Source organism: Carassius auratus, unplaced genomic scaffold, assembly GCF_003368295.1.
Source record: "Carassius auratus strain Wakin unplaced genomic scaffold, ASM336829v1 scaf_tig00034106, whole genome shotgun sequence".
Classification (NCBI taxonomy): domain Eukaryota; kingdom Metazoa; phylum Chordata; class Actinopteri; order Cypriniformes; family Cyprinidae; genus Carassius; species Carassius auratus.
Genome location: NW_020526130.1, coordinates 50,621 through 179,549, shown reverse-complemented (window position 1 = coordinate 179,549; position 128,929 = coordinate 50,621). Strand labels below are relative to the sequence as shown.

At 37.0% G+C, this 128,929-nt stretch overlaps 5 protein-coding genes across 5 annotated transcripts in view; all 5 read left to right on the top strand.

The window, feature by feature from the left end:
* Window positions 1-26,741: 26,741 nt before the first annotated feature.
* LOC113081391 (SLAM family member 9-like) lies at window positions 26,742-33,024 on the top strand. Its single transcript, XM_026253497.1, has 4 exons — window positions 26,742-26,764; window positions 28,394-28,743; window positions 31,414-31,716; window positions 32,897-33,024. Exons 1-4 carry the CDS (start codon window positions 26,742-26,744, stop codon window positions 33,022-33,024), a joined length of 804 nt encoding a protein of 267 aa, XP_026109282.1.
* A 2,083-nt stretch (window positions 33,025-35,107) lies between these two features.
* Window positions 35,108-39,886, top strand: LOC113081390 (uncharacterized). The gene is made up of 5 exons (XM_026253496.1): window positions 35,108-35,147; window positions 36,436-36,750; window positions 37,000-37,338; window positions 37,456-37,773; window positions 39,702-39,886. The coding sequence occupies exons 1-5, from the start codon at window positions 35,108-35,110 to the stop codon at window positions 39,884-39,886; spliced, it is 1,197 nt and encodes a 398-aa protein (XP_026109281.1).
* Window positions 39,887-52,264: 12,378 nt separating this feature from the next.
* Window positions 52,265-61,653, top strand: LOC113081389 (uncharacterized). The gene is made up of 8 exons (XM_026253494.1): window positions 52,265-52,442; window positions 52,611-52,707; window positions 52,829-53,137; window positions 53,290-53,343; window positions 53,486-53,602; window positions 53,686-53,735; window positions 60,952-61,152; window positions 61,576-61,653. The coding sequence occupies exons 3-8, from the start codon at window positions 52,840-52,842 to the stop codon at window positions 61,651-61,653; spliced, it is 798 nt and encodes a 265-aa protein (XP_026109279.1). The 5' UTR covers window positions 52,265-52,442; window positions 52,611-52,707; window positions 52,829-52,839.
* On the top strand, window positions 61,084-67,432 carry LOC113081388 (uncharacterized). Its single transcript, XM_026253493.1, has 6 exons — window positions 61,084-61,152; window positions 63,044-65,149; window positions 65,220-65,416; window positions 65,527-65,635; window positions 66,407-66,443; window positions 67,256-67,432. The coding sequence occupies exons 2-6, from the start codon at window positions 63,048-63,050 to the stop codon at window positions 67,430-67,432; spliced, it is 2,622 nt and encodes an 873-aa protein (XP_026109278.1). The 5' UTR covers window positions 61,084-61,152; window positions 63,044-63,047.
* Window positions 67,433-126,288: 58,856 nt separating this feature from the next.
* Window positions 126,289-128,929, top strand: part of LOC113081386 (uncharacterized) — a 13,672-nt gene continuing 11,031 nt past the window's right edge. Inside the window, exon 1 of the mRNA XM_026253492.1 lies at window positions 126,289-126,432. Within this exon, the coding sequence (XP_026109277.1) occupies window positions 126,369-126,432 (64 nt within the window). The 5' untranslated portion in view covers window positions 126,289-126,368. The remainder of the gene's footprint in view (window positions 126,433-128,929) is intronic.

Here is a 128,929-nt window from a genome sequence, read left to right as displayed (position 1 = left end):
AACAATACACTTCCACTTGCATGTATTTGACAAAAGGAATATCAGATATTTCATTCCATAGCTAACACATTTGTGAATATGGGCCTAATCTAGGCTATCCAGGTTTTTTTTTTTATTGCATCTGAAAATGATCCACCTCTCGCGATGCTCAGCTGTGGATGATTTAAAAATGGGTGTGTTCGACTTGAAGCACAACCTCAGACGGTGGTATGATTCGCTCTTTTGTTGTTCTGTTCTCTTTCAGGATCAAAAATACAACAAATGAAAGCGTTTATCTGTATTTCCAACGGATGAGAACTATGCATATACATTCATAAATCAGTCAATTTTGTATTTTATTATGAGATATTTTATTCTAATGTGATCAGTGACTCAAGCACTGATGGACCAAAGAGCGCGTATTTAGACATTTGCAGTAAAAACGTGAAATATAAATTCTCAGAAAATGCATTTAATACAAATATATTGAAACGTCTGTTTATATACATATGAAAAATATCAGTCCACATGCGTTTTATATTTTATTTGAGGGAAATAGACATGCATGCATGCGTGACACAAAAAATATTAAACTTTTAGGTAGCAAAATATTTTTTAGTAATTCTGTCAATTACACTGAAGTTATTAGCTACATTGTCTGCTTCTTATTTATTAAATACGGGCAATTGATTGATAAAACATTGATCAAAATCAAACTGTTTTTAAAATATATTTGTTTTTTATACATTTTTTTATACATTTTATCTTAATAAAATGTATAAAAAACGAATATCTTTTAAAAAGAGTTTTCCATAAATAACTTCTGTATGACCTGGCAATAAAATTAGAAAAAAGTGTGTCTAATGTGATTGGCTGAACTGATTTGATTGCGGGTGTGGGTCGGGTGTCGGTTCTATTTTAAGCGGGTCGGTCGGGTGCGGATTTTAATTAGTGCTGCTGTCGGAAAACGGGTCGGGTGCGGTTTTAAGCACTGCGGGTACGGGCGGGTGCGGATTTACAAAATCGGACCCGTGCAGCTTTCTGCTGTGTGATCACCATTTGTAGTAGTTCCCCAAAAGTCGAGAAACGCATCTCTCAATTTCACCTTTCTATTGCTCTATTTTCACAAGGGGAGACAAAAACTCTTCTGCTGTTGTCATTCAACTAAAATGTTATATCTCCCATTTATTTTATCAATGTAAGATTATTTCATGTTCTACAAAATACAAAAATATATGCATTATGCCCTTTCCCACTTGTGCCATCAGACAGAAAAAGCCAACAGATGTTTAAAACATTGCACATTCTGATTTCATCATTTAAGATGTCAGTAGAAAACACACTGAATGTGAGACCAAATGCAGAGTAGATCTCAGAGAGAAATGCTAGTTTGATTATGATTCTGGTACAATCATAACTATAAAACTGTTTCAGACTTACCAAACAGATGCCAAAAGCAGCAAAAAATAAAGAAGCAAAACATTCATTCATTCTTCATCGGCTCAGAAAAGGAGAAATGCATTAGTCCTACTGAGATCTCTGTAATTACTTGAGATGAAAACTGTTCCTGTTTGTGTTAGTACGTGTCTGTTGTCAGCTGTTTTTTTCTTTTTCCTAAACCACAGAGCTACATGCCATCACATTAATAAGAATGACCTGTCTCACTCTTGCAGTGACTAATTTAATTTCTAGTCTAAAAACAACTATAATATAGCTTATTTGTCTGTTTAAAAAAAAAAGACTGCGAAGCAATTTCAAAGAAAGGAAGGGAACTCTGAAAGGGAACCTTTTTTACTTCTAGCTAAATTTAACTGTAATAGAATTTAATCTAATCTGCACGCTCAAATAAAACTCAGAAAAAGTATGAATGACTTTACTGAACACATTGTTTACAGTACATTATAGAAAAAAAAAGTTAACTGGTGTCAGGAGTTAAAAAAGCTGGAAATAATTTCTGAAATTAACTGAAATTAAGTTTTTCAAAGAGCAATGGTGTAAGATTCCTCCTGACCACTGAGTTGCAAATACAGGAAACACTTGGTGGAAGTAACTGCAGCCAAAGCAGAAACAACCATATGATAATAATAAAAACAGACTGAAAATCTATATTTTGAATGTGTTTGTCTATTGGGTGATTGACTATCATGCAAAATAGCATCACTTCTCAGTAATTTCTTAGTTTAACCTGTTAACTGTCACCGTCCCGTATACGGGACACCTACATTTACTTCAATATATTACAATTATATCCTAATCTAATCATGACAAACTATATATCGTTGGAAAGGTCTAAGACTCCTTAATAGATATTTGACCACGTTTTGTTGTTAAAAATGATGAAGGAACCGTAAAAGATTAATTTATAAAAAGAGTGCACCTCAAAACATATACATCATAACAGGAGTTCTGACCTTTGTCACAAAAAATCTACTCCGCTTCCTTTTTCCCTATCACATGTTTTAGTAATCATCATAAATTATATATCATTTGAAAGCTTAAATACTCCAAATTCATCTTATGAAAACCATTTTGAAATCGGACACTGTGTTACCATGGAAATCATACTTTAAAATATTTTAGCGTGCTCCTCCCCCTTAGTAGGAGGGGTCATATTCCATATATATTACGGTCTTTTAGAATCAAAACTTTTCTTAATCTTGACAAAATACATATCGTTGGAAAGGTCTGAGTCTCAAGATTCCATATTTGGTGGTTATTTTGTCATAGACATAATATTGAGAGAGAAATTGATACATTCGTGACAGAAAAATGCATCCAAAAAATTCAATGGAGTTTCAATGGCCCCCGGTGGCTTTTTGTGGTATAACGCCTAAACAAAATTGCATATGAACCTACATTTTTTTTATATCAACTTCAAATTTGGAACACAACTTATTTAGACATATGGCTTTAATTTTATAGCAATTTTGGATTAAAACATATTTTATAAAATATTTATTTTATATAAAATATAATAAAAATAAAATAATAAATGTATTAACAGTAAATGTAAACTTCTATAACTTTTTTATGCTTTCATTTTTTAAAATGATTTCACTTCTGCAATAATCTGCAGATTGTCTTCTTTAAAAAGAGACCAACCTTTGGTCTGTATTCAAAAGCGTTTATGAATTATAACAATTTAAGTGTGAATAGTGTACTTTCACGTCTATGTTCAAAAATGGGGATGACAGTTAAAAGGTTAATAATACTGTCACGGTAGTGTTACGGGAAACACAGGAGAAGGAACCAATTTGCAGGTACGTCGTTTATTAGGGATAATCCAATAGGGTAAACAGTCCAGGCAGGGTCAAAACCAGAAGATCAAAACATAAATACAAACAAGACACGAACGCAAGGCAAGGCAAGATAAGGATGACGGGCATGGAATAACATGACATTAAACAAGGACTCCGTAACACAGACTAAGACAGACTGGGTATTTATACACAGAAGGATAATGGGGAAACAGGAGACAGGTGGGGGGAACAATCAATTACGCAACAAGGAGGAAGGTGACCATATAAGGGAACAGGAAGTGATCTGGGACAGACACCGTGAAAAGGAGGACATCTAGTGGAACCCCGGGGAACAACAACCCAAACACTGTGACAGTACCCCCCCTCTACGGAGCGGCTCCCAGACGCTCCAAGACAAAACCCAACACAGAGACCAGGAGGGAGGCGGAAAGGTGGAGGCTCAGGGGGAGGGACGGAGGGCCGGAAAAGGAACACATGGGGGACAAACACCAGAAATGAAAACATAAAACAGGGAGACCAGGAGGGAGGAGGACCGGAGGAGGTACAGGGGGAGGGACGGAGGGCCAGACAAACTGAGGGGAACAGACAGAAACATAACAGAAACCAAAACAACATACAGAAATCCATGAAGGACCTGTTGAGGCGCCCACCCGGGCGGAGCGGAAGACCACCACGGCCTTGTGGTCAAAGTCAAAGCCCTCCAGGGCGGAGCGGAAGACCACCACAGCCTTGTGGTCAAAGTCAGAGCCCTCCAGGGCGGAGCAGAAGACCACCACAGCCTTGTGGTCAAAGTCAGAGCCCTCCAGGGTGTAGCGGAAGACCACCACAGCCTTGTGGTCAAAGTCAGAGCCCTCCAGGGCGGAGCGGACAACCACCACATCCACGTGGTCAACGTCGGAGTCCCCCAGGGCGGAGCAGATGACCAACACGCCCCCGTGGTTTAGACCGGAGTCCCCCAGAACAGAGCAGCAGACCACCCAGTGACTTGACTTGGCTCTGCAGGGTAATTGGTGACTGGGCCTGGCTCTGGAGGGTCCTCGGTGACTGGCCCTGGCTCTGGAACAGCCTCGGGCACCGCCTTGGCATCAGGCACCGCCTCGGCATCAGGCACCGCCTCGGCATCAGGTACCGCCTCGGCATCAGGTACCGCCTCGGCCTCCGGAACGGCCCTCCAGAGCCTCGGGCACCACCTCTGTAACGGCCTCGGGATCGGCCTCGAGCACCGCCTCAGCCTCTGGAACAGCCTCGACATCAGGCACCGCCTCGGCCTCCGGAACGGCCTCGGGCACCGCCTCGGCCTCTGGAACGGCCTCGGGCACCACCTCGGTAACGACCTCGGGAGCGGCCTCGAGCACCGCCTCAGCCTCTGGAACAGCGTCGGGCACCGCCTCGACCTCCGGAACAGCCTCGGGCACCGCCTCGGTAACTGCATTGGGAACAGCCTCGGGCACCGCCTCGGCCTCCAGAACAGGATCGGGCACCGCCTCGGCCTCCAGAACAGCAACGGGTACTGCCTCGACCTCGGGCACCTCCTCGGCCTCCGGACCAGCATTGAGCACCGACTCGGCATCGGGCGCTGCCTCGGCATCGAGTGCCACCTCGGCCTCTGGAACAGCGTCGGGCACTGCCTCGACCTCCGGAACAGCCTCGGGCACCACCTCTGCCTCCGGGACAGCATCGTGCACCGCCTCTGCCTCCGGGACAGGATCGGGCACCGCCTCTGCCTCCGGGACAGCATCGTGCACCTTATCTGGAGACTCAGGCTTTGAGTCGGCCATCTTGTGCTGTGGCGCTGGGCTGGCGGCCATCTTTTGTTGTGGCGCTGGGCTGGCGGCCCTCTTGTACTGTGGCGCTGGACCGGTGGCCAATTTGGGCATTGGCGCTGGGTTAGCGGCCATCTTGTACTGTGGCGCTGGGCTGACGGCCATCTTGTGCTGTGGCGCTGGGCTGGCGGCCATCTCGTGCTGTGGCGCTGGGCTGGCGGCCATCTCGTGCTGTGGCGCTGGGCTGGCGGCCATTTTGTGTTGTGGCGCTGGACTGGCGGCCATCTTGTACTGTGGCGCTGGACCGGTGGCCAATTTGGGCATTGGCGCTGGGTTAGCGGCCATCTTGTACTGTGGCGCTGGGCTGACGGCCATCCTGGGCAGTGGTGCTGGGCTGACGACCACCCTGCCGGAAGAGACAGGAGTGGCTGGGGCATCCCACCGACACCGAAACTGCAGGTAGCGCACGAATTCCCAGAACTCCAGCGTCTCCAACTGCGCCATCTCTTCCTGAGGCACTGGATCATCCAGCCCGCCACTGAAGTGGTCCTTAAGGGCCGCATCATTGTATCCCATGCCTTCAGCCAGGGACCAGAACACTTGAGCCAGGGCACCCACTTCGTTGCCCTCTTGACGGAGGGCGGTCAACCAAAGATACTTGACCCGCCTCTCCGCCATCTTGGCTGGGGAACGGAAAAATGACATACCGCTGGTTCCTATGTGGACGGAGTCCTTCTGTCACGTAATGTGTTACAGGAAACACAGGAGAAGGAACCAATTTGCAGGTACGTCGTTTATTAGGGATAATCCAATAGGGTAAACAGTCCAGGCAGGGTCAAAACCAGAAGATCAAAACATAAACACAAACAAGACACGAACGCAAGGCAAGGCAAGATAAGGATGACGGGCATGGAATGGCATGGAATAACATGACATTAAACAAGGACTCCGTAACACAGACTAAGACAGACTGGGTATTTATACACAGAAGGATAATGGGGAAACAGGAGACAGGTGGGGGGAACAATCAATTACGCAACAAGGAGGAAGGTGACCATATAAGGGAACAGGAAGTGATCTGGGACAGACACCGTGAAAAGGAGGACATCTAGTGGAACCCTCTTTAGCATTTTTAAGACATGCTATAGGCTACTACCTCTTTTTGCTTCCTCAGTTTCAGTAGATGTTTGTAAATTAAACTCTAAATTGCAAACTCTTATTTACATAAAGACAAACATAGGCTATCTGAACTTTATCACGTCGATGTATCCTGTTGCTAAAGGTCAGTGTCGCTCGTGTTATCAGAAATCCACAACTGTCTACTGAAATCAATGAGATTATGTCATTTTGTCAGTGTGTGTTGCTTGCGCTGTAAATGTTTTGTTTGTTTGTTTGTTTGTTTGTATTTGAGTGAACAGTGCACCACATTCAACAGTTAAAGAATTCATATTCTGTAAAAATGCTCAAATAACTTATTTAATCATATCCAAATATAGTCTATGAATAAGAAACCATTTCAAAGAAACAAGCACAAAAAAGAGAAAAAGAGCACAACAGTCCATAAGGAACAGATTTTTAACAATAACTAATAAACCTTGTTGTGAGCTCTGAGGTTGTTAATCAGCTTTATTGGCATTTTGTTGAAGCCCTCTGTGTTAATTTGAATTATTTAAAAAAGCAACATACTTTAACTGACTCTATAACTGTGGAAGCCAGCCAATGACGACACTGCCATTATACGACTGGTTCATGTGCTTCTGCTCTGGCTGCAGTAACTTCCACCACATTGGTCAGGAGGAAACTTACACCATTTCTCTTTCCAATGTTTACAATATTTTTATACAAACCCGATTCCAAAAAAGTTGGGACACTGTTCAAATTGTGAGTAAAAAAGGAATGGAATAATTTACAAATCACATAAACTTATATTTTTTTTACAATAGAATATAGATAACATATACAAATTTTTAAAAGTGATATTCGCATATTGGCTCATTTTGGATTTCATCAGAGCTACACATTCCAGAAAAGTTGGGACAGGTAGCAATAAGAGGCTGGAAAAGTTAAATGTACATATAAGGAACAGCTGGAGGACCAATTTGAAACTTATTAGGCCCACTGCTCCGGGTGTGTGTTCACAGTGTGTGCGTGTGTTCACTGCTCTGTGTGTGTGCACTTCGGATGGGTTAAATGCAGAGCACAAATTCTGAGTATGGGTCACCATTCTTGGCTGAATGTCACTTTCACTTCACTTTCACTTTTCACTTCAACAGGCAACATGATTGGGTATAAAAGAGCCTCTCAGAGTGGCAGTGTCTCTCAGAAGTCAAGATGGGCAGAGGATCACCAATTCCCCCAATGCTGCGGTGAAAAATAGTGGAGCAATATCAGAAAGGAGTTTCTCAGAGAAAAATTGCAAAGAATTTGAAGTTATCATCATCTACAGTGGATAATATCATCCAAAGATTCAGAGAATCTGGAACAATCTCTGTGCGTAAGGGTCAAGGCCAGAAAACCATACTGGACACCCGTGATCTTCTGGCCTTTAGACAGCACTGCATCTCATAAAGGAATGAAACTGTAATGGAAATCACAACATGGGCTCAGGAATACTTCCAGAAAACATTGTTGGTGAACACAATCCACTGTGCATTCGCCGTTACCGGCTAAAAACTCTATAGGTCAAAAAAGAAGCCATATCTAAACATGATCCAGAAGTGCAGGTGTTTTCTCTGGGCCAAGGTTCTGTGGCAAAGTGGAAAACTGTTCTGTGGTCAGACGAATCAAAATTTAAAGTTCTTTTTGGAAAACTGGGATGCCATGTCATAAAGAGGACAAGGACAACCCAAGTTGTTATCAGCGCTCAGTTCAGAAGCCTGTATCTCTGATGGTATGGGGTTGCATGAGTGTGTGTGGCATGGGCAGCTTACACATCTGGAAAGACACCATCAATGCTGAAAGGTTTATCCAAGATCTAGAACAACATGTCCTCCCATTCAGACGTCGTCTCTTTCAGGGAAGACCTTGCATTTTCCAACATGACAAAGCCAGACCACATACTGCATCAATTACAACATCATGGCTGCGCAGAAGAAGGATCCAGGTACTGAAATGACCAGCCTGCAGTCCAGATCTTTGACCCATAGAAAACATTTGGCACATCATAAAGAGGAAGATGTGACAAAGAAGACCTAAGACAGTTGAGCAACTAGAAGCCTGTATTAGACAAGAATGGGACATCATTCCTATTCCTAAACTTGAGCAACTTGTCTCCTCAGTCCCCAGACGTTTGCAGACTGTTATAAAAAGAAGAGGGGATGCCACACAGTGGTAAACATGGTCTTGTCCCAACTTTTTTGAGATGTGCTGATGCCATGAAATTTAAAATCAAATTAGTTTTCCCTTAAAATGATACACTTTCTCAGTTTAAACATTTGATATGTCATCTATGTTGTATTCTGAATAAAATATTGACATTTGAAACTTCCACATCACTGCATTCTGTTTTTATTCACAATTTGTACAGTGTCCAAACTTTCTTGTAATCAGGTTTGTAGATCTGCTGTGTATTGTGTGTGTGTATTGTGTGTGTGTGTTGTGTGTGTGTGTTTTTCCTCAACAGTCAACAGTCACATGACATTAAGACTCATAATAAATGACACATAAACACTCATACAGTACAAATTGCTGAAATAACCACAACTGTACAGAGTGCATTATAGGACATCTTCACATCTCTACCATTTGACTAAAAGGCTATAATGACTAAAATGCCTTTTTGTGTAAGGCCAATATTTCTGAACCCTTTTTTGTTTGCAGCCATTGCATTTAATTTCTACACAAGAATATCACAACAGTGAACCATACATTGAATTTATTCTTTAAAACAGGTGCTCTTTATAAAACAGGTCAACGAGGTCTAGAATAATTATTCTTAGAAACAACAAATCCTCCTATAGTGAGGAGTTAGTGAACACACACACACACACACACACACACAGACACACACACACACACCCAGAGCATAGGGCAGCTATTATTGGTGTGGCTCCAGGAAGCAGTTCGGGGTTCAGTGCCTTGCTCAAAGGTCAGTTGTGGTGTTGAAGGAGGGAGAGAGCGCTGTACATTCACTCCCCCCACCTACAATCCCTGCCGGCCCGAGACTCCAACTCTTTAACCATTAGGCCACGACTTTCCCATGATGGGATGTCAATCATCTCATGCGCTGTCTGGCCAAAAACTGCAGTGAATCAGGTTTGACTATCAGTGGGCTACAGATGGCCACTCTGACTACGAGCTAAACCGTGGCTATGCGAAGACTACAAATTGAACATATAAAAAAAAACCTTGTAAACACTGTTGACTTTGCTTACATGATGGAATATCATACACCTCATAAGCTTTTTTTTTTTTTTTGCCAAAAAACGACACCAAACTCAAACAAATTCAAGGTTATCTGCGCTAGAAGTGGGATACACATAGGGCTATATCTGGTCTACAGTTACCCGAGATGGTGAAATTATGGCATATGATAGCGTCATATCTTTAGTACTTCTATTACTCAGTTGTGCTGCATATAACCGAACACAACTCTCAAGCTATACCTTGCAGCTAAGTGAAAATCAATGCTACTCAAGTCCTCTTCACTGTATGGTAATACTGATCTGGTGATTCGCTTGTAATAATAATTGAATAGTCAAAATGATTTCTTACAGATGGAGTTAGATGTGTTTTGTGAGGATTCTAGCATTATTCCTATTGACATTAATCTGCAAAACATACTTCAGCTTGTCTATCCTGTAAAATTCTCAGTAGGAAAATGAGCTTGCGCTGTTTTCTGATGGTAACCCCTAGGTGGAGTTTATTCACTGTAGTACAGACAGAACAATCACAACTGTAAGCGTGACTCACCATAGACAATAAGATTGAATCTGTATGTGGTTGTTTTTGTGTCTTTGATGTTTACTGTATAAAGTCCAGAGTCTGTGATTCTGGTGTCTGTGATGGTCAGAGATCCAGTCTGATGATCCAGCTTCAGTCTGCCTCTGAATCTCCCATCAAGAACATCATCATATGTGGAGAAGATAGCGTCCTCTTTATTGATTTGAGCTATAGATGTCTCTGGATATCCAAATGTCCATGTTATCAGATCACGTGTCTGTAGTTCATTAACATGAGACTGTAGAGTGACTGATTCTCCCTCCGTCACTGACTTCACTTCAACTTCAACACCAAACACTGGAGAACAGACAGAGTTGATTTTTCAGTCACTTATTAAAGTTCTTGTTAAAGTTAGGGTTACTTTACACAGACTGTCTGAGCTGATTTTCGTCTAGTTGAGCTCAGGTCAGACTGTGTGTGAAGGACCTTTATCTCCTGCTCTTGTTGAACTTAAACCTCAGAAGTGAAATAAAGCTGCAGCCGTTACAAGAAAAAAAAAACACAGATTGATCTGTTCTGAGTACATTTAACTGGACATCAGCCTCTCTGGTGATGATTTTAGGCGAGTAGAAACAATATTTTTTATTTAACCATTAGACCAGTGTGACAACAATATGCTTTATATGAAGTTTTATGTAAAGCATTGCAAATATATACATAATCCTCCTCATCAATCATGATTTTATAGTCTGTGTGATAGAGTCCTGCACGGGTTCGGGTACCCGCAAAATTTGGCTGAAACGGGTGAAAAATATCCAACTGTGTCGGATACGGGTGCGGGTCGGGTCGGACACAGGGGAAACACGGGTCTAAACACGGGTTCAAAACAGTCACTTGCAAACGTAAAAATAGGCCTACGTTCCACTTTTAAAAAATCACATCCACGCGAACAGCTGCATGAGTCATTAGTTAACAAACATAAAAGACCAGCCAGCTGTTTTTTTTCCGTGTTTTTTTTTTTTTCCGTTTATATATATATATATATATATATATATATATATATATATATATATATATATATATAGAATCTGAATTAAAATTTGTTTGATTTAAGCCTATTTCAAAATTTGTGTCATAAAATGATATTGCGCATACAGCTCAACTAACGCGATCGTTATAAAGGAGTTTAAACAACAATACACTTCCACTTGCATGTATTTGACAAAAGGAATATCAGATATTTCATTCCATAGCTAACACATTTGTGAATATGGGCCTAATCTAGGCTATCCAGGTTATTTTTTTTTTGCATCTGAAAATGACTTTGTGCAGCTCATTCACATGTGCTCACTGGCGCAGATCCGCCTCTCGCGATGCTCAGCTGTGGACGATTTAAAAATGGGTGCGTTCGACTTGAAGCACGACTGCAGACGGTGGTATGATTCGCTCTTTTGTTGTTCTGTTTTGTTTCAGGATCAAAAATACAAAAAATGAAAGCGTTTATCTGTATTTCCAACGGATGAGAACTATGCATATACATTCATAAATCAGGCAATTTTGTATTTTATTATGAGATATTTTATTCTAATGTGATCAGTGACTCAAGCACTGATGGACCAAAGAGCGCGTATTTCGACATTTTCAGTAAAAACGTGAAATATAAATTCTCAGAAAATGCATTTAATACAAATATATTGAAACGTCTGTTTATATACATATGAAAAATATCAGTCCACATGCGTTTTATATTTTATATGAGGGAAATAGACATGCATGCATGCGTGACACAAAAAATATTAAACTTTTAGGTAGCAAAATATTTTTTAGTAATTCTGTCAATTACACTGAAGTTATTAGCTACATTGTCTGCTTCTTATTTATTAAATACGGGCAATTGATTGATAAAACATTGATCAAAATCAAACTGTTTTTAAAAGATATTCGTTTTTTATACATTTTTTTATACATTTTATCTTAAAATTTATCTTGGCTGAACTGATTTGATTGCGGGTGCGGGTCGGGTGTCGGTTCTATTTTAAGCGGGTCGGGTCGGGTCGGGTGCGGATTTTAATTAGTGCTGCTGACGGAAAACGGGTCTGTTTGGAAGTTTTTGCTCTCTGTCCTGCAGTTGCCACATTCCAGTTTTCTTTGCCACTTAGTTCTCATGCAGTTCACCACACCTTCAATTAGCCTCAATTAGCCACAGACTTTATTAGGCAGCACCTGTAGACATAGCATCATCCCTTTGTTCATGCCACATGGAGGAATCCTAGTGTGTTGCTGCTGGAAATGCCGTGTCTCCTGCCTTGTGTGCGTTACTGAACTATGTAAGTTCCATATGTTTCTACTGTTAGAATGAACAGTTTAACTTGGCTTATATTGTTCATGTGGCTTACTGTGGTAATTGTAAGAATATGTGCATTTGAGTATTTATAGGCATGACCAGTTCCTTAATTACGGGGCAGAGAAAATGTATGTATTGACTTGTTTGTAGGCTATCTAGCTAATTTCCTGCAATCTAAGTTCTTGTACAAATGTTTATCCTTCAAATGAATTGTGGCTTTGTATTGTAGCATTATGTAGCTAATTGTATCCCATATCCTTTTTCCTCTTAGAAACCACACACACACATACTCCCATGTACCTACCTAATAAAGCAAAGAAGTTGTGTAATTGAAGTGACTGGACTGGACTGTTCTTACCAACACCTCTACTGGTCTCAAGCCAGCCACCTGCATATCCCTCTCAGAATTCCTTTTCAGGGTCGGATGCGGTTTTAAGCACTGCGGGTACGGGCGGGTGCGGATTTACAAAATCGGACCCGTGCAGCTTTCTGCTGTGTGATCACCATTTGTAGTAGTTCCCCAAAAGTCGAGAAACACATCTCTCAATTTCACCTTTCTATTGCTCTATTTTCACAAGGGGAGACAAAAACTCTTCTGCTGTTGTCATTCAACTTAAATGTTATATCTCCCATTTATTTTATCAATGTAGGATTATTTCATGTTCTACAAAATACAAAAATATATGCATTATGCCCTTTCCCATTTGCACCATCAGACAGAAAAAGCCAACAGATGTTTAAAACATTACTCATTCTGATTTCATCATTTAAGATGTCAATAGACAACGCACTGAATGTGAGACCAAATGCAGAGTAGATCTCAGAGAGAAATGCTAGTTTGATTATGATTCTGGTACAATCATAACTATAAAAATATTTCAGACTTACCAACCAGATGCCAAAAGCAGCAAAAAACAAACAAGCAAAACATTTTCTTCATCGGCTCAGAAAAGGAGAAATGTATTAAAGTCCTACAGAGATCTCTGTAATTACTTGAGATGAAAACTGTTCCTGTTTGTGTTAGTACGTGTCTGTTGTCAGCTGTTTTTTTTCTTTTTCCTAAACCACAGAGCTACATGCCATCACATTAATAAGAATGACCTGTCTCACTCTTGCAGTGACTAATTTAATTTCTAGTCTAAAAACAACTATAATATAGCTTATTTGTCTGTTTTAAAAAAAAAAGACTGCGAAGCAATTTCAAAGAAAGGAAGGGAACTCTGAAAGGGAACCTTTTTTACTTCTAGCTAAAATTAACTGTAACAGAATTTAATCTAATCTGCACGCTCAAATAAAACTCAGAAAAAACTTTGACTTTACTGAACACATTGTTTACAGTACATTACAGAAAAAAAAGTTAACTGGTGTCAGGAGTTAAAAAAGCTGGAAATAATTTCTGAAATTAACTGAAATTAAGTTTTTCAAAGAGCAATGGTGTAAGATTCCTCCTGACCACTGAGTTGCAAATACAGGAAACACTTGGTGGAAGTTACTGCAGCCAAAGCAGAAACATCCATATGATTATAATAAAAACACATTGAAAATCTATATTTTGTAAGTGTTTGTCTATTGGGTGATTGACTATCATGCAAAAAAAAAAAACATAATTTCTTAGGATTTTTTTTAGTTTAATAATACCTCTTTAGCATTTTTAAGTCATGCTATAGGCTACTACCTCTTTTTGCTTCCTCAATTTCAGTAGATGTTTGTAAATTAAACTCTCAATTGCAAACTCTCATTTACATAAAGACAAACATAGGCTATCTGAACTTTATCACGTCGCTGTATCCTGTTGCTAAAGGTCAGTGTCGCTCGTGTTATCAGAAATCCACAACTGTCTGCTGAAATCAATGAGATTATGTCATTTTGTCAGTGTGTGTTGCTTGCGCTGTAAATGTTTTGTTTGTTTGTTTGTTTGTATTTGAGCGAACAGTGCACCACATTCAACAGTTAAAGAATTCATATTCTGTAAAAATGCTCAAATAACTTATTTAATCATATCCAAATATAGTCTATGAATAAGAAACCATTTCAAAGAAACAAGCACAAAAAAGAGAAAAAGAGCACAACAGTCCATAAGGAACAGATTTTTAACAATGACTAATAAACCTTGTTGTGAGCTCTGAGGTTGTTAATCAGCTTTATTGGCATTTTGTTGAAGCCCTCTGTGTTAATTTGAATTATTTAAAAAAGCAACATACTGTAACTGACTCTATAACTGTGAAAGCCAGCCAATGACGACACTGCCATTATACGACTGGTTCATGTGCTTCTGCTCTGGCTGCAGTAACTTCCACCACATTGGTCAGGAGGAAACTTACACCATTTCTCTTTGCAATGTTTACAATATTTTTATACAAACCCGATTCCAAAAAAAGTTGGGACACTGTTCAAATTGTGAGTAAAAAAGGAATGGAATAATTTACAAATCACATAAACTTATATTTTATTTACAATAGAATATAGATAACATATAAAATGTTTTAAAAGTGAGACATTTTGAAATGTCATGTCGCATATTGGCTCATTTTGGATTTCATCAGAGCTACACATTCCAGAAAAGTTGGGACAGGTAGCAATAAGAGGCTGGAAAAGTTAAATGTACATATAAGGAACAGCTGGAGGACCAATTTGAAACTTATTAGGCCCACTGCTCCGGGTGTGTGTTCACAGTGTGTGCGTGTGTTCACTGCTCTGTGTGTGTGCACTTCGGATGGGTTAAATGCAGAGCACAAATTCTGAGTCTTGGCTGAATGTCACTTTCACTTCACTTTCACTTTTCACTTCAACAGGCAACATGATTGGGTATAAAAAGAGCCTCTCAGAGTGGCAGTGTCTCTCAGAAGTCAAGATGGGCAGAGGATCACCAATAAAAATAGTGGAGCAATATCAGAAAGGAGTTTCTCAGAGAAAAATTGCAAAGAATTTGAAGTTATCATCATCTACAGTGGATAATATCATCCAAAGATTCAGATAATCTGGATCAATCTCTGTGCGTAAGGCCAAGGCCGGAAAACCATACTGGATGCCTGTGATCTTCTGGCCCTTAGACAGCACTGCATCACATACAGGAAAGATACTGTAATGGAAATCACAACATGGGCTCAGGAATACTTCCAGAAAACATTGTTGGTGAACACAATCCACCGTGCCATTCGCCGTTACCGGCTAAAACTCTATAGGTCAAAAGAGAAGCCATATCTAAACATGATCCAGAAGCGCAGGTGTTTTCTCTGGGCCAAAGCTCATTTAAAATGGACTGTGGCAAAGTGGAAAACTGTTCTGTGGTCAGACGAATCAAAAGTTCTTTTTGGAAAACTGGGACGCCATGTCATCCGGACTAAAGAGGACAAGGACAACCCAAGTTATTATCAGCGCTCAGTTCAGAAACCTGTATCTCTGATGGTATGGGGTTGCATGAGTGTGTGTGGCATGGGCAGCTTACACATCTGGAAAGGCACCATCAATGCTGAAAGGTTTATCCAAGTTCTAGAACAACATATGCTCCCATCCAGACGTCGTCTCTTTCAGGGAAGACCTTGCATTTTCCAACATGACAAAGCCAGACCACATACTGCATCAATTACAACATCATGGCTGTGTAGAAGGAGGATCTGGGTACTGAAATGACCAGCCTGCAGTCCAGATCTTTGACCCATAGAAAACATTTGGCACATCATAAAGAGGAAGATGTGACAAAGAAGACCTAAGACAGTTGAGCAACTAGAAGCCTGTATTAGACAAGAATGGGACAACATTCCTATTCCTAAACTTGAGTAACTTTTCTCCTCAGTCCCCAGACGTTTGCAGACTGTTATAAAAAGAAGAGGGGATGCCACACAGTGGTAAACATGGCCTTGTCCCAACTTTTTTGAGATGTGTTGATGCCATGAAATTTAAAATCAAATTAGTTTTCCCTTAAAATGATACACTTTCTCAGTTTAAACATTTGATATGTCATCTATGTTGTATTCTGAATAAAATATTGATATTTGAAACTTCCACATCATTGCATTCTGTTTTTGTTCACAATTTGTATAGTGTCCAAACTTTCTTGTAATCAGGTTTGTAGATCTGCTGTGTATTGTGTGTGTGTGTATTGTGTGTGTGTGTGTTTTTCCTCAACAGTCAACAGTCACATGACATTAAGACTCAGATGACACATAAACACTCATACAGTACAAATTGCTGAAATAACCACAACTGTACAGAGTGCATTATAAGACATCTTCACATCTCTACCATTTGACTAAAAGGCTATCATGCCTGAAATGCCTTTTTGTGTAAGGCCGATTTTTCGGATCCCTTTTTTGTTTGCAGCCATTGCATTTAATTTCTACACAAGAATATCACAACAGTGAACCATACATTGCATTTATTCTTTAAAACAGGGTGCTCTTTATAAAACAGGTCAATGAGGTCTAGAATAATTATTCTTAGAAACAACAAATCCTCCTATAGTGAGGAGTTAGTGAACACACACACACACACACACACTCACTCACACCCGGAGCATAGGGCAGCTATTATTGGTGTGGCTCCAGGAAGCAGTTCGGGGTTCAGTGCCTTGCTCAAAGGTCAGTTGTGGTGTTGAAGGAGGGAGAGAGCGCTGTACATTCACTCCCCCCACCTACAATCCCTGCCGGCCCGAGACTCCAACTCTTTAACCATTAGGCCACGACTTACCCATGATGGGATGTCAATCATCTCATGCGCTGTCTGGCCAAAAACTGCAGTGAATCAGGTTTGACTATCAGTGGGCTACAGATGGCCACTCTGACTACGAGCTAAACCGTGGCTATGCGAAGACTACAAATTGAACATATAAAAAAAAACCTTGTAAACACTGTTGACTTTGCTTACATGATGGAATATCATACACCTCATAAGCTTTTTTTTTTTTTTTGCCAAAAAACGACACCAAACTCAACCAAATTCAAGGTTATCTGCGCTAGAAGTGGGATACACATAGGGCGATATCTGGTCTACAGTTACCCGAGATGGTGAAATTATGGCATATGATAGCGTCATATCTTTAGTACTCCTATTACTCAGTTGTGCTGCATATAACCGAACACAACTCCCAAGCTATACCTTGCAGCTAAGTGAAAATCAATGCTACTCAAGTCCTCTTCACTGTATGGTAATACTGATCTGGTGATTTGCTTGTAATAATAATTGAATAGTCAAAATGATTTCAAACAGATGGAGTTAGATGTGTTTTGTGAGGATTCTAGCATTATTCCTATTGACATTAATCTGCAAAACATACTTCAGCTTGTCTATCCTGTAAAATTCTCAGTAGGAAAATGAGCTTGCGCTGTTTTCTGATGATAGCCACTAGGTGGAGTTTATTCACTGTAGTACAGGGATCTCCAACCCTGCTCCTGGAGACTGCTACAGTCCTGAAGACTTCATTTCCAACCCTGTAGATCCCAGTAATGTCCCCTGTTGAGAAAAAATGAATATGTATAATCCAACCACAGACCTGTCAATAACAAAATGTATTAAACTGTAAAATTCAATATGAAAAACTACACAACCCAATCATTATTAATGTTGCATCATGGGATTGCAGTTCATTGCATCATAAAGGATGTTAAGTATGTGGCCTTATATCATTTTCCTATTTATTTTTTATTTTTTTTAATTTGTAGACGTTTTTTGGCAACCAAAGTACATAATGTAATGTCATTCATATAGAAAATTAAATAGGAAAAACCTATAGAATTTAAAAAATGCTACAGTTGTGCTGTTAACTGTTTATGGCTGTGTATTGTGGGGTGCTTTGCAAATAAACTGTTTAAATGCAATAAAGACTTCATATTAAAATAATATTATGTACATCTACTGTCAAAAAACCTGATTTAAACTGCATGAAAAAAATGAGACATTGTACTTTTTATAATGGAAGTATATAAAGACATACTTGCATGTGTCTGACAGAGTTCAGTGATGTTAAGATGTTCACATGATGATGATGATGATGATGATGATGATGATGAAGAGTTGCTGCTGATGATCGGAGCAGGCAGAGAAGCTGAAAAACATGAGACATATAAAAGAATAAATCGTAATAAGTGTGTTGCAATGCCAGTCAATCAGTCAGCATGGCTCAACACAGACAGAGATCAATGCGTATAACTTGCTTCCTTTGTCTCAAGAACCTATGCATTTCTTGTTATTATAGCCTTGACTACAGAAAAAAAAGAAAATAAACTAATAAAAAAGGTCATGCAAACTTAATGAAATCAAACAACTTAAGGTGATAAACAAACAGAAGGCAAGGTTTAAAGACATTTTTCATTTCTTATTTGTGCATCCAATTTCATTTTTCTTGCATCTTAGCAAACACAACCCTCTTATGATGCAAGGGAAGGATACAGCTGTGTATTTTCACTGACGATTCCTCAAGAAGCTTCCTCACTTCCTCATGGTGCTATTAGATAACTGAGATGCCCTTTTAGATGACTGGGTTTGATACATTTCTGGGTCACAGGCTGGAAGACAGAAGAGCGAGGAAATGAGTTTTGAAAAGCACATCATGTGATCCCAGCAGCCAGGCCACAGCAAGCCACATCCAGGCCTTTAAGCTTCTCCTGTCCAGCAGAGGGTGCACATCTCAACAAAAAGATCCTTTAAATATGGCAAATAAATGGCTCCCACACTGACAATCTTGAACAAGTGAGCCTCTGTCTACAAACAGTGGTTCCCAACCACGTATGAAGGTATTTTTGATTCAAAACGACTGAGCACCTGTGGCAGTGCGATTTGTAGTTGTAAAGAAAAGCCACACATGTGTATCAGTAAATTTGAAGTCACAGAGAGAAATGTTTTAAGAGTTGCAAACCTGTAGACTTTTTTTCTCTCCCACAAACACAACACAACAGTCACACCTTCTCAAATTCTTCATTGCAGTTGCACAAATCCTATTCTACAAATCACAAATTAAGAAACTCATACGCTCAGATTTTTGATACAATTGCTGCAGTGAATGTGGTGCAAAACGCATTTACACTCAAAAAAATTACTCTTTAAACTTACTTAAGTCAATTATGGATAGTGGTTCCAGACAACCAAATTGTGTATTGATAACATTAATGGATTTTTTTGAATCTATGCAAACTCCTTGAGTTGTGACAACACAACTGAATGAGGTAGAATCTATGTGAAATAGTAATGTCCAACCAAATCAATTTATTCACTTTGCTTCAACTTAAACTGGTTAAGTTAACTCAACAGGTTTTGATTTATTACAGTCTAGCCAAATTTGTTTCACTCTATCAACATAAGGAGGTTTGTTTCAAATTACTCATTTCAATTATGGACAGTGGTTCCACACAATTAGTTCTAGTTACTTTAACTAAATATTTTCTATTTAAAGTTACTCCCTTCAACAAAGCATTTTTTGTGTGATTTGTCTTGTAATGAGTCAAAAGACAAGATGTCACAAATGATCAAAGTGTATTTGTTAAACAAGCAATAAATAATTAGTTAAATACAGTTGAAACCATGTTACAAAATTACACAAAATAGCAGAAATATCAAACTACTCATTTTCTAATTGGCATTCATGGGAAACCAATCAAACCTTATTCCAGGAACAGGAACTGGCTCCAGAAATAACTTCTTCAGTACTCCAAATGTGTACCTGAGTTCAGGAGGATTGCTCAAGTTCAGTCCATATATCAGTCCCAGCAACATGGTTTTGCAGACTGTAAACTGCTATAGGTCCTGAAGAACTGTATCCTTTAAAACTCCAACATCTGCTGGACTGTCTTCAATGACTGCAGCTTCAAATAGATTCCCACGAGTCTTCTGGATCACCTCCTGATTGCTGGCAACCTCTGTATCCTAGAAGTATTTAAAAGCATGGAGAACTCAAATTCTTGTGTATTAACTTTAACAAATCATTTATTAACCTTGAAAAAAAAAAATCACCATATACTCCATACTGCTAGGGTCTTCATTGGATACTTCAAATGCATTAGTCTGAAGATGAAAACAACAAAATTTAGCCTATGCAAACTCCTTGTGTTGTGACAACACAATTGAATGAGGTAGGATCTATGTGAAATAGTAATGTCCAACCAAATCAATTTATTCACTTTGCTTCAACTTAAACTGGTTAAGTTAACTCAACAGGTTTTGATTTATTACAATCTAGCCAAATTTGTTTCACTCTATCAACATAAGGAGGTTTGTTTCAAATTACTCATTTCAATTATGGGCAGTGGTTCCACACAATTAGTTCTAGTTACTTTAACTAAATATTTTCTATTTAAAGTTACTCACTTCAACAAAGCATTTTTTTTTTTTTAAATTACATAAAAAAAAAAAAAGTCAGTCATTCATCTTCTTATGGGAAATACAGGCAAGCAGTCAAGATGGGATTCTAACAAACATTACAGTGGAAAATGGTACACACATCTGGACCCTGTACGGTAAGCAACAGAACTGGAATGTTCCCAGACCCAGAAACATAGTAAGGACATCAGTAAAACAGTCCATGTGACATCAGTGGTTCAACCATAATTTTACAAAGCTACAAGACTACTTTTTTGTGCAAACACAACCAAAACAGCGACTTTATTCAACAATTCTTCTCCAAATGGCATCTTCCACCATTATCAACAGCACGTAAATAAATCATGCGCATGGTGCAGCTGACCTAGAACACGCATGCACTGAGCCTTGATTACACGCAGAGGAAAGCAATGTTCATGCCTCTTGTTACTGTCCATAATGGCGGCATATGTGATTTGGAGAAGAAATGTTAAATAAAATCACTATTTTTGTTTTCTTTGCACAAAAACGTATTCTTGTAGCTTTGTAAAAGTGTGGCTGAAGCATTGATGTCACATGAACTGTTTTACTGATGTCCTTACTATGACTCTGGGAACATTTCAGTTGCACTGCAGCCTTTATGGAGGTTCAGAAATCTCTCGCATTTTCATAAAAATATTAGGGATGCATCGGTTGACCCGCCATCAATCGGAAACCGGACGTTTTTTGCTTAAAATACGCGATTGGTAATCGGCAGGTCTTTGGCCTTTTTTTCGGCCGATTTTTCCGGAAGTGCGTCCGCGTGCTCAGACTACATCTACATGAGGGTGAGTAATTAATGACATGTTTATTTTTGGGTGACCTAGCCATTTAAACACACCTGAACCAGCTAATCAAGGTTCTTGGGAATTTTAAAACAATAAAGTATTACTAGAAGTTCCAGGCAGGTGTGTTAGAGCTGAACTCCACAGAACACTGGCTTTCCTAGATCAGAACTGGACACCCCTGCCTTGCATCAAAATGAATGGTTTTTGGGAGGCAAATGCATTTATAGTCTGTCAGTTTATAGTAATACCACATATTTTGTATTTATTGTATTAATAAACCTAATCTTATTCTATCTGTCTTTTGTCAATTTCCAATGGCCAGTGAGAGAATAATGTTTTAATACGAGGGTGTGTTGAGTGCAGTTGTTCTTACCTGTGTAGTGGGCACCAAGAGGGTTTCAGTATTTGTCCAAGGACTCTTCTTCAGTATGCAAACATCTTCATAAGTTTTGAAGTGCGGATCCAGTTTGGCAAAGATTGTTGATACTAATGGGCCTATGGTAATTCTGGATGTCTCAAATTCTAAACAAATCTGTAAACACATGAAGTGCAATAATAAAAAAAAAGGTTTAACAGCAAAAACCAATTCAATTATCAAAATATTAAGTGATTTATTTGTGTGAGTGATGAATAGTGTCATGTTTACCATTCCAAAAGGGTGAACCTGATTACATATCTGGAGCATTTGTATAATGTGAACAGCTCAGAGTAGTGTCCGGTTTAAAGTCATTGTATGACTACACCGCCATGTTCATAAACAAAGCTTCAAATACTTTCACTGTGCTAAGCCAGGGCTCTCCAAACTCGGTCGACATCTCATGGTTAGACATTTATTGATTATTTATCTTTTGTAATTAGTTGAAATATACATATTCTAACAAATAAAGGTAATTACTTCTGCTTTTGAAAGTCATTATGTATTACTAGTATACAATTAATTTATACAAATAAATATATTTTGCACACAAAATGAGATAAGAGAGAAACTCCTATTCACCGTTTGATTAGTTATAGGAGGAAGTAGCTGAATGACAAATCATTCTGTCTCTTAACATCTCTTATTGTAAGCAATATGTATAATAAAAGTAAAGATAAGTGATAGGACGTTTTATTTTTGGATAAACATTTTACTAATAAATACAATCTCTCTTAAAATACCTTACTGGGTTATTTAAAACAGTTTGGTTTGATCTAGCGCAGAACTAAAACTTTAATGAAATATTTCCCCCACTTATAAAATGATTTTATTATTAGCTAGCTCCACACCGGAGAGCTGCTTTATAACAGGAAATCAAGTTATAATTCTAGCGACATTGACTCTGTATTTTCATGTTTAATATCGAAAAGCTATCGATTGCATAAGGACTGTTATATAAATAAACGTGACTGGACTTTTCTTTACTGGAGTGCCTGGACTCTGGAGAACCTCGTGCAAACATCCACTTCGCTGTAATCAAATATATTCTTAAGAGCTGCTTTTACATCGCGGTCAGTTTTTGTTGAGTTTATGCAGTTATTGAGAGGAAGGCGTGCAGTATATATTTACATATTCATCCAAGGTTTGGATCGGATCTGTTTGCCTCAAACTGAAGTGCTATCTTCTTAGTGATGTGTCGTTCGTGAACGAATCGTTCTTTTTGAACGAATCTTTTGGGTGAACGAATCGTTCTCGTTCACGTAATCCACTGACTCATATTTCTCGTTCAGTGAAGTTCCTCCCTCCGCAGCAGCGCGGCGCTATAAGCAGCGCATGCGCAGCTCGGTGAACCGGGTAACAAGCATTTCATCCTGTCAAAGAATTACTCAACCTCGAGCCAATAGCCTTCGAGTATGAGATGTGACAGAGTATGTGATTTGTTGAATGTAGTGAACGAATACACCCTTCAATGAACGAGTTTCATATGGGTCTGAACTAGATCTAGAGATCTTATCGTTCGTGAACGAAATGACTGAACTGGTACCCATGTCGTTCGTGAATGAGTTGAATGAGCTGATACATCTCGTTCGTGAATGAAATGACTGAACTGGCACATATGTCGTTCGTGCACGAGTTGAATGATACATCTCGTTCGTGAATGAAATGACTGACCTGATGGTCAAGGTATATTCTGGCAAACCGTTTACCAATCACGTTTCTCAATCGGCAAAGCACATGTCGTTCGTGCACAAGTTGAATGATTTAGTAAATCTTGTTCGTGAATGAAATGACTGAACTGACACACATGTCATTCGTGAACGAGCTGAAAGAACGGATACATGTCGTTCATGAATGAAATGAACTGGTACATAGCTTATCTCGTTCATGAACGAAATGAATGAGAGTAAACCGGTGGTCAGTCTGCCATTTAGCATGTCAATCTCGCAAAAATGCAAATGTTATAGGTACTGTACTGTGCACATACGCTCGTTTTGATATTTAGCAACTCCACGTTTAATCCCCGATTTAGGAATGTGAATATATAATATACAAACTGTCTGACCAAACACTTAAAATGCTAATTAGGCAAGAAAACCTTGTGCTTTGTTCATCTGAACAACTTAATTAGACTTTATATATTGAATGCGATTATACACACATTAATAAAGCCAGATCAGTTTTTGTAACAAGTGAATACGTTCGTTGATTTAAGACATAACACATAATACACTCTATTTTGCCACCTGCTGGCTTATTTTGTGTAATACGAAGAAATAGTCACTGAACGAATCAGTGAACGATTCTGAACGAATCATTTTGGTGAACGAACTGAAAATGAACGAATCTCTAGAAAGAATCATAATTTCCACCACTATATCTTCTTCTTTTGAATTGAATCAGGAGAGTGTATTACAATATTGCGCTATAGCGCCACACTGGTCAAACTGCATTATTGGAGGCTTTCACATTAGGCATACGAGATCAAACCTCTAACTTTACTCAAAAACATTTGCCGGCAATTTTTTTTTTTTGTTATCGTCGACGTTGTCGATAATGTCGAGTAATTGTTTCAGCCCTAGTGTAACGTTATATATATACTCAAGTCAATACTTTACAGAGAGTCATGCGCTTTCACATCTCCCAACCGCTCAAAATCATCTATTAACGGTGCAGTAAACCGATTACACAATACAAGACTGCAAAACAAAAGCACCCCAAAACAGGAACTCTAAGAGAAATTAAAGACTTTGACTTAACACAAGAAAAACTTTAGATTGTCTTACCTGACTGGTACCTCTTGCTCCCCTCCGCACCGTCATCAAATGCGTTGGAAATCGTCACTTCCGGTTTTTTTTTAATTACGAAATTAAACACTTTACATTAGTTTAACGATTGATAATTAAGTAAAATTGAAAATGAAACAGTTTAAGTTGATTAAGCACAATACAATTGTGTTTTGGCGGAAAACTAAATATATTTGTGTCTTTTTAACAAAACATATCTGTGTAAAACGAACAGTGCCACAAATCCATTTTTTTGAGTGTACACACCAGCATCAAGAAATGTGGAGACGTGGAGAAATGTTGCACATCCGCAAATCAGTACCTATGTGAATTCATCCAATGAGAGTTGCACTCTTGTAGAATATTTTCTCAGAAATGTCTTTAATATTTTTCTAACACGAACACAAAGTACATAACTACAGCTACTTGAATCTGCTGCGATGAAACTCAAACACAGTTTTTCGCTTTCAAGTGACAAGTTTCGCGCTCTCCCTTTTGCACTGAGATATTTGGTTCAAAAGTGATTTGTTCATGACAATGCCAGACCACGTACTGTATCAATTACAACGCCATGGCTGCGTAGAAGAAGGATCCGGGTACTGAAATGTCCAGCCTGCAGTCCAGATCTTTCAGTTGAGCAACTAGAAGCCTGTATTAGACGAGAATGGGACAACATTCCTATTCCTAAACTTGAGTAACTTGTCTCCTCAGTCCCCAGATATTTGCAGACTGTTATAAAAAGAAGAGGGGATGCCACACAGTGGTAAACATGGCCTTGTCCCAATTTTTTTTAGATGTTTTAATGCCATGAAATTTAAAATCAAACATTTGATATGTCATCCATGTTGTATTCTGAATAAAATATTGAAATTTGAAACATCCACATCATTGCATTCTGTATTTAGTGACAATTTTTAAAGTCTCCCAACTTGTTCGGAATCAGGTTTGTACTTATTTATTTATTTACAGTTTTTTTACAGACGCTAAAGACACATTTCTCAATACTTGGGTCACTTTTGCAAAACTCTTCACACAGTTCTCCTAACCAACTTTCAGCTTGGCAAAGCAGTTCATTCACATTCAAAATGCACTACAACTACCAAAACACTTTCTTCAGGTCTCAAATTAACTCATTTTTTCAGAACACTAGAAAAGATTGACAGCCGACAAACACACTTTGTCACCCATAAAACAATGACCTAAAAACACTAACAACATGTAGCATTATACAGTGATTTCTTGTGTAAAACAAGGACACATCTCTGATAATTCACTGCAATATATGTTACTGAATTCCAGTGCTCACTGTGTGAAGAGTTTTGCAAAAGTGACCTAAGTATTGAGAAATGTGTCCTAGCGTCTGTAAAAAAAACTGTAATGTTATCTTCAGCATTGACAGACAAAAACAGGATATGATCTTTATTTAAGGAGAGTTATAGCAAGAATAGTTATTTTTAGAAATGACTTTTGGTTTTGGTTTTGGTCATACCAGCACTGTTTATTTAGTGCATTTAGGATTATGATGCATATGCATACAAAATGATGTTTTTATATTTTACAGTATTATCATTGTTTGATTAAAGACCTTTTTTTCATGCATTTATATCATAAACCACAGAAAAAGGCATATGTTTATGCAGTGGCTGTTTGTCCACCAACAGATCAAACCTTTTGTCTCTACAGCTGTAAATAAATCAGACGACAGAAGGTTTCACTTTGATTCACAGACTGAGCAGCTAGCGGAGGCCAGAACTTTCACACTTTTTTTTTTTTTTTGGAGAACCGTAAAATTTCACTACTTACATTTATAGCTAACTATTTTCATTACTTTGTTTTCAAATGTAAAACCACATTTATTTTGGTGAAAATACTTGAGATCTTATTTACTGCAAGCCTATCATATATCTGTAAAATTACATTGCAGCCTTTGCTTATTTAATAATTGCAGTAAGCCATATTGTGTTCTTACAAGCATGGTTGTTAAAATTGGTTAAAAAGTTACTGGCTAAGGGGGGAGTAACACTCTTACATAAACTTGGCAACACTGATTTTTACTTGTATTTCGTGAAGGTTAATTCTAGAACATGTCTATAAGATTTTTCCTAGAAGTTATAGTAGGACAAAGCAGTTTTTGAGGAGTGCATTTTACTCTAAGAGTAACACTTAAAACTCTTCATATAATGGTCCTGCTTTATGTGCCATGGGATTTTTGGAATATTCAAGGTAAAACTGAAAAAAAAAAAGTGTACTACAACACAAAGTGTTGTGTCTGAAATCGCCCCCATACCCTCATTCATTGTTTCCTACATTCCACTAATATAGTCCAGTTTAAGGAGTTGAATGAAAGTAATGAGCAAATTCAGTCTCTACCTGAAAGGCTGTTAGCCAACTGCCAGCTCCAGTAATAATGACAGAGTTCTACAGTAAGACCAATACTGTAATACGGGCAATGTTAAAAAGTTATTCATACCCAAAGAACTGAATTAACAGTTAATATTAATATATATATATTGAATTGTCTGGACTCTGCCCATGACTGCTGCCTCACAAAACCACGATGCCATTTTATCTTCATGTGACCAAGATAAGTTGGATTGTTTTTCAACAATCAAAATATGAGACGTGAACAAATTAGAAATTACTAACTGCACATGGTTTATTTATTTATTATTATTATTTTTATTTTTATTTTTTGTCAGGTTTAAGCATGCTTGTTAGTTTGTGTGGTGCAGAGATGTACAGAAGAGTGTGAAAGTTTCTCATGCTCGTTCATTTTAAGCGTAAAATAAATTTGTTGAAATGTGCTTACAATTTATGTTATATGTACTTTTAGCTTCTTTCATTTTGGTTTGCTGACAGAAGTCTGGTTTTATTATAAGTCTGGCACTTGAGTGGAGGTCTGAAGCAGCCACATTTGGGCGTTTTTCTACTCAGATGTAAGATTACAATAATTTATTAAAAATATATATTTATTATTATTTTTTAAAATAATTTTGAACCAAATAAATCTTGAATTTGTCATTTGGACATTTATTTGTTTAAGAAATGAAAGCTACACACTAAATCAGTTAAGGTTCAGAGGATTGTTACCAGAGATACAACATGGCAAAATCATAGCTGCAATAATCCAAACTCTTAAGTATTTGCTTATTTTAATCCAAATGCCAATTATTATTATTATTATTATTATTATTATTATTATTATTATTATTATTATTTTTATCTATTTATTTTTGGGTCAGGCAGTGTGTAATAGAGTGTGATACCTTCTGACAGATTACCATTTCAGATGATCAGAGATTGTTTTCTGACAATGTGTGACATTTCAATAGCAATAATTTATGTGAGGGAGTTAATTAATAAGAAAACCTGAAGGTTGTCTTACCAGTCACTCATTTTGGATTGGCAGGTCCTGGAGGAGGGGTTTTGGCGAGAGGAAGTGTGGTTGAAAGCTTGGGGCGTGGTGTAATTCATTCTGGAGAAAGAGAAACAGTTAACACTCATCAGCTTCATCTGTACTCTACTTTAGATAAACTAAAGACCACTGATCTGTGGAAGAAAATGATTTATACATTTGTCTTTTGCTGTTTGTGCTGTTGCTGTCTGGTTGGTGAGTTATAGACAAGTTACAATTACAGTTGCATGTTATTTGTGTAAAGATCTAATGAGTTTCGGTTCCACCATTAACAAATGGAGATTCTCTTCCCCCACTGTTCTATTTTCTTTTTGTAACTCTTAACACAAGGCAAAGCTTAACATGTACAGGATATTAAGAAATATATGTGAAATCTAATATCTGTGTTTCACTATACTGCAAACTTATAAAACTTCACATTAATATGTATGACTGAGAAACTGTCTGTGTTCTTCAGGTGTGTTTGGTGATACAGATAAAGTGAAGCTAGTGATGGAAGGAGATTCAGTCAATCTACAGATTAATGTCACTGAAATACAGACAGATGATCTTATCATGTGGAAGTTTGGAACTAAAAAGACTCTTATAGTTAAAATCAACAGAGCAACCAATGAGATCTCAATAAAGGATGATGATCTTGATGGGAGATTCAGAGGCAGACTGAAGGTGGATCATCAAACTGGATCTCTGATCATCACAAACACCAGAACCACAGACTCTGGACTTTATGAAGTGACCATCAGCGGCAAAACAGAGACTGAAATCAGATTCAATGTTACTGTCTATGGTGAGTAGAATACTACATCTCTATTCTGTTCTATTATATATTACAGATTTTGGCATATTTATTGTCATAATTATTGTCATAGACCAGTTGTCATTAGACCAGTGGGTTTCGAACCCTAGGTTATGACCCCCAGGTTGGTAAGAAGAGTTAAAAATGAGTTGCCAGGATGATTTAATGAAAATGTATATGTGCATGTAACAAAGTTCAATATTTAGGGAAGAAGGAAGCAGGAACTGGAAAACGTAACTTTAATAAGGAAATAAGCATAAACAACAAAACAAAAGGAAGGCCACCTCACAGCAGCGTATTTGTATGCACTCCCGAGAGTGTTTTTGAACATTGTAGCCAATCACAGGCATATCTGTTGATTTCTGGAACACAATGGCCAATCGATGGTGTATTAGTTAGTCAGGATCCACTCACCACGCAAAACGCCTGGTATCACACATGATCTGGTGAATGGGTTGGATACGGCTCCTCCTATCTCCACCCGTGTTCACTAGAGCTCGTTCTCGAGGCTTGGAAGCCCACGTTGCCGTTTCTTCGCCCTCTGAGGCAGAGCTTGCTGCAGCATTCATCTTTCTCTAAGGAGATTGATGTTGTTTGTTTGACTGAGTGGCAAAAAAATAAAAAAATAAAGATATGCGCACTGCCGAGGCAACACCTGTATTACATTGTTTCATTTGATGTGAGTTTTTCTACACCAAACCGTGTTGACTCGTCTGATTGTTGACTACATTTAATTCTGAGGAATAAAATGACATATTTATCTGACTATATGAAGTTAGATGTACAGGGGTTCTTGGGACGTAATTTCTTGTGTGAGAACACATGTTCACCTCTCTTCCTCTGAGGAGGTTGAGGCTGTCAGGGGCTGCTGGGCGGAGCAGTCTCAACCGTGTTCCAGCTCCTTGTGCCGGGGGTGTCACTTTTGTACTCCACAGATGCTGGAGTCAGAGTGGCGCTCCCAGGCCGAAGGCTTCTAGTGGAAAGCGGTTCTGAAAAATGGACAGTCATCTTTGCTGAATAGCCTTCATCACAACGTCCTGATGCCTAAGGCCTAGGACATTTTGAGGGCCAGCTCCCTCTGTGGAAGAGCGGTGTACACCGCATTACACGGTGCCCGTCTCTCCTCAGTGCCCTCAGGAGATCGTTCTGCCAACCCTGCCAGTGTTTCAGGGCGCAGCAATCTCCGGCGAGCGCTTCTCTCAGTTACTGCCCAGAAATGTAGTGGTGCTAACAGGCTCGCTACCTCTACGGAGGTCTCTAGAGCAGCTAGTACGGTCATCCCCTGCCAGTCTGCCGCTTCAGGGCACCGAGCTAGTGGTTCTAGGCGAGACTGGTTCCCTTAGGAGGTCACATGGCGGTGTGGGAGCCCCTGCCAAGTGTGCATCTAACTTCATGGGGTCCTGCCCCAAGAAGGCTCTGGTCTAGTCTTCCTAGTTTTTAGGAGACTTCAGCTATGAGTGTCCTGATGCTGTGGCTCAGGATCTCGGAGGGCAGGCCCCTCTGGGGAAGAATGGTGTATACCGCATTACACTGTACCCGTCTCTCCTCAGTGCCCTCAGGAGATCAATCTGCCAACCCTGCCAGGGTGCAGCGGTCTCCGGCGAGTGCTTCTCTCAGTTACCGCCTGGAAACATAGCGGGGCGAATAGGCTCACGACCTCCTGGGAGATTTCCAGAGCAGCTAGTTCGGCCATCTCCTGCCGGTGCGCCACTTCAGGGCACCAAGCTAACTGCTCTGATGACACCAGAAAGCTGAGGTTAAGACTTAATGCCAAGAAAAGTTGCTTTCTCCAGTACTGATTACCACTTATCTGGGCGTGGTGTGGGATTCGACCACACTGCAGGCCCGTATTGTCACCTGCTCGGATCGAGTTGATCCTCACTGCAGTCCCGAGAGTGAGAGAAGGCTGGTCTATCACTGTCAAGCAGTCTCGGAGATTGCTGGGTCTGATGGCAGCTGTGTCCAACGTGAATACTATTGGCCTGCTGTACATGAGAGTGTAGAAAACCTTGGTTCTTGTCTCAGGGCCCGGAGCTGGGAGCTCCTTGTTGCCACATAATGCTAGTTATGGATGCATCCCTCACTGGCTGGGGTGCGGTCATGAGTGGCCACCCTTCCCGCGGTCTGTGGAGTGGCCGCCATCCGACATGGCATATCATCTGCCCGAGGATTCTGGCCGTGCTTCAAGCACTACATTACTTTCTCGAGTCCTCTGATCTCCCTTCTCCTGGGGGTCAAGACTCACTTCTTCTGAAGTTTGGCCATTGGACGGGTTGTCTCCGATTTCTGTCAGGCTCCTGTCTCCTTCTCTTGCTTTAGCTGAGCTCTTCCACACTAGGCATAGATTTGAAATCTGGCATCGTGGGCATTCTCGTTCCCCAAACATTCTCGATGCAGCGTCCTGTTCCTTTGAGGAATTTTCAGCAGGGTATCCTATCAATGCTAAAGACAAATTATATGATTTTTATTTAAACCATGCAGACAGAAAAACACTATATCATTCATGTTTTTGTGACTCAACATCGTTTGCCTGTTTAGCAATGTGAATAATTTGTGTATGAATCAGTAGATGGAACTTGAGGTTTGAATCTCACATGGTGTTACTAATGATCTGCTTCTATATTTATTTGTATTTTCAATTGATTCTCTCATGTTTTTCAGCTCGTTTGCCCATTCCTGTCATTATCAGTGACTCCCCGCAAAATTCTTCATCATCATCATCTTCATCATCACAGCAGAATTGTTCACTGGTGTGTTCAGTGGTGAATGTGGGTCATGTGACTCTCTCCTGGTACAAAGGAAACAGTTTATTGTCCAGCATCAGTGTGTCTGATCTCAGCATCAGTCTCTCTCTACCTCTGGAGCTGGAGTGTCTGGATGATTTCTACAGCTGTGTTGTGGCTTATTCATTCACAAACCAGACCACACTTCTCAACAACACTCAATTCTGTCAGCCATGTCCAGGTACATATGTGGTGACATTAGCATTTATTCACTGAGCTGATCTTTTCCCGTTGACTGATTTACTGAATTATTAGTGTATGTGGGTTTTGTTGTTCTTGGATGAAGGATATACAGTATTTAATTATAAATATTTTTAAGCAAACATTTAATTATAATATAGATGATTTATTAAAATAAAGGTGATGAGGATAGATGGTTGTCTTTTTCTCCATTGATGAAATAACATTTTGAACTATTACAATTTCTTTTTTTTTCTTTTTTTGTCCAAACCAATTTGAAAACTGAACTTGAAAACCAGTTAGTGGTTAATTCATTTTGCAAATACACTATGCCACTAGTGGTGCATAAATAATACATCCTTTTAATGATAAATAGTTATTGTTTAATGGGGTCAAATGACATTGCTTAAAAAGAACATAATTTTGTGTATTTCATGTAATGCAGTGCGGTTTAAGGTTAAACAAACAAACAAAAATACATAATTTTACACGTAATGTTGATTATTGTTTCTCCTCTATGCCCCACCTTTCTGAAATGCACTGATTTTTACAAAGCTCATCATTTTGAAAAGCAAGGGGTGCTGTTATTTGCCAGCTATTCAGTGCGTTGAGAATGGTCAAAAGCCTCAAATGTTACGCCCTTTAACATACTGTGATGGCTTCTTCCGGCATGACGGGACAAAAATATTAAAACCCATTATAAACAAGACATTTGTTGCATCCAGTGGGAACATACATTTCTGGTTGTGCCCTCTTTTGGAAGACCAAACAAAGTGGTTTCACTTTCACAATGAAACTCACTGCATGTCCACAACATGGCGGTGACGGCAACAGAGAGAATAAATGTTACGCCTTCTTTTTTTGCATGAACATTTGGGCGGAGTTATGCAAATCTTCCCACATAATGACATAGAGATGTGGGGGCGTGTTAGAACGAGCTGTTTTAGGGATGTGTGGAGGGGTCTTAACTTTGATAAGAATATCTCTTTGGATTTGAGACTTTAGTCTTTTTCAGATCTTCTTTATGCACCAAGGGCTTGTAACACTCAAAGAGAAAGGAAAAATTTAAATAACATCGTATGACCCCTTTAGGAGTAATGTACCCTGTTTCCGTCTCAAATTAAATATCCTTCTTGTAGAAACTGTCCTGTTTAATGCAGTTTTGTTTTCTATTTCCTCAGATTGTGTTTTCTGTTGTCATGTTCCTGAAGTTGTCACTCGATTGGTCATCTCTGCTCTGGTGGGCATGGCTGCTGCTTTTATTTTAGTCTATGACATCTCATCCAGAAAAGGTGAACAGGAGAGATGATATAGCACTCATCATCATTAGAACCTCCCAGATGAATCATGCTTTCTCAAATTGTGTCCACTGTCTTTCAGAACACTTCTGTGTACATTTTGTTAAAGGGGCAAGTAGAAGAGAATTTTACTTGCCTGACAGAACATCTAATCTGATTAATAAGTCTTCTTACAAGATCACATACTAATGTCGATTGTCTAATATATTGTCACAGTCATGGGTTTATTGTCCTTACAATTAATCAGTTCAAGCATTTCTATCATCTTTTTATTCAGCTACAGCGACAGAGATGCTTATGTCCCTTTAAGGGATTTGGAGCATTGTGAGTTCTGTTACTTACAAGGGCGCCCTCTGGCTATCAGTATGAATAAAACAGACATAACTTGTTTAGGGCAAAGTAATGTGCACTCAGTCCTATTATGGGCATAAATAGGGAAAAAAATATATATATATAATAATATATATATATATATATATATAATTCGAAGTGAAAATATGATAATCCATGTTTTCTCCAGTGTATAGAAGTGTACATGAGTTGTTTTTTCCCAGTGGGTTTATAATATTGGATGTATATATTTAATTTGAAAGATTTGACATACTTCCTGATAGAAATTAAGAATTACTGTGATTTTTATCATAACTGGGTCATATGATGGCGTTATAGGCTGCCTGTATGTTAGCTAATAACCCTGCAGTTTTTTTGTAAAACAATTGTATTCTGTAAAATAAAATTTGTATTGTTATATCAATCATTTTGATCTAATTATTATATTGTTTTTTGTTAATTTGTTTTGAAAATCTTCATTTAAATTATAAATTGTAATTTTTACCAGAAAAATAAGGCAATAAGGCCAAATCACAGTATTACAGTTTTACAGTATGTGAGTGGGTGTTCAGCATTCAATTTAATTTCTTACCATAATGCAGCCATCTATCGCACATCTTTTTTTTTTTTTTGTCTTTTTTTTTTGAAAATGCTTCTGTGTGCTTAATTTAAGTTACTAAAACATGAACCTTATTATTCTTGTAAAAGCGAGCGCATCCATTCGTGAATTCTGCTTTCCGGTCTCATCCGCATCCAGCTATTTTTACCTAAACAAAACAGCTTTTGCTGCTTGATGTTGAAAACTGGTGTGTCTTACCATATTATTTTAATGGTATTGTCCTCATTACACAATGGTTTGTAGTGCAAACAGTTTTACCATTTACTGCACGTTGTTATTCTTGACGTTATTTCCCTAAGGTGGATAGCATTGTTGTTTTAAATTTCTAATATTTTACCTAAAATATTCCCCATGAATGCTTATACAGTTATTTATAATACGACGTGGTGGAAAAAAATATTTTCAATGAGCTAGCTTATTTTTGGTAGTAACTTAGCTAATTTGTTAACCACTGTAGCTTAACTTATGAATAGATAGAAGCTTATCAAGCTATTTCTGAATAGCTTCCCTAACACTGTATGCACAATCAGTAAAGACAATTTTGAATTATCATTGTTCTGACCAGACAAATTTTAAATTTTTAAATGAATTGAAATTAATATTTAGAATAAAAAAAATGACATTGACAGTAGGGGATAAAGCAAGAGTGCACGTCAACGTCAAAAGGCTGGCATAGCTCGCATAGGCTACAGGACGCCTGCTCCTTAATGCTTAAGAGATGGTTTCTCCATAACATAGCCAATCTATTTATGTCATACGCATAGCCTAATTCTAAAATTCAGAATGGGTGGTGGGTTCGAGCCCCGCTCGGAGCGAGTGCGAGAAGAGTTAGAAAGAACCCGGGAGAGAGGGGTTAGGCTATGCGTATGTTTCTCATAGGCGAAAACATATAGGCTACATTTCCTACAGACGAGCGGGTGATTCAGCCGTTTTAGATACAGGGCTGCGCCTCTTGCTTTTCTTGTCTCTTTCAGCGTATTAGAATTCAGCATATAATTCGGATATAAATCATCATCAGTGTTAAAGTCTTTATTTAAAAATCGCTGTTTCTCTCTGGCTCACGCTGCGGCTCAGAAATAGAGCACTGACAAACAGAGAGGAAAGGACATTAATAACATTATATTCAACTCTACATCAAGATGAACATGGCACTTGAACTCTTTCTTTTCACATTTTTCGTGATTGGTGAGTAGCCTACTTTGTTTGGGTTTTTTTTTTTTTTTTTTAGCCTAACTGCAGCACTTTTCCTTTCGTTTTTCCAACCTAAAATCCAGATTTTAAATTTAAAAATCTAAAATCTAAATGTAATTACTGTGGACGCTTTCAGTGAGGCGTAGCCTGCGGCACACGTTTGCAGGGCAGGCAGCAACAATAAAATAAAAATCACGAATAGCATCCAGGCAATGGTACTGTTATTCCGTCTACCGGTACCGAGATCTGACTCCCCGGACAAATCGCACTCCCCTTCGCGTGCACGCGCGTCACACAGTTGAACGTATGCAGTGCTTGCAGTTAAACCTTCAGCTGTTTATTATAAGCCTTTTATTGATCGTTTTTTTTTTCCACAGTTGGCACCAAGAACGAACATAGAAGCGTTGTCTGAGTAACAAACAGCTTACAGATGCAAAAACGCTGACTGGAGAAGGTCTTCAACGGAATCAAACCGCAATTTCCAAAGTAAAAGTGCACGTTTTACAGTGAAATTATTATCTGAACCAACTTTATCATCTCGCAATGCTCTCCCCATAAAACCTGCTTTTCATTGTCATATTAAATCACATTTAGTTTGTTAAACTATTTACTGGCACCTGTGCTGGAGATAACCACACGGTGGCGTGTCAGCTTCCTTATCCCGGGTTTTGGCACCAGTGTAATACAGTTCATTAGATGAAGTCAGAGGTGGTGAACAAGGCTCGTTACTCAGAATAAAAATAATAATAAACGAAACTAAACTGTGGCTCGGGTCTCTGTTTTTCCCCACTCGGCACACGCACATTCAACGAGGCAGCTTCCTTCTACCTCTTCCCAGACTGCAGGGCGCTTATAACTCATCTCTCCCCAAATCAATGGGATTAAAAACAGGTGTAAATCATTAATCATTTGACCTCCTTATTACCGCTCGTCCCCACACGCTTTCTCTCACTGCAGCTTTCCGCCTTCCCACGCCCCCCTCAGCACACTGTAAAATAAATAAATAAGTAAATAAATACGAGTAGTAAACTAATGGCTGAGAGCTGTAAATTAACAGTACTTTACTGGCACCTCTGCTGCCATTAAATTACTGTTATTTAACGGCACAATTTTTTACAGTGTAGGATCACAAAATGATCATCCATAAAATGCATTTTGCAATGTTCTGTTGTAAGTAATCTTAAAGATAATTTTTATACAGCAATTCACATGTGCTTTATTTGTAAGACTTAATAATCTCTATTATATTTGAATTACTACTGTATGTCGGTTTGTTCTCCAGGTGTGTTTGGTGATGTAGATGAAGTGGTGTCGGTGTCAGTGATGGAGGGAGATTCTGTCACTCTACGCTCTGATGTTACTGATGTACATGATGTGATCGAGTGGAGGTTTCAAGGATTTCTCATTGCTAGAGTCAACAGAGAGTCTAATAAAGTCTCAAAAAAGATTACTTATTATGGAGGGTTCAAAGACAGACTGGAGCTGGACATTCAGAGTGGAGATCTCAAAATTAAAAATATCAGAAACACAGACACTGGAGAATATAAACTAAAGATTACCAGCACAGAATCATCCTCAAAGATATTCAACATCACTGGTGAGTGTTTCAGTTTTTACATGTAATGATGTTATTTACATAATTCTTACTCTTACTGAAAATTTAAATTTTTAGTGACATTTTAATTGTTAAACATGCACAGTGTAACTGGCAAACTGTCATTTATAGATTGTCTTTAAACATTTACAAAATTTAAACAGAAATTCAACCGTGATATTCTGCAAATCTTTTTAAGGACAGTGTTATGAAAGTGATAACTGACTGAAAAACGTTGTGTTTGTTCTTCAGCTGTGTCTGATCCTCGTTCTGATGGAGTGACGGTTGTGTCAGTGATGAAGGGAGATTCGGTTGTCCTACACACTGGTGTTCCTAAAATACAGAATGACGATGAGATACTATGGAGATTTAGAGATAAAGATGTTATTGCTAAAATTAAGAAAGATGAACACATCCACTCTACATATGATCATAGTGCTGATGGGATATTCAGAAGCAGACTGCACCTGAATCTTCAGACTGGAGATATCATCATCAGGGACATCAGAAACAGCACTTCTGGACTTTATGAAGTTGATTTCAAGAAGAGCAGCTACACCACACACAAGTCATTCAATGTTATTGTCAGTGGTGAGTTGGTTCACTTTTTAAATGTAATAATGGTCCTAATCAAATCAGCATTTATATGGGAATTGTATTATTGATAATATCTGTGAATCTCTTCATGTATGTTTTATCCTGAGACAGATCAGCTGAACAGAGTGCAAGTGAAGGAGGGAGTTTTTGTCACTTTGGGGTCTGGTCTTACTAATGTAGAAGGAGATGATCTGGTTCAATGGAGATTTGAACATGAAAGCCATGTCATAGCAAAAATCAACAAAACAGCTTCATCATCCTCTACATCTGATGGTGCTAATGGAAGATTCAGAGGCAGACTGGAGCTGGATGATGAAACTGGATCTCTGACCATCAGAAAGATTGCAGCTGAACACACTGGACTCTATCACCTTGATATCACCGGCAGCAAACACACCATATTCAAGAAATTCATTGTTTTTGTCTGTGGTGAGTATATCAAGTGTTTAAAATGAAATGATATGCGTTTACAATAGCACTGTGTTGCATATATTGCAAAATACACTCACCTAAAGGATTATTAGGAACACCTGTTCAATTTCTCATTAATGCAATTATCTAATCAACCAAGTTGACCAATCACGAACTAGGAAAACCACAGAAGAAGAAAGACTTATCGCTCTCGCCGTACTTTAATGTCATAAAGTGATCCTTCTGTGCGTGTAGCAGTGCTTCAAGTCAAACACGTCTATCAACTTTGTGCGATTGCTTCTGGAATTCGCAAGTTGTAAAATCGTGTCGTATATCATCTCGTCCGTATGATTTTGAGATAGACTCACTCGTGTCGTGTGCGTGGACATACGATCTTCCGACCATCCGAATTTGCACCGTGTATACCCGCCTTTAGGTGTGTGGTCTTTGTCAAGACAATCTCCTGAACTCCAAACTGAATGTCAGAATGGGAAAGAAAGGTGATTTAAGCAATTTTGAGTGTGGCATGGTTGTTGGTGCCAGACGGGCCAGTCTGAGTATTTCACAATCTGCTCAGTTACTGGGATTTTCACGCACAACCATTTCTAGGGTTACACAGAATGGTGTGGAAAGGGAAAAACATCCAGTATGTGGCAGTCCTGTGGGTGAAAATGCCTTGTTGATGCTAGAAGTCAGAGGAGAATGAACCGACTGATTCAAGCTGATAGAAGAGCAACTTTGACTGAAAATACCACTTGTTACAACCGAGGTGTGCAGCAAAGCATTTGTGAAGCCACAGCACGCACAAACTTGAGGCGGATGGGCTACAACAGCAGGATAATGCATCATGTCACAAAGCTCGAATCATTTTTAAATTGGTTTCTTGAACATGACAATGAGTTCACTGTACTAAAATGGCCCCCACAGTCACCAGATCTCAACCCAATAGAGCATCTTTGGGATGTGGTGGAACGGGAGCTTCGTGCCCTGGATGTGCATCCCACAAAGGGGGTCAAACACAGTATTAGTATGGTGTTCCTAATAAATGGAAGGGATGGGTGAGGGTTAATTAATATGTCAAATGTTTATAAAGTCTTGTAGTCTACAAACCTTTTATGCTTAAAGCTTTACCTGATTGAATTATTTTTATTCTCCATTTTTACTGTAGCTACTGCCACCAATTTTTTTTTTTTTTTTTTGCACCCTGATTAAGCATTTAAAGAATTTAGGGGAAGTGCAAATAACCTTAAAGAATGCAGAATAAAATTGTTAATCCAATTGAGAATCTATTATGTCTCTATTAGACGGACATTTCGGCCACCTGAGCAAAAACTCTTTATACTAGAAATGATAGAATAGAATAGAATAGAATAGAATAGAATAGAATAGAATAGAATAGAATAGAATAGAAAACAAAACAAATAGAAATCTTTAAACCATATCTGTAAACCTAAGGTTTTTTGTTGTTGTTGTTGTTGGTTATTTTAATGTGAACGTGAATTTTAGTATAGCTATCTAACATCCCTATGCAGTACAGATAGCACACCACATGTCTCTGAATTTTGTTACCCCTCTGTGCAATTCATCATCCATTATTTCCTTCACTTAATCAAGCCAATCTTTAATATATGATGTTGTTTAATTTCACATGTCATTGTGTTTGCATTGATTCTTCTGTTGAGCCATTTCCTCTGCGAACATTAAAGAATTTAGTTTCTGCAGCTACTCCAAACCTAAAACTAAACCACATTCACCAGGTCCAAACTCTATAGCGACACCAACTCTATAGCAGTTTGCCCATGCAGGTTCTCCCAACTCATTGTTGCGATTACGTGGCACATTTTTTCTTCTGCAGGGTCACAACAGACAAGCAGGTTAGATGGAACACTGCTCACAATGTTTGCTATAAATCAGACACATTCACACTAATGACTGTCTGTCTTTAGCTGTTCCAGATCCAGGTCTGTCTCCAGCTGCTGTAGCAGGGATTGTTGTTGGTGTTGGTGTTTTTCTGCTCGTGGTTGCAGCTGCAATTTACTATTACCAAACAATGGCAAGTATCACCTATATCTTAAAGCAAAAGGAAAACATTTCTATTTTGCTAAATTATCATTTAACTGTGTGTAATTGATTTTTAAATTAGCCACGCGAAGAAATGGACGTCCTGCAGCTCAATAGAAATTCCAAGAGTGTGGTAAGATACTGCATCACTCTTTTCTGTAGTGTTTCTTTATACAAAACTCTGATATCACATTTCTCTAATTTCAGTGTGCTGACAAGAGCATCCCAATGGAAAAGAAAAATTAAAACAGCTAGGGCAAAAGTTTGCTTTTGACACTGGAGAAGACATAAGAGCAGAGTACCCCCTCCACATCTCTGTGTCATCTAAACTCTTAATTTATAGCTTATGGTAACCAACTTATTTATAATTTCATAATTCATAAACAGTTTTTTTATGTTTGTAGGCTCTCTTTCACAGATAATAATTACACAATTAAGATTTTGTGAACCAACGACACTACAGCAGCATCAGAGCACTGGGTGTCTTAATCATGCTTAACTTTATTTTAATGTTAATCGAATTGTACCCAGGATTATTATGAAAGAAAACTCTTCTGTTGCTAATGAAACTTTCAAGCGCATCTGATTGACAGGAAAACCACATGTTCTTATAGTTTAATAACATTAAGTTATAGTTAAGAAGTGAAAGTGACGTGACATTCAGCCAAGTATGGTGACCCATACTCAGAATTCGTGCTCTGCATTTAACCCATCCAAAGTGCACACACACAGAGCAGTGCACACACACACACACACACACACACACTGTGAACACACAACCAGAGCAGTGGGCAGCCATTTATGCTGCGGCGCCCGGGGAGCAGTTGGGGGTTCGATGGCTTGCTCAAGAACTGTACATAGACTCCCCCCACTTACAATTCCTGCCGGCCCGAGACTCGAACTCACAACCCATCGATTGGGAGTCCGACTCTCTAACCATTAGACCACGACTTCCCCAAAAGACTGTCCGCGGCGATCCAGGGCCACACTACAGAGCACCGCTCACATAGTTTACTACTAAATCATATTATATTTGTCCCAATTCGTTTTAATATAAATAATGACTTAATCCTAGGTTGGAAGACTGTTGGTCATGATCTTTCTGCACATCGTTTGTCTGTTATGTCCGTATGCTTTATATAGAGTTAATAATAGCCATATATCAACCTTTCTTTTTCCATTTGCTCTGTTTTGCATCCAGTGTGCGACTGCCTTATGTGCATATTCTGCCCAGTGTATTAAATGTACGTCCTTGAAAGCACGCCCCTTGCGCAAGCACATGTTAAATAATAAATATTTAAGAAATAGATAAATAATGGACCTCTATTTAAACATGTGCTTGCGTGAGGGTCGTTAACGTAGTGACATCAACGTGATGACGCAAGCAACAACGAAGATCGACAATATTAATTCTGTATATTACCAAAGACCAAAGATAATTACCACCATGATACGATAGATCCTTTATGCAATTTATTTAATCCTGCGCTTTTCGCAAGCCACTTTAGCATTTAAAACTTTGGTTTGACTATCCATAAATAGATAGATAAATATAATTTAATATAGGAACAATTGTATTTTGATGAGTCATAATTGTAATTCAACTAGTCACAATGACAATAAGAAATATCTGCAATTGTAATTGTACTTGTAAGAAATTTGATAAGAGATATCTCTAAATACTTTCTGACTAGTCAAAACTCCATTTAAGATATCTGTAATTAAGTTGGCTTGAGAAACTTCTTATAATTATTCTTCTGAGACTAAAATTTCCATTCTAACTCCTCCTGGGAACTTTAACTCTACAGACTCCAAACTCAGCCCAGATCTTCAGACTGATCTGAAGATAATTGCTATATCTTTACTAACTGATTGGACTTATGGTTTTCGTAAAAATGAATATTAAATATCTAAAAAATCCCATAGACTTACATTCATGGAATGTGCAGATGAGCCAAGCTCCAAAGCCCATTAGACTCAATCAAGCTCTATCTATCTATCTATCTATCTATCTATCTATCTATCTATCTATCTATCTATCTATCTATCTATCTATCTATCTATCTATCTATCTATCTATCTATCTATCTATCTATCTATCTATCTATCCTAGCAAAATGGTAATGATGTTACAAATATACTAGTCACATGCTAATCATGCTTACAACATGCTAGTGACATGCTAGTCACTTGCTAATCATGCTAGGAAACATTCTAGTAAAATGTTAATCATGCTAGAAACATGCTAGTAATGTGCTAATCATGCTAGAAACATGCTAGCAACATGTTAGTAACTTGCTAATCATGATAACAACATGCTAACAACATACTAATGGCATGCTAATCATGCTAGAAACATGCTATTCACTTGCTTATCATGCTAAGAACATGCTAGTTGTATGTTAATCATGCTAGAAAGAGGTAAGCAACATGCTAGTCACTTGCTAATGATGTTAGTGACATGCTAGTCACTTGATAATCATGCTAGAATCATGCTAGTGACATGCTATTACCTCTGCTAATCAGGCTAGTGACATGCTAGCCACTTGCTAATCATGCTAGAAACATGCTATTCACTTGCTTATCATGCTAAGAACATGCTATTTGTATGTTAATCATGCTAGAAAGAGGTAAGCAACATGCTAGTCACTTGCTAATCATGTTAATGACATGCTAGTCACTTGATAATAATTCTAGAATCATGCTAGTACCTCTGCTAATCAGGCTAGTGACATGCTAGCCACTTGCTAATCATGCTAGAAACATGCTAGCAACATGTTAATGACATGTTAATCATGCTAGAAACATGATAACACCATGTTAGTATATTGCTAATCATGCTTGCAACATGCTAGTAATTTTGCTAATCATGCTAGTGTAATGTTCAATAAAGGTAGAAAATCACAAACTGCTTGTCTGAATTTATTTATTATATATTGAGACAATGAAAAACAATGTTTATTTATTTTCTTAAAGAAAGGTAGGGCTACCTTTAAAAAAAATAAAGGTAGGCCTAATTTGCAGATTTTATCTTACCATTCATTTAGAATTTTTTCTCAGAATTACAATATATAGACAATGCGAGATATACATTTTATAACTGTGAGATAAAAAGTTGCTATTTCTTTATTAATAAATTATTTATTTATTTAGTGGTGGAAATGAGCTTCCATAAATAGCCCAAAAGGTGGGAGTATTGTATTGTATCATAGCAAGAGATCAATGACAATGATATTTTGCTGTGTTCAGGGATGAACGCCTATGTATTCTTTTAGGCAGTGGCTATTTGGACTAGGTGTAAATAGCATATTTTCTTAGTGATAGATGCTATTTACAGTGTATTTTAAGTGTAAATAGCAATGGTTTCTCTTTATACTAAGTGAAAATAGCAGTCTTTTTTAACGATGTGCCATTAACACTAAGTGCAAATTGAAAATTGTAAAATAGCAAGATTTTCTGCTATTTATACTACCTATTTCAAATAGTGATAATTATCTGCACCTCAGTATTGTAGTACATTGTAAAACAGTATGCAATATTAACATAGTGAGTGTAAATGATAATCTTAATTACAATTTCAGTAAGGATGCCACCTTACTGGGACAATAAAGTCCTCCCTACACCTACCCTAACCCTACCCTATATATATTTTTTTTCAACTTTTTAATTATTTCCTTGATTTTTATTGAAAATAAATCCCTTTCCGATATGATATGAGATTTGATAAATGGAAAAACTCACTCTTTATAACACTAATCCACTACAACTGACACTGATATAGCGTCGTTTATCAGTGTTAACTATGCAAATCACGTATGTTGGTGGGTGATAGTGTAAGTAGTCTCTGACAACAAGGCAGGCTATTTGCACTAAGTGTAAATATATACTCTGATTCTTTTAACATTATATCAAATGTTGTAACAGCTGACATGAGGCTTATGCATGTGTTCGTTTGTAAATAAATACTAACACAATTTAATCCACAGCACACACGTCTCAACATTACGATATAAAATAGGACAAAAGCCTATTCAAGTCCTCTCTGTATAGCCTGCCACATGCTCCAGCTTATTTCCATACTTTTGAATTACTTCTGTATAAAACAGTTTAAAATCACCAAAAAACGTGGGACATTTATTATACAATTCTTAGACCAAATTGAGGATGACAACAGTTTCCAAGCTAGGATTGGTTAAATAAAATGTTTAAGGTGGGGCTCAGCAAAGCTGTGTTTTCATGCACATTGTAGATATCTATAAAAGTATTTTGACTTAGTCAAATTGTTAATTCCAGATATCTACATTGCAATTACGCCTAGTCACAAAGCTAAATCAGATATATCCTATAGTCAAAAATTTGATTGGAATATCCATTATTAAATTGCAGATAGTCAAAACCAAGTTTTAAATGTTAAAACAGCTTGCCATATGCACTGCTATAAAGGATGGGACCCTACATGTCCAACAAATGGCCTTCACAACGCAAGCGAATGAAGCTGCTTATGTTACTTGGAAATTCAAACATTAATGTCATCTGACACCTGCCAAGCCAGAGGTAAGCATTAAACGTGTACTTTTATTCATCATTTTGTCAATCTAATGTTAAATTTCACTTTATATTTATACTGTACTTTGTTATGACGATAAATTCCCTTTTTGTAATTTTTATATATCCCTGTTGGCTAATTTGTCCGTGTTGGTGTCCAAGTGACAGGTACATTTATGTTGATCCTTAAGTTAGTTGTTTAAATTAGTCACTAAAACACATACATTTACAATAATGTAAACTTGTCAAAAATGTAACTTGTTTGAATTGTTTGTTCCTGGAGTAACATAGACTTTGTTGTGGATCTCAGATGCTCACTGTGAAATTAGGTGGCTAAAAATTCACAATAATAAAACACTCTTCACTAAACACTAAATATCATTCTAGGCAGTATTTTGTTATATGTTCATATGTCATATGTTCATCACCACAGAGGCCAAAATGAAGATTGAAACTAGGCTATATTTATATTTATAGTAATCGTTTATATTCTAAATGTGTTTTAGGGCAGTTTGTAAAGACAGAGAAGCATGAGAGATGGACAGAAGTCAGTTCCATCTGCCACACCAGACTCTCTGCTGTGTATGGATGCCTTTTTGGAGCCAGGGATCTCCCTCATAATTACATCAGTGTGTGACTCAAAGCTGGCAGGGAGTATAATGAACATAATGACTGTTTTATTGGTGCATATGTCCCCTATTTTCGATAATACAGATAATACCATATTTTCCGGGAGGTTGCACCAGGTCTGGAAAGACACACACACAAGTTGCATCAGTGTAAAAGACGCATTTTACTTTCAGAAATAATGTAAATACGGATTAATAAACTGACTTGACTTTTCTTTACTCCAAATCATTTAAATTTAATGGCATTTAAAACAACAAACAACTGAATATTAGATTTAGCCTATAACAAACGTATTTAAAATGAAACTAAATGTTTTCTGTTAAGCGACTCTGAATATAGTGTTATATCTGGATCAGAAACCCTTTTCAACAAGGTAATTACGTTTAAGCTCTGAACGAATTTAAGCAAGCTTAGAATATAATTGTTCGTTTGTGCACAATATTTTATTAATAGTTTCCTGTGTTATTATTATTAAAGCTTATTGATCTGTCGCGAGATGAATGAATGACTCGAACCCGAAAGACTCATAAGATGAATTAATCAGTTCTCTTTCTGACTCAAGACAGCATTGACTGAAACATAATTTTGTGCATGTGCGATTGAGCTAATCACTCCCTGAGATGACTCTTCCCAAATCACATGAAAGATTTGTTCAAAATGACTATAAAGTAGTGATTTGCAACATGCCAGAATTAGTCTTTATCGGGAACTCCAAAATGCAAAATAAAGTCACTGTCAACATTATGAAAAAGTCTCAATATTGCAACTCTATGCAAGGGTTTATTTGTGATTTATTGTGTGTACTGTACTTAAAGAATGTCTGAAAGATAAAGAGGAGCCAAATTATGAGGCTCTTTAAGCCATTAGCAAGATTTTATAATGGATACAGTAGTGAACAGAAGGCAGTGAAGATTTGCAAAAACCAATCAATCTGTGATGTTACCAGGGAATGAATAAGGATTTGAGAGTGCTCTGGAAAGTGTAGGGTGGAGTCTACAATACTACGTAAGTGACAAATGTGCTCCAATAGTACTTATATGAGAGCCAAATGCAAGAAAACTATTCAGTTTAAAGCAAACACTAAATGGGTTAACTCGCATGCCTTTTTGTTTGTATGCTTTTTTATTTTTGACATTCTTAAATACTCTTAAATACATTCTTAAATACTCTTAAAATACAATGTGATTTTTCTTTTTCATGTAAGGCAAGGCAAGGCAAAGTTTATTTGTATAGCACATTTCGTACACAATGGTAATTCAAAGTGCTTTACATAAAAGAAAGTAAAATAATAATGAAGAAAAATTATAACAAAAATAAAAAAAGCAATTTTAAAACTTTTAAAAATTATTAACAGATTTACGTATTTTAAATTAATTTTAAAACAGTTAGAAACATTAAATTATTTTACATAAAATAAAAACAGTGAAAATACAGTGAGTCAGTTCGGACATTGCACAGTGCTCATTCAATAAATGCTCAGCTAAACAGATGGGTTTTGAGTCTAGATTTAAATGTGATTAGTGTTTTAGCACATCTGATCTGCTGTAGTTATAATAAATATGTAATTGGTTATAATGCCCAGATGTAGCCTAGACATTTCAGATACGAAGTGAATGCTTTGTGATGATACTGTACCTTCTTCACTCTATTTCCTCATTCACATGCAAATGATTACTTCAAAACTGAAATCATATATCATATAATAATCACACTCATGTTACTGATACTGAGAGCAGTTGTTTATAAGCAACAACTTTTTAAGTAATTATTTTTTCAGTAATTTAAACTTTATTAGGCAAAATTGCCCATTACTCCATTTGTCACTAATCCATTTATAATATCCACTGAACAATTTTCAGTTCGTGAACTGGATGGCTAATTGGATGGATTTAAATTGATTTAGCTAATATATAAAGTACAGAGAGAGAGAGAGAGAGAGAGAGAGAGATTCCTTATATAAATTGTGCTAAAAAGGGAATAATATTCTGTTGGTTTGAAACTTCGGAGTTTAATGGCTAAAGAAAACATACGTATCTAAAGCTCTAAAATAATTGTAAAACATATATGAAACAAAATGTAGATGGATGGATGGATGGATTGATGGATAGATAGATCAATCCTTTCTGAGCTTAAAATTTTCTCTCTCTGATTTTTTTTCAATTCTCAAAATGTTTTTCTGTTTTCCAAAACTAAAAAAAGAGAAATAAAGAAAGAAAGAAAGACATTATTGACATTGTTTTGACATTTTTATACGTATAATCTTTATGATCTGCAGAAAATCGGCAAGGCAAAGTTTATTTATATAGCACATTTCACACACAATGGTATTTTGAAGAGATTTACATATAATAGGAATTAAAATAATAATCAAATAAATAAATAAATAAAAAAGATTAAATGTTATATGTTTTTAAATGAATTAAAACAGTTAAGAATAAAAGTTATTATGCTGTACATACACTGTAAAAAATGATTCACTTTATTTACTCAATAAAATTGTTTAAAATGTTACATTCAATATTATTAATTACATTTAACACTTTATAATTAATTATAAATAATCAAATTAGATGGTTACAAGCAACCATTCAAAATGAGTAGAATAACATGAAAAAATTAAGTAAAATATTCACAAAAATATTGATTTTATTGAAAACAAACAAACAAAAAACACTATGCTAAAGAATACTATGTTATACATGCCAGGCCAGTAGTTGGCGCTCATGAAACACTATACATGTTCACATTTTTGTTGCTTACATAGATAAGATACAGGCATCATGTTCAGAAGTGTGTGTCTTCAGTCCCCCAAAACAAAGTTATTTAACAACACACAAAGTTCACAAACAGAATCACTGAAGGAAAAAAAGGGTACATTTATAGGGTTACCATTATAGTGGTCAGTGTTTGCTTTAGTTGGGCTCTTGACCCTTGACTTTTTACTGTTACATTTTGTATGGCTGTTGTAACTGAATTATAACAGCTACTTGCTAAGAGTATTGTGGTGGTCCTGGTTATAATTTAGCATAATCTTTGTTTGGCCTGAGTGTTATAAATTGAGCCTGTTCTCGGAGACAAATTGACATTCATTAAAGCAACACCTGTAATTCTACAATAGAAGACCTGGATTTTTATGTGAAATCCAGAGTTTAAGAATTCTGATTAAGAAAAAAAATTGTGACGGAGAAGGGAAACTTTCTCTTTGGCACTAAGTGACATCAAGAACCAGCATATGATTCTCAAGAATGGTGACAGACAGCATGATGGGATCCATAAATGAGTTTTGATTGGTGGCACCCAGAATGCAGTGCAACAAGTTTTTGATGGTCACCATTGTTGAGATTCTCAGGCTGATTCTTGATGTCTGTTTGCCTAAATAATATATATATATATATATATATTCTTTTAAATGTCCAGACCTTATGCTGTTCAAACATAGGACAACTGTTGCCTGTAAGACAAAACCAACTCAGAAATCCAGACCAAATGCTGTCAAAACAAACAACACCACCTGATCTTACTCTTTGTTGGCTTATCTAGCAGCAATCTCACAATCACAGCAACCAAAAAAGTTTTGTTTAAAAGGTTAAGGGTCAAGATCCCAACTACAGCAAACACTGACCACCGTAGTGGTAACCAAAATGTAGATTATTCTCCTGCAGTGATTCTGTTTGCTAACATCAGGTGTCTTCAGTAACTCTGTTTTGGTAGCTTGACAACATGAGCTTTTGAACACGATGCCTGTATCATCTCCATGTAATCAACTAAAACATAAATTTGTGGATTACATTTTTGCGCTGTGTTTCTTAGTCGCCAACTACTGGCCTGGTATGCATAACATAGTGTTCATTAGCATAGTGTTTTGTTTTTCTTTCTCAAAGAAATGTTTTTTTTTTTTTTTGGTTTGTATTTGTTTAAACTTAGCTTATTTTTGTGCTATTTAACTCATTTTGAATGGTTAATTTCTAAGTATCTCATTTGATTAATTCTAATGAATTCTTATGTGTTAAATTTAAGTAATAATATTGCTTGTAATCTGTTGCCACGATTTTATTAATTAAATATAATGTATTATTTTTAACAGTGTATACCAACTACACACACATTTCCTATCATGTATGCCTATGAAAGATGGTCAAACCAATCACAGTAGGTATGGGGCGGGTTAACATGTGCAACCCCGCCTCTATATGCAGGCTGCAGCTGGGTGCTTCTCGTTTTATCCAACAAAACCGATATTTTTGAATACATTTTAATTATTTTTTCATGTTATTTTACTCATTTTGAATAATTGCTTTTAAGCATCTCATTTGATTAATTCTAATTAATTCTAATGTGTTAAAGGTAATTAACAATATTGCTTGTAATCTGTTGCCACAATTTAATTGAGTAAATATAGAGTATCACTTTTTACAGTGTACCACTCAAAAAAATAACTCTTTGAACGAACATAAAAAAATCATGGAAAGGATTTCCACATGATTAATTCGCTTTATTTCAGCATTATGCAATTAAGTTACTCCAATTTTACGTTGGGTCAACTTAATTTTTTAAGGTTGATTCAACTTATTTACTATGGTTGTGCAAAGCTTAATTTAATAGTGTCAGCCCAACTAATTTGCAATGTTTTGGACAATGTTTTTAATAATTAAGTTCATTTTACAAAATAAGTTTAAGTAAACCTTAATAGAGTCAACAAACAACAAATGAGTTAATTGTAACTGAAAATGTTAGATAATGATGACATAAAACTTGAATAATGCCATTTTAGGAATGCCACCCCCTTGTATTAGGATCATGAGCAACTGATTAATATTACTCTTCTTTCAGACCTTTCTATAATTTCAGCTTACCAATTATATCACAAACATATATGAAACACAAAGTACACTGTAAAAAGTGTTTCCCTATATTTATTCAGTAAAATTGTGTCAAAAATTTACAAGCAATATTATTAATTAAATGTAACACATTTTAATTAAGTAGAAATAATCATTAAAAATGAGTAGAATAACATGAAAAATTAAGTAAAATTTTTAATAGCATGACCAACACTACCTGATCATCTTTATTCTTAGTTTGTCTAGTTGTTATAACTGAGTTACAACAGCAATGCAAAATTAAAACATCAAGGGTCAAGAACACAACTAAAGCAAACACTGACCACTCTAATGGTAACCAATAATTTACCCTTTGATTTTGTTTGTGAACTTTAGGTGTCTTCAATAACTCTGTTTGGGGGGCCTTAAGACACAGCCTTTTGAACATGATGCCTTTATCATATCTATGTAAGCAACAAAAATGTGAATTTGTAAAAAGGCTGATGTCATGTGCATGCATATAATGTTTCATGATCGCCAACTACTGGCCTGGCATGCATAACATAGTATTCTTTAGCATAGTGTTTTTTTGTTTTTGTTTGTTTGTTTGTTTTTTGTCCAATGAAATCAATATTTTCATGTAAATTTTACTTGTCATGTAAATTGTAATTTTTCATGTAAATTTTATGACCTACTGTAAAATGTATTATTTATATTAATTTATAAACTGTTTTTATATACAGGAGACTGACTGATATATGATGTTGTGAATTTATATTAAGTTACATTTAGATATTCATATTCAGGCCATTAGACTTACAGTACTGTGTAATCATATGGATTCTAAATTAAATTAGGCTAGAAAAAGATTTTAAATACAATTCACAACTGGTTGTCATACAGCAAAAAAACATGTCCTACATAGCATTTTATGAAGACAAACACAATTTTAACCCTTTTCTAAAGTTCCAAAGGTCATTTAAAAGAAGGAGACAATTTTGTTGTTCACAAAAAAATATTTATTAACTCCATGACTTGGTTATTTCTTAACACCATGACTCCTGTAGATGACTCTCCTATTGCTTGCCACTCTTCTTTGTTTATTTTTTTTTTTTTTTTATCCTGCTGTCAAAGTGCTCCCGCTCACTGATAAACATAAATAAAAAAGCAAAAGTTGCATAGTGGTAGAAACAATGGTTATTAATAAATAATGGCAGGATGTTCCTTTATGAACAACTTTCACTTTTATAAGTTACTCCCTTTTCACAACACTGACGATTCACCCAAAAAAATTAGTTTTCATACTTTATTAAAGTTTTTCCAAATGCAATACTTGATTCAGATTATTTGTTTGAAGACTATAAAATAGCTAGGCCTACCAAAATAAATTTTGGTAACTGCATCTTGACTAAAATTAATAACTATGTGTAATGACTAAAATATGACTAAGACTATTAAGCATTTTCGTCTCAAGATAAAAACTAAAACTAAATTAAAATGCCTGTCAAAATGAACACTGCTGAGAGTGTAGTTAGCTACAATATACACTGTGAAATTAATTATTAACCTGGAATATACTGTCATTTCACACTGAAATTGTAACAGTGAAAATAGGCAGTATACCATACCAGTGATATAAAATATAAAGCCTACGAAAGATTTTACAAACCCAACATCGCCAATCAGAAACGTCACTACCGCACTGGGCAAAGTTACGTCCAGTGGACGTCTTTTTTATGTCTTTGCTGACGTTGAAAATACGTCCACTGAGAAGCCAGAATGAAAGCTTTTATGACGTCTTTTTTTGATGTCTTCTGTACGTCTGATTTAGATGTTAACAAGCTAACACAAGAAGTATGAGGACCAAGATCCCAACTAAACCAAACACTTTCCACCACAATGGTGACTTCAAATGAATCACGTATCAACATTAAACCTCTGTTAATTCTCAATAAGAGCTTCTCTAGATGTCTGACAGAAATAAAGTCAATCTAATGAGTGAAGCTAATGAAGCTGTTTGTGGAGATGTTTGATCCTCCTCTGCTGAGATCTTCAGAGATTTAATGTCTTTGATTTGCAGTTGATTTTACCACATGCTCAATCATCAGTTATTTCATTATTTCATAAAGATTATTTTATTTTCTTGATTTTAGGACAAACACAGAGTCTGGAAATTACATTGAAAAAACAATTCTCTAAATCTAACGCATCCTAAGAGTGTTGATTTGGTCCAGAAACAGTAAAAGTTATGCCTAAATGAACCTTAAATGATGTTGAAAATATTTCTACTGACCACTTTTGAACTAGTTTTTAACCTTGTAAGCAGGTTCTGTGAATGTCTAAATCAGACGTACAGAAGACGTCAAAAAAAGACGTCATAAAAACTTTCATTCTGGCTCCTCAGTGGACGTCTTTTCAACTTCAGCAAAGACATAAAAAGTAACTTTGCCCAGTGGGACGCTTCGTCGCCTCATCCATCATCGCGATGCAGACTGTGTGAGGAGCCGCGCCCAGATAATTGACTTTTCTCTTATTGCCCAGCCATCAATTCAGAGGAACGTAGCACGTTTACAAAATCTGTGTTTATTTATTCATTTCTGAGGACCACCGTCTCTCGTTATCCAGTCAGCGGTGAGTGTGTTTTGACCGTATCATTTATTGATACAGTTTATTTTGATAAAAACGAAAAACGCCTGTGACGCACTTCCATTGTGCATGAGATCTCTTTACATTTGAGAAAAAAGTCGTTAATTCCATTTTAGTTACTGACCAGGAATTAAAGTGTGATGTGTTTGTTAGGTGTGGATACGTACTGTTATACAAAAAGAGCTGTGAAGAAAAGGAGTTCCTTGTAAATACTCGGTCAAGTGACTGCAGAAAAACACGTCATCACACCGTAAGTGTTGCTGATGCTGATTTCATTTAGAAATAGTCTTTCAAAATTTGCATTTAATGATTTAGTGATAATGATTATGATCTCAACATTTCTTCTTCTGGTCTTTGTTCCGATGATACAGATCGAGAGACAATGCGCGTTATGGAGGGAGAGTCAGTCACTCTACACAATGGTGTTGAAAACATCAGACAACATAATATTAGATGGTATTTTAATGGCATTCAAATCGCTGAAATAAATGGAGAACAGATTGAGATCTGTACAGATGTTCAGTGTACTGAAGTTACTGAGAGATTCAGAGGCAGACTGATTCTGGATGAGACTGGATCTCTGACCATCAGGAACATCAGAACAACAGATGCTGGTGAATATCGTCTAGAGTTCAACGACAATGAGATCAGTACAATGATCTTTAACGTTACTGTCATTGGTGAGTCATTTATAGACGTTTAAAAGTATGTTGAAATCAGAAATATGCGTCTATAATCAATTAAATCAGATAAACATGTTTATGTTTATGTAAAAACCCTTCACTTTATTTTGCATGTTTGCTATTAATTAATTTCTGCTGAATTTCTCAAGATCCAGGAAATGTATACACACCCCCACCCCAGAGTTCTAATGATCCTGACATTAGTGAGTACCATTCAAACGTTCACTGTCCTGAGCAATTGGAAAGCTTTAAACTTCTGTTCTGTTTTGAGTGTTGACTCAGTATTTAAAGTTTAGATGGTCAGATTCATTGACACTAATTACTGTCCCTTTTTATCTGTTCAAGATTCAGCTCAGTCTTCAGGTCTAAGAGCAGGAATACGGTCCCCTTTTACTATTCTGATGGCGGTTGTACCTGCTGTTATTGGTTTCATTTACTATCGCCACAGGAGCTCCAGAAATGGTAAGAGTCACCTACAGATAATCAAGTGAGAGAAAAACATCCTCTGGCAAATTTGAGTTTAACTATGTGTTACTTTTTCAAAGGAGACGAGGAGGAAAATGAACAGGCTTCTGAACAAAACAACAGTGATGAGGTAAGATTCTGTACTGCACTCTGACTTTAAAGCAGATTCAGATCAGTGTTTGTGCGTGATGTGGCTCCATTCTGGTCAGTTATTCATACATCACACAAATAAATTATTACATTATATACATAAATTATATACATCAAACAAAGAAATTATTATTATATGGCTCTCTGAAATGCTTGATTTTGATTGGTCATTGATAATGACTATTGTTAGTTAGCAACACTGAATATCAGTCCACACAGCAAAATCCCCAGTGTTAATTTAACACTCTTGAGTGTGGACTCATATAAACACTAAAGCAGTGTTAAAAGTAACACTGAAGCAGAGTTGAAGTTAATGAGATAATTAAGAAGTTAATTGAGTTATGATTGACCATTATTGAAGACACCTGATGTAAACAAGCAGAATCACCAAACGAGAAAATCACAATTTGTGTATCACCATTATAGTGGTCAATGTTTGCTTTAGTTGGGATCTTGACCCTTCAGTTATTAACTTTAGATTTTATGTGGCTGTGGTGACTGAATTATATCATACAGACAGACCACAGCAGAGGCAATCATGTGTGCCATTGATTGTGGCTTGAGCTATTTGTTATAGAGTGACCTGAATGCCTGAGTTTAGGTTTCTTTACTGCATACATAAATTAAGTGAAAAAGAAAAGTAAGCAACCCAGCATTTCTGACATAGTATGACATGTTTTTAATAGTTAGTTCTACGTAAAAAAGAAATTTTTTGTTTAGACACACAGACATCAGGAATCAGCGTGAGCATCACAACAACGGTGACCATCAAAAAAGCATGTTGTAGCCAATAAAAACTCATCCATGGCTCCCATCATGCATTGCGGCATGAATAAATTATGAGCTGAACTGTCTTTTTAACTTTTTATTCTAACTATATATTATTTTTGCTGTTTTTATGCTCATTTTTTGTATGTAGTTTTGTGATGTTCAGAGTTGGTCTGTTTATCTGAATATGTTGTTTGTCACCGTTGTTGAGATTCATACACTGATTATTGTTATCTGTGTGTGCCTAAAATTAAAATTCTTTAATAAAAAAAAAAAAAATCAGAATCACTTGAGAGAGATAACTACAAAATGTATAGAAAATACAGATTTTTTTTCCATTGTGGAATCAAAGCTGTGACAATCAATAATGGAAGTTTTACTTTGAGAAAAGACTGTAAATAAGTTCAGTGACTCATATCAACAACGATTACATTAAAACATAATCATCAACACGCAATGATTTTTGCTCTTGGTTTGACATACAAACTTTAAAAGCAAAAGTTACAAGCCAAGATCCCAGCTAAAGCAAACACTGAACACTATAATGGTGACACACAAATTGTGATTTTCTCGTTTGGTGATTCTGCTTGTTAACATCAGGTGTCTTCAATAATGCTTAATCATAACTCAATTAACTTCTTAATTATCTCATTAACTTCAACTCTGCTTCAGTGTTACTTTTAACACTGCTTTAGTGTTTATATGAGTCCACACTCAGAGTGTTAAATTAACACTGGGGAGTGTTAAATTAACACTGGGGATTTTGCTGTGCACTTATTAAGACTCTTGATTCATACAAACTCATCTTGATGAAATGTTATGGATTCTGAGATAATAAATAGGTTACATTTAAAACAATCAAAATTGACTGTGTCAAATCAATACCAATGGTAGTAATAAGTAAGCAGCTTTAAAATATTACTAAATTAAGAACACTTCAGTAAAACTATAATAACAAATATGCTGCTTGTTTTCAGTGGTGGGTAGATTACTTATAAAATGTTAAGAATCCATTACTGATTACCAATTGCATGGGAAAAAATTGTAGTTAAAGAGCCACACAGATTGGAAATAAAAAATTACCTGTATTACAGTGTATGATGTAGCTGTCCATCGCACTGTAAAACCCGATAAGTAAACTTTACTCAAACCGTTTGAGTAAACAGATTGCCTTGATTTAAACCCTGTAAGTTTTAAAACTTTGCATTCAAGTTATTAAGTGATTAACTAAGTGCTGATTGAGAATTAGTGATGAACAGCTGTGGTTAACAAACAGAATCACTGAAGAAAAGAGAAACACAAGAACTACTACAACTGACTTCAGACACAGACTTAGATGAAATCAACTGAAATAAAATACATGAAATCTCTCAAGATCTGATTAAACAACCCACAAACAGCATCAGCAGCTCCACTTATTAATAACCAGACTGACTTTATTTCTGTCAGACGTCTACAGAAGATCTTATTGAGAATGAACTAAGGTTTAGATGTTGATTTATCGTTGTATTATTACAGTTCTCCTCCGTGGGACTCTATACAGGTGAATGGCACAGGTACTCCACCGGCGTCGCTCCGTTCCCATGCCTCTTGTCAAAAAGTGTTTTACTGTGTTAAGCATTTTTGTATGTATCTAATACTTTTATAAGACCCGCCAGAGTCGTGTCATTATCAAATTTGATGATATGTTTGAAGTGTGCATTGCTACACAATCTTGAGGCAGCAGTGTGAACAGCAATAGACGAAGCACGTAGCCCTGGGGCCCCCAGTGCACAGTGTAATGGAGCTGGAGAAGCTCTTTCTAAACTGGACTGTCTGAGTTCTCTCAGAGAGGGAGTCCAGGATCGGGTTCAGGCCCAACAGGATCAGCTTGCAAATCAGGTTCTGAGGAATGAGTCTATAAACAGCATTCTAACATAAGTGTCTTTATTACTTTAGGTTTAGGTGGCAAAATACATTAAACATGACATTATATCAGGGGTTCTGATAACTGTAACTTTGATCTGATTATGTGCATTTTAAATGGTGATATAAACTAATTAAACACTTAATTTCTGGAATCTGATCATTCCTCCTATTAAAGCTGTGCTAGGGTGGGGCTTGACGGGGCTATTGCCCCAGTAACTTGCTTAGCCCTGGCACAGCCCAATAATTTCCTAATGATGTTCCTATTTTTTTGGTGTCACTTTCATTAACTTTGAAAAATAAACATGAAAAACCTAAAAAGTGCCTAATATGTGGCCTATAAACAATTGATATTATGGGGAGGAGTCAAGCAACACAATCAAGAACATGCAAAGAGTTACGCTTGTAAACATCAGTCAATTCACTATAGAGAAATTGAAAGTAAAAAAACTGAAAGAGCTTTCTAATGCTTCATTAATGGCACATATTCTCTGAGACAAGGTGAGAACTACTTCAACGTATGCTAATAAAGGTTTATAACTTTCTTACGTTATCCCCTTAAATATTTCTCTTGTGGCCCATATAGTGAAAAACATGAGAAAGGAATTTCGCGTTAAACGGTTTGTTTTTGAAAATCAGTGCACAGAGGGCCTGCCCAGGCTCTGTTGGTGCCAGAGGCGAGATTTTAGATTTTCTGCCCCTGACTAAAATAATTCTGAAAATACAGATCATTCAAAACTACTATAATATAACATGACATAAAATAAATACTTATTAGTATCAACATAAATAAGTATTAAATAACTTGTGATAAAAAAATGTAGATGTTGAAGGGCCTTGTGGGTATTTTATGAGTGAATCTGTTAAAATAGTCTATTGAAGAGACCATGAGCAGCTCCCACAACTATGCATAGTGAAAAGTACTTATTACAATAAAGGGAAATATGAGCAATATGACATGCCTAAAGTAGTCTAACAGACAACAAAGGCAACAAAATAAAGACAACATTTTGTAATTTATTTGTAGATGTTAGCCAGCTAGCTAGCTAGTTAGTCTAACTTTTAAGAGTAAAAAAGAACAAATATTATTATATACTTCTGCTTGTGGCGAAGCTACTTGTGATTAGTTTTGATTTTTCATGTGACTTTCTCTTTAACCCCCTGCATTATTATGGAGGTTGTCAGTATGTTAAAGGTACAAAACAGATCTTAATTGTGTGTGTGGTTGAATTAACTGGTTTACATTCAAATTTTGTTGGTAAATTACAGCTTTATACTGTAAAATCAACAGTTTTTGACCGTTTTTTTATACAGAAAACTATTTTTTCTGTAAAAATTATTCTGGCAAGTACAGCTGACAAAATTATTTTGTTATACAGTGATTTTTTATATTTTTTATAGTGCATACAAAAAACTTAAATATTTCATTTCATGAAGACTAGATTATAGTCCTGGTCACTGTCTTTTTCAAAAGATCTTGTTTAAGATCAGATCTTAAAACAAAATTATACAAGCTTACATTTATTTCAAAGGAGGCGGGAACCGGCGGACAATCAAAGACTATAATAATTCAAAATAAACACAAAACAGCGCACCAGCCCCTCATAGACGACTGATGCGCACAAATAAAAAGCAAAAAATAAACTAAAAGCCCAGGCCTGGTCCTCTCTGGTCCTTCACTGTCGTCGCTCCAGTTTTATATCCTTCCATCTCCTACGTGGGACTCGAGACCGGCGGTGGGTCGCAGGTGTCGCTGATTTCCCAATCATTCCGCCGGCCTCCCTCCTTGTTCCCACGTCCCATGTCCCTCGGCCCCGCCCCACTCACCACAATCTGTTTTATGCTAATATATATATATATATATAAAAGCTGCTGTATATAAAAAACACAAAGTGGCTGAAATTTCATCCTAATTTAGATGACTAAAACTTATAGACGTTCATTAATTTAACACAATTTAATTTTTTTTTTTTTTTTTTTTTTTGCACACCCACTGAACTGTTAGGCCCCGCCTTAGCACCCCAACAAACAAATCCTGGAGCCACCACTGACTGTATGTTTTCGAACATAACTATATAAAATAGCACTTTTCAGTGCTTCATACTCAGTAAAACTGAAGCGATAAAATTACATTTTTATATTTTGAAATGTACCTCCGGCTGGTTAACACAGAAGAAACCCTTTCAGGGTGAAACGAAACCACCTAATCAGCCTTCAGGATTTATTTAGCAATAACAACCATCTGGATTTACATCATTCCTTACTTAAAAATATATTAGCAGCTCTGCTCTTCTGCTGCAAAACAATCTTGCAAATTTGAAAGAACAATGCTGCACATTTCTGTCTATACACTATTTTTATTTTTCTATTATTATTTTTTGCAGACGGAGGAAGACTGAGGACGTGACTTGTGAGGATCCTAACATTATTCATGTTGATGATTTAAACCATCGAAAACACTCCTCTGCTTGTTTTAAATTCTGTTGATTGATCTGCCATAGTTACAAATATTTTTTTCCACCTTAGATCTATATCTTAGTTGAAGTGTGTACTTTTTTTTTTGGAGAAAATTGTTCATGCTTTTGTGTCATCTCATTTTGTTTATTGTAATGCATTGTATCTGGGTGTGAGTCAGGCCTCAGCTTGTTCAGTATTCAGCAGCTTTTAACGTATACCACGAAGAGACAACATATTAATCCTGTGCTTATTAAACGACTCTGTCTTCCTGTACGATGCAGGATTCATTATAAAGTGCTGTTATATGTTTTAAAGTTTTGCATGGTTTAGCACCAGAGTTTATTTCCCATTTAATCAATTTGCATCAATCCAGTAGGTCTAATGATCAATTATCTCGATTTCATTTAAAATGCAAAGGTGATAGGGCTTTTCTCTTGTTGCTATTCCAAGGCTTTGAATGACTTCCTCTGTCTGTAAAATCTTCTCCTACACTTCCTGTATTTCAAAGTGCACTTACAGTATAACCATATATACATATATATTTGTTGTTGTTTCAAAGTGCACTTATAACCATATATATATATAATTGTTGTTGTTGTGATCTATGTCTGTAATGTTTAATGCTTGATTAATTTTTATATTTTGATCTAGTCTTCCTGTTCTGAACTTTGGTCCTGGGCCATGCAGAGACCTTTGGAGTGGCAGGTGCTCAAAGTATAAAAGGGGCTCATGGAGCATGGCTTTTAATACGGCTGTGCTTCTTGCCGATACATGTATCCAAATGAATGCTTCATACAATTATTATTTAGCTCTTCAGCAGTTGCTTGTATCAAAAAGCAACAAATAAACCCTAAAACTAACTTCTAGTGACTTTGAACCAATTTACAGTCTGGATAAGTTGACAGTATTTGCCAAAAGTTGGACCCGGTTTGCAGATTTGAGTAGACAGATTTGATAGAAATATTTAAGTGTTGAATTGATTTTGAATCCAAAAAGTCCTTTTTGTGATTCCGTTAAATTGTTCAAAGTCACTTCTGAAATTTCTGATTGATAATAACATTATTACATTGTTACATTATTCTTACTGTTTAATGCAAGTAGTTAGGGCCACCTAAAATGGGTGACCAACAATTATTATTATTATTTTTTTTTACAACTTTTTAACCACAAATGCTAATCTTACACCAGCCCAGCCTCATGTCATGTTAGAAAGGACACTCGTGCCTTTGGTGGAAGCTGGGCTTATTCTATTTATTCTATTTGTAATTTTATAATAAATCCCATGTGGCCTTATACCTTAGACCTTGTATACTCTCTCTCTCTCTCTCTCTCTCTCTCTCTCTCTCTCTCTCTCTCTCTCTCTCTCTCTCTCTCTCTCTCTCTCTCTTCAGCCAAGTTTGCAATGCTGTGATTCATCTTGGCTGGTTTCAGAGAGCCAAAGATTGATGTCTCTGTTGCACTTTATTAACTTTTGGGGTATGACATGTTTATTGTTATGTGTTTTAAAATAAACTGTTTAAATGCTTTAAATGATCATTATTTGAGCAAATTACATTTAGTGAAAAGACTGCATAGTAAGACAAGCATGTACACATACTTTCAAATTGAAAAGATGATTGGAAAAGCTTAAGACAATGATCTAATGTTCTTGATTAACACAGGACCCACAAGGTTAATAGCCCTTATATTAGCTGGAAAAAGCTCGGATCATATTTATTCATTTTGCATGAGAAAGCAACAAAACATAAAATAATAAACAAAGCAACATTTCCTCAACACATCTGTCTGTAATTATCAAGTAAACCCTAATCTACTTAATTAACTGTTTCAGGTGTGTTTGATTGGGGTCGAAGCTACAGGACAGAAGATCTCAGGAGACCCCTGCCCTGCACTACAGAATTTTATCAATATTTGTTGCTTTTGTCACTTTTTGTCACAAACGAATATATATAAAACGTTTTAAAACATTAAATGTATATTGTTTTTATGTCGATGTCCATCAGAGAATCTGTTGTCACGGGAATATCTCAGCTGAAGGTAATGAGGAAATTATGTCGCTCCTTTAGCAAAGTGCATTCCTACCCTGCAAACACGTCCACTTGGGGCCCACATGGGCCTCACTTGGGCTAGTTGGGCTTTGGCTGGGCATGGGCTCAGAGTGGGCTTTGTTGTTGGGCCCCACAAGAAGTTTGCCCAGCAACAATTTTGCCGCCTTGAGTCTGCTGTCCGTTAAGGATCCATTACGGTGTCGACTGGACAAAAGACAGGTAAGACTCTGCTTCAATGTATAATAAACAGGGGATGATTTTACAGTATGATGTATGTTAACCAAAAGCTTTTTTGGAAAGTATTAGTTAAGAGGCCAGGGACTAGCTTTTCGCGAATGTAAACAATTAAACCTGGTTAAGCATGCGTTGAACAGACGAGTTTAATTTATCAAGTAAATATCATGCATAGCTTATTTTGAGTGGTTGATTTGAATATATTGTTTAGAAGGATTTGATTGCGAACTTGTTAGCAAGGCAGTCGAACAGGCAGTTAGCAAGCTGTTAAAAAAAACCCTCTAAAATGTCCATTTCTCCGCTTTTACCATCTGGTGGCATTTTAATGTTTGCACTTGTTGCATTTACAGTTAAAGCAAAAACACTGATGAAAGTCCATTTGATTGTCAGCAATGTTTTATCGGCTAGGGTGTTGTGCCAAGGCACTCATTGCCGCCTGGATTTGCATCCCATGGCCGCGGGAGCACGCAGAGAAGCGGAGTTTAACTGCTGCACTACGAATTCACCTCTTAAATGGAACAAATAGCGACGTGGAAGGGTTTTCCATAGTAATAAGGGACTCATTTATCTAAATAAATATGTTTATTTGTCTGTTACATTAAGGCGACGTGTGAATTGTTTAATGCGTCGTTTAATATTGTGGATTAATCTACAGTGTTTTCCTAAGTTCCATATTGCCATGCACTTTAGCTACAAAGGCCGACTGATACAGGGGTTTTCCTACATTTTTTCGCGGCCGCCATAGCAAAAACATTTGTCCCGCCATTTGATCGGTGAATGACTGCTGGGCGAAAATAAGAACGAGCAGAGAGAGAGAGAGAGAGAGCCACGCCCAAGGGGCAAGGTACTCGACCGGAAGTTGAAGTCGGGTGGGGGCTGCCATCTTTTAGCAGAACTTCACTTGCGTTAGCATTCCCATTGACTCCCATTCATTTTGGCGTCACTTTGACAGCGAATAACTTTACATCTGAGGCGTTTAAAGACTCTGTTTGTCCATTATTTATTTCTAAAGATACACGACAATGTATAAAGGGCTCCATTACCTTCTATGTTACATTATGGCCCCGTATAAACAGTTTTTGTAAAAAATAGGCTAACGATTGCGTCATAACCACTCGGCTCTCTGTCGCATTACCGTACAGACAGGTGGAGAAGCTCGCAGGCAATTAACTTAATATGGCGTACTGGCGTTATATTTTAAAATACTATACAAAATAATTAATCAGAATACTTACTCGTGCTCACTCACGCCAAAGAACTCTCCGCTCAAGCTCGCCATCTCTGCAAGATTAAGGATGGCAGTTTGCAACGCACAGCCACTTAGAAGATTTACATCTGTCAGACAGGTTGCTGACGTTGTCAAGCCTCGTTTGAGTCTGCGCGTCAGAAACGGAAGTGCTAAAAAACGCTAAAACTGGGCTTCATTTGTCTCAATTGAGTTCCAATGGGGTCGCTGTGTCCATTTCTTTTACTGTCTATGGCCACGCCCGGCCGCGAGCGCACACTCTCACCGTCTTCAAACACGATCGAGCAGAGAGAGAGAGCCACGCCCGGCCGCGCGCGCGCACACTCTTGCGGTCTTCAAACAGCACGAGCGCTGTCTGGCTCTCTCTCCCTTGCGCATATTAATCGAAATCAATTGAAACACGATAGTAAAGGGTTCGGCCTTAACAGAGAGATAAATGCTATCTTTCAAATAGTTTACTTATCAAATTGAAGGCTACTAAGAACAGATGGTAGAATCAGCCACATTAATACCAGCTTACCAAACTATATGATTTGCAATTGTACTCTAGAGTTTGTCATTCCCGATCACCTGTAATCATAGCTAAAAACTAAAATGCTTTTTTTTTATTTTCTATTTTTTTTAATATAGAATAATGGAGTGTTCAGAAAGAACTAAAAGGAGGAAAATATCAGCGAAAGTGGAGGAACATTTGCGTCTCCTTGAAAAGGAGTCTATGATTGATGATTTGTTGGCACATGATTCTGAAAACGAATACCAACTGGATGATTTGTTAGAGCATACTGAAAGCGAAGATTCCATGGACACTTTCTACGATGCTTGTGATCAGAACTGTTTTGAGAATTCATCAATTGATTTAGAAGATGAAAATTCCTCCGATTCTTTTTATGATTTTAACATTTCCTCATTTGATGATTTGGATTCTGAAAACCGGGTTCCAGGTGATATGCCTGGTTGTGATAGTGACTGTGATTTGCATGGAGATGTGTGTTCTGACTTGGAAGATGACAATGATGATGATTCGCATGGGATTGCAGAGTGGGCTGCAGAATTCAACATACCACAAACAGCGCTGTCTGCACTTCTTAAAATCCTAAGGAGAAAGGGTCTTGATATCCCAATGGATGGCAGAACTCTTATGTCAACTGACAGATCTTGCAATGTGGCGAATATGGCTGGGGGGTCCTACTACCACTTTGGAATCGAAAATGCTCTCATAGCTGAACTAACATCTTTAGGACATTTAGCAAATGTGACTGATACTCTCACACTTCGAATTAACATCGATGGATTGCCCTTATTCCGTAGCTCCAGTTTGAGTCTGTGGCCTATTCTGGGTATGATTAAGGAAATTCCAGAGTGTAGTGTCTTTGTAATTGGAGTGTACTCTGGTGTGTCCAAACCCGCAAATGTGCAAGAGTATTTACAAGAATTCATTGTAGATATGAAAGCAATTTCTCAGAGTGGTATTGTGTACAATGGTGTACATTTCAGGGTACCATTACCTGATGCTTTTATTTGTGATGCACCTGCTCGTGCCTTTCTTAAATGCTCCAAAGGCCATACGGGCTATTATGGGTGTGAGAGGTGCACTCAAAAAGGCCAGTACATTAATGGGAAGGTGGCTTATCCTGAAATATCAGCAGAGCTCAGGACAGATGAGCAATTTGGCAGGCAAGGCTATCAACAGCACCAACTGTCAGCCTCCCCCCTAAATGACCTGGGTATAGGTTTAGTTACCAGTTTTGTGTTAGATTATATGCACCTTGTCTGCTTGGGGGCAATGCGTAAGTTAATATTTCTTTGGTTGAAGGGGCCGCTGAAATGCAGGCAATCTATGAAGTTTTTTGTTGTAATGTCAGCATATATGGTTTCTATCAGGCAATATTTACCTAGCAATTTTGCAAGGAAACCACGATCCTTGTTTGAATTCAGCACATGGAAAGCTACAGAGCTTCGGCAATTTTTACTTTACACTGGGCCTGTTGTTCTCCTCAATAATATACCCAGTATAATGTACAGAAACTTTTTACTTCTATCAGTATCTATGAGAATACTTCTGAGTCCTGCCTTATGTTCTCCTGACAATTGTGACTATGCTGAGGAGATTTTGAAACTCTTTGTAACAGATTTTGCTGCAATTTATGGTGCTGAATTTGTCAGCTATAACATGCATTCATTGATCCACCTAGCTCAAGATGCACGAAATTTCGGCCCGTTAGATAGTGTTCCAGCTTTTCCCTTTGAGACATTTTTAGGTAAACTGAAAAAACTTGTCCGTCGGCCTCAAAACCCTGTCCAACAACTCGTCAGGCGAATCCATGAGAAGCAGAAAGTGGCAAGCCAAAAGACCACATCAGTTTTCAGCCCACTTAAACAGCTCCACTTTTCTGGACCATTGATTAATTCAATTGCAACATGGGAACAATACAGGCGTTACAATGATGGACAGACACTGATCTCCTCCTCTCGTGGCGATGACTGTTTTTCTGTAGGGGGAAGGATTCTTATTGTGCGGAACATTTTGTCACATTCTGGAACTGTTAAAGTCCTGTGTAATTTCTTTGAAACTGCCAAATCCTTTTTCACCTATCCAATGGACTCATCATGTCTTGGAATTCTTTTTGTTTTTAATTTATCTGAAGACTTGCAGCTGTTACCTTTGGAGGAGTTAAAAACAAAAATGGTGTTATTGCCACTCAAGACTGGATACGTGGCATTGCCACTCCTGCACTAGTGTGCTATTTATTATTATTTTTTATTGTTTGTTTTAATTTTTTTTTGTATGTATTTGTTTTTCTTTAAGCATGTTACCTTTCGCGATAGTTGAATTTATAAATAGTGGAGGATTGGCAGTTATACCGACCAAGTGGTTTATCGGGCCCGAGGAGGATGAATGCTACTGGCCACCAGCAAGAATGAACATGGCAAAGGCGGTCATAGAGCAACAGGACCCTCACACTGACTGGGCGACATACAAGTTGACTGTCAAGAGAAAATTCGGTAAGGTGTCCATTTGTACGAGATTATCTGACATGATGAGTTCACTGTTGGTTCGGTTTAAATTAGCTCTGAATGAAACTAATTGCCACTCATTTGTCTGTCTCCCAAAGCAACGTATGAAATTGCCCGCACAAAATTAGTCGAGTATGAACAGAACACAGATGTACCAACCGAATCTGATTCTACAGAGAATATGGGAAGGGGGAAGCGCAAAAAGAGGTGAGGGTATTTGAACTACTACTACTAAATGGATGATGAAAATTTGAATTTCCCAATGACACAGGAAGGACAAGTTTTGTGGGAGTTTTGTTAAGTGTACCGTATTTTCCGGACTATAAGTCACACTTTTTTTCATAGTTTGGCTGGTCCTGCGACTTATAGTCAGGTGTGACTTATCAAAATTAATTTGACATGAACCGAGAGAAAACATTACCGTCTACAGCCGCGAGAGGGTGCTCTATGCTGCTCAGTGCTCCTGTAGCATACCACTGAAAACATTAACTGAAAACAACTGAAATCTGTTAACTGAAATATTAACTTAAAGACAACTGAAAAAGACTGAATGCAAACAAAATGCCCCCAAAAGAAAATCCTATTCTGCAGATTACAAACTGCAGGTAGATAAATATGCAGCCGATCTGATAGGTGACAGGAGCACTGAGCAGCATAGAGCGCCCTCTCGCGGCTGTAGACAGTATTGTTTTCTCTTGGTTCTTGGTTCTAAATCAATGCGACTTATAGCCCAGTGCGACTTATATGTTTTTTTCCTCGTCATGAAATATTTTTGGACTGATGCGACTTATACTTAGGTGCGACTAATAGTCCCGAAAAATACGGTATTTGGCTCAAAGCTGTCAAAACTAGGGAGGTAGACAACAGATATACAATTAACCAATAATAAAATTAAATGTAATCAATTAATAAAAGTAACAATCACATGTTTAGAGGGTTAAAAGAGATGTATACAAATGGATGTGTGCATGCCTGAAGGTGGAATGGGGTGTTGGAACAGATGCTAAGGATCCATGTGAGTGTCTCTCTGGTACCCAGAGTGTTGTCATACTGTATATAGATCAGTCATGGAAATTCTCTGGTGGAAATGTGTACGAACCCTATGTTTAGTGGTATCATCTGTTGTCCAAAATGTATATATATATTTTTTTTTAACCAACTGTTTTTTAAAGTGCTTTAACTCATTGATGTGCTTGTATATTATAAATTTCTAGACGAGTGATTTTGTCCAGTGACGATGAGGATGATGTCAATTGGTCCGGCAGCCAAATCAGGCCTACACCTCCATCCACCCTCAGGTAATCACCTCCATACTGTAAATTTTTTTACCATTTAGGTGATGATCATTTCCTTTGGTTGGGTGGTTTGATTCTTGGCTTTTTTTGTGCGAGTTTGGGGTCTTTGAACAGTGTTTAGCAAAACACATAATTTGTTGCTTAGAAAGAAACCAAGATGATCAAGTTTTCAGCCTCATAAACTAGAATAAATCACTAATCTTATTTCTGACAAAAAAGATTAGAACATCTGAACCTGTTTATTCTTAATAAGAACCTTTGTTTCGAATAGACACAAGATGTTGAATTGCCTCAACTTCAAAAGATTTGTTACAGAATAGTAGCACATCTCCAGAAAACAAATAATGTCAAGTTGACTCAACTAAACTTTTTTTTTTTTTTTCTATCACAGACAACTTATTTTCAGTTCGTACTGTTATTTACAAAAGTTGAGTCAAAAAGAAAAAGCTAGGAGAAATTAGTACTAAGATTTTTTTTGTTGTTGTACGAGATTTTTACAGTGTTGATTTTTGTATGGTGCATCTACCCTCAGGTCTGTGCTGACACCTGCACCGCCTCCATCCACCCTCAGGTCTGTGCTGACACCTCCACCGCCTCCATCCACCCTGAGGTCTGTGCTGACACCTCCACCGCCTCCATCCACCCGGAGGTCTGTGCTGACACCTCCACCGCCTCCATCCACCCTCAGTTCTTCACCATCATCTGCTAGGCCGACACTTCCACCACCTCTGGGTAACCTGAGATGGACTGATGTTTCAACCCATCACCACGTCACCATGTCACCAGAAACCTCTCAAAGACAAATCAGGGGCAACATGTTTGTTCGCATCTTAACACTGATTGAGGAGATGAAAGAGACACAAAAAATCCAGGGGAGGATGTTACAAACGCTTCTACAACAGCGTGGCAACATTGGCACCACCTTCTCTTCTACCCCCGAGGGTTTCCCCCTAAAGACAGTTAGGGATGTGGAAATCATGGAAGAAAAACTGGCAAACCCAAACTTCATGTCCGAACTGGTATGCATGTTAAGTCTAGGGTAGTGCAACTCAATTAAATTTTATGGGGGGCTTGCAGTGAATTTGATCCGAAACTTCCCATGTGTGCTCACAACTTTTTGACAAGTTTTAGATAATTAGTTTATTAAATTAATAAAGAGACAAAAAATACCTTGAGATATGTTTGGTAATTGTATCTGAATGAATTTAAAGTTAATTTGCTATATTTCAGATCAATATATTTGTTTTCCTTCATTTTAATTAACACTAACTTTATTCTCATCTGAATTATAAATACTTTATTTCTGTATAAAATAATACTACCATTAAAAACATTTGATTTTTATTTTTTAATCAAAGTAGTGATGCCCCTACCATTTCGATTCAATACGAATACATGTACCGTTCCACGCCTAGCTCACACCCATGCTTCTGGCAGTTCTTTCATGTTGAGTGGTTTACTCCAGTGAGCAATATACTGTAGATAAATTTGCTTTGTATTGCCTTTGTTCCCCCTCAGGTTGCAGCTGTGACTGACATAGGAGGGGGGACTGTTGACGAGGCCACAAAAAGGATGATGACTTTTCTCCTAGACCATGGCCTATCCAGGCAGTATAACTTTGTGGGCCGAAATGGGAAGAGAGAGTTCAAGGCCTTAAAACTGTATGAAGTAATATATGGTAGGTGTGCATGTGGATAATGTTTTAAGCTGTACCCATAATAGAAAGGTGTCACAATACCCTAACGTTATAAACATGTCAATTTTAAATATTGTGAATGAAGCGTTTGTTGTCTTGGCTGAGCAGTGTGTTCGCACATGTCTCTCAGTTGCTTAGCTTGTGTGTTCAAGAGTGTTATTTCTAATAATAATCTTAATTTATATAGCTCTTTTTTTTAACATAGTTGTCTACAGTCCTGGCTGAGTGTTGTGTTGGCACATATGAATTAAGTCACCGTTATATTTGTTTCTTGAAGGAGGCTTAAAGAAAAACGCCATGACCAGCCAAATCACCCGTAAAGATGCCGAGAAGGCGGTCTCCAAGTGGCTCATTGGTGCTAGGGACCGGGGGGGTAATAGACAGGCCCGACAGTCAACCCCTCAACAAGGACTTCAGGCTTCAGGCTCGTTTGAGGTGGAAAGAAAATAATTCTGTTTGTGACAGTGAGGGAACACTGTGCAAAAGCATGTTGTCATAAATTTTACTTAAATAAAATGTAATTAATTCTATTACTGGTATCCTTGTTATTTTAGCTTGTTTAACCCAAGGTGTTCGGGTCTGTGAGACCCATTTTCAATGTTTGCTAAAAGAAAAAGTTACGCTATTTATTAACTGTGTCCTCCTCCTAACTGGGCCTGCTGTGTCTTGTCTGTGTGCGCGAATGTTTTTTTTTTTCTGCACCTGCTATTCACACACAAAGTAACAAAATTGTTACATTTCAAGCACTTTCACCTGTTCTAAATAAAGTTCTAAGAAATGAGCACCAATAATGATAAAAAATCTTGTTTCTATTTTTTTTTTTTTTTTTTATAATTGAATTTCCATGTTTTCTCACACACAAAAAAAAACTATCATATGATCATAATTGTTATCTCACAGGGGTAAATGGCGAATAAGAACCATAAATTATGTATATACCATTGGTAATATTGAGCTAAAGTAAACATCTGTTAACTATTTTTACATAAATTGTTGTGGCTGTATTGATTTAAAAGCCTAATAATGTGGTGGGTCCACCAGACTCGGGGATATTGGCTGTGTAACAAAAATATTAACATCTTACAATTGTTAAAGAACTGTATGGACTGACTGTAAAATAAGAATGAAAATTTGAATTTGTTCAAATTCCAATTCCCCAAAAATAATAATAATAATAATGGTTATTACCCATATGGGTATAATAGCAGGGACCCATAATCAGCCCACATGGGGCCCAGCTAGTGTGGGCCCCAGATGGGAGAAACCTGGGATGCCCAAGTAGGTTTTAGCTAGGGCCCATGTGAAGCCCACCTTCAGCCCATCTGGGCTTGCCCACATGGGGCCATCCTTGGAACCCACGGACAAAATTAACTTGGGGCCCACTCACCAGCCCATATCCATCCCTTATGGGCCCCACATGGGTGTGTTGACAGGGTAACGACTACTTAATGGCACGCACATGCCCTATTCACTCCAAAGTCCCCACTCCAGGGGGATCGGGATTTGCCCAGGAACTGTTCGGTACAGATACTAGTACCGGCACACCCCTAGTTCCCGGTCATAGAGCACCTGTCCATCAAAAGCTCTCTATCCAATCAGAATAGATCACTGTTAACCCCACCCCCAGCCCCTTTTTTTTTCATTTTCATTGTGTTTGTCTTCTTTTGTAATGGCATATGTTAGTTTCTGAAAAAGTTAAGTTCAGTTTTATAAAGTTACGTTCATTATTATTGAACCAAATGTAATTCCATATTTCACAAGAGAGAGCGGGATGAACACGTGTCAGTATAACATGCATGCCTTCCGTCTTAAAGAGACAGCATTCGTTTAAACCTATCCGTGTCATTAATGTTAACCAACAAAATATGTTAAATAAATATGTTAAGTAAACCTATTGTATCTAAAAAAAATTAATATGTGTCTTACTGTCTTATTCTGCTTCTTTTCAAAACATTCTAAATTATATAGGCCTATATTCAATATATTATACCTGAACAACTAGGCTATCTCTTTTATAAGTTGCTCCCTTTTCACTATACTGTTAAAGGGACGATTCACCCAAAAAATTAGTTGTCATAATTAATTCAAGTTTTTCCAAACGCAATAGGCCTACTTGATTCAAATTCTTTGTTTGAAGACTACATATAAAATAGCTACCAAAATAAATGTTGGTAACTGACTAAAATTAATAACTATGTGTAATGACTAAAATATGACTAAGACTATTAAGCATTTTCGTCTCAAGATAAAAACTAAAACTAAATTAAAATGCCTGTCAAAATGAACACTGCTGAGAGTGTAGTTAGCTACAATATACACTGTGAAATTAATTATTAACCTGGAATATACTGTCATTTCACACTGAAATTGTAACAGTGAAAATAGGCATTATACCATACCAGTGATATAAAATATAAAGCCTACGAAAGATTTTACAAACCCAACATCGCCAATCAGAAACGTCACTACGCTTCGTCGCCTCATCCATCATCGCGATGCAGACTGTGTGAGGAGCCGCGCCCAGATAATTGACTTTTCTCTTATTGCCCAGCCATCAATTCAGAGGAACGTAGCACGTTTACAAAATCTGTGTTTATTTATTCATTTCTGAGGACCACCGTCTCTCGTTATCCAGTCAGCGGTTAGTGTGTTTTGTCCGTATCATTTATTGATACAGTTTATTTTGATAAAAACGAAAAACGCCTGTGACACACTTCCATTGTACATGAGATCTCTTTACATTTGAGAAAAAAAGTCGTTAATTCCATTTTAGTTACTGACCAGGAATTAAAGTGTGATGTGTTTGTTAGGTGTGGATACGTACTGTTATACAAAAAGAGCTGTGAAGAAAAGGAGTTCCTTGTAAATACTCGGTCAAGTGACTGCAGAAAAACATGTCATCACACCGTGAGTGTTGTTGATGCTGATATCATTTAGAAATAGTCTTACAAAATTTGCATTTAATGATTTAGTGATAATGATTATGATCTCAACATTTCTTCTTCTGGTCTTTGTTCCGATGATACAGATCGAGAGACAATGCGCGTTATGGAGGGAGAGTCAGTCACTCTACACAATGGTGTTGAAAACATCAGACAACATAATATTAGATGGTATTTTAATGGCATTCAAATCGCTGAAATAAATGGAGAACAGATTGAGATCTGTACAGATGTTCAGTGTACTGAAGTTACTGAGAGATTCAGAGGCAGACTGATTCTGGATGAGACTGGATCTCTGACCATCAGGAACATCAGAACAACAGATGCTGGTGAATATCGTCTAGAGTTCAACGACAATGAGATCAGTACAATGATCTTTAACGTTACTGTCATTGGTGAGTCATTTATAGACGTTTAAAGTATGTTGAAATCAGAAATATGCGTCTATAATCAATTAAATCAGATAAACATGTTTATGTTTATGTAAAAACCCTTCACTTTATTTTGCGTGTTTGCTATTAATTAATTTCTGCTGAATTTCTCAAGATCCAGGAAATGTATACACACCCCCACCCCAGAGTTCTAATGATCCTGACATTAGTGAGTACCATTCAAACGTTCACTGTCCTGAGCAATTGGAAAGCTTTAAACTTCTGTTCTGTTTTGAGTGTTGACTCAGTATTTAAAGTTTAGATGGTCAGATTCATTGACACTAATTACTGTCCCTTTTTATCTGTTCAAGATTCAGCTCAGTCTTCAGGTCTAAGAGCAGGAATACTTTACCCTTTTACTATTCTGATGGTGATTCTACCTGCTGTTCTTGGTTTCATTATCTATTTCATCAGGCAGCTCCTGAAACGGTAAGTATCACCTACAGATACTCAAGTGAGAGAAAAACATCCTCTGGAAAATTTGAGTTAAACTATGTGTTACTTTTTCAAAGCAGACGAGGGGGAAAATGAACAGGCTTATGCACAAAACAACAGGGATGAGGTAAGATTCTGTACTGCACTCTGACTTTAAAGCAGATTCAGATCAGTGTTTGATTTCACTGAGTGTTTGTGCGTGATGTGGCTCCATTCTGGTCAGTTATTCATACAGTACATCACACAAAGAAACACTATTATTATATGGCTCTCTGAAATGCTTGATTTTGATTGGTCATTGATAATGACTATTGTTAGTTAGCAACACTGAATATCAGTCCACTTATTAAGACTCTTGATTCATACAAACTCATCTTGATGAAATGTTATGGATTATGAGATAATAAATAGGTTAAATTTTAAAACAATCAAAATTGACTGTGTCAGATCAATACCAATGGTAGTAATAAGTAAGCAGCTTTAAAATATTACTAAATTAAGAACACTTCATGAAAAACTGCAATAACAGATGTATTGCTTGTTTTCAGTGGTGGGTAGATTACTTATAAAATTTAAGTATCAATTACTGATTACCAATTGCACGGAAAAAAATTGTAGTTAATAACATAATTTGGATACTACGGAGCCCCTAAAGGTTCTTAGTGGTGGAAAAAAATCAGAGTGGCTGAAAAAATACTTTTTTGATTGGAAAACACAAAACATTTGTTTTCTCTCGCAAAACCATTTGATATCAGACAAACACTTCCTGTTTACTCTACAGCTTGTAGTGGTTCATACAGCTGTAAAGTTCACAATGGAGCAGTTCATAGAGTTTTATGTTGAACGTGGACGAAATAGCATGCTTATAAAGGTACAGTTAAATGCTTAATGTAAAACATTGGATCACTAAATTCAGTACACACCTCATTAATAAAATATACAGACAAGCAGAAAAGCCCAGAATATGAACATAACCTGGTGAATTGCACTTTAAGCATATCCCTCATAGAAAGAAATCGCTTTATTAATGGACTAAGACGTATAAAATGGCAGAATTTGGTATACACTTTATTAATAAACTACAAGAAATAAGATAAGCCTAGAAGAACAGCCGTGTTTCATAAAGAAAACACGGCTTAATGAAGACAGTGATTTAAAAAAAAAAGGTAAAAATATGCTATAGAATTTATCAAAAAATATATTCTGTGTGCATGCAGGCAGAATTGCATAATAAGCATTTTCTTCCCCATGGAAACGCGCTTAACAAGGCATAATTTAAGAAAAAAAAAATATTTTATTAAAAATATAGGCTACAGGCAATTAACACTGTAATCAATAAAGCCAGTGGTTTTTTAAACCTTTTACAATGGTGTACCTTCTAGGGCATTTAGCCCCCACTTATGCCTGTTTCACATATAATCCGTCTGCAGTGCGTCTGCAGTCCGAGTGCGTTACGTATGTGGTGCTGAAGCAGCACGGACTCATTGTACTTTCACACAGGACGCGTTTGCATTCTGCTACTGATCCGCGTCAGTTTAAGCTACAAAAACAAAATTTGTCCATTATTTTGATATCAAAGCATTTAAAAAAATAAATAAAACAAATAAAAAAAAAAGCATTTTGATACTCTTTCATCACAGTACAGTAACAATCTTTCATAGACATATTTTAATTCAAATATAAACAACGTATTACTCATGCATTTGACTGCTAAGTTTTTTATAATAAGTTGCTGAAACAAGCTGCAGCACATTTAAACACAACATTAGCCTACTTTTCTTGTTAGGATATCATAAACATTTAAAATTACAACTAACCACTGACAGAAACAGTCAGCTCTCGTGCCTTTTGCATTTAAATCTTTATTACACGCAATCCAGCGGGTCTTAAATAACTTTGTTTTTCTGCCTCTATAAAAGTGCATATATAATGTTGCCTTGTTTCTCTAAAGTTGCTCTTTTTCTTGTTTTAAATCAAGCCAGAACCCTAAAACTCATGTGTTGCGTGTGAAACACAGTAGGCTTTAATTAGTATACATTTATTGTGAAATGACTGCATTTCTGTGTGAATCCATGTTCATTTTACCGCGAACAATGCGCTGTCACTTTAAATCAGGGCATGCAGCACAGCAAAAATAGACTCTGTACGTAAACGATCGCCGCACTGCTGCTGACGAACTGTTCCTGGATAGCATTGACGGACCGCAACCACATGCAGTGTGAACGCTGGAATCCGTTAACATGGGTGCATAAAAAATTACGCAACGCATACGCACCGCAGACGGAGTATGTGTGAAACGGGCGTTAGACCGCAGTCACACCTTTTCCGTTAAGGGACACTATTTGCCCCCTTAAATTGATTTATAGATGCATTTTTACTGTTATAGAGGCAAAGTTTTTCTAGCCTTATTAATGGTATGTCATGTTTTATGACAAAACACCGCTGTTGATTTGGGACGCACATTCTCTTGCGGATTTCTTTGAAACTATTATTTAATTGTAAAATCCAATATGGAAAATATTGTCTAATAAAAGTACTAATACGTTAGTATGTATCTAATACAGTGAACAGTGTAATGGAGCTGGAGAAGCTCTTTCTAAACTGGACTGTCTGAGGTTTCTCAGAGAGGGAGTCCAGGATCGGGTTGCAGAGGAAGGGGTTCAGGCCCAACAGGATCAGCTTGCAAATCAGGTTCTGAGGAATGAGTCTATAAACAGCATTCTAACATAAGTGTCTTTATTATTTTAGGTTTAGGTGGCAAAATACATTAAACATGACATTATATCATGGGTTCTGATAACTGTAACTGTGATCTGATTATGTGCATTTTAAATGGTGATATAAACTAATTAAACACTTAATTTCTGGAATCTGATCATTCCTCCTATTAAAGCTGTGCTAGGGTGGGGCTTGACGGGGCTATTGCCCCAGTAACTTGCTTAGCCCTGGCACAGCCCAATAATTTCCTAATGATGTTCCTATTTTTTTGGTGTCACTTTCATTAACTTTGAAAAATAAACATTAAAAACCTAAAAAGTGCCTAATATGTGGCCTATAAACAATTGATATTAAGTTCAAGTTCAAGTCTGCTTTATTGTCAATTTCCACATGTACAGTACATACATACAAAGAATCAAAATTGCGTTACTCTCAGACCCCGGTGCATACAGATAACATTAACATTAAAGCCTAAAAAAAAACACATATAATAAAAATAAAAGTTAAAAATAAAGTTAAATAAAGCAGGGCAAGGTAAATGACAGATATAGTGCAAATCAATGAAGTGAACAACAGTGCAGTTAAAAGATTTTTTAGTGCAAACAAATCACTTATTAAAAATATCTTAAGTCTGATTAAAGTGACAAGTGACAAGTGACCAAGAGCATTTATTTAACTGACTGATGAGGTAGTTCCATGCCGAATGAGGTAGTGAGCGGTGAGTGAGCAGACCAATGCTGCACAAGTGACTCGTGCATGTCATCATATAATTAGTGTGGGGTGGGGGGGTTCATAGTTCAGTGGTGCCTGGGGAAGAAGAGGGGAGGGGGGGCAGGTTTGGGAAGGAGTTCAGCTTCCTGAAAGCCTGGTGGATGAAGATGTCCTTCAGTCTGCTGGTCCTGGCCTGGAGACTCCGCAGTCTCCTCCCTGATGGCAGCAGGCTGAAGAAGCTGTGTGATGGGTGGGTGGGATCACCTGTGATGCAGAGGGCTTTGCGGGTGAGACGTGTTCCATAAATGTCCTGGAGGGAGGGTAGAGAGACACAAATGATCTTCTCAGCTGCTCTCACTATGCGTTGTAGAGTCTTTCGGCAGGACGCGTTGCAGGCGCCATACCACACAGTGATGCAGCTCGTCAGGATGCTCTCGATGGTGCCTCTGTAGAATGTGTACATGATGGGGGGTGGGGCTCTGGCTCTCCTCAGTTTGCGGAGGAAGTAGAGACGCTGTTGTGATTTATTGGCCAGTGCTGCAGTGTTTTCAGTCCAGGAGAGGTCCTCTGTGATGTGCACACCCAGGAACTTGGTGCTGCTCACTCTCTCCACAGTCGCACCGTTGATGGTCAGAGGAACGTGCTGAGTGTGTGCTCTCCTGAAGTCTACAACAATCTCCTTCGTCTTCTCCACATTCAGAGAGAGATTGTTGTCACTGCACCACCCAGCCAGGCGGCTCACCTCACTCCTGTAGTTTGTCTCATCTTTGTTGCTAATGAGACCCACCACCGTCGTGTCATCTGCAAACTTAATGAAGAGGTTGGAGCTGTGTGACGGTGTGCAGTCATGGGTCAGCAGAGTGAAGAGGAGGGGGCTCAGCACACATCCTTGGGGGGCCCCAGTGTTCAGTGTGATGGTGCTGGTTGTGTTGCTGCTGACCTGTACTGCCTGAGGTCTTCCAGTCAGAAAGTCCAACAGCCAGTTGCACAGTGAAGCGTTGAGCCCCAGCTGAATCAGTTTGTAAATGAGCTGTTGAGGGATGATTGTGTTGAATGCTGAACTGAAGTCTATGAACAGCATTCTGACATAAGAGTCCTTTTTTTCCAGATGGGTGAGTGCTGAGTGGACGGCAGTGGAGATGGCATCATCGGTCGACCGGTTGGACCGATATGCAAACTGGAAGGGGTCCAGGGAGGGGGGGAGGGCAGACTTGATGTGGTGCATGACTAGCCGTTCAAAGCACTTCATGAGGATGGGGGTAAGTGCAACAGGACGGTAGTCATTGAAGCAGGATGGAGATGGCTTCTTTGGGACTGGGATGATGGTGGTAGTTTTAAAGCATGTGGGAACAACAGCCTGACTCAGTAAGATGTTAAAAATGTCTGTGAAGACATCAGTGAGTTCTGCTGCACAGTCTTTCAGTACACGCCCAGGGATGTTGTCAGGACCCGGAGCTTTGCGGGCATTGATCCTGCTGAAGGATCTCCTCACGCTGTCTGGGGTCAGAGTCATCACCTGGTCGCCGGGAGGAGGTGGAGTCTTCTGTGCAGTGGTGCTGTGGGGAGCACCACCATATTATGGGGAGGAGTCAAGCAACACAATCATTTTTTTTATTTATTTTTTTAAAGTGCATACATAAAACTTAATTATTTCATTTTATGAAGACTAGATTATAGTCCTGGTCACGGTCTTTTTCAAAAGATCTTGTTCAAGATCAGAATTAAACAAGCTTACATTTATTTCAAAGAAAATGAATTGAAATTAAATAAGCAGTTAACTCAAGCAAAAATGTTCCATGGTGTCAGTATTGGGTGAGCGTGATTTCACCAAGTACAGCATGTTCCTGGATCGACATCCTTTTGATCATGGAACAACATTCCAATCAACCGATCAGAATTGAGGGATAACTTTTCAAAAAATATCTGTGTAATGTATTCAACCTTCGTAATCATCGGGAAGAAGGAGGCGGGAACCGGCGGACAATCAAAGACTTTAATAATTCAAAATAAACACAAAACAGCGCACCAGCCCCTCATAGACGACTGATGCGCACAAATAAAAAGCAAAAGATAAACTAAAAGCCCAGGCCCTCCCTGGTCCTTCACTGTCGTCGCTCCAGTTTTATATCCTTCCATCTCCTACGTGGGACTCGAGACCGGCGGTGGGTCGCAGGTGTCGCTGATTTCCCAATCATTCCGCCGGCCTCCCTCCTTGTTCCCACGTCCCATGTCCCTCGGCCCCGCCCCACTCACCACAATCTGTTTTATGCTAATATATATAAAAGTATATATTAGCATAATTTAGATAACTAAAGCTTATAGACGTTCATTAATTAATTTTTTTTTTTTTTTTTTTTTGCACACCCACTGAACTGTTAGGCCCCTCCTTAGCACCCTAACAAACAAATCCTGGAGCCACCACTGACTGTATGTTTTCGAACATAACTATATAAAATAGCACTTTTCAGTGCTTCATACTCAGTAAAACTGAAGCGATAAAATTACATTTTTATATTTTGAAATGTACCTCCGGCTGGTTAACACAGAAGAAACCCTTTCAGGGTGAAACGAAACCACCTAATGAGCCTTCAGGATTTATTTAGCAATAACAACCATCTGGATTTACATCATTCCTTACTTAAAAATATATTAGCAGCTCTGCTCTTCTGCTGCAAAACAATCTTGCAAATTTGAAAGAACAATGCTGCACATTTCTGTCTATACACTATTTTTATTTTTCTATTATTATTTTTTGCAGACGGAGGAAGACTGAGGACGTGACTTGTGAGGATCCTAACATTATTCATGTTGATGATTTAAACCATCGAAAACACTCCTCTGCTTGTTTTAAATTCTGTTGATTGATCTGCCATAGTTACAAATATTTTTTTCCACCTTAGATCTATATCTTAGTTGAAGTGTGTACTTTTTTTTTTTTGGAGAAAATTGTTCATGCTTTTGTGTCATCTCATTTTGTTTATTGTAATGCATTGTATCTGGGTGTGAGTCAGGCCTCAGCTTGTTCAGTATTCAGCAGCTTTTAACGTATACCACGAAGAGACAACATATTAATCCTGTGCTTATTAAACGACTCTGTCTTCCTGTACGATGCAGGATTCATTATAAAGTGCTGTTATATGTTTTAAAGTTTTGCATGGTTTAGCACCAGAGTTTATTTCCCATTTAATCAATTTGCATCAATCCAGTAGGTCTAATGATCAATTATCTCGATTTCATTTAAAATGCAAAGGTGATAGGGCTTTTCTCTTGTTGCTATTCCAAGGCTTTGAATGACTTCCTCTGTCTGTAAAATCTTCTCCTACACTTCCTGTATTTCAAAGTGCACTTACAGTATAACCATATATACATATATATTTGTTGTTGTTTCAAAGTGCACTTATAACCATATATATATATATATAATTGTTGTTGTTGTGATCTATGTGATCTCTGTCTGTAATGTTTAATGCTTGATTAATTTTTATATTTTGATCTAGTCTTCCTGTTCTGAACTTTGGTCCTGGGCCATGCAGAGACCTTTGGAGTGGCAGGTGCTCAAAGTATAAAAGGGGCTCATGGAGCATGGCTTTTAATACGGCTGTGCTTCTTGCCGATACATGTATCCAAATGAATGCTTCATACAATTATAATTTAGCTCTTCAGCAGTTGCTTGTATCAAAAAGCAACAAATAAACCCTAAAACTAACTTCTAGTGACTTTGAACCAATTTACAGTCTGGATAAGTTGACAGTATTTGCCAAAAGTTGGACCCGGTTTGCAGATTTGAGTAGACAGATTTGATAGAAATATTTAAGTGTTGAATTGATTTTGAATCCAAAAAGTCCTTTTTGTGATTCCGTTAAATTGTTCAAAGTCACTTCTGAAATTTCTGATTGATAATCACATTGTTACATTGTTACATTATTCTTACTGTTTAATGCAAATAGTTAGGGCCACCTAAAATGGGTGACCAACAATTTGTTTTTTTTGTTTTTTTTACAACTTTTTAACCACAAATGCTAATCTTACACCAGCCCAGCCTCACACATGTCATGTTAGAAAGGACACTCGTGCCTTTGGTGGAAGCTGGGCTTATTCTATTTATTCTATTTGTAATTTTATAATAAATCCCATGTGGCCTTATACCTTAGACCTTATATACTCTCTCTCTCTCTCTCTCTCTCTCTCTCTCTCTCTCTCTCTCTCTCTCTCTCTCTCTCTCTCTCTTCAGCCAAGTTTGCAATGCTGTGATTCATCTTGGCTGGTTTCAGAGAGCCAAAGATTGATGTCTCTGTTGCACTTTATTAACTTTTGGGGTATGACATGTATATTGTTATGTGTTGTAAAATAAACTGTTTAAATGCTTTAAATGATCATTATTTGAGCAACTTACATTTAGTGAAAAGACTGCATAGTAAGACAAGCATGTACACATGCTTTCAAATTGAAAAGATGATTGGAAAAGCTTAAGACAATGATCTAATGTCCTTGATTAACACAGGACCCACAAGGTTAATAGCCCTTATATTAGCTGGAAAAAGCTCGGATCATATTTATTCATTTTGCATGAGAAAGCAACAAAACATAAAATAATAAACAAAGCAACATTTCCTCAACACATCTGTCTGTAATTATCAAGTAAACCCTAATCTACTTAATTAGCTGTTTCAGGTGTGTTTGATTGGGGTCGAAGCTAGAGGTCTTCACGGGTCCAAAAATTCTTGCCCGAACCCGACAGAGACCCGTAATGTACTACACCGAACCGACCCGGACCCGTCTATTATTTCAAAAGCTGGACCCGGACCCGTGTAGATCCGAGAAATGCCTACCCGGACCCGACCCGGACCCGTATATTATTTGAAATCTGGACCCGAACCCGCCGGTAAGACACAGACCCGACTGGACCCGACGTTCACATATTCCACCTTAAATTGCTTTTACAAGTCAATAAACATGTTGCGAAGAATACAGCTTTTTGTCTTACCTAATTTAAAGAGCCGTCTTCTCTCTTCCTTGTACCTGACTGCCTGTGATGCACTACAATCCTCCGTCAAGAAAGTTATTCATGTTATTCCTCTCGTTATTCCAAGTCCAAGCTGAATCCATTCATTATTTTTTCAGCTTCAAAAGTCCACTTGATGTCACGGTGACGGATGACAAATGCTACTGTGCACATGTACATTCTGACTCGAGTTAATTTGCATAATAACTTACACTGTTTTCCCTTTTGAACTATAATAACGATCGCTCGTGCAATGCCATGGCTGCTGACGTTATTTATTTATTATCATCTGATCTCTGTCTGTGCTCTCTGCTCAGCATCGAGTCTGAATCTGAACCACTAAAACTTTAAGATTAAACGGTTCATTTATAATAATATAAAAATGGGAGAAAATGTAAAACACGGTTTGGCGGTCGAAGTGTCCCTCACTGCTTGCCATAGAAACATGAAATGCACTCGAGACTGCAAATGCGTGCTAGCTGTATCAACCTAAAATGCTTTTATGCAATTTGAGCGTAATAGAAAACATTCATGTGACAGTTCACCTCAGATTGTGTTGCTGATTTGAAATATATTAAATATGAGTGTGTCAAGTCTGCAAGCATTAATACCGTGCGTGCACTTGTATTAACTCTGAGTCTGCGAGCGAGAGAGAGAGAGATCACTTTTTTTGGCTCACTCAGTTACAAAAAACACAAGCAGTCTTTGATCACGGCCGGATGTTCTCCGAGTCCGATGACTCCGATCGCACGGGTATTACACACAATGTTAAACAGACCCGGGACCCGAGGTAATAAATTCGGACCCGACCCGGACCCGGCTGATGATTTAAAATATAGACCCGAACCCGTACGGGTCCCGGGTCGGGTCCGGGGTCGACGGGTCTCGGGTGCACTGTGAAGACCTCTAGTCGAAGCTACAGGACAGAAGATCTCAGGAGACCCCTGCTCTGCACTACAGAATTTTATCAATATTTGTTGGTTTTGTCACTTTTTGTTACAGACGAATATATATAAAACTTTTTAAAACATTAAATGTATATTGTTTTTATGTCGATGTCCATCAGAGAATCTGTTGTCACGGGAACATCTCAGCTGAAGATAATGAGGAAATTATGTCGCTCCTTTAGCAAAGTGCATTCCTAACGACTACTTAATGGCACGCTCATGCCCTATTCACTCCGAAGTCCCCACTCCAAGGGGATAGGGATGATCACTTCCATTTGGAATTTGCCCAGGAAATGTTCGGTACAGATACTAGTACCGGCACACCCCTAGTTCTCGGTCATAGAGCACCTTTCCATCAAAAGCTCACTATCCAATCAGAATAGATCTCTGTTAACCCCACCCCCATGAGAGGTTTGTGTCAAAACACCAAACGAAAAATTGCAAAGCAAAAGCGAAATCTTTGGCAATGCATTCAGAGTCCATGATTAGCGAAAACGGATCTTTGAAAAACATTAACAACGAATGAAGCATAGAGGCTGTTAAATTTGTGCGAATGAGTTTTTTTTTTTTTTTTTTTTTTTTATTGTGTTTGTCTTCTTTTGTGATGGCATATGTTAGTTTCCGAAAAAGTTAAGTTCAGTTTTATAAAGTTACGTTCATTATTATTGAACCAAATGTTATTCCATATTTCACAAGCGAGAGCGGGAGGTTGCCCTTGGTGAACACGTGTCAGTATAACATGCATGCCTTCCGTCTTAAAGAGACAGCATTCGTTTAAACCTATCCGTGTCATTAATGTTAACCAACAAAATATGTTAAATAAATATGTTAAGTAAACCTATTGTATCTAAAAAAAATTAATATGTGTCTTACTGTCTTATTCTGCTTCTTTTCAAAACATTCTAAATTATATAGGCCTATATTCAATATATTATACCTGAACAACTAGGCTATCTCTTTTATAAGTTGCTCCCTTTTCACTATACTGTTAAAGGGACGATTCACCCAAAAAATTAGTTGTCATAATTCATTCAAGTTTTTCCAAATGCAATACTTTATTCAAATTCTGTTTGAAAACTACATATAAAATAGCTACCAAAATAAATGTTAATGTAAATAGTAATGACTAAAATATGACTAAGACTATTAAGCATTTTCGTCTCAAGATAAAAACTAAAACTAAATTAAAATGCCTGTCAAAATGAACACTGCTGAGAGTGTAGTTAGCTACAATATACACTGTGAAATTAATTATTAACCTGGAATATACTGTCATTTCACACTGAAATTGTAACAGTGAAAATAGGCATTATACCATACCAGTGATATAAAATATAAAGCCTACGAAAGATTTTACAAACCTAACATCGCCAATCAGAAACGTCACTACGCTTTGTCGCCTCATCCATCATCGCGATGCAGACTGTGTGAGGAGCCGCGCCCAGATAATTGACTTTTCTCTTATTGCCCAGCCATCAATTCAGAGGAACGTAGCACGTTTACAAAATCTGTGTTTATTTATTCATTTCTGAGGACCACCGTCTCTCGTTATCCAGTCAGCGGTGAGTGTGTTTTGACCGTATCATTTATTGATACAGTTTATTTTGATAAAAACAAAAAACGCCTGTGACGCACTTCCATTGTGCATGAGATCTCTTTACATTCGAGAAAAAAAGTCGTTAATTCCATTTTACTAACTGACCAGGAATTAAAGTGTGATGTGTTTGTTAGGTGTGGATACGTATTGTTATACAAAAAGGGCTGTGAAGAAAAGGAGTTCCTTGTAAATACTCGGTCAAGTGACTGCAGAAAAACACGTCATCACACCGTAAGTGTTGCTGATGCTGATATGGTGTTTTCTCTACTTCCTGTTGGCCTTCTGTAGCTAATCGTAGCTTCGTGTAGCTGCTTTTATTTTATTTTTTCTCTAGAATCTTTATCTATCACTGTTTGTTTGTTTGTTTGTTTTTAAGTGGTAAAATATAACTTAATTCACACCACATTTCTGATATTATCAATCAGTCTTATCAGATTAACTTTGATGTTCACTTTTCTGTGAGTGCAGTACACCTGCAAAGCGTTAGCACTCGTTAGCTTGTCATTAGCGTTTTCTTTTCTTTTCTCCTCTCCTCTCCTCTCTCTTGCTCCAGTTTTTCACAAGTTCATCAAACAACAGTAAGAATATTTCATCAAGCACGGTGAGTAATGGCTTCTCCTGCTATCGTTATTTGCACCTCTTGCCACATGTACAGTTTATCTATCTCTGTCGCTGATGAGGGATTCACATGTGATAAATGCAGGGAAATAGTTAGGCTGACAGAGAAGATTTCAGAATTAGAGACACGCATCCAAACTTTAATTGAGGACAGTAAGAATGTTAGGGCTCTAGATACGGCTTTGGATGCGTCTAGCTCAGGGACTCCTGTACATTGTCCGGTTCCAGCAGAGCCCCTGCAGCAGGGCAACTGGGTGACGGTGAGGCAGCGTAGTCGTGGGTCAAAACACCGCTCTCCTGTTCCGATCAAAACATTAAACAGGTTCTCCCCACTCAGTGATGCACCCACTGAGAAACCTGATGAAAGTGCTCTAGTTATTGGTGGTCAGGAGCCAGAGCGCCTGACATCTTGGCAAATTTAAAAGTGCTGGAAAATGCTAAACGTAAATACAGTAAGATTGTTATTCATGCCGGCGCTAATGATGTTCGACTTCGCCAGTCGGAGATCACTAAAAATAACATTAAAGAGGTGTGTGAACTTGCAAGCACGATGTCAGACACTAATATGCTCTGGTCCCCTCCCTGCTTACCGTGGTGATGAAATGCATAGCAGATTGTCATCACTCAATGGCTGGATGTCTAATTGGTGCCCACAGAATAACATGGGTTTCATAGACAATTGGACGAGCTCTTGGGGCAGACCTGACCTGTTGAAAAGAGATGGTCTTTATCCCTCCCGGGGTGGAGCTGCTCTTCTCTCTAGAAATATGACAAATAGTCTTTGTGTTTATACTTGACTAACTGGGGTCCAGGTCAGGAAGCAGACAGACTGGCTAAACCAACCGTCTGCTAGCTGCCTCATGTCACAGAGGTCAGTTAATTATCAGCACATAGAGACTCTTTCACTTAGATATCACACTATAGAGACTGTGTCTGTTCCCCGAACTACAAAAAACACAAAAAACGTCCAAACCAAGTTTAGGTTAACAATTTAATTGAGGTTCAACAAATAAAAAACAAATGCTATATGGATAAACAAATGATAAAGCTTGGCTTATTGAATATCAGATCCATTTCTACGAAAACACTTTTTGTAAATAATATGATAACTGATCATAATATAGATGTGCTCTGTTTGACAGAAACCTGGCTAAAACCTGATGATTACATTATTTTAAATGAGTCCACCGCCCAAGATTACTGTTATAAACACGAGCCGCGTCTAAAAGGCAAAGGGGGAGGAGTTGCTTCAATTTATAACAAAGTTTTCAGGATTTCTCAGAGGGCAGGCTTCAAGTATAACTCGTTTGAAGTAATGGTGCTACATATAACATTATCCAGAGAAACAAATGTTAATGTTAAATCCCCTGTTATGTTTGTACTGGCTACTGTATACAGGCCACCAGGCCACCATACAGACTTTATTAAAGAGTTTGGTGATTTTACATCCGAGTTAGTTCTGGCTGCAGATAAAGTTTTAATAGTTGGTGATTTTAATATCCATGTTGATAAAGAAAAAGATGCATTGGGATCAGCATTTATAGACATTCTGAATTCTATTGGTGTTAGACAACATGTTTCAGGACCTACTCATTGTCGAAATCATACTCTAGATTTAATACTGTCACATAGAATTGATGCTGATAGTGTTGAAATTATTCAGCCAAGTGATGATATCTCAGATCATTATTTAGTTCTGTGCAAACTTCATATAGCCAAAATTGTAAATTCTACTTCTTGTTACAAGTATCGCAGAACCATCACTTCTACCACAAAAGACTGCTTTTTAAGTTATCTTCCTGATGTATTCAAATTCCTTAGCATATCCAAAACCTCAGAACAACTTGATGATGCAACAGAAACTATGGACTCTCTCTTTTCTAGCACTTTAAATACAGTTGCTCCTTTACGCTTAAGGAAGGTTAGGGAAAACAGCTTGACACCATGGTATAATGAGCATACTCGCACCCTAACGAGAGCAGCCCGAAAAATGGAGCGCAGCTGGAAGAAAACAAAACTAAAGGTATTTCGTATTGCTTGGCGGGAAAGTAGCATATAGCATATCTGATTACTTTTCTTCTCTTTTAGAAGAAAACAAACATAACCCCAGGTATTTATTCAATACAGTGGCTAAATTAACGACAAATAAAGCCTCATCAAGTGTTGACATTTCTCAACACCACAGCAGTAATGACTTTATGAACTACTTTACTTCTAAAATCGATACTATTAGAGATAAGATTGCAACCATTCAGCCGACAGCTACAGTATCGCATCAGACAGTGCACTATAGACCCCTTGAGGAACAGTTCCACTCATTCTCTACTTTAGGAGAGGAAGAATTGTAGTGAAGTGAAGTGAAGTGAAGTGACATTCAGCCAAGTATGGTGACCCATACTCAGAATTTGTGCTCTGCATTTAACCCATCCGAAATGCACACACACAGAGCAGTGAACACACACACACTGTGAGCACACATCCGGAGCAGTGGGCAGCCATTTATGCTGCGGTGCCCGGGGAGCAGTTGGGGGTTCGATGCCTTGCTCAAGGGCACCTAAGTCGTGGTATTGAAGGTGGAGAGAGAGCTGTTCATGCACTACTCCCACCCACAATTCCGTCCGGCCCGAGACTAGAACCCACAACCCTTCGATTGGGAGTCCAACCCTATAAACCATTAGGCCACGACTTCCCCACCGCATGATTTAACATGTATAAACATGTTAAATCATCTAAACCAACAACATGTATGTTAGACCCTATACCATCTAAGCTCCTAAAAGAGGTGCTTCCAGACGTCATAGATCCTCTTCTGACTATTATTAATTCCTCATTGTCATTAGGATATGTCCCCAAAACCTTCAAACTGGCTGTTATTAAGCTTCTCATAAAAAAACACAACTTGACCCCAAAGAACTAGTTAATTATAGACCAATCTCAAATCTCCCTTTTCTGTCCAAGATACTAGAAAAAGTGGTATCCTCACAATTATATTCCTTAGTAGAGAAAAATGGTATATGTGAGGATTTCCAATCAAGATTTAGACCGTATCATAGTACTGAGACTGCTCTCCTTAGAGTTACAAATGATATGCTCTTATCATCTGATCGTGGGTGTATCTCTCTATTAGTTTTATTGGATCTTAGTGTTGCGTTTGAAACAAAAGACCACAGCATTCTTTTGCATAGACTTGAACACTTTGTTGGCATCAGTGGAAGTGCATTAGCATGGTTTAAATCGTACTTATATGACCGCCATCAGTTCGTAGCTGTGAATGAAGATGTATCATATCGATCACAAGTGCAGTATGGAGTACCTCAAGGCTCAGTACTAGGGCCGCTACTCTTCACGCTTTATGTGTTACCCTTGGGAGATATCATCAGGAAACATGGTGTTAGCTTTCACTGTTATGCTGATAATACTCAGCTCTATATTTCTTTGCGGCCCGGTGAAACACACCAATTTGAAAAACTAATGAAATGCATTTCTTACTGCTAAATTCTGAAAAAACAGAGGTGTTAATTATAGGACCGAAAAACTCTGCTTGTAATAACCTAGAACACTGTCTAAGACTTGATGGTTGCTCTGTCAATTCTTCGTCATCAGTTAGGAACCTAGGTGTGATTACTTATACAATTTTAAGTATCCATTACTGATTTCCAATAGCATGGAAAAAAATTGTAGTTAATAACATAATTTGGATACTACGGAGCCCCTAAAGGTTCTTAGTGGTGGAAAAAAATCAGAGTGGCTGAAAAAATACTTTTTTTGATTGTTTTGCGTTCTCTCGCAAAACATTTGTGTTCTCTCCCAAAACCATTTGAAATCAGACAAACATTTCCTGTTTACTCTACAGCTTGTAGTGGTTCATACACCTGTAAAGTTCACAATGGAGCGGTTCATAGAGTTTTATGTTGAACATGGACGAAATAGCATGCTTATAAACGTACAGTTGAATGCTTAATGTAAAACATTGGATCACTAAATTCTGTACACACCTTATTAATAAAATATACAGACAAGCAGAATAGCCCAGAATATGAACATAACCTGATGAATTGCACTTTTAGCGTATCCCACATAGAAAGAAATACCATAACTGTCACCGTCCCACCTGTGGTAGTAATTATCATAAATCATATATCATTTGAAAGCTTAGAAGCCCAACATTCATCCTGTGAAAACCATTTTAAAATCGGACCTTGCTTTACCATGAAAATGGTACTTTAAAATCTAATGGGGGTCACCTCCCCCTTAGTGGGCAGGGCCAAGTATCATAAAATATAATGCATTACGGTCTTCTAGAACCAAAACTTTTTATAATCTTGGCAACAAACATATCATTGGAAAGGTCTGTGTCTCAGGATTTCATATTTGGTGGTATTCATATTTTGAGATAGAAGTAAAATTCACAGAAATATCTAGAGAAAAATTCATTATGCAAAATTCAGAATAGTTTTGATGACTCCCAGTGGCTGTTTGTGGTATGACGCCCTAAATAAAATCTCACAGGAACCTCAATTGTTTTCATATCAACTTCAAATTTATAACAAAAATTATTTAGACAAAAGGCTTTAATTTTATACCAATTTTAGAATTAAAACTGTTATGTAAAATATTTATAATAAATAAAATAAAATAAAATTAATATAGTGCATATTATTTACAGTACATTAAAACTTCTATAACTTTTTGATACTTACATTTATTGAAAAAATACCACTTTTGCCAAAATCTGCTAATTTTCTTCTTTAAAAGAGACCTTTTGTTTATATTCCAAAGTGTTCGTAAATTACAGCAATTTTAGTTTGGATAGTGCACTTTACTGCCTATTAAAAAAAATGGGGGGGGGGGTGACAGTTAAGGAGTTAATGGACTAAGACGTATAAAAATGGCAGAATTTGGTATACACTTTATTAATAAATTATAAACTACAAGAAAGAAGATAAGCCTAGAAGAACAGCAGTTTTCCTCCCATAAAGAAAACACGGCTTAATGAAGACAGTGATTTAAAAAAAGGTAAAAATATGCTATAGAATTTATCAAAAAATATATTCTGTGTGCATGCAGGCAGAATTGCATGATAACCATTTTATTCCCCATAGAAAACGCACTTAACGAGGCATGATATAAGAAAAAGTATATATTGTATTAAAAATATAAGCTACAGGCAATTAACACTCTAATCAATTAAGCCAGTGGTTTTTTAATCCTTTTACAATGGTGTACCCGGGTATTTAGCCTAACATTATTAGGCCCCACTTAGACCGCAGTCACACCTTTTCCATTAAGGGATAATATTTGCCCTCTTAAATTGATTTACAGATGGATTTTTACTGTTATAGAGGCAAAGTTTTTCTAGCCTTATTAATGGTATGTCATGTTTTATGACGAAACACCAGTGTTGATTTGAGACGCACCTTCTCTTGCGGATTTCTTTGGAACTATTATTTCATTGTAAAATACAATATGGAAAATATTGTTTAAAATGTAGGCTTCTTTTAAAATGTAAAATGTACACTTAATATTGCCTTTTTTGTTGAACTGTTAGGCATATATTGTCAGGAACACAACTGGACACAGATGCAGGTTGCAATGTGAGACCAATTTATTCAAAAGAAAAAACTCCTTCCAACGAACAAAAACAGGCCGGGAAATTAGGAAAAAGTTCCAACAGAAAAATAAGAGACTTCAATGTCCTTGCGAAAACACCCAGCAAGGGGCGCCCAACGGCGTGGCCGTGTAGAGAGCGGAGAGGGGAGGAAGACACGGGAGAGCCAGTAATGGAGCAAACAAAAACAATGTAATGCCTGAGCAGCTTTTGTGAGAGCAGGCTCAGCAATTATTTGATTACAACTGTTAATGAAGAAACCTCTCTCTCTCTCCTGCTCTGCAAGCGCCTCCTGCTGGCAGAGAATTAATTTGCACATGCTGCTGTGGGAAACCATGCTTCTGTTATGAATACTATGAAATATTTTAATTTGAATGTTGGATTGAAATGAATGCTGTTATTAGAGTAGTTAATCGTTATCAAAACCGCAGCTAACGCTTATATAATAAACATTAGAATTAAGTTTCTTTATTAACTATTTAATGCTCTTTAACTTTAATTAGGGTAAAAAAACTGGATGACATGATGATACCAGAGGCTTTTTAACGAAATGTGAATATTAAATATATCTGTGTACAAATGGTTAACATTATTTCTGTCATATCGGTCAGAAAAGCAGTTCTGGGCTTTTAATTTTTTGAATTTAAACTTAGTTGTTATTCTTGGCTTTAAAATTCAAAATGCCCTTTAAATTAAATATGTACACTGTTTGGATTAAATGAAAGTATAGTATTTTTTTTTAATTAGCATGTTTTTGTGTTTTGCTTTGGTACTGATATTGGTACAGAGAACCATGGATTTTCACTGCTATTGGTACTGAATACTGAAATTTTGGTACCGTGACAACACTGTTCTAATCCATTCAGCTGATCTCCGGGCACTTTAGCTCCAGCTTAGTCTAGACCATTAGCATTTCACTCAAAAATAACCAACAGGTTTCGATATTTTTCCTATTTAAAACTTGACACTTCTGTTGTTATATTGTGTACTAAAAGTGACAGAAAATGAAAACTTGCGATATTTTAGTTCGATATGGCTAGGAACTATACTCTCATTCCGGCCAAAGACAAATTTTTCCAATGCAACCTAAATCGTGCATGCTGTATTTCAAACATTTTAGAGGTGTGAAGTACAGAGCAAATTACACACAATTGTAAAGTTAAACGTTACGTAGCAAAAATATTTTGTTTTCATAACCCTCTGATGAAAGGTATAAAGCTGTCTGGGGCAGTACACTTAGTGGCTTTACATTTAATATATAAAATTAGTACTAGTAGGAATATAAAATTGACAGCAAAATTTTCTTCCTTTAAAAATACCATGAAATTGATGTTTATACTGGAAAGCTTGTACCTCTTTATCACCTATTTATTGTACCATTTCGTGGTAAATAAGGCACAAAGATGTACTTTTAGTTTTTGTATCTTAGGGTGAGAGCTTTGTAATTTTTCATACGAGAGTGTTTTAATAAGTATAAACCTTATTTTCATTATTTTAAGTTTTGAGTTTATTCACAATATAATGATAATTATTGTTTTTATGTTATTTGGATGTTATTTTTCCAACTTGAATGTGTGATGAGGTACAAGCTTTCCAACATTAAACATCAATTCCATGGTATTTTTAAAGGAAGAAATGTTTGCCGTCAATTTTATATATTAATGTAAAGCCATTAAGCCTGGATATCTGGTCTGAATTTTCTTTTTTTATTATTTAAGGACAATTTTAGTTGAATTATAGTTCATATCTGGATAATGAGCGCATACTTACACCAAGTTTATTATTATTTTTTATTTTATCTTAATATGTTCTTGGGGAATGAAGTACACGACTCCCTGCCCAATTGATAATTTACTTTTGATTTATTTTATTTATCCTCCTTCTCTTTATTAGTACAAGTTTTAAACTGCAACATTTGTTTAATCTTTCTCTATGCATTTGAGTGACGTCTAATCTGTTCTTCATGTGTTTGTGTTCATCATAGGTGAAATGAAGACTGTGGCTGTGATTGAAGGAGAATCTGTCACTCTATGTACTGATGACACTGAAGTACAGAACAATGATCTGATACTGCACAGCAAAATCCCCAGTGTTGATTTAACACTCTGAGTGTAGAGTCTGTGGACTCATATAAACACTGAAGCAGTGTTAAAAGTAAAACACTGAAGCAGAGTTGAAGTTAATGAGATAATTACGAAATTAATTGGGTCATGATTGAGCATTATTGAAGACACCTGATGTCAACAAGCAGACTCACCAAACGAGAAAATCACAATTTGTGTGTCACCATTATAGTGTTCAGTGTTTGCTTTAGTTGGGATCTTGACCCTTCAGATGTTTACTTTAGACTTTGTGTTGCTGTGGTAACAGAATTATAACGTACAGACCAGAGCAAAGGTTTCATTAACATATACATAAATTAAGTGGGAAAAACAAAGATAGCAATCCATCATTTTTGGCACAATATGACATGTTTTTTAAAAGTTAGTTCTACATAAAGAAAAAAAATCTTTAGTTTAGAAACACAGACATCAAGAATCAGTGTGAGCATCACAACAACGGTGACCATCCAAAAAGCATGTTGTAGCCAATAAAAACTCACCCATGGCTCCCATCATGCATTGCGGCATGAATAAATTATGAGCTGAACTGTCTTTTTAACTTTTTATTCTAACTATATTTTATTTTGCTGTTTTTATGTGAATTTTTAGTATCTAGTTTTGTGATGTTCAGAGTAGATATGTTTATCTGAATATGCTGTTTGTCACCGTTGTTGAGATTCATACGCTGATTCTTGTTATCTGTGTGTGCCTAAAATAAAGACTCTTTAATAAAAAATAAAAAAAAACACTTGCAAGAGATGGCTACAAAATGAATAGAAAATGCAGACGCTTTCACTGTGGAGTCAAAGCTGTCACAATCAATAATGGAAGTTTTATTTAGAGAAAAGACTATAAATTAGTTCAGTAACACAGGTCAAACAATGATTACATTGAAACGTAATCATCACCACCCGATTATTTTTGCTCTTGACTTGCAAAACAAATTTTTAAAGTAAAAAGCCACAAGCCAAGATCTCAACTAAAGCAAACACTGACCACTATAATGGTGACACACAAATTGTTATTTTTCTCGGTTGGTGAGTCTGCTTGTTAATATCAGGTGTCTTCAATAATGCTCAATCATGACTCAATTAACTTCTTAATTATCTCATTAACTTAAACTCTGCTTCAGTGTTTTACTTTTAACACTGCTTCAGTGTTTATATGAATCCACAGACTCTACACTCAGTGTTAAATTAACACTGGAGATTTTGCTGTGTGTGTATGTTTAGAGACAGTCATAGCTGAAATCAATAAAACAGCCCAAATATTCTATATATATATATATATATATATATATATATATATATGATGGTGATGATGAAAGATTCAGAGACAAACGGAAGCTTAATAACCAGACTGGATCTCTCACTATAACAAAATGCAAAACCTCAAACTCTGGACTTTATGAAGTGAATATCAACAGCAACAGACATACTGTACACCAGAGATTCATTGTTAGTGTCAATGGTGAGTCGATCAAATCTGTTAACGGTAATATTGTATTCAGAGCTATTAAACAGCCCTAAATTCACAAACAAATGTTAGCATAACTTAAGCATTTCTTGTTTGATAGACTCAAAAATGGTGGTGCAAAATACTATGAAATATATATATATATTTAAAAAAATGGAATTGTTATCATTTACATTGTTATCACTACATAATTTAAGATTGTCATATTAACATACTGATTTGATACTTAACACAATCAATTTTTATTAAAATTGTTTATTTAAATGAATGTGAACATTGTTCAACTTACCTTTTTTTTTTGCTTATGTTCATTTTATGTATTGATTTAATTTTTTAACACTAGTGTTTATCATTACAGAACGACGTCTGTCTTCAGGTGAAATAGCAGGGATTGTTAGTGTTCTGCTGGTGTTTGCGACTACAGTTGCTATTGTGATTTACCATCGCTGGAAGATCTCTAAACTAAAATGTAAATATTACAATTAATACAAGTAATGGAAAAAAACAGTTTAAAGGTTTAAATGTGTCAAAACTGTGTGTATGTGTATGCATACGTTTACTTCATTACCATGATGGTGGTCTTCTGAAAGCATAACAGGTTTCCTGACCTGTTGAACCTGGTCTTAGCTAGTCTTCCAGTCTGGTCAGGCTGGTCTTTTGTCTGGTTTTGACCACTTTTGGGTTGGTCAAGCTAGAAGACCAGCTTCAACAAGCTAAGCAGCCGCTCATACACACTGACTTGAAGTTGACTTACAACAACTATAAAAGAGAAATGATGAGTACAAAAACTTCTGATGGAAAACAATTATTGATTCGCCAAGCTGATCCCATGTAATCTTAAAAATAAAAGTTGTTTACTGTCAGCAATGGTTCTATCCAGAACCTTGGACATCCATGGAACCTTTAAATGCAGAAAATGTTCTTTATTGTCGAAAAAGGTTCCTTAGATTTTATAAATGTTCTTCAAAATGTTTCACTTAGAGGTTCTTTGGGGAACCAGAAATGAGGCTTCCATTGAATCACTGCAAAAACACCCTTTTGGAGCCTTTATTTTTAAGAGTGTAGAAGAGGGCAAACCAAAAAAATGAAAAAAACTTATTTTATATCAGCACTGTGAAGGAGTGCTCATTCCTGTTCATGGATCTCTGAATTTAAAATTAGTTTCCTAATAAAAAGCACCACTGACTTTGTTATATTTTATATTAAATGTGTTTTTTATTTAATTTTATATTAAAAGCTTATATGTTATATTAAATATATCTGTTTGACACTCATTGCATTACTCAATCACATGTTTAAAAAATAAATAAAGTCTTTAATGTCACACAAATCACATTTTCTTTCAGAATATGCTGAATTCAGAGTGCCAGAGCAAATGCATTTGTTTCAACCGGTGCGTGAGTAGCAATGCTTACCTTTTATACAACACTTCCAGCTGTATCATCTGGAGACTTGTGTTAACTTGATAGCTTTATACAAGTTTCCCCCAGATGTTGGATGGCGACAGATTTAGTGTGCGAGATATTTTACTACAAGCCAGTATGATATATGCCTGTTGTGTACTGTTACGGTATCTAGAAGAAACAAGCATCATTAGGATTCAGGGGATGATTCTAGAATTTTCACTGTGCAATAAAGCCTTTAGTTACTGGTCCTCAAATAATATCAGTGTCCAATTGTATTATCTTCTGTGAATTTGTGTTGTCTTCCAAGAGAATGGTGTAGTGGTGCAGAAGTCTCCTAATCCAAGTGAGGTTCACATCACATTGTATTATTGTGACAGGTCAGTTATTGTTGCAAATGTTTTCATAAAAGTTATTTTAATATCAAAGATAAAATGCAGTTATATATCAAATTCTTAAAAAAAAAAAAAAAAAGTGTAGCCTATCACAGATTTTACCATGGGCATTATTTTACAGAAATGTGCATAATGTTGCTGTCTGTTTGTTTGTTTTCGGAATATCTTTAGACTTTTTCTTTTGCTTGTGATGTTTGTGTGTTTTTTGTCATTAAATGATTTTAGAGTTTGTCATAAACACTAGGCTAATAAATTCTTTTTAAAATAATAATTGTTTCTGTTCATTCAAGTTCAAAACTCTGTTAAAACTCTGAAACACTAAACTTTCACTTTTCCTTTAAAGGGGGGGGGGGGGGGTGAAATGCTAGTTCATGCATACTGAGTTTTTTACACTGTTAAAGAGTTGGATTCCCATGCTAAACATGGACAAAGTTTCAAAAATTAAGTTGTAGGCTTTTGCGTTGAAAGCATGTGGAAGCTGTGACATTACCGTGAGGGGAAAAAAACCATCATCCAAAACAAACCATGGCTAACAGTCAGATTCAGCCGTTTATTTATGATCCAGAATCAGATCCCGAAGCTGAAACTGAACGAGAGCAGCAGCAGCAACGACTCGCTCCGAGCGGGGTCTCCGGCATGGGAGGCGGACGCACTAACAAAGAGGCAGAGGTATTTTAAAGGGGGGGGTGAAATTCTATTTCATGCATACTGAGTTTTTTTACACTGTCCATGTTTAGCATGGGAATCCAACTCTTTAACAAAGTTTCAAAAATTAAGTTGTACGTTTGAAGGAGTATTTTTGTTCCAAAAAAACCTCTTCCGGTTAGTCACAAGTTTCGGAAAGTTTTTTTCGAGTATGGCTCTGTGTGACGTTAGATGGAGTGGAATTTTCTTATATGGGTCCTTAGGGCACTTCTGCCGGAAGCGCGCGCTCCCGTATAGCAGAGCAGAGAGAGCACAACAGACTTCACTGATCAGAGCGAGAGCGTCGCGAAATGTCACAAAAGAAGTGTGTTTTTGGTTGCCAGGGCAAGACAACCCTGCACAGATTACCAAAAAAAAAAAAAAACAGCATTAAGGGACCAGTGGATGGAGTTTATTTTTACAGAGCATCAACGGAGTTGTGCAAGTGTTTTTGTTTGTTCCCTGCATTTCGAAGATGCTTGTTCACAAGGCCCAGTTTGACGCCGGATTTGCACATCGTTTATTTCTTAAAGATGATGTAATCCCAATGAAAAAGGGTCACGATTGTGTGTTGGAACCGCAGGCGGTGAGTAAAACTGCTTTAAATATCTCTGTGTTGTTAACTTAGCTATCGGCGCGTAAGCACATCAAGTAAACAACATGCGATGTTGTTATCAAACTGCACTTTCCACATGTAACTTACAGCTTAAAAAAAAAAAAAGACGACATAAAGTGGAACTTAGTCATTTTCCAAAACCGCTAAGCAAATATATACAGTTTCAGTACATACCACATAGAGACGCCTTTGCTGATGCTGCTCTTGTTAAATTTCAGCCTCTGGATCTGTGTCACAGCTTCCAAACGCTCTCGACGCAAAATCCTACTGGCGCTCGTGATTCTTTAGCTCCGCCCACACGTCACGCCTCCAGGCACTCGTGTTTTTCCGTGAAAAATCGGTACAGACTATCTTTCTTCTATGAATATAATAAAAATAAAGACTTTTTGGAGTTATGAAGGGTGCAGTACTACTCTATAGGTACTCAAGATTAACAGGATATTGAGTGAAAACGAGCATTTCACCCCCCCTTTAAGCAGTTTTACTCACAAATACACACATATTTTGAATATTTATGACATATTTCACAGATGCTGAAATATTTAGCATGTTAAATATCTGGACCTGTCAGTGACTCGATTTGATTAGAAATTGCATAGAATGAGCGGGTTTAGAGCATTCAGGAAGGCCAGTAATGACATTATTGTTCCAGTGGTGAAGATTTAGCAGCCTATGCTTTCCAGTAAATTGTATTTCTTAAGGGTCAAGGTCTGTCTGCACAGCAAAATCCCCAGTGTTAATTTAACACTCTTGAGTGTGGACTCATATAAACACTGAAGCAGTGTTAAAAGTAACACTGAAGCAGAGTTGAAGTTAATGAGATAATTAAGAAGTTAATTGAGTTATGATTGAGCATTATTGAAGACACCTGATGTTAACAAGCAGAATCACCAAACGAGAAAAATCACAATTTGTGTGTCACCATTATAGTGTTCAGTGTTTGCTTTAGTTGTGATCTTCGCTTGTAACTTTTTAATTTTCTGATTTATGTGTCAAGCCAAGAGCAAAAATCATTGGGTGGTGATTATGTTTTAATGTAATTATTGCTTGACCTTAATCACTGAACTCATTTACAGGCTCTTCTCTTATTATCGCATATTATTGATTGTAACAGCTTTGATTCCACAACAAAAGAGTCTGTAATTTCTCTACATTTTTGATACTGTGATTTTGATTTTTTTTTCTTTTATTGAACTTTAGGCACACACAGATAGCAAAAATCAGCATATTAATATCAACAACGGTGACAAACAGCATATTCAGATAAACAGATCTACTCTGAACATCACAAAACTATATACTAAAAAAGCTCATAATTTATTCATGCCGCAACGCATGATGGGAGCCATGGGTGAGTTTTTATTGGCTACAACATAATTTTTTGATGGTCACCGTTGTTGTGATGCTCACGCTGATTCTTGATCTCTGTGTGTATAAACTAAAGAACTCTTTCTTTATGTAGAACTAACTTTTAAAAACGTGTCATACTACGCCAGAAATGCTGGATCACTTTTTTATCCACCTAATTTATGTACACAGTTAAGAAACCCAAACTCAGCCAATCAGGTAACTCCATGACAATTAGTCCAAACCACAGTCAAGTCCATAAGATCGCCTTGGCTCTGGTCTGTCTGTGTGTGTGTTACGACTGAGTTACCACAGCCACACAAAATCTAAAGTAAACATCAGAAGGTTCAAGATCCCAACTAAAGCAAACACTGACCACTATAATGGTGACACACAAATTGTGATTTTCTCGGTTGGTGATTCTGCTTGTTAACATCAGGTGTCTTCAATAATGGTCAATCATAACTCAATTAACTTCTTAATTATCTCATTCAAATTAACACTGGAGATTTTGCTGTCTGGCTGATATCTTCTGCTGGACCCTGCAGCTAGATGTTGTAACTACACATTATGTGGGCAAAAGATTATTGTCGGTCATGCATTTATAGTTTTATTGTAGCTGTAGATGTACAAAATCACTTTTTTGTTTGTTTTTGTAAAATCATAAAATATATTTGGTTATTTGTGTTGGACCTGAGGCTGAAGGAGTACAGTGAGTAATCACATTGCATTATGAATCGAGTTTCATGTTACATGCTTACAAAGACAAAATGCAGTAACATCTAAGAAAAATTGTGTTTACATTTGCACTTTTGAGTTGAATTTCGCTTGATTTATTTTTTACACTTTAGGCCAAACTCATCTCGCACAGAACAGATAACAGTCTTAAACTATTTTGAGAAAAATTGTTGTGCCTTTTGTACTGTAGCACTGTTATTCTACTAAAAGGTATAGTTTGCGTGTTATGATATTTCTTCTTATTTACTCATGAAAACGGATGAAAATAAAATATATGATCAATAACCACAACATGAAGCCATTCATTGTCGTTTTAGAAATAAATAGAAAAAAATAACCAATGGATCTAGCTTTGGGGTCAAGGTATTTTAGTTTATATTGCATAACGTATGTGATCTTTTCATATTTCACAGTAATATCAAAGTTATCTTTTTGGTCAAACAATGTATTAACTCAGTATTTGAGTAAACTGGTTGTGTTTAAAGCAGAAGTCAAACTGTGAACATCATACAGACCGGAATGGAACCATTAAGACAAACACGCACAAACTGACATCAACCACAGCTGTCCAGTAATAGACACAAGCTCCTGCACACCTTTGTACAAAAATAATTTATTCAGACCACAGCAAGTTTCATTTTGGCTCACAATATACCAGGGGGCCTCTAAAGATGTTGAACTCCAGGATCCTAGGCAAATCTGCTCACTACCATATATTGAGAAACTGGTTAAAACAATGTGAAAACATGTGGTTTGCTCATCATTTTAGCCTGTGGTTCTTAATCCTGGTCTGGCATCCCAAGCTCTGCCATGAACTGAGCAGACAGATGTTTACTGCTGCTTATTGACTGAGCACTGGATATCTGGTCACTTGACAAAATGCACCCTGGGGGAACAACCTTGCTTGTCAACAAGAGAGCAGTTTAAGATCTCCCTGTGGTTTTCAACATTTTTCCAATTTTGATTTGCATTTGTTGCTAATAGAGTGCTAATTTAATCTCACCAATCTCAAAACTCAAATACTTCAGCTCGATCTGGTACAATTGTGTGAAGATTGGTCATCTCCTAGTGACAACACCTGCGTACACCACATCCTCCTCCTCTTTAACATTCTGTAAAAAACAAAGATTTCATAAAATCGTCTGAATTAGAATGTTTGATACCAGTTTGTGATTGACTGTTTTCATACAGCTAAAATAACAGTGATGCACATAAGATTCAATCTCAGCCAAATAAAATAAATAGTTGGACAGTGTTGCAGACTTGTCAAGCAGGTTTAACTTTGAATTAAAAAATAAATAAATATAATAATAATAATAATACTTTTCTGTATCTGTCTCACTCTTAAACATGTACTCATGCAGTATGTGCATTTGTCACTTTCGGTTCCTGTAGACGTTGGTTTTCTTGTGAAAACATAGTTTAACAGGAATTTCTTGAAAATATATGTTTTTACTCACTTTTTAAAAAATGTAAAAGTCTGTATAGTGTTAAAGGTCCCCTTCTTCGTGATCCCATGTTTTAAACTTTAGTTAGTGTGTAATGTTGTTGTTAGAGTATAAATAATATCTGTAAAATTCTAAAGCTCAAAGTTCAATGCCAAGCGAGATATTTTATTTAACAGAATTCGCCTACAAAAAACGACCTGTTTGGACTACATCCCTCTAGTTCCTGCAGTAATGACATCACTAAAACTACCCTTTTTTGACCTAACCTCCTCCCACATGAATTCACAAACAGGGGGGCGTGGTCTTGTTGCACTCCGACAGAGAAGAGGAAGAGCTGCGTTTGTTTTTGCCATGTCATCGAAACGCTTATTTTCATCTCGGAGTCAAATCATCTTTGTTTGGGCTTCCCAGGGACACTGTACTTGGAGATCAATGGTTACAATTTATGTTTAACTCAGTTCCCGAAAATTATAATCCACATGTAAAACTATGTGCAGCATATTTTGCTGAGGACAGCTTCCTCAATCTCAATCAGTTTAATGCCGGATTTGCACAAAGATTATTCTTGAAAGATGAAACAGTTCCCTCTTTGTCTGGAGAAGGTGTTGTTTATGGACCACAACCGGTAAGTGTATTTTATTATTTAAGTTGGTGCATTTAACAGTTTCTGTAATTTATTACACAAAGGGTAACGCTGTTTAGCTTTGTTAGCTAGATGTTAGGACTGTGAAAAAAAAAAATCGAATGCGATTTTCATGCTCATCTCATCAGTAAAAACGCTCCTGTGGTTATAAGCAGGAGGCAAGGAAGTCGACCGGAAGTTGAAGTCGGCCGGGTGCCACCATCTTGTAGCAGAACTTCACTTGCATTAGCATCCCATTGACTCCCATTCATTTTGGCGTCACTTTGACAGCTAATAACTTTACATCTGAGGCGTTTAAAGACTCCGTTTGTCCATTATTTATTTCTAAAGATACACGACAATGTATAAAGGGCTCCATTACCTTCTATGTTACATTATGGCCCTGTATAAACAGTTTTTGTAAAAAATAGGCTAACGATTGTGTCATAACCACTCGACTCTCTGTCACATTACCGTAAAGACAGGAGGAGAAGCTCGCAGGCAATTAACTTAATATGGCGTACTGGCGTTACATTTTAAAATATTATACAAAATAATTAATCACGGAAGTGCTAAAAAACGCTAAAAATGGGCTTCACTTGTCTCAATTGAGTTCCAGTGGGGTCGCTGTGTCCATTTCTTTTACTGTCTATGATTATAAGTACATCTCCAGCACATGCTCCTACCCACTTGCTTCTCAAAACTAATCCAAAACTAGCCAACAATCACATTACCAGGAGGGCAGCGTGCGCTCAGCTGCTGTCGAATCAAAACACAGGAACCGCTGGCCCAATCAGAACTCGTTATGTATTTCTGAAGGAGGGACTTTATAAAACAAGGAAGTCATCAGCCCGTTTTTATGACAGTGAAAACAGCGGTATACAGATAGGTGAATTGTGTGAAAAATACTGAACACATTATATTGCACACTGTAAACACAATCAAAACTTCAAAAAAAGCACGAAAAACGGGACCTTTAATGGTAATGTTTACTGATCCTGGACTCTTTTTCAGTTGCTTTAAAAACATACTCCAGTAGAAATTACCTACAGCAGAGGTTGTTTGTTTTTCGTGATCTGTCACATACAAGCACAGTGGATTCACATAAGTCTGCAGTGACATAAAAACATTAAATTGGAATAAATGATTTTTACCGGTTTCTGTGCTTTTCTTTTGTAGAATGTTGTTTCGGCGTAAGTGATCTCCTCTTCATCTTCACGAGCCTAAACTGTTTCAATGAAAACAGAGGCATTAAAAGAGAAATCAATTCTAACTAGAGTATCATTATTATATTAGTGTTATTTTTTCAACTATGTGTCATAAGGGCTGCGTAAATTCCATGGCCTGATGGTTAGAAATTTTAATTTCTAACCTAAAGGTCTCTCTCTCTTACACACACACACACACACACACACAAACACATGATCCCTATCAAAGTATATGCTAGCGGTGAAATTTGGAAATACATTCTTTGCTGATCATTTATAAATCATGAAGAATTTTAACAAAGTTTAGTATAATTATATATGTATATATAAAACTGAATGTGACTGTAATTTAATCAACTTTAATCAATTTGTTACAAGTATTACTTATCACAGTTAAAAGCAGTAGGTTACTCTTGCCTTCTTGACCAGTGTTTCTGTGTTTTCTGCGGATGCAGACGACTGCAGCAACAATCAACACAGATACAACAGCAACAGAGATCACCACGATCAGAGAGACTGGAAGATGAGAAGAAGACCGTGCTGCTATGTCTAAAGAGAGACAGTGATGTAATCGTAAAAGTGATTGTGTCTGTCTGATCTATTTATTAAATATACAGAGATAAGGTCAGTGAATAATACAAAATTATCAGCTCTGCTGTACCTGAACATGGTTGACAGAGTTTGCTGATGTCCAGATGTGTGGTCTGGTTTGTGATGGGATTGTTGATCACACAGCTGTAGCTGTTTTTCTCCTGATATTCCACCTCCAGAGGTAGAGAGAGACTGATGCTGAGATCAGACACACTGATGCTGGACAATAAACTGTGTCCTTTGTACCAGGAGAGAGTCACATGACCCACATTCACCACTGAACACACCAATGAACAATTCTGCTGTGAGGATGATGATGACGAAGAACATTGTGAAGAGTTTCTGCTGATGACAGGAACAGACAGACGAGCTGAAATAAAGATTTAAATAATTCATACTAGCTGTTGATTGAGAGTTTGTGATGTCATTCAGCGATTGTGTCTATTGTGGATTTAGAATTGTAAAACTAATGCAGTTTGAGATGCCAGCATAACAAAAGTCAATAACAATGTAAGTGCAGAAGGATGAGAAGACAAAAATTAGTGTGCATCTCAAGTTTTACAATTCCAGTATTGGAAAAATCAAACAATCATGATGCATCTACATTGAAGCTATAACAAAAAAAAAAGAAGAAGAAAAAGAAACCATTATTTAACTCACCGTAGACAGTGAGATTGAAACTCTTTCTCACACTGCTGGTCTGTAGTTGATATTCTCCCGTGTGTTCAGTTCTGGTGTTTGTGATGATCAGAGATCCAGTTTGATGATCCAACTTCAGTCTGTCTCTGAATCTCCCATCAAGAACATTATCATATATAGTGATCATGCTGGCCATTACATTGATTTCAGCTATTAAAGTGTTTTCAGATCCAAACCTCCACAGAATCAGATCATCATCCATCATTTCAGTAAAACCAGAGTCTAGAGTGACTGAATCTCCCTCCGTCACTGACACTGACTTCACTGTAACCGTATCAGCAAATACTGGAAAACAAAAAACTGGTCACATATAATGCTAATTGCCTTTATTTACTCAAGATCACTGGTTTGTAGTAATTATGGTATCAAGTGTAAATGACAAACAGAGAACAGCAGCACAGACACGAAACATGTGACAACAGAAACACATCAACTGGCATATAAGATCATATGTGAGCCAAAAAATGAAATTAATAATGAATGAAGTTGCATGATTTAGTGTAGTTTAGAGGTATATTAATTCCCTTGGGGCAATTAGTTTAGACTGCCTTGGTGCTTCACATTTACAAATAACACTTAATACACATACACACAGCTCTACCAGACGCCGCATGAGCAGCGCACAGAAGAGGAGTAAAATGAGGTCAAACAAATGAGAAACGAACACGAAACATGTGTGAAGTGTGGTTTTGAACAATGAGCGAATTAATCAGTTACAATATGCCTATTGAATTTAAGACCTGTTTTACATGTGTAATAATAGCAAGTGAAAATCCACCTTGTATAAAAAAGCTACAAAATCCTTTTTTTTTAAGTATAACTTACCAACAGGTTGCAAGCAGAACAAAATGACAGCATAAAACATTTTATTTGACATCTCTAATATCCTCTCTGCGATTATAACACTGAAATTCCTGACAACAGACTGTTTTGACTTGAGAGAAGTGTGATACTAATCTAGTGTGTGTGTGTGTGTGTGTGTGTGTGTGGATCCTCCCCCAAAGAAGCTTGAACACCCTTCAGTCAGTGCAGTCCAGTTGTGCTCACATATACTATTAGTGTCACAATAATATTCACTCCTGGCTTTTAAGACTCTTTTTAGTGGCAGAAACCATGTAGGTTATAAATTTGCTTTGTTCTTATTTGTTAATTTGTATACATATAAGAATATATAATCCCATGCTGCTTCAGCGTTTTTAAGAAGCGGAAATGTTCAAGAACAAGAGGAACTGCTATGTGAATGAGCAAGTGTAGCAAGATTTCAAAAGTAGTAGATTAACAGAAAACAGGTAGTGAGCATAGCAGATTTTAGAAATTTCTTTCAATTAAAAAAAAATATATTTTTGATATAATTAAAAACAGATGTCAAAAACTGAATCTCAAGACCACGACCTTTCTAATGATATTCATACATTAAATAAAAGATAATTTTATTAACACAGAGCTGGGTCATCAGTGCTCCCCTGCGTTTTAACAGCTCAAAACTCTTGTTTGTTTATTGTGAAGTGAAAGGAATTATTAGCTGATTTGCTGATTTTCACAGGGATGCCAAGCCACACATTCTTTTCACAATTAGAGTGCTGAGTCTTACACGACTGACACTGTTCTCACACGCTCAAGCTAAACGTCTATTTTCTCATGCAGTGAAGCACCCTCAAATGAAAGAAGAGCAAAATTAGTTGAAAGTGTAATAGGATATTGGCGGAACAGATATCCAGTGCACATTTGTGTTTTTGTAATGTTGAGCAATGTAGCCAATTAAAGCTCTGATTGGCCATTGCATTTAAGTTAATCAGAATACACTCGCTGCACAAAACAGGATTTTTTTTTTTTTCAGCACACTTGCAAAATCTACATAGAAAAGTGTAGACAATGCAAATAATTGTGCAATGTCACAAATGTCACAATTCTCTCACTGCACATTGCTGTTCCTGTTGTGGTGTGTGTGTGTGTGTGTGGGGGGGGGGGTTATTGGTTTTGCAGCACTCTATCATTCATTCATTCATTCATTTAAAAAAAACAATTTCAAAAGGATGTTTATGGTTTATTATTTCTATTTTATGATACTAAGCATCATGGCATTAATACTATCCATTTCCAGGGGTCAGAGAAAACTGCTGACAGGTTTTTTTTTTTTTTTTTAACCCCAAACAAATCTCTAACCCAATCAAGGTCTCTGTAACCGGACGTCCATTCCATTGAGCTAATAAGTTCCCCAAAATGCTAAAAAGTCTTAAAATAGTTTCAGCTGCAGTCTTGTTTGAGATGCGCCTTGCCTCACCTGAAATGTAAGCGAGTGAAAGCAGCTGCAGTGAGAGGAGGAGTGAACAATTAAAGCACAGGCAACCCGGACAGATCTCTCTTCTCGTAGTGGATCTGACACCTGTGAGATCAAAGATGGCTATCGCGGGATTCACGCTTGTGCACAGTGTTGCTAGTAAACTGGATGGAATTCAAGTTGCTTTTATATGAAAATAAATAAAATGAACAAGACACCCATTTAATTACACACCAAAGACGTGATTATCAATATTTTTTTCTTTAATACAGACATATGTGTTTTTATTTATTTTATTTTTTTATTTTTTATAAAAATTCAATTGCATGACCCAAAGAGATCGCACTTTCAGATAGTTTGGTAATATTCACACATAACATATACACATAAAACATAATATTAGAGTTTTGAAATCAAACATTTTAAAAGACAACATTTCATCACAGTTGTTTAAACCAATGAGCATTAAGCTGTGTCCAATCCAATCCGCTTTATTTATATAGCACAGTTTAAATAGCACAAGTGCTGTACACCACAACAATAAAAAACACAATAGGATAAAAAAAGATAAACACAATAAAATAAGAGTAATAGAATAAGATAAAAACAACATGAAATTATAGAAATAAAATCAAATAAGATAAATAAATAAAATGCATTGCACACACAACACATTTAAATCACATTAATCAAGATTACCTGGTATTAAAAGCCAGAGTAAAGAGATGAGTTTTGAGCAGTGATTTAAAATGAGACAGTGAGGAGACTTGTCTGATGTGTAATGGCAATACATTCCATAGTTTTGGAGCTGCAACAGCAAAAGCTCTTTCTCCTCTGAGTTTTAGCCTAGTTTTTCAATTCAATTCAATTCAAGTTTATTTGTATAGCGCTTTTTACAAAACAAATCGTTACAAAGCAACTTTACAGAAAATTATGTTTCTACAATATTTAGTAGTAGCTAGTAGTTTGTGCACATTTGACAGGATTTTAGAAAAAATTAAAATAAAAAATAATAATACAAGACGTAGTCAGCTAGACGATGAACTATCAATATTATTAATTAAGTTATTATATGATTCAGTCACACATTTAGCAATAATTTTTAGTTCTGTTTGTTGATTCAGGGTTAGCATCATCTGAGTTCCTCTGAGGGTCAGCATCATCTCTTCTCAGGTGTTCTGGATCCAGACTGGAGCTTGTGTAAATCCTAGTTACCACGGGATGTAAATCCCGTATCGAAACATAGAAACAAAATACAGACATCATTAGCATAGCTGCTGATCCAACAAAGTAAAATTAGTTTAACCCAAGCTAATGAATAAAAATGCACCTTTGATCAGATGCAACTACAATCACAAATAAAAGATACATTATTCGAATGCTCGGCGAAAGAGATGTGTTTTTAATCTAGATTTAAACAGAGAGACTGTGTCTGAACCCCGAACATTATCAGGAAGGCTATTCCAGAGTTTGGGAGCCAAATGTGAGAAAGCTCTACCTCCTTTAGTGGACTTTGCTATCCTAGGAACTACCAAAAGTCCAGTGTTTTGTGACCTTAGGGTGCGTGATGGGTTGTAGCATGGTAGAAGGCTAGTTAGGTACGCTGGAGCTAAACCATTTAGGGCCTTATAGGTAAGTAATGATAATTTGTAACTGATACGGAACTTAATAGGTAGCCAGTGCAGAGACTGTAAAATTGGTGTAATATGATCATATTTTCTTGACCTCGTAAGGACTCTAGCTACTGTGTTTTGGACTACCTGTAGCTTGTTTATTGAAGAAGCAGGACAACCACCTAGAAGTGTGTTACAATAGTCCAGTCTAGAGGTCATGAATGCATGAACTAGCTTTTCTGCATCAGAAACAGATAACATGTTTCGTAGCTTGGCAATGTTTCTAAGATGGAAGAATGCAGTTTTTTGTAACATTGGAAATATGATTTTCAAAAGACAAATTGCTGTCTAATATAACACCCAGATTTCTGACTGTAGAGGAAGTAACAGTACATCCGTCTAGTTGCAGATTGTAATCTACAAGATTCTGTGTAGTGTTTTTTCGTCCAATAATTAGTATCTCTGTCTTATCCAAATTTAATTGGAGAAAATTATTTGTCATCCAATCTTTTACATTTTTAACACACTCTGTTAGCTTAGATAATTGTGAAGTTTCATCTGGTCTCGTTGAGATATATAGCTGAGTATCATCAGCATAACAGTGGAAGCTAATTCCGTATTTTCTAATAATATTACCAAGGGGCAACATGTATATTGAAAATAGAAGGGGACCTAGGACGGATCCTTGTGGCACTCCATATTTTACTGATGATAAATGAGATGACTCCCCATTTAAGTAAACAAAATGGTAGCGATCGGACAGGTAGGATCTAAACCATCTTAGAGCCTGCCCTTGAATACCTGTATAGTTTTGTAATCGATCTATGAGTATGTCATGATCTATGGTGTCGAATGCAGCACTAAGATCAAGTAAGACTAGAAATGAGATGCAGCCTTGATCTGACACAAGAAGCAGGTCATTTGTAATTTTAACAAGTGCATTTTCTTTGCTATGGTGGGGCCTAAAACCTGACTGAAATTCTTCATACAGATCATTTTCTGCCCAGATGGTATCGCTGTGACAAATAGTTAATATCAGTGATACGCAGCATGCACGATACAAGGAAATGGTCTGTAATATCATCACTTTGAGGTACAATATCTATAGCAGTAAGATCGATTCCATGCGATATAATTAAATCTAGTGTATGATTAAAACGATGAGTGGGCCCGGTGACATTTTGCTTGACTCCAAAGGAGTTTATTAGGTCAGTAAACGCAAGTCCTAATGTATCAACGTGAATATTAAAATCTCCCATGATTAGCGCCTTATCAACTGTAACTAGAAGGTCTGAGAGGAAATCTGCAAATTATTTTAGGAATTCTGTATACAGCAGTGGTAATGTGTGTGAATAGAGAATTAGCAATGTAAGCTCAGTTAGCAGCAACCACGCTTGCTGATGCTAACTGGCTAAAAGCTGATAGCGGACCCGGGAGATCAAGATAAAACTAGTGATAGCGAGGCGCTCTGATTGTTTTTGTTGTAGAATACAATAGAGGATATATTCACACGTTATATAAACGGAAACGATGATGTATAAAATAGATTTTTTAAGTTAAAAATAGTCAATGAAAAGAATATAGTGACGGAGCTCAATCGCAGTACAGCCGTCAACAACAAACAGGAAGTGACGTCTCTCTCTATCTGTGTAGTTCTAGGCACTGTCAGGAGCAACTGGTCAGCTGACCTGAGAGAGCGGCTGGGAATGTAGGGGTGCAGCAACTCGGCGAAATACGGTAGGGCAAGGCCATTCAAGGCTTTAAAAGCAAATAAGAGTAGTTTAAATTGAATCCTAAAATGCACAGGCAGCCAGTGGAGTGTAGCTAAAATAGGTGAAATGTGCTCATACTTTCTTGTGCCAGTTAAAAGATGAGCAGCAGCATTTTGAACCAGTTGCAGACGGGCAATGGAGGACCCATTAACCCCCAAATAAAGTGCATTGCAGTAGTCCAGCCAAGTGGTCACAAAGGCGTGAATTACTGTCTCAAAGTGCTGTTTGTGGAGGACTGGTTTAATTTTTTTGCCAGCTGCCTTAACTGGAAAAAACTGGACTTCACTACGGCTTTAATATGGTATTCAAACTTAAAGTCAGTCGTCAGCAAGTCGTTTCCCATCGTGCTTTTGATCAGCACAGTAGGTGGAGAGCAACTGCGCTCGACTGTAGAATCCGACACGTGCGCCTTGCGCTCGAGAGAGATTTTAGCCACACGTCAGCATTACATCAGAGCAAAGCCGGTATGCATCTCGCGCTGATCGCCGGTGATCGGTTCTGCGCAGATTTTGCTCATCTCAAACAAGCCGAGAAGCACCCGGCTGTAGCCTACAGATCGAGGCGGGGCTGAACCTGGAGCGCCTACTCTGATTGGTTCAGTCGTCTTCCAAAGACATTCGTGATAGAACATGTGCGTGTATTCAGTGTAAGACAGAGTATGTTGTTTAAAAGTTAAAAACGCTGTGCAGTTTTACAAATCCTTCATTATAATACACAGAAGAAAAAAACAAACCTTAGCCTGTAACCCTTCCTGTCCCTGAAATGATTGCTTTTTGTTAAATAAAGCTGATCTTTAGGCTAACAGATGAACAACCCACTACATTGAGACTCTCCTTCTTGACTACATTTAATAAAATGAATTGGGTTGATTATCCACAGTGCGAGGACCAGGTCTTCAGATAGGGGAATTAAATTTGGGGGAAAATTTACATTTCATAGTATAAGTGAAAAGGGTTTATCAGTATTTGTTTTATATAGCATGACAAGACAAATATTGTTTAATATAATTAATTATCTGTCATGCAGTTGATAAATGACCGCAGTAGGCTAATGTGTCTCCTGTATGCCATTTGCATTTTTATGAAACTTTAATTTTCTTTACTACATTGTAATGCGTAGACTTTTTCCCTCCCCTTTATTTCAGGAAAATATTTTAAAGTGAACCCAGCCGGCACATGACCGACCTTCAACGTTGAAATATGGTTGAAATAAGGTCAGTTGTGGTTTCAACGTTGAAACAACGTTGATTCAACGTTTAAAGCTGAATGGTTGAAAAACATCCAGCACATGACCAACTTTCAATGTTGAAATATGGTTGAAATAAGGTCAGTTGTGGTTTCAACGTTGAAACAACGTTGATTCAACGTTTAAAGCTGAATGGTTGAAAAACATCCAGCACATGACCAACTTTCAATGTTGAAATATGGTTGAAATAAGGTCAGTTGTGGTTTCAACGTTGAAACAACGTTGATTCAACGTTTAAAGCTGAATGGTTGAAAAACATCCAGCACATGACCAACTTTCAACATTGAAATATGGCTGAAATAAGGTCAGTTGTTTTAATGAAACAACGTTAAAAATGTTTAATGCTAAATGGTAGAAAAAGGTTAACAAGCTTTTAAATTATTTATATTAAATTATTTAAATTAATTATTTTAATAGCATTTTAAAATATTTTAGTCATGATACCTATTCTAAAATCTAAAGGTATATGTTAAATATTATCATCATTAACAACAATAAAACTATATACATTTCGCTGCTTTATCACACTGAAACAACTCCCATTGGTAGTTTTATTTTATTACTTCTATCATGATTGGTTAATCTGGCTGTCATTCAGGAAACTGGACAATGAATCGGTTCGCGCCTTTCTACATTTAAAAATATGACCGTTATTGTCGTCTTTCTGTGAGTGAGGCGGCTAACTGTGAGCTGCTGCTCGTTATAACTGACTGCTCTATCGGTCCCGAATTATTTCATATTTGCCTGTACATTTTTTATTTATTTTGAGCGAATTTGAGTCGTGACATGTCAATGGAGAACAAAAACTGTGAACACAAGAAGGGTCAGGTGTTCTGCGAGGTCCTGAAAACATCCTGGCAAAATGAGGTAAGAAAATCGCTAACGTTATCTTTATTATCTTTTGAAAATAGTAAAGTATTACCAGAGTTTACAAATGGGTAGTTTAAAGGACATGTAACCTGCAGATAAATAAATACCCGTGTGTCTATTTTTGCATTGCTTTATCACAGATGATCAAGTTAGGTGCTCACCTAATGTGTTGCTGGTAAGAGAGATTTAGAGATGGTTTAGAGATTTTCCCATATTGTCCTGATATGTATCCCATGCATTAGGTGTGTTATATATGTTTGTATTCTTATAATAGTTTCAAAGTGTTTTCTGAAACATAAGTGCAAATGTCGGTATTTAAATAATATAATTTTAATGAATTAATGAAAATGAATAAATAAAAAAAAGGATCGTTTAAAGCCATGGTTCTCAAAGTCTCAGGCCCCCTCTAGTTGTTATGCAGGTGAATCACTAAATTAAACTAATTAATGTTAATACATTTTAACTTAATCTTTGAGTAAGTTTTTTTTTTTTTTGCACATTTAAGTATGTTACAGTTAAAGTACAGTACAGTTTTGTAACTTTTGTTACATAATTACATTTAAAATTACATTTTAATTTAAACTTTTTTTTTTATTTACCTGTGTATGTAAGCACAGTTGTAGTGTTAATGTTCAAACATGGTAAAGTGTCTGACAATAAATATTCTTATTAGAATAAAACTGCCTCATTTTTAACTGTAGACCTGTAGCTGAATAGTTTGGTCTACTACGCTGCTGAAATGTAATGTTGGTCATTATGGTGCAACTTAATATTTAATAACAAATATTTTCTGAAGTGGTACTTGGTATAAAAAGTTTGAGAACCAGTGGTTTAAAGAAATGGTATAATATGAAATCCTGCTTTTTAAGAACTTTTCAGTAAACCATTTCTTCTTTCCCCTTGTAGAGTCATCGAGGATCCAGCTTGTTCTTGAAACATTGGTAAGAAATTGTTCATCTGCTACATTGCACTGTCACTTCTGCTAGAGATGCTTTGACCTTTTGTGATAGGTTTTGATTGTACTTAGTTTATTAAAAATTTACTGAATTAGATTTTATTTGTTTTACTACACTGTATTACTAGTGTTTTGATTAAAACAGTGTAACTGGGGGCTCTGAAAACACTGTTTGTGAATAATTTGTTAATATTGTAAATTTTCATCTGAATACATTGAATAAGTGTTTAATGAATAGTGTTGTCCACTTTGTTTCCAACCTCACTGTTACTGAACTGTAAAGTGAAAATATTGTGTGATTTATTTTGCATTCAGTTTTCAGTTAAATATATTTCACAATATCAAAGTTATTGTGAAACATTGTGGACATACCTAAACAAACTGGTTAAATCTTATGTTCCCTCCAGAAGTTTGCCCTCTGCAAGTGAACGACGCCTTGTGGTGCCATCCCAAAGAGGTTCAAAATCACTCTCACGGACCTTTTCCTGGACTGTGCCCAGCTGGTGGAATGACCTCCCAATCTCAATCCGAACTGCTGAGTCTTTACTCATTTTCAAGAAACATTTTAAGACTCCTCTTTTTCACCGGAACTTAACCAACTAATGCTAGCACTTTTCCTTCTTTTCTTGTCTTTCATATTAAAAAAAAAAAAAAAAAACCTGGCTATGCGTTCTGTACTAGACTAACTGAGACTTGTCATGGCACTTGTATACTGTTGTTGTTCGCTTGTACACCTGACTGCTTCTGTTCTTCTCATTTGTAAGTCGCTTTGGATAAAAGCGTCTGTTAAATGATTAAATGTAAATGTTTATACAGGACGGTACAGAAAGTGCACAAGTGGGAGAGAGTGGAGGGGACGGCGTCAGAATGGACCTAGCGCTGGGACACTTTCAAGGATCACCCGAAGCACAACCACACTGTATACACTAAGGCTGCTGGTTCTAACATTTTAGAGTGCCCTGCGGTAGAAATCTCATTCTGCATTCCCCACGGTAAAGAAGACACAGTCCGGGGGGGTTCCCATTAGAAATCAACTGGTGGAAGGTTCCCTGCTCGTACTGTGCAACACATTTTCACGGCACAAATGTGCTAAACTTGAAATGAGACACATTACTAAAACATGTTTTTGACAGAAACTGTAGTTTTCCACCAAAATAAAAGATCCACTGGTTTCAGTCATAAAGGTACAAGGGTTTGTCTTGTAAGTGCTGAAAAAAATATGCTTTTTTGTGCCGAATTATTTTACAAAAACCTTTAAATATTATTGTATTTGGATTGTTCTACTACATGTTTTTAGCATTACCTCCATGCATACTCTGCATAATAAAGTGTGGGATTATTTTCATCTGTTTTATACAGTATGTTTCCAAAATTAAACTGCTGTTTGACAATTTTGAGCATGTGGTAGTTTATTGAAGTTGTTTGTAAAGCCATTGCTGCCAGTCATTAGATTTTTAGCCTTGCATGTACCATGTTGATCTAAATGCCAACTAGGATCTAGGTGTATTTATACACGGTGCAAGGTACGACGGGGAAACAACGTCGTGTTATCAACGCTGATTAACTTTTCAAAATCAACACCTCATTCAGCTTTCCTCCCAGGGCTGCAGCACGACCCTAATTCACCCATAATGCAGGTAAGACGGTGAAACAGCGTCGCGATTTCAACGGTGAATCCACGTCGTTATTTCAACGTTGATCCAATTTGCAAAATCGAAAGGTTATTCAACGTTGATTCAACGTCGGGATTTCAACAGTGAATCAGCGTTGTGATTTCAACCGTACATCAACGTCACGATTTCAACGGTGAATCAACGTCGTGATTTCAACGTTGATCCAATTTGCAAAATCGAAAGGTTTTTCAACGTTGATTCAACCATGGTACCTGACGTTGTTTCAACGTTGAATCAACGTTGAAATGCCGGCTGGGAAGAAATAGAGAAACTTTTATTTCTACCGTCCAGTGATGATTCTGAAAGGACACACCTGTAATCTGGTGCTATATAATGAACACAACTTCATGATCATCATGCTCTTTTTTAGTGCAGTTTTTTTATGTTTTTACTCAGTCCATGTAAATGCACATCCTTGAATAAGCCATGCATAACTTCTGATATGACCGGTTTCAGTGGCCAAAATAATAATTTAAAAAAATCACATTTTGACTCATTCCTATTTAATTAAATTGGTCCAGAAGATTTAACTTGTAGCAGCTAACATCTCGTGATTCAATAAATTAGACAGTGAGTCAAGTTAACAATAAACAACTGCATTATAATGAAATCTTTGTAAAACTGCAGTTTTTATCTTTTTAAACAACATACTCTGTCTTACACCAACTACGCACACATTTCCTGTATGTCTTTGAAAGACGATCGAACCAATCAGAGTAGGTGTGGGGCGGGGCGACACGAGCAGCCCCGCCCCAGACGCAGCCCCGCCTCGATCTGCACGCTGCAGCCCGTGTTCTAGGAAAAAAACACATGACGCGCGTTTGCTTTCACTTTTAACTCCATTTAACCAGCAACATTGCAATATACGTTTATTATTATTATTATTGTTATTATTATTATTTAACCGAGAACATAACGGCATTGTCTTTTCATCTGAATAAATATACAAAATTAAGCCCTCTCTTAAAAATATATATATTTTTTTGGTACACGCGCCAGTGACGTCAGATGGTAAGAACGTGGTTTCTGAGGGAGAAACGAAAGACGGACAGCGCCATTACGAAATGAACATTTTTATATAAGTCTTCTTTAATCTTCATTAATATCTCAGAGAAGGGTGACTGGAAATAATGGCAGGCTATTTTGTGCTTTCTTTGTGCCTCTTACTTGTTGATGGTAAGCCATTTTGGATAGCCTATATTGTTTCAGCTCTTCCTTTTTCATGGTTGAAAATGATGCTTTTTCATATAAGTCAATGTTTTATCGTGAAATCTGTCTTTTCCTTGTAGCCGTTTAAATAATATTGGCGATTATTAAAGTTCGCATTATTTTGCTTTTTATGTTCCGTATATTATTGATCTATTTCTCACTGTTTTCTCACTGTGCCTTTGACCGGAGTGGATGACAGTGGCTCGGTTTATTCACACACACACACACACAAACACATTTTCCTCAATCTTAGGAGTTAAACATTATTTATTTATTTTTTTTATAGGCCTATGTAAGTAATACCAACATTGCCATTCGAGTGCCGTTTTTATGTTGTAAATGTATGTTTATACATATACCCTATATATGTAGGCCACACACCCACACACACACACTCAAGGGGTGCCCAGTTGCAATGCATAATTCAAGTTAGGCATAATGTTTGTACTGTGAAAATTAGTATATATTATATTGTGCGTGTTTATGTATGTGTGTACACACACACACACACACAAACAAACACATGCACATTTGCTATCAAAATTATTAAACCCCCTTGACCTGCAAGACATATTTTGCTTCCAATACGGAACATTGATATTACATCAATTCAAATTCTAAAGTAGCCTAAACTATTAGTGAGAGTTTAAATACATTTGAGTAATTCTGAGAATTTAAAGGATGCTCTTATATTTTTGTTGCACTAATATTGATATTGATATATATATATATATAGAGAGAGAGAGAGAGAGAGAGAGAGAGAGAGAGAGAGAGAGAGAGAGAGCGCTGTTCATTCACTCCCTCCACCTACAACTCCTGCCAGCGCCGAGACTCAAACATGTGACCTTCTGGTAACTAGTCCGTCTCACAGCTGCTACCTTAAAATAATATATGCTTTTATTTAAAGGTAGCAACAAACATTACCTCAAACTATCTAACTGGTAAGTGAAACAAACGGGAAAATCTGTGGCAGCTGAGCATATAAATGAGTATAAATTACAGTCCTGAGTTTTATATTAAACGATTGAATTCTCACAGTACAAACAATGTCTCAAATTATGCGACTCAACTGGAACTGGCCATCGAGAGCATTCATGTTATGTGTGGACAAAGCTTTATTTATAAGACGATGTATTTTTTTTTTCCTGTGCCAGCCACTGCCCCAATTTGCGCCAAGCCATGCTGACGTTGCAGAGGTGTCATGTCTTTGCCAAAACAAAGCAACTTTTAATTTGTGTCATCAGGTGTGTTCGGTTCTGGTATAGTTGAAGAGTCAGTGAATTATGGAGACTCTGTCACTATACGCATTGATAATACCAAACAACCAAATGAAATGATGCTGTGGTACTTCAATGACATTCGCATCGCTCTGATCAATGATCCCAGTACCAGCTGTTTATATGATGGTCCTGATGAGAGATTCAGAGACAGACTGGAGGTGGACTATAAGACTGGATCTCTGACCATCAGAGACATCACATCTCAACACACTGGACGTTATGAAGCAGAGATCATCAGAAGAGAGAGTTCGGGAAAAAGCGAAAGCTTGAACAGACTCAGCAAGTGTGACAGCACAAAAATCATCAAAAAAACCAACAACCTTGGTGAAACCATAAAAACAGTGACTGTCAGTGGTGAGTCATTTATTAAATATTACCCTATTTTTACAAATTAAACATAAGTGATTTTCCTTCTCTTTCCATCAATATATTCATGACATAGCTTGACCTGTCTTCTACAACAACGATTGTATTATATCACTCAGACTGGTTATGTTTCATTATGCAATGCAACTGATATTAGAAATGAGATGCTGCAGGGAGTTTTTCCCATTTTTACAGTTTTTCCTCTGCTACAATTGAACTTGCGTTTGCATCTTGTTTGTCAGGTGCTGTCAGAATGCAGCAAGACTCCGGCATGAGTATGTTTTCTTTTCGTATCTATCTGTAAAGACTGAACCTAGGGGTGCTCCGATCACGATCGGCCGATCGTTAATGCGCATCTCGTCAGTAAAGCCGGTTCTCTAATCAGCGTTTAATTCCATCAGGTGCGTGATTTCACATAGAGCCGCTGTTACTACACAGAGCCGTTGTTAATAGAGAAGATGCGCCAAAAAACCCTGAAAATGAAGTGGATTTGCGCATCTTCTCTATTAACAACGGCTCTGTGTAGTATCAGCTGCTCTATGTGAAATCTAAGGATGTTCCGGTACTAGTCTGGACAAATTCCAAATGGAAGTGATCATCCCTATCCCCTTGAAGTGAGGACTTTGGAGTGAGTGGGGCATGTGCGTGCCATTAAGTAGTCGTTAGGAAAGCACTTTGCTAAAGGAGCGACAAAATGTCCTCATTATCTTCAGCTGAGATGTTCCTGTGACAGCGCAGCATGTGTCCGTCAGCAGATGTCGCTGTTTTACTGTTATAAATGTTTATTTTTTTATTTTATTTTTATTGTTGTTAGCATAACCGTTGCAAATAAGCATACATTTAATATTTAAATACGTTTTAAAAATATGCTACACTGTAAAACCCGACCAGTAAACTTAACTCAAACCGTTGGAGTAAACAGATTGCCTTGATTTAAACCATGTAAGTTTAAAAACTTTGCATTCAAGTAATTAAGTGATTAACTAAGTGCTGATTGAGAATTAGTGATGAACAGCTGCTGTTAACAAACAGAATCACTGAAGAAAAGAGAAACACAAGAACTACTACAACTGACTTCAGACACAGACTTAGATGAAATCAACTGAAATAAAATACATGAAATCTCTCAAGATCTGATTAAACAACCCAACAAACAGCATCAGCAGCTCCACTTATTAATAACCAGACTGACGTTATTTCTGTCAGACGTCTACAGAAGATCTTATTGAGAATGAACTAAGGTTTAGATGTTGATTTATTGTTTCATTTGAAGTAACCATGTTAGAGATCAGTGTTTGCTTTAGTTGGGCTCTGGACCCTTGTCTTCTGTCTTTATGTTTTTTTCTGGCTGTTATAACCATGTGTTTCTGAAACATGTTTGTTGTATCTCAAAAACCCAGAAGAAATGCCATTAGCATTTTTACTTACCCCATTGATGAAAATCATCAATTATTGAAATTAGCAATTATTAAAATGATCTGAGTGTAACTTCTGTTGAAATGTGTGTTTAATTAGTTAGATAATATAGTAAAAGTGATGCTATGTAATTCTGTGATAATTATTTAATATAAAAGACTTTCTAAACAGTTTGGCCTTCTATGGTGTCAAGCAGTCACACACAGACATCAATAATCAGAATATGAACCTCAACAATGGTGACCATAATTACAATAAAATGCAGCAGAGCATGCTGAGAGCCATATATTAGTTTTGTAATATAATAATGCCCAGCATGCATTGCTATTTTTTTTTTTTGTGTGTGTGTGTGTGTCACCATTGTTGAGGTTCATATTCTGATTATTGATGTCTGTGTGTGACTAATTACTGCCATAGAAAAAAGATGAATGTGCATAAAGTGTTTTGTATTATTTTGTAAACTGATTTTGATGAAACCACAGGCTCTTTGAACATATTCCATTATAATAAAGTAAACTAATCATGCATCAGGTACTTGGTCAGTTTTTGGACTCTAAACAGCTTCATAATTGACAGTTGTCATCATCAGGACGCTGCATAACAACCAATATCTGTTAATATTTTTTCTGGGCTTTTGAGTTATAACAAACATGTTTTGGAAACACACGGTTATAACAGCCAGAGAAAAGACAAAGACAGAAGTCAAGGGTCAAGAGCCCAACTAAAGCAAACACTGATCTCTAACATGGTTACTTCAAATGAAACAATAAATCAACATCTAAACCTTAGTTCATTCTCAATAAGATCTTCTGTAGACGTCTGACAGAAATAAAGTCAGTCTGGTTATTAATAAGTGGAGCTGCTGATGCTGTTTGTGGGGTTGTTTAATCAGATCTTGAGAGATTTCATGTATTATATTTCAGTTGATTTCATCTAAGTCTGTGTCTGAAGTCAGTTGTAGTAGTTCTTGTGTTTCTCTTTTCTTCAGTGATTCTGTTGTTAAAAGCAGGTGTTCATCACTACTTCTCAATCAGCACTTAGTTAATCACTTAATTACTTAAGTACAAAGTTTTAAAACTTACATGGTTTAAATCAAGGCAATCTATTTACTCAAACGGTTTGAGTTAAGTTATATGTCGGGTTTTACAGTGTATATAATATATAAAAACTAATATATTTAAAACTTTTTAAAACATTAAATGTATATTGTTTTTATGTCGAAGTCCATCAGTGAATCTGCTGTCACGGGAACATCTCAGCTGAAGATAATGAGGAAATTATGTCGCTCCTTTTGCAAAGTTCATTCCTAACGACTAGTTAATGGCACGCACATGCACTACTCACTCCAAAGTCCCCGCTCCAAGGGGATAAGTTTGGTACCGGTACTAGTACCGGAACATCCCTAGTGAAATCACGCACCTGATGGAATTAACAGCTGATTAGAGAACCGGCTTTACTGACGAGATGCGCATAACGATCGGCCGATCGTGATCGGAGCACCCCTAACTGAACCCCTTATATTAGATTATTTCCTAAATGTGCATTGCTCTAAAGGGCGACATCCTGCATGTTCCTCCACTGATCTCTGTCAGTTATATGTTCAGGTTTGTCCAATGAATATGATTCAAACACACTCTCAGATTCACTCGCACTAATGACTGTCTGTCTTTATCTGTTTCAGATTCGAGTCCATCTTTAGGTGTCGTAACAGAACATTTCTTGCTGTTATTCTTCTGCCGGCTACTGTTGCTGTGATTTACTCTCACTATACAGGAGCTTCAGAAAAGGCAAGTACCCCCTACAGATACTACAGTAAGGTTATAACATTTATTTTGCAAAACAAGCGATTGATTGCGCTGAAAAGTGCAAGTATGAGATGAGATACTGGACTGCTGTAGTACATCATGTGAATACACCACATTCATATCTGTTGATTTCACATGTAATGGGAAACAAACGCATTGACAGATGACACAGTTTTAGATTTCCTGAGTTTCTGTAGCCGCCTCTTCTTTAACTTGTGTGGTTTGCTGTTGTCTTACAGATGGAGAAAGAAGGAGTTCATGTAATCTAAGAGTCTGGGTGTAGCTAAAGCAGCATAAGTCATGCTTAAGAAAATTTGCAAAAACATACTTCTGTTCAATCAAAAATGGGGAAAATGGGTTGTTTTTGAGTTGCAACACAATTAAATGTCACACTGATTGTTTAATTAATAACTGATAAAGCACTTACCATTTTACCTGCTACGGAAATCCTGAAATTATTTGCACTTGAAAGGTTATAGCACATGCGTATTAAACAAATCCCATGTCAAATGTTCACTGACCGGGAGTGTTTAGACCTTTATACATTTAATCATTTATCCAAAACAGAAAGATGAAAAGCAGTTTATTACAGGAGTTATTATAGTAAGAGCCTTTGTATGTTCAGTAGCTACAGATCAACTTTTAAATGCTTGTTTTCAGCTCTTTCTGGAAAGTTCTGATGTTTCTTCAGATCAGATGAAGATCTGCTCCTGGTCCACCACAGTGTAACCAAACAGGGGCTTGGATGTTATTAGTGAGTGTTATATGCTTCTGTTGTACACGCTAGTCAGCTTTACTGCAACATGAACAAATTCTACATGAGGAACTACACTACCCATAATACTAAAGAGAAATAATTTTATAATGCAGATGAAAGTTTGTGCTGTTGTGATTCATTTTAGAAGTAGACGTAGTGAATTTAGTTGAATTATCTTGAAGAGAATGGATTGGAAAATACAAAGTCAATGTTGCACTCTTTTATATTTTATGTAATTAATTTTTGTGTTATGTTACACTGTGTGCTCTTAAAAATAAACTATTTAAATGCTGTAAAATTGTAATTATTTTACCAAGTTATATTTTCAGTGGAAAGGATGAATGAAAAAGACTGTCCTATGTTAACACAAGATTCACTAAAAATGAACAACAGTTAATATAAGCCTCTAATATTAAAAAATAAACAAATGCACAAAAAAAAAAAAAAAACGTCAGCCTGTAAATCTGATCAGTTCAGCTGAAACGAAATAAAATTTGAAATATGGCTGCCTGTGAGGTTTGGTTTTGATGAGAAATGTCTGAGTTCATAATGAGATCTCTGGCATTTCATTGCAGTCAGTGAATCGGAGTAAACATCACGTCTCCAATGAGACAAAAGTGGCTCCTGGTGGAGGAACAGTCAATTGTCTGTGAATTTATGCTGTGATTGCTACTTGTTTGTATGATTTTAAAGTTATATGAATGCACTTAAATACATAGGCTGCATGATACATGTGTAGGATGTTAGGAGTTTAGCTCTCAATGCTGTTAGTTTCTGTTATTTAGAAACCCACCAGATCGCGCCATTTATAAATTAAGATTCGAGTCATACAACTGAGTGCATATATAACTACATTTTAACAGAGACAATCTAATCCTTCTAGTTTGAAATGCTACCCAGTCCATAAGTTAATGTCAGTTCAGAGTGTATGCTGCTTTAAAAATAATAATAATATTCCCCACTTCTGAAGCTGTAATTATGAGTTTGCAAGGGCATAGGTTTGATTATCCGTGACATTTCTAACTTTTGCTATGTCAATAGAAGGGGTTATATTCATCAGGGTGAGTCAAATTATTGCTACATGTTTGTATTATTGTACAAATATATGACATATGCACTCAACGTCCATGACACAGGTGTAAGATGTTAGGAAGGGGTTAAGTTTACAGTGCTGTAAGACTGTTAGTGGATGTGTGTTTTTTTTTTATTATTTTTTTTTTTAGAAATCCACCAGATGGCGACATTTATGAGTGAAGATTCGAGCCACACCACTGATTATGCATCTGTCATATTTGTGTTATCTTCCAAGAGAACGTGAAAAAAGCAGTATTTTCAGATATGATATTTACACTAAGTGCAAAGGATGATTCTATTTAGGATGAGTGAATCATGGTAGTTTTCATTTTTGGGTGAACTATAGCTTTAAGATGTCTGGAGGCCTCTTAAGTGCATCCTCATAAGTGACAAGGCCTTCCATGAATCAGATCTGTAACATGAATGAAAATATAGTAGAAGGTAAAGTGTTCAAATATGTGCAGATATGGGTATATAAACAAACCTTGGAGAAACTAAAATCACGTTCTACTGAGATACTCTATTATGGCAACATCTCCAAGATGGAGTAATTTATATTTTCACTATAAATCTGTACATTATCAACCATGGGATATCTGCTTGATACTATAAATAACAGTAAATCACATGCTGGGATTTCTCTTAATATTTCTAGCAGGCGTAATTGACAAACACAGGATATGCGTTATGAAAGCAGGATGTGAGAGGTGTGAAAACACGTTTAGATGAAGCTTCTTAGAAATACCTTCGCTTCTCTTGCTTCGGCCATTATCATTGTTTATCTGCAGGATCTCAATCTGATTATATCAGGTTATAGACATACAGTTAGGTTTCACAGATATAAAGTACAGTATATGGTATTTTCATATTTCTCAATCACACAGTACGATCTCACAGTTTGGTTTAAGATTTTTTTATCAAACAGCAAGATTTGATTCAGTGCTTTATTCCACAGTAAAACTGTACTGTATAAAAAAAGGAAATCAAAACATTGAGATTTATATTAGCAGAACATAAAAAAGAAGACAAAAGCAAACACATGAACAACAAACGTCCAGTAACAGACACATTCTCGCACACAAGCTGTTTGTCCAGCGGATCAAACCACATTTTCTTTGCAGATCTATGTCACAAGACCACAGCAGGTTTCGGTTTGACTCACAAATGGAGCTGCACGAGTGTTACATGCATTCAGTGAATTACATTCAGTTCACTGCAAGTGACCTCAGTACGTCTGATGTTTACAATATAAGTGGGGCTGATAAATAGGCATTAACATTTACCCCCAGAAGCACCCACAAATAACCCGAGTTGTCTGTGTCCTTTTAAGCTTGTATGAAATCACTTGTGGTGTTTGTATATAGAGAGTTCATGAGCCCAGGACTGCTTGGATGTACTAGGTGTCAAAATCACACCTTCATACATCTCATCCTCCTCTTTAAGTTTCTGAAAGACAACACAAACACTCTCACAAGATGCACAGATAAAATCAATGAATACAATTAAAGGGATAGTTCACCCCCAAAAATAATAATTTCTGTGATCATTTACTTTACACTCAATAATTTCTGTGATCATTTACACTCAGGTAGTTCTGAACCTGTTTGAGTTCAGTTCTTTTGTTGAATGTCAAATTGAAGAGTATTGGTAATACTGGTTGATAGTAGCCATTAACTTCCACATTATTATTTTTTTTTTTCTATACTATGGATGTAAATGGCTACCAGCAACTATTAAGTAACCCACATTTTGTTTTGACAGACGCATGAACTTCACAGGTTTTAAAATGACTTGAGAGTGAGTATATGATGACAGAATTGTCATTTTTGGGTGTAATTTTATTCATTTAATTTTATAAGTTCAATTTTCATAATACTTCTCACTTTTGTGACCATGAATCGTTTGGGAAAACCATTTTTCAGTGTTACTTCAGCTCAACAATGAAGTCATTGAAACTCCAGACCAATATTTCATGTGTTTAACATAATAAACGTTGGGGTCCCTGTCACTCTGTCCAGGTTTGTTTTGTTATAATAACTGGTTGACTGTAGATTCTCCCTCGTTGCATTGGTTATGTATTGTTTCATATATTACTGTGAATATCACCTTGCTGTCTGGTACGAGAGCATGGTTAGTCGGTGTGAGGTCTTGACTTCTCTGCTGTTCTTCTTTCCTGGGTCTGATGTCATAAACCAGCACAGCGACAGTAGCCACGCCCACCAGAGCGGAAACGACCAATCGGATCACAGCTTCAGTAGAACCACAGCAGTGGACAGATTCTGAAGGACGGTAAGAGATGGAATTTTGGATTTCAGTAAACACTATCCTGATCTCTGTAGCAAATATAATTAGGGGTATGTATGAAGACAGTGCAACTGCTTATGTTGTTTTAATCAGTAAATTTAGTGAAATTATGTACTTGATCGATCAAAAATCAGCTCATTCGATCATTATTATCACCTCTGATATACCTGAACATGGTTGACAGAGCTGAGTGTTGTTGAGAAGTGTGGTCTGGTTGGTGAATGAATAAGCCACAACACATCTGTATAAATCATCCAGACACTCCACCTCCAGAGGTAGAGAGAGACTGATGCTGAGATCAGACACACTGATGCTGGACAATAAACTGTTTCCTTTGTACCAGGAGAGAGTCACATGACCCACATTCACCACTGAACACACCAATGAACAATTCTGCTGTGATGAAGATGATGATGATGAAGAAGATTGTGAAGAGTGTCTGCTGATGACAGGAACAGACAGACGAGCTGAAAACGTGAGACATAAATACCTTTCAATATCAGCACATGCTAACTGGATGAGTTTGATCTTTGCAATAACATCTTGTTGTTGTTGTTTTTTTGCAGGGATTTGTGCATTAAAGTGTTCTTAACAACACGTAAAAACGAGTGCAGCACAAATCAACTTAGGGGAGGGTTCACGTGTGATTCATGAAATGTTTGTATGCCGCCAATCACATCATACAAATGATCATACATTTATAAAATATGACAGCTAACCAAAATTTTTATTTGAATATTACGCACCTAAAAATTCATGGTCTAGAAACCTTGCCCCTTGAGTTTACGACATAACAGCCAAAGAGAGGAAATGCTCTCATGAAAGAGAAAGTGAGTGTACTCCGAAATCACCAGTTGACATTGTATAATTGCAAACAGTTATATTAGTACTGTAGTTGTTTACTCACCATAGACAGTAACTCTGAATCTGTATATGATCCTCGCTCTGATTTGATAAAGTCCAGCGTCTGTGATCGTTGTGTCTGTGATGGTTAGAGATCCAGTCGTCTTGTCCAGTGTCAGTCTGTCAGTAATTGTGGAGAAGCTTCCAGTCCCTCGGTTGATGGTAGCTATGAGAGTGTTTTCAGATCCAAACCTCCACTGGATCACATCATCTGTCTGTAGTTCAGCATCAGGGTGTAGAGTGACTGAATCTCCCTCCATCACTGACACTGACTTCACTGGGGCTGTATCAGCAAACACACCTGAACAACAGATGCACTTCCAGTTATTACTGACTTCTGGGTAAGCTTTTTTTTTTCACACATGCATGTTTTAAAACGAGACCACTGTACAAAACACAAGAATGATTTTTGTTTCCGAACATGTAACGATATTATATTTATCTATACAGCTTGATAAGTCTTTGATGTACATTTGACATCATGTTCTACACTAGGCACCAAACGCACTGAATATTTCATTAATGCAAGATCACAATATGCCAGAATTAAAACCATAACATTTGTATCACTTACCAGCCAAATGGCACAAGCAAAAACAGCACGAGACAAACGAGTGAAACATCGCCCGAACTATTCTCACTCAGGATGTTTGCAGAGAAATGAGTCGTGGTTTAAAGGAAAGTCCTTTTACACTAACACACGAGTAATGACAACTTCAGCCTAAACCTGGTGTGGGTTTGAGAGAGAGAGAGAGAGAGATGGGGAGGTTGGGTTTCTCATAAAGTGTGTGTGGATGATATAGAAATACATTTTTTGGACTGGAGTGCATAATATTAGGTCTAGTAACACATGCTGCTGTTTATAATGTCTCAAACTCTAAACTAATATACAGTAACTTTTGCATTTATGTTATCAAACATATTTAACAGTAACACTGGTTACATTTCTGTCATGTGACTTCTAATCGTCTCTCTACATTGTACCCTTAATTCACTTATTTCCACCATCTAATACATTATTTACATAAATATAGGCCTACTGCAGTTTCATAAGTTCCTACTCCAGGTAGTCTGTTATCGTTATGTTTTAAAATGGACTCATATGATGGCTTAGTAAATTTACAAGCACACACAAGTCGCATAAAATTAGTACAGGTCAAACCACATTTGATGCAAATTTTATAGCATGCTCATTTTCAAATATGTAATGTATATATGAAACTATTGTGTTATAATAGTATATTAGAGAAGGGGAGTGACAGTAGATTTGTCATCTTTCTCTTTTTTTAATGTCGTAATCTTGCTCTCTGATGTAATAAAATTTTTTTATTATATTATATTATATTATATTATATTATATTATATTATATTATATTATTTTATATTATAATAACAAAACAACCCGTATTATTTGTTACCACCTCCATCACATATCTGCATCTCACTCTATTCTATTCATGCAATTGATTTATTTTCGATATATTTTCAATTCTTTCAAATTCTTTTAAGCTCATGCTACATGAGCGCCCACTAGTGACTAGTGTTTGTTGGCAATTTATGACAGTTGTTGATATCCGGTCTTCAGAGAATCTGGCTGAATCTGGTTTGGTGAAAATTTGGGATGGAAAAATTAGTGGGCTTACTAAAGTACTATGAAAGTAGTGTGGGTACATCAAGGTTACTCGTTTTCAAAAATTGTGTTGTGCTATGTGTTTTTTTTTTTTTTTTTTTTGTCTGTTACATAACTGCCCGTAAAGAATGTCAATAATAACTGACGAGCCAATGATTCGTCTGTCATAAAACTTCTGTCCAGCCCTTATTAGAGGTTGTGCTTGTATGTAGGTGGGTGCAAAGAAGGTGGTTCAGGCGTTTGCTGTAACTCCACTTTTTTTTTTCTTTATTTTATATTCGTGAGAGTAGAGAAGAGAATTTATTCTTTCAGTATCAGACACTGGCTTATCAAATAAATTAATCAGCAATCGTGATGGACTTTATCCATCGATCTTCGTCGTAAGAGACTTCAACAGATCACAACAGAGCGGATTATTACAATAAATCTCTCCACAGATCATCCTCGTAAACTCCGATTTCATGGACATCTTTAACAATATGAAGAGCATGTTACTGCTCTTTGTACTCCAATTTTTCATTGCCGGTAAAGTTTATGTTTGTTATGTTTTATTTGTTTCGGTTTCATTTTGAGTGCGTAACGTTTGTTTTCACAAATGTCATTTTAATTTCTTTATTCCCAGTTTACAAAATAAATGAACGATGATAACTTATATTATGTAGTGCAGCAAACAACATGGTTTGTTATCGTTTTAATTATTATTATTATTATTTTTGTTGTAATAATTGGAGACTGGGGATGGTTGTAACACATTAGCGTCAACGTTTTTTATTATATATATATATATATATATATATATATATATATATATATATATATATATATATATATATATATATATATTTAACAAAGATATTGTTGTTTCGTTACTAATCCAAACCAATGTCACAAAACATCTTACCACGAAGAGTTCTCCTGAATAGCAGTTAAAGATTTCAGCTACGAGTTTCCTTCTAAAACCTATTCACAAAGCTGCTGAGACAAACTTTTAGTAAGGAATAGAGAGCAGTCTTAATCTAAGCTAAGGGTGGGGTTTGCCATAAAAACATGTAAGCAGTGTCCTTGGGCCTGTTCTTCGTACTTCGCTAACTCGGTTAGCTGGATTTGATTGTTGACGATTTGGCATGATCTTGGATCATTTGGTTCTTCGAAGCTCATCCGCAGCTTATTTCATGTAAACAGGATTAGATCGCTTCTTTTAAACCAGAACTGATACTCAAAATATGTCTGCTACCACCGCTACTTTATTACAAGAGTATCGTACTGATCCAGGGAAAATAATTTAAAATAACAATCATTAAAAAAAAATATTTAAAAATAATATAAAAATGCTGTGTAGTCCATAACAGCCTATATAGACACAGCCAGTTTTACTCACTGAAATATTTATTTGTCATAAAATTATTACTTCATAATTGTATTAGAGTCTTACACACATGCTATACAGATAATAGAGTCGTGCATTATTTTGAGTGATGACTGCTATTATAAGAATGGCTTGATGGAGCGCAGGAGATGCAGATAACATGATAATGACCCTTAAGAAACTTTCATTAATGCTGTCACATAACAAATCTGTCCAAATATAAAAGGAAATGAATAGATAATTTCTACATTGAAATAAAAATATAAAGACTGCACAACTATTATAAATTGCGAGTCTAAATAATTGGAAGTCATGGCCTAGTGGTTAGAGAATCAGACTCACATTCGAAGGGTTGTGAGTTCAAGTCTTGGGCTGGCAGGAATTGTGGGTGGGGGGAGTGCATGTACAGTTCTCTCTCCACCTTCAATACCATGACTGAGGTGCCCTTGAGCAAGGCACTGAACCCCCAACTGCTCCCCAGGCGCCGCAGCAAAAATGGCTGTGTGCGTGTGTGCGTGCGTGCACTTTGGATGGGTTAAATGCAGAGCACTAATTCTGAGTATGGTTCACCATACCAGGCTGAATGTCATGTCACTTTCAATTGGGAATCATGAAAAAAAAATTCTAATAAAAACAATGATCTGTGTCATATATCTATTATAACATTTATGTAGTTTTGTTTGCTTGGCTGTTTCCTTATAAAAGTCCAGAAATTTGTCAAGTTTTTCGTCGGGTGTCATTTTAAATTATATGACGTCATTACATTGCCGTCTTGCCACCAGCCAATCGCTGCACTGCTGATCATGGTTTCGAGTATCGATACATATCCCCTTTTAAACCAACACATGAACGCGCAATTATCTCAGATAACTCAATCCAGCGATACTAATCAAACACAACAGGTGTGTTCGAAGAACCCAATTAACCGGATCATGATTAGCACAATGATATCATCTTGGATGTGTCATTTGATCTCAGATGTAATAAGCGATGTACGAAGAACAGGCCCCTGGGCTGCGTTCAGCCCCGACAAAACGTTGCACAACGTTTTTAAAACAGAAACGGTGATGCATTGAACACACTGTTCTGATGACGCAAGAGTTGCAACTATGGCAGCTGAGAAGGCCATTCTTTGTGTTCTTTGTGAAGAATTTTCGGAGCCCTCTATTTAGCCTCACATACTGACTTTATTTGTAGTTCATACGGTTTTATTACCCTGTATTTTCTTTCTCATTTTTAGGAAAAGCACTTAATTACCATTGTTTATTTCTATACCAAATGTCATACACTTGCAATGAAGGGTGAAGTCATGGCCTAGCAGTTGGAGAGTTTGACTCCTAACCCTAAGGTTGTGGGTTCGAGTCTCAGGCCAGCGGTACCACGACGGAGGTGCCCTTGAGCAAGGCACTGAACTCCCAACTTCTCCCCAGGTGCTGCAGCATAAATGATGAGCACTGCTCCGGGTGTGTGTTCACTGCTGTGTGTGTGCACTTTGGATGGGTTAAATGCAGAGCACCAATTCTGAGTATGGATCACCATACTTGGCTGTATGTCACGTCACTATCTCAAATTAGAAAAAAAAAGAGAGAGACAGGTCATTGTGTGGAGCTCAGCTTTGAAGTGCTTCAGTGATTATACGATCAAAGCAAGCATTAA

What these genes read in the sequence shown, in the direction of transcription:
- LOC113081391 (XM_026253497.1), top strand. Translation starts at nt 26,742, where the DNA reads ATGGGATTTTTGGAATATTCAAG. An exon ending in GGATTTTTGGAATATTCAAG is followed by an intron (nt 26,765 to 28,393) that starts GTAAAACTGAAA and finishes TGTATGACTGAG; the next exon opens with AAACTGTCTGTGTTCTTCAG. An exon ending in ATTCAATGTTACTGTCTATG is followed by an intron (nt 28,744 to 31,413) that starts GTGAGTAGAATA and finishes CATGTTTTTCAG; the next exon opens with CTCGTTTGCCCATTCCTGTC.
- LOC113081388 (XM_026253493.1), top strand. Translation starts at nt 63,048, where the DNA reads ATGGAGTGTTCAGAAAGAACTAAAAGGAGGAAAATATCAGCGAAAGTG. An exon ending in GCATTGCCACTCCTGCACTA is followed by an intron (nt 65,150 to 65,219) that starts GTGTGCTATTTA and finishes TTTTTCTTTAAG; the next exon opens with CATGTTACCTTTCGCGATAG. An exon ending in AACAGATGCTAAGGATCCAT is followed by an intron (nt 66,444 to 67,255) that starts GTGAGTGTCTCT and finishes ATCTACCCTCAG; the next exon opens with GTCTGTGCTGACACCTGCAC.
- LOC113081389 (XM_026253494.1), top strand. Translation starts at nt 52,840, where the DNA reads ATGCGCGTTATGGAGGGAGAGTCAGTCACTCTACACAATGGTGTTGAA. An exon ending in TTCTAATGATCCTGACATTA is followed by an intron (nt 53,344 to 53,485) that starts GTGAGTACCATT and finishes TATCTGTTCAAG; the next exon opens with ATTCAGCTCAGTCTTCAGGT. An exon ending in AACAAAACAACAGTGATGAG is followed by an intron (nt 53,736 to 60,951) that starts GTAAGATTCTGT and finishes TCGCTCCTTTAG; the next exon opens with CAAAGTGCATTCCTACCCTG.
- LOC113081390 (XM_026253496.1), top strand. Translation starts at nt 35,108, where the DNA reads ATGGCACTTGAACTCTTTCTTTTCACATTTTTCGTGATTG. An exon ending in AAAGATATTCAACATCACTG is followed by an intron (nt 36,751 to 36,999) that starts GTGAGTGTTTCA and finishes TTTGTTCTTCAG; the next exon opens with CTGTGTCTGATCCTCGTTCT. An exon ending in ATTCATTGTTTTTGTCTGTG is followed by an intron (nt 37,774 to 39,701) that starts GTGAGTATATCA and finishes GTCTGTCTTTAG; the next exon opens with CTGTTCCAGATCCAGGTCTG.